Source organism: Notamacropus eugenii, chromosome 5 (assembly GCF_028372415.1).
Source record: "Notamacropus eugenii isolate mMacEug1 chromosome 5, mMacEug1.pri_v2, whole genome shotgun sequence".
NCBI lineage: Eukaryota > Metazoa > Chordata > Mammalia > Diprotodontia > Macropodidae > Notamacropus > Notamacropus eugenii.
Window position 1 is genome coordinate 403860002 of NC_092876.1, and position 121896 is coordinate 403981897.

Consider the following 121896-nt stretch of genomic DNA (forward strand, 5'->3'; position numbering starts at 1 on the left):
GCCTTAAAATACTACAAATTCTTTTCTGTGAAATCCATAGAACTATGAAAGTTATCAGTCTAACCACCCACACTTCAAAAACAAAGTGAACGAAAAGTACATGTGACAAAATTATTACTGTAGCTGGGTGGCAGTCCGTTGAAATGGTTCAGAACCTTAGAATGGTGCTGTAGACAGACCACAAACTAACTAGGAAAAGGATATTTGACTTGATAAATTGTGAAGTATTTTCTGTATTTCAAAACTGCTCAATATCACAAAAAGAGCATTTCAGCAAAACCATATCAATGTTTTTTTTTGTTCTACTACATAGTAAGATAGATAGATAGATAATAGATAGACAGATAGATAGATAGAGCTATATAAAACTCCAGTATTTCAATTATATGTAAGCCAAAGAGTAATGGGAAATTGTAAAATTTATCTAAGTATATTAGGATATCTAAGTAGTTCTTAAAATATGTAATTGTGTATAATACTTATCTGGATATGTATCTACACTCCATCTTCATCCCAGATTAACTGAGAGAAGGAGTAATGTCTCATCTACACTTTCTGTAGGTTATAGGACTTTACACAGAGTAGTTACTTAGTAAATATTTCTTGAATAGACTTCAATTAAATTAAATTCAGCAAACATTTATTAAGCATTTAATATGTGTCTATGATAAGTTCTATGATCACAGTGGGGGAAAAACAGTCTTTGTCATCAATGTATAGGAATAGATATAACACTGATGGTAAATTATTTAACTTGAAAATGCTTCAAGTCAAGACTAAAGTAGAAGGAAAGTTGGGACATGACTTTTCATTCGTAGATGATTGTGCACTGAATGCAGCCTCTGAGGTTGAGATGCAACAATGTATGGATCAATTCTCTGCTGCTTTTGCTATCTTTGTACTTAAAGTTAATACCAAGAAAAAAGATTCTCCACCAATCAATCCTTACATGGAAACAACAGCTATACTAAATGGAGAAATTTTGACTGCTGAGAATAAATTCACTTGCCTTGGTAATATACTTTCCAGGGATGGGCAAATAGATGGTGAGGTTGACACCCACATTGCCAGAGCTAGCTCAGTGTTTGGGAAGTTTTGAAGGAAAGTGTGGAAGAGAAGATATAGTAGACTGCCTATTAAATTGAAAATCTACAGAGTTGTTGTACTGATCTCACTGCAGTATACCTGTGAAACTTGGACAGTCTATCAGTGCCATGCCAGGGAACTGAATCACTTCCATTTGAATTGTCTTAAGAAGATTCTAAGGATCACCTGACTAGGTAAGGTACCGGACACTGAAGTCCTGAACCTCCAAACATTCAAATTTTACTGCAGAAAGTACAACTCTGATGAGCTGACCACATTGTTCAGTTGCCAAACATATATTTATCTAAAAAAAAGTGTTTTACAGACAACTCACACTAGACAAGAGCTAACATAGAGGTCAGAAGATGCAATACACGGACACTCTCAAAGTCTCTCTGAAAACTTGGAAATCGATAGTGAGCAAAGCAGAATTGAAGTAGTTGAAAAGAAACAAGAGATGTGCAAATTTAGAGACATCTTCACTCCAAATGTACATATGGACTATTTGCGTCCATTCTGTGATAGAGCCTTCTGAGCTCATATGGGTCTGATCATCTACATTCTGTGACACTGTGCCTTGACCCCAAGATAGTGATGTCATTTGGGTCCTTTTTGATAACAAAGGACAACAACCAACAAAAACAGAGGGGGATATCTACATAGAAAATGATGATGATGATGATGATGATGATGATGATGATGATGATGATGATGATGATGATGATGGTGATGATGATGATGATGATGATGATGATGATGATGATGATGATGATGATGATGATGGCGGCATTTTATAGTGTTTTAAGGTTTACAGAATGCTTTTACAGATATTTTATTTTCCAAACAACCATAGGAGGTAGGTGCTATTATTGTCACCATTTTAGAGGTGAATAAACTGAGGAAGACAGAGGTGAAGTGACTTGCCCAGGATCACACAGCAATGAAATGTGAAGCCAGATATGAACTAAGTTCTTCATAACTACAGTTTCCATGATTGAGTCATTGTACTACCTAGAAATTACATAGGAGATAGATAGATAGATAGATAGATAGATAGATAGATAGATAGATAGATAGATAGATAGACAGATAGATAGAAATATATAATATATATATATACATACTTATAAGCACATTCAAGTATGTGTACAAAGTAATTTTGTGAGCTAGAGAGCCCTGAGAAATTAAAGGGTGAGGGTAGTCTGGGAAGATCACATGGAAGAGGCAACACTCGAACTGAAACCTTAAGGGGAGCTAGGGAATTATGAGAATAGTAAGCATAGGGGGAGGGCATTCCAGGCATGGGATAGAACCTGTGAAAAGGTATGAAATTTAGGCTATGGAATGCTGTATAAGGGGAACAATAATAGTATGGCTTGGCTAGAATATAGATTATGCAAAGAAGAAATGATATGAATTTAGTCTAGAAAGTTAGGTTGGAATAAGATTGAAAAGAACTTTATATGTCACACATAGGAGTTTGTGTTTTGTGCTAGATGCAGACTGGAGTCCTAAAACTTATTGAGAGGGGGAGTGATCTGATCAGATCCATTTTGGGGGGGGGGAATCAATCAAGCAACTGTGTGTAAATTGTGACAAAGAAGAGAATGGAAGCAGAGTGATCCATTAGGGAGCTAAAGCATTATTCTGTGTATAAGATGAGGAGAAAGAGAAGAAGGAACAGGAAAAAGAAGAAAGGAGGAGAAGAAATACAAGAAGAAAAAGAACAAGAATATGGAACTGAACCAGAACTAGAGGAAATTTTGGCAAAATTAACCAACAGCATAAGATGAATTTGGTAGTTTGTATGATGTTCTGAACCCATTATTCCCAACCAAGTAACGAAGGTACATTTTCATATTCTTTGTTTGAAGTTAATCTTGATATGTCTCGATATATAAATTACATAGTTTCAGAACATTTTGTTTCAATTGTTGCATTCCTATTTTTCTTTCCATTTATTTTGTTCTAGTCATTATGTATATCTTTCCCAGTTCTGCTTATTTCACTTTGCATCAGTTCCTATTGTCTCCCTTTGCTTCTCTATATTCATCATTTCTAACCACACAGTAACATTCCATTACATTCATCACAATTTGTTTAGCCATTCCCTAAATAGTAGGTTTATTTCTTCTTTCCATTTTTTGTCATCTAAAATTACTGAGTGACTTACTTTTAAGTAGCATGTCATGATTTCAAAGCAATTTATATATGCATTATTTAAATTAATTATTATGTCAGCTTCTTAGGTAGGTAGCACAAGTTTCATCTCCACTCTCCCCTCCCATTTTCCAAATGATGAGATTAATTTCTAGAGATTTAAAATTACTTTTCCTAAGTCAGTTATTTGACCACAAGGTCTGTGTCATTTCAGATTTTATTTTCCCAACACCTCACACAGTATCTAGCATGTAGTAGATGTTTAATAAATAATCATTGAGTAACTGATAGATTGACAAAGGAAAGAAGTAGCAAAGCAGAGATTTAAGCCCATGTCTCCTGATGCCCCATCTATTCACAAAACTTCGCTGCTTCATATCACTGTAGAACCCCAGTAGAAATGGATTTATTCAAATAAACGATATCCAGGGCATGCCATTGCATCAATAAATACCATTCCCCATTTCCTATAACCATGTTTTCTATTGTCTTCGATTTTAAAATCGGTGATCTCTACATGGTATCGTTAGGATAGCATCAGTATAGCTAAGTGAATATTCAATTAAACTAAAGATCCTAAAATTTAATATTTCTGGATAAGTACAAATTTATTATTCTATGACTATTACAACTTGCATTTTGATCCATGACACATCAGACCTTTCCATGTAAAATGTACAGATAAAATTCAACTTAAAAAAAGTAGAATGTGGTATTTTGTGATTAGTGTGGGTCTTCAGAGAAAAAAAAATACTTATCTTTCCCACTGATGTATTTTATCATCCGATGCATATCTATCTAGTGAAATGTTTAATATACATGGAAGCTACTGGATTCTTTTATGTTAGGGGAAGGGCAGAGATATATCATAATAAAGATCAGTTTATTTAGATTTTCTCCATTCCCCAATTGATAAATGGTCAAAGGATATGAACAGGCAGTTTTCAGAGGAAGAAATTAAAGATGTCTATAATCATATGAAAAAATGCTCTAAATCACTATTGATTAGAGAGATACAAATCAAAACAACTCTGAGGTACCACATCACACCTATAAGATTGGCAAACATGACAGAACAAGAAAATGATAAATGCTGGAGAGGATGTGAGAGAGTTGGAACACTAATTCATTGTTGGTGGAGCTGCGAGCGCATCCAACCATTCTGGAGAGCAATTTGGAACTATGCCCAGAGGGCTACAAAAATGTGCATACCCTTTGACCCAGCAATATCGCTACTAGGACTATATCCCCAAGAGATCATAAAAATGGGAAAGGGTCCCACATGTACAAAAATATTTATAGCAGCACTCTATGTAGTTGCCAAAAACTGGAAGTCAAGGGGATGTCCATCAATTGGGGAATGGCTGAATAAATTATGGTATATGAATGTAATGGAGTACTATTGTGCCATAAGAAATGATGAACAAGAAGACTTCAGAGAGGTCTGGAAGGACTTATATGACCTGATGCTGAGTGAAAGGAGCAGAACCAGGAGAACTTTGTGCACAGCAATGACCACAGTGTGCGAGAGTTTTTTCTGGTAGACTTGGAATTTTGTAATAACGCAAAAACTTCTTATAAAAAAAAAAAATCCCAATGGTGGTTCTCAAGGCAAAATGTCTTCCACACTCAGAGAAAGAAATATGGAAGTCATTCGCAAAATGTAGCAGATCATGTTTGTGTATGTGTATGTGTTTGTGTATCATGTTTTGATTTGTTATATGATTGCTTTCATTTATTTTAGTCTGACTACATAGCATGACTATAGTGAAAATATACTCAATAGGAAAGTATATGTAGAACCTATACAGAATTATATGCAGTCGTGGGGACGGAGGGGGGTAGTGGGGGGTAGGTGTGGGGGGGATAAAATCTCAATTGTATGGCAGTGATTGTTAAACATTAAAAAGTAATTAAAAAAAAAAAGATTTTCTCCCATTTTTCTATCTATTCCCTAATTGATCTGAGTGCTGACTAGTCTAAAGGACTGTCTACTGTGGCAATTTTTCTGTCATTTTATTGTATTATGTTAAATTATGTTATGTTACATTACATTGCATTGTATTACGCTGCATTGCATTGCATTGTGTTACATTACATTATATTATGTTATGTTATGTTATGTTATGTTATGTTATGTTATGTTATGTTATGTTATGTTATGTTTTGCTGTGTGGTGTTGTGATGTGATGTGATATTATGTTATATCATATCATATATTTATTGCATTGTATTACATTATCTGATATATATCATATCAGACTACATTTTCATTTTTTCATTCAGTAAACACTTGACCACTGTTATGTACAAAGAAATGAATTGTTCTGGAGAGAAAACTAAATTAGAAATGGTTTCATCTTCAAGTTACTTGCAGTCTAGTAAGGTACAATCTGCTCAACACTAACTAAAAATTTTTCTTCCCAGTATACTCTCATAAAAATTTCGGTATTTACCCAGCTCATACTTAGTTTCCTGTCTCCAAGTGGAAGGGTTCTTAATTCAATATACACGTAACAAATAGTCACAGGTTTGCCTATGGTTTGTCATGTTGATGAAGAATATCAAATACTCTGAATCATTTAGCAGAGACAAGGATTAGGGGCATGAATGAGTGAGTGAATGATAAAGAATTTATTAAGTGTGTAGTATGTGCCCGGCACTCTACCAAGTGCTTTGAGGAGGAAAGGAAAGAGTTTTCATGTGCAGGCATGTTTTAGGAATGGCCTTCCCTTGGTTTCTTCTGGGCAAGACCTTTAAAATGAATAAATGATGAAGGGCTATCCTTTCACAATTAAGTTTAAAAACAGGGTAGATCTCCATTTGCGTGGGAACCAACTAAATGGTGTGATTTGACCCTAAAATGTCTCCTTCATTGGTTTGCTACATGTTTTAAATCCCTACTTCCTCTACAGGTCAATATTAAGCACAAATTTCTTCTCTGGGAAATGTAACACTTTTATTAGGACTTTGACAACCATTAACACCCTGGCACAGATTGGTTCCTTAAAGTAGAGCAGAGCCTAAAGGCAACTGGTTATAGAACAGATATATGTTGATTGGAGTAGGAAGAGTGAGAAAATCACAATAGGGTGGGGTGCTTCTCCAGAAAGCTGGCCTGGAAAATATATATATGTTAATATTTATGTTAATAAAGGCTTTGGGGTACCTGTGAGGCAGCATGAAAGCAAAAGATAGATAGCAGGAAGAGGTTTATGAAAGAGAAGGAGGAGGGCACTGAAAGAGGTTGGTGTTCAGCCATGTCCAAGCTTCATTAACTCCACTGAACCACATTATGCATTATGCAGTTTTCTTGGCAAAGATACTGGAGTGTTTTGCTATTTCCTTTTCCAGTGGATTAAGGCAAGCAGAGGTTAAGTGACTTATTACCCAGGGTCACACAGCTAGTAAGTGTCTGAGGCCAGGTATGAACTCAGCTCTTCCTGACTCTAGGCTCAGTGCTCGATCCACTGAACCCCCTAGCTGCATCCTGAAAGAGGAGACAGGCAAATCAAAAGCAAATTCTTGCTATTATAACATGGCAGCTAGTAGATTTAGAGTAAGGAATACTTGGGTTTAAATCTAGCTCTTAACACTAACTGTGTAACCATGGGTGAATCATTTAACCTACTTCTTCATCTGAAAAAGGATTGCTGAAATAAGACCAGCTATAAATCTATAGTCCTTTGATTCTATGATCCTATGTACCAGACCTGAAGCAAAGAAGTTCTGGGTACCATTTTCCTAACTGGCAGAATGGGAATAATCACACCTATAGTGCCTACTTCACAGGATTGTGATGAGTCTTAAATGAGATAGTCAATGCTGGGAGCTTCATTCTACGTCTTTTCTCAGTACAGCTAAAGGCTGCTCTGGAATTTCTCTGTAGTCCTAACTTGAGGATGGGAGATGGTTGTAGGGGCCCAACATTACAGAAAAGAACAAGCTCTAGAAGCAGCTGTATGTCAGAAAGATTATCTAGAGAATCCTAGAAGAAAGCTGAATTTAGAGTTAGAAGGTAGAGGTCATCAGAAGTACTCATAAAACAACATGGGAGAGTTAAGTGGGGAAGGGTTGCAGAGACAACCAAAGAAATCTGGTCCATGTCTACATTTCCAGTCTAACAGAGTAGCATTTAGATAAAAAGGAAACATTTTCTCCAGATTGTATCACAGATGGGAGTTTGTCTGTTTGAGCCCCAAAGATGTGAGAGAATTATTTTGAAATTTGTTAATTTTTTTAAATGTTTTTCTCCCCCCTCAGGAGTTTTATGTTTAGAATTTAAATTATCTGGGGACACTGGGTAGAAATAAAGACTAAATGAAACAGGAAATCCTGCAGGCACACATACACACACATACACAAATGTCACGTTCTTCTGTGGGTAGTCAAATACGGTGACGCAGTAAGACTAAGCTTGAGTGGGGAGATGAATAAAAAGGGGGGAAACAAAAGAAGGTAAGGAAAGTGATATACTGCATATACTGAAGTATGAGTATACTGAAGATGAAAAGAAACTGAAGTGAGAAATAAAAAAAAATAATAAATTAAACATTTTTTAGAAGATGCAGAGGTTACATATGGGCAAATGAACTGAGAGATTGATTGTTCAGATATCAACAAATATAGACAGTCTATCTCAATCATTCAGGTAACAGAAAGGAATAACAAGCAAAAACCATTACCAAAAATGCTTAACAAAATAAGTAAATGACTAGTATGGGAAACTGATGGAAGAGAAGTCACAATGGTTTTGTGTTTCTAAGGAACTGTGATACAAATTTGTTATCCATATTTCTATTGGTTAGAAAATTTCCTTTGAAAAAGTGGGATTCCATGAACAGAAATTGATTCTGGTCAGAAATCTGGGAAAGTTTTTTTTTTTTTTTTATGTGTTTTCTTCCTTCCTCATTTCCTTTCCTTTTTCTTTTCCTTCTTTTCTCCATTCCTTCATTCTTTGTATTCTTTTTCTCTTTCCTTCCTTCTTTTCTATCCTTACTTCCTTCCACTTGCCTCCTCCCTCCTTCCTCTTTGTTACTTTCTATTGCTTTGTGGGGCTGTCCACACACCAAGTCCCTGATAACTTTGGGGTCTGGCTCTCTTCCAAGGGGCCTAGGATCACAAGAGTTGTCATTCCAGATTCAGTCTGAATTCCAGGTTTCATTCTTTTTGCAAGGCTCATCCCTTCGTGTCTCAAACTTTTATGTATTTAATTGTACCATGAGACCATTTGTAAACTAGTCTATGATCCAGAGTGGGGAATCCATGCCATGCCCGTTGGCAAAGCACCATCTTTCTTCTTTCCCTTGCTGGTAAAGAAGTAACCTTGTAGGAATATGCTATCAACTAACTCTTTTTTTTAGTTCTTTTTTATTAATTGAATTATTTGATTTGCTTTCAATGTTTGACAATCATTTCCATATCTTAGATTTGTTTTCTACTCCCTCTCCCTCACTCCACCTCCCTCTCCACTCCCTCCCTGATATGGGATACAACCCTATGTTTTACATGTACATTCCTATTAAATGCATGTTGCATAGAAGAATTAAAATAAATGGGAGAAACCATAAAACAAAACAAAACATAATACAAAGGAAAATCGTTTGTTTCTGTCTGCGATCCAATTCCATAGTTCTTTTTCTGGATGTGGAAGGTGTCTTGCTTCAAGAGTCCACCGGAAATTTTTTCAGTTCATGTATTTCAATGAAGTACTAAGTCTACCAGAAAAATTCCTCACACACTGTGCTTGTTGCTGTGTACAAAGTTCTCCTGGTTCCTCTCCTTTCACTCAGCATCAGTTCATATAAGTCTTTCCAGGTTTCTCTGAAGTCTTCCTGTTCATCGTTTTTCATAGCACAATAGCATTCCGTTACGTTCATATACCACAACTTGTTCAGCCATTCCCCAATTGATGGGCATCCCCTTGATTTCCAGTTTTTGGCCACTACAAAGAGAGTTGCTGTAAATATTTTTGTAAGTGTGGGACCCTTTTCCATTTCTATGATCTCTTTGGGATAGAGTCTCAGAAGTAATATTGCTGGATCAAAGAGTATGCACATTTTTGTAGCCCCTTGGGCATAGTTCCAAATTGCTCTCCAGAATAGTTGAATCAGCTCACAGCTCAACCAACAATGAATTAGTGTTCCAACTCTCCCACATCTTCTCCAGCATTTATCATCTTCCTGTTTTGTCATGTTAACCAGTCTGATAGGTGTGATGTGGTACCCCAGAGTTGTTCTGATTTGCATCTCTCTAATCAATAGTGATTTAGAGCATTTTTAATATGATTATAGATATCAACTAACTCTTAATACTGTTTTCACTCTTGTGATCTGAAAATTGATGGTGGTTTCCCTTATTACCCTTCCCCTTCTTTCATCCTCTCTGACTTCTCTGCCAAACTGTAGTGGTTAATGTTTGTTGTCCTTCATTCTTAAAGAGGACCAAAATGACATCACTATGCTAGAGATAAGTGTCTGTGTGTCCTGCCATGGCTGATCAGACCAATATGACCTTGGAATGCTACCACAGGTCAGACACAAATAGTCCATGTGAACATTTGGGGTGGATACTCTAAATCTGCACATTCTGTGTTTCCTTTGTGCTTTTTCAATACTTCTTTTCTCATAGAGCACAGCACCTTCTCTGATGTGGGCATGCCATGATGGATGGTCCTGTGTCAGTATCTCCCAAGTCACACAATCAATTCCAAAGTTCTTAAGCAAGACCTTGAGAGTGTCCTTGTATTGCTTCTTCTGACCACCATGTGATCACTTGCCCTGTGTGAATTCTCCATAAAATAGTCTTTTTGGCAAACGTATGTTTTGTGTTCAAACAATGTGGCAAGCCCATCAGAGTGGCACTCCTTGAAGCAGAGTCTGAATGCTTGGCAGTTTAGTTTGAGTAAGAAATTTAGCGTCTGGTGCCTTATCCTGACAGGTGATCTTCAGAATCTTCCTAAGCCAATTCAAATGGAAGCAATGCAGCTTCCTGGCATGGTGCTGGTAGACTGTCCAGGTTTCACAGGCATACAGCAATGAGATCAGCACAATGGCTCTGTAGACCTTCTGTTTGGTAGTCAATCTAATTTAGTAACCTTGAAAAAAAATTGGACTTCTAAAACCTTCCTCAAAAGTGTCTTTCTTTCTTTCCTTCCTTTCCTTTCACATGAATGAAAGGATGTTTTCTTTACATCCGCATTCTAGTGAGAAGTGGATCCTAGAGACATGACACTATTACAAAATAAGAAAATTACATAGAAAAAATTACCTCAGAAGGATGGTAAATACGAATTTTCAACTATAAATATCACATTGCTTATTTGCTCCAAGACAAGTAAAATTTCCTAAAACTGCATGCTGTGGTGCGAGGGTGAGGTGGCGCCAATATTATTGCATGCAAATAAAATCCATGGTCTGATCTACACCCAATGCACCACACCTGGAGTCTTATTAGAACTGGGTTGGATCATGCTTCAAACACTTGCCGTGTGACCTTGAGCAAGTCACATAACACCTCAGAGCCTCTGCTCCCTTTTATTAAATTAGGATAATAATGCCTGCAGGACCTATTTCTGTGAATTGTTATGAGGAACAAATAAGAAAATGTATGCAAAGTGCTTTATTAACCTTAAGGAGCTATATAAATGTCAGCTCTCTCCAAGTAAATTAGACACTTTCAGGCACTGATATTTTCTTCGTGCCCTGGTGGTGCTTTTCTCCTGTCGTAGCTATTTTATACTATTAAATATTTCCAGTAAATGGAGTAGCGGTAATGAATTGTTCCTTCCCTGATTCCTTATCATTATAGACACCCAATATATATTTGTTTAGAAAATGAAGTAACCCATTTCTATTGAAAAGTAGAGACCAACGAATGTTTTCTTATATTACTTGAGAATTGCAGTGCCTTATTTATTTTATTTTCTGACAGTCTTGTTCTTGTCTCCCTTCTCTTGCCTTCTCTTGCCTCCTCCTTCATGAACACTGTGACATGTATTTAATTTTATTCATTTCAACTTAAAAAAAATTTTTGTTCTGAGACTTTTTTTTAAAAAGGAATCTCGTAATTTTTTTTTATTTGTTCCACATTGCCAGGATGTGTTTCAGTTTTCTGTGTCTCTGTGTGTATCTGTGTGTGTGTGCATGTGTGTGTGCACATGTGTGTGCGTGCATGTGTGTGTGCACATGTGTGTGCGTGCATGTGTCTTCCTCTCTGGGTCTCTGTGTCTGTCTCTCTCCCTCTCTCTCCCTCTCTCTTTGTCTCTCTGTCTCTCTCTCTCTGTCTCTGTGTGTGTGTGTGTGTGTGTATGTGTGTGTGTCTCTCTTTGTCTCTCTCTGTCTCTGTCTCTCTGTATTTCTATGTTTCTGTCTCTCTCTGTCTCTGTCTCTGTCTCTCTCTCTCTATCTCTCTCCCTGGTTGAAGGTTTACTCAATTCTCCAAGTGAGAATGATTATGCATTAAGCATGAAACTGAAACACAAGGCATCTGACGGACTATGCCTAGGGGAAGTCTTATAAACTCTGTGTGCTTCAAGGCCTCCTCTCCTTTATGAAAGGAATATTAGACCTGCCTTCCCAGTCCCACAAGGATATCAGAAGGATTCCTGATATGAATAATGTTCTGTGGAATAATTTACCAACTCGAAAGCCTAATCATCATCACTGTGATCTAGTGGGAAGGAATTGGGCTAAAAGTCAGAAGACCAGTTTTTCCCTTCTATAATCTTGAGATCACTAATTTTCATCTTACATGAGGATTATATGTAATTATATACATGGAAGTTCTAAAAACTCTTGGGAGAGATACCGGTCCATAGACACAAACTGCTAATCACTGCAAGCATCAACCTCAGGGCTCATTTCATACCTTGCACGCAGACTTTACTTCAAGTGAAGTGATTCTCACTTCAGGTAAGTAATTCCTATACTCAATCTTCTCCTTTCAGCATGAACATTTCAGTGTCAACTGTGGGAATAAGTGTTGGTTTTTATTAGGTGGCATGACATGAACTCTACCACTTACTTGTCTCAATAAGATAGAATGATATAAAAAAGGCCACACACAAACACAGTGACATGTACAAGAGACAAACTTGCTGCCATTTCTTTTTTATTATTCATCTGATAGGTGCAAGCTGTCTTCCAGTCACCAAATTCATCAGACACTAGAGGTTTTTCAAATTCCCATGTGGAATTCGAGATAACATGCATGATTAATTGCAGAACAACTCAGCCAGGCTCTGTTTTTAGAGGTGCATATAAGACCGTGGTGGCAGCAGATTCTGAGGACATTTTATTATTGTTCATTTTCTAAACACTTTCCTGAGGAGGAACATGACTTGTCTTCCCATTGAAATATATATAATGCAACTTGGGTTTCTGAGATGCAGTAGTGCAATATTTAGCTCTGTCCCATTCATCCACCCCACCTCCTCTCCTCCAGCAGGGGGATCATCAGCAGTCTCATTAAGGGCACTCACAGGCTTCTTTTGTTCTTTGATAAGTCAGCATTTGGAAACTTTACCATGGTAACACTCTGCCACAACTCCTGATTTTCCAACCTGTTGGGATTGACTGTTGTTATATTGGTATACTCAGCTGGTTTTTTAGCTGATACCCCCTAAACAACCTTCCAGTTCTAACTATTTCTAACTTCTAAGTCAATTCCTGCATCTCTGGGTATTGGAATCATGAGAGTCAGGTTCAGAGGAACATTCCAGCCATGAGTTCTCTTCTCATTCGTACAACAAATTTGACAGTTCTAGAGGTGGGCAAGAAAATTCACAAGTTCAATTGTGGATCCCTTCAGTGGGTTTGGGGAAAATCCCCCTGGGTATTGGTTTCATTTGGATTGGGAATTCAAGGGACTTGTGTCCTTCCTCTGTCCATTTGCCTCTTCTCAATCCTACCCATTCTTTGGGTCTAAGTTCTGCTTTCTCCACAGTGCTTTCCCCAGCTTGCCACTCCAAGCTATCTTGATCTCCTTTGCTATACTTTTGTATTTGGGGAGTGATCATCTCTTTAGGTCATCAAGTTCTATAAATTTTTACCTTCAAAATATCCCACTCAAGTGCCCCTTCATTGTCATTCCTACACTATAGCTATTTGACACCTACATGTCCTCTCACCTGGGCTACTATGACTGCCTCCTAATTGGTTTCTCTGCCTCCATTTCTGCTTCTCTCCACTCCATCCTTCATACTGATGTTGGAGCCGTCTTCTTAATGCACAAGTCTGAGGATGACACTGTCACGTTCTACCAAAACAACAACAAATAAGTAAATTGTTTTTCTGTTTGTTCTTCGTTCTCAAGGAGGACCATGACATCAACTTGAAGTTGACTTTGATTTGAGTGAGAGAGGAGTGTGCAAGATCACCACCCTTACTTTCTCTTGCAGAGACTTCTGGGTTCAGTGGCCAGATATTCATCAGGACAACTTGAGGTGGCCCTGGATGCAATGGGAGACCCTGACCCTTTTACGATAAGGTCTTTTCAGGTTCTCACTTTAAGAGAGATAATACCCATTCAGTGAATAGTCTTCTTTAAGTAGTTAATTCAAGGGATGGGACAGTGAGATGGTGCAGTAGGTAGAGCACCAGTGCAGGAGTCAGGAGGACCTGAGTTCAAATCTCACCTCAGACACTTGACACTTACTAGCTGGGTGACCTTGGGCAAGAAACTTAATCTCAATTGCCTCCTTCTCGCTCATCTCCAGTCATCCTGATGACTATCTGGTCACTGGATTCATATGGCTCTGGAGGAGAAGTGAGGCTGGTGACCTGCACAGCCCTGCCTCACTCAAAACAAAGTCAAGTGCAAGTCATGTCATTATTTCTCTGATGACATGGTCTTCTTAGGCAACAAAGGATGAACATACTCAAGGGATAGCCCCTTTAATTACAACAATATCATACTGGGAGGGGAAGACCCTCAGGGTTCCTGACCGAAAGAGAAAGTCACTATTTAGTATTTCCATTCCCTATGTGGCAGGAGGGCAGGGACCTATTATCCAATCTATGAACTCCTGAGTAAATTAGGCTTAAGGCATGGCCTTGGAGAAAGAAATTTAGCCAGTAAACCCAAAGGAAAAAAACCCAAAGGAAAAAAGGCAGTCTTTGGCCATTAAAGTATACCTTCCCCTGAGCAGAGCACCCCCAGGTAAGGAAGCAGAGAAGAGGAGAGGACCTGATGAGACATTAGCCCAGAAGTGCAAGGTCTCTCATTGCATCCTGGGCCATCTCCAATTGTCTTGATCAATATCTAGCCACTGGAGTCAGATGACTCTGTAGGAGAAATTGAGGCTGGTAACCTTGCATAGCCCTCCCTCACTCCAATCAAAGTTAACTGCAAGTCATATCATCATCTCCCTGATGTCATGGTCCCCTTCAAGAATGAAGGACAAACATAAATAAATAAATAAATGTTTCTTAGACACCTACTGTGGGCCAGGCCCTGTGCTAAAGCACTAGAAAAGAGAGGCAGAAGGTAGTCCCTGTACTCAAAGAGTTTACAATATTTTTTTGATATTTTTTCCCCAATTACATGTTATTTTTTTAACATTTTTTAAAGTTTTGAGTTCCAAATTCTATCCCTTCATCTCTTCTCCTCTCCCTGAGATGGTAAGCAATTCATTATCCTTTTATAGATGTATAATCATGTAAAATATTTCCATATTGGTCATTTTGTGTAAGAAGACTTGAATTAAAAAAAGAATGAAAGAAAGTGAAAAATATCATACTTCAGGCTGTATTCAGACAGTATCAGTTCTTTCTCTAAAGATGGATAGCATTCTTTATAATGAGTCCTTTGGGATTGTCTTAGAATATTGTATAATTGAGAATAGGTGAGATATTCATGATTCTTCACTCTATAATATTGCTGTTATTGTGTATAGCATTCTCCTGGTTCTGCTCATTTCACTTTGCATTCATGTTCATATAAGTCTCTCCAGGATTTTCTGAAATCTGCCTGTCTGTTATTTCTTACAGCACAATAATGTTCCATCATAATCATATATCATAGCTTGTTCAGTCATTCCCCAATTGACGGGCATCCTTTCAATTTCCAATTCTTAGCTACCACAAAAGGAGCTGCTATAAATATTTTTGTATGAATAGATCCTTTCCCTTTTTTTTTTTTTAAGTCTTTGGGATATAGACATAATGGTGGTATTGCTGGATCAAAGGGTATACACAGTTTTATAGCCCTCTGGGCATAGGTCCAAACTGAAGAGTTTACAATCCAATGGGGAAAAAAAAAAAAAAACTTTCAACAGCTTCTCACTTCCAACTGAATTAAAATTCAGACTCATAGACTCTAGATCTGACAGAGACCTTAGATACCATCTAATTCAAAACTCTCATTTTTCAAGTGAAGAAGCTGAGAAGTTAAGTAAAATGTTCAAGTCCACCAAGCAGCAAAACAAGGTTTGAACCCTGGTTCTCTGATATAGTATGTGGGTTTGTTCCTTTACACCATCTATTCAAAGACCCTCTCACTCTTATTTCAGTTTACATTTTTAGTCTCCTTTCCTTTTCTCCCCTTCACATACTCTAAGTCCCTGCCACACTGGACAATTTCCTGTCCCCTCATTTAGTCCTGTCATCTCTTATTTCCATGACTGCATACCTGCCACCTCTCATATCTAGAATTTAAGATTACTATATTCCACTGGGTAAAATACTGTCATGTCATAATATCCATGAAGCCTGGTCCAATTCCCCCAAGTAGAAGTTATCTATCCATTTTCTAATTTTTCACCCTCTTTGAAACTTTCGTATGCTTTTATCATGGTATAACTTGTATTTTTGTTTATCTATGTCTTATAGTCACTGCTAAGTTACAATCATTCTGACGACTGTCTTGGCCCATTTTTAGATCCCTAGTACCTATAAAAATGATTTATAAAGTATATATCAATGAATTTGCAATCTTGTTGGCAGACGCAGACAGCAAACCACTCATACCTCCTCATACAGTGCAATTTTTGTTCATGTTCTGCCATAAATTCTCTACAGAAAGTTCATACAGTGCACCAAAATGTTTTCTTTGGATTTTGAAATGTTTTGTAAATATCAGCATGTCACCAAAAACACTCAGGCTCTTCTCTTATTCTTCATATTTTCTGCATGAATCCCCTACTTTTCTAGTCACACATGCCTTTATAATAGGTATGACTGCAAATCACTGCTATATAGCATTTGAAAGCATACAAAACATTTTCCTCACAACAATCCTAAGAGATAGGTAATGGAAATATTTTTCACTTAATTTTAAAAAAGAGGAAACTGAAACTCTGAGATGTCAAAGACTTTCGTCCAAAGGTTTCTGCCCAGCTTTAGGAAGACACTCATTTCTTGGGGTTCAGAATTCAGTAGGTCTATTCTGCACACTACAGAATAGGATCAAAGGAAAAATACTGGCTTAAAAGTCAGAGACTTTTTCATCTAATCTCTGTCTCTTATAGTTACTGTCCATAAGACCTAGTAGCATTCATTTAACCTTCCTGGGGCTCAATTTCCTCATCTGCAAATGAGATGGGTGCACTAGATGACACTTAAAGTCCCTTCCAGCTATAGATCTCTGGTCCTATAATTCTGTCGTTTATCTCAGGGTCTTAGAACATTGATAAGTGCTCTTACCAAAACACCATTATGCCTCCCCCAAAATAGCTCACATTTTTAAAAATGTTTTAATGTTGACAAAGTACTTACCTAGCATTCAGAATGCAAAGTGTAAGGAGAAGCATGCATTTGAATATTAAATATATTAATTCCACGAACATCCTAGTCGTGATGGGGACTAAAACAGCTGAGTTACGTCATGCAAAAATTCCCAGTGTATTTTCAGAACAAAGGAAATGCAAACAAGCCAGATGTATCTACTCTGGTATCCAACCCAGACTTATCCTCCACTTCCCTTTCTTCCACCAGACCACCCCTCCCCCCCACACACACACACTGCCCAGGCTCCTACCCCTCCACCGCTCCCTCTCTCCCTCCCCTAAACAGCACTAAATTGTTTCCTGATGGTTTGATTGTTTCCTCTCTAATACCTTGCATGATATAATTATTTGAAGCAATTCAATAGAAGAAAAATGCTAATGTTTCTTTAATTTTTATCTTTGCTTCTCTGAGACTATTATCTATGGAAAATGTTAAGAATTGCCATTTTCTTGTTCCATTTAAATTATTTCCATTGATGTGTTTATTGGAAAACAGATTTTGGAGTAGAAAGTGATTTATTCTGAGACTGTTATAACTTCAAATTATCTTTTTTTAGATAACGGATATTTTAAACTGCATGTATATGTGTGTGAGTATGTATACATACATATATACATATATGTGTATGTATATATACATATATATTTGATATATGTAATGTTACATGATTTTTTTTAATGACTAAATTTCCTAAACAAGGTAGAGCAATTAGCCCATTAATTAGTAAAAAAAAATAGATGAGGGGTGACAGAGGAGAATTATACATTAATAAGATAAGTTCTTATGTGGACCTCTGGGGACATTAGCAGGAAAACACACTTCGGAGTACTTGGATAAGGATGAAAGAAGTAAGAAAAGGAACTGAGATTATTTTAAATTATACTACATACTGCCCAGTCGGAGGAGAAAATGGATAATGAGTTCCTATTACAGATCACAAAACTGGCACAAAAACAAAATATAGTGGAAGGAGACTTCAAATTACTAAGATATCTGTCAGGAGTTTAATTCTATTAAAAAACAATGAAACTGATAAATTCTCAACTTACCTACTTGCTATGTTTAAAAGCAACGACCCCAACATACACAAGAGAAGCTGCTGTACGGATTCTTAGATGTGTTTTTCTAAAAGGAAAGACAACTTTTGAGGAATCAACAATCACTTTAATCATGCACATATATCATTCACTTAGTTCAGGGGGAAAAGTCAGCACGCTGAACTTCTGAGAGATCAACAGAGCTTACAATTCTCTGAGCTTAAGCAATATATACATCATAGATCTAGAGACAGATTCAGCTGTTTGACTATTACATACAGGCATAGTTACCAGAGAGAGAAGCACCAACATCTGGATTTTCAAAGCCAGGGGTTTCCTTGGCAGATGCTCAGTCTCATCTGGCCAAATAAATACTTCCAATGAGTTAACCCCAAAGTAAAACCTCACCTCAGAGTATTTATACATTTTTCAGAACCAGAGGGCTTCACAATCCTTGAGAACCAGTGCCTCATTAGAAAATTAGCAAAAAGTATGGACCTCCCCTAATCAAGTTTCCCTCAACATTCAGGCCCATTAATGGGTGGGGAAGATCATTAACTCTCTGAATAACATTGCACTATGTCATCCTTCAACATTTTCAAAAATATGCCTTAGAATATAGAGAAGTAGGGGGCAGAGCCAAGATGGTGGAGTAGAAAGATGCACATACTCTAGCTCTTCCCCCACAGCTCATAAAACACCTGTAAAGTATGACTCTCAACAAATTATACAGCAGCAGATGTCACAGAACAATGGAGTGGAGGAGACTTCCAGCCCAGGGTGACCTGGAAGGCTGATGGGAAAGATCTGTTGCACTGGACACAGAGTGGAGCATGGCCCAGCTTGGGCCATGCTGCACCAGGAGGAGCACAATCAGAGCAGGCCTCGGAGACAGAATCCTCAGCATCAGCAGTGGTTCTCAGATCCCTCAATCCACAGGTGACAAAGACACTTCAAAGGTCAGTGAGAAGGTTTTTCACATTAAAGACAAGTTAACAGGGTCCTTCCCTAGTCCTGGTCGCAAGAGGTGGCATCAGCAGCAACAGCAGCAGTGGGTGGTGGCTGTGGTAGCCATGGTAGTCAGCAGTCAGCATCCCTTGTTAGAGCCCTCAGCTTAAAAACCCTAGGGGAATTGAACAACTAATCAAAATCCAACAAGGGAGCAAACTCTTCTCCCTTCATTGAGCCAACATGGAGGAACTGAGAACTTACAGGTCCTCAGAGTATACCCTACTCTTGACAAAGGACCCAAAAGTCAAGTAACTGGTTGGGAAAATGCCCAAAAAAGGAGAAAAAAAAAATAATACTATAGAAGGTTACTTTCTTGGTGAACAGGTATTTTCTCTCATCCTTTCAGATGAGGAAGAACAATGTTTACCATCAGGAGAAGACATAAAAATCAAAGCTTCTGCTTCCCAAACATCCAAAATAAATATGCAATGGATTCAGGCCATGGAAGAGCTCAAAAAGGATTTTGAAAATCAAGTAAGAGAGGTGGAAGAAAAATTGGGAAGAGAAATGAGAGAGATGCAAGAAAATCATGAAAAGTGAGTCAACAGCTTGGTAAAAGAGACCCAAAAAATGTGAAAGAAAATAACACCTTTAAAAACAGGCCAACTCGATTGACAAAAGAGGTCCAAAAAGCCAATGAGGAAAGAATGCTTAAAAAAGCAAAATTAGCCAAATGGGAAAGGAGGTTCAAAAGCTCACTTAAGAAAATAGTTCTTTAAAAATTAGAATGGAACAGATGAAAGCTAATGACTTTATGAGAAACTAAGAAATTACAAAACAAAACCAAAAAATGAAAAAATAGAAGATAATGTAAAGTATCTCACTGGAAAAACAAGTGGCCTGGAAAATAAACCCAGGAGAGATAATTTAAAAATTATGGAACTACCTGAAAGCCATGATCAAAAAGAGAGCTTAAATATCATCTTTCATGAAATTATCAAGGAAATCTGCCTTGATATTCTAGAACCAGAGGGCAAAATAAATACTGAAATAAAGAATCCACCAAGTGCTTCCTGAAAGAAATCCAAAAAGAAAAACTCCTAGGAACATTGTAGCCAAATTCCAGAGTTCCCAGATCAAGGAGAAAATATTACAAGCAGTTAGAAGGAAACAATTCAAGTATTGTGGAAATGTAATCAAGATAACACAAGATCTAGGATCTTCTACATTAAGGGACTGAAGGGTGCAGAATATGATATTCCAGAAGTCAAAGGAACTAGAATTAAAACCAAGAATCACCTACCCAGAAAAACAGTATAATACTTCAGGGGAAAAAATGGTCATTCAATGAAATAAAGGACTTTCAAGCATTCTTGATGAAAAGACCAGAGCTGAAAAGAAAATTTGACCTTCAAACACAAGAATCAAGAGAAGCATGAAAAGGTAAATAGGAAAGAGAAACCCTAAGGGACTTATTAAAGTTAAACTGTTTACATTCCTACATGGAAAGATAATATTTGTAACTGTTGAAACTTTTCTCAGTATCTGGGTAGTTGGAGGGATTATACATGCACACACACACACACACACACACACGTACACAAATAAATAGAGAGAGAGAGAGAGAGACAGAGAGAGAGAGACAAAGAGAGAGAGAGACAGAGAACACAGGGTGAGTAGAATACGAAGGGATCATATCTAGAAAAATAAAATTAAGAGGTGAGAGAGGAATATATTGGGAGGAGGAATGGAGAAATAGAATGGGGCAAATTATCTCTCATAAAAGAGACAAGAGAAAGCTTTTTCAATGGAGAGAACAGGCGGGAAGGTGAGAGGGGAAAAGTGAAGCTTACTCTCATTACATTTGGCTCAAGGAAGGAATAACATGCACACTTAATTTGGTATGAAAACCTATCTTACACTACAGGAAAGTAAGGGAGAAGAGGATAAGCAGGGTCAGGGGAGATGATGGAAGGGAGGACAATGGGAAAGGGGACTTTTTAGAAGTAAACACTCTTGGGGAGGAACAGGGTCAAAAGAGAGAATAGAAGAAATGGGGGGCAGGATAGGATGGAGGGAAATATAGCTAGTCTTATATAACATGACTACTATGGAAGTCATTTGCAAAACTACACATATGTAGCCTATATTGAATTGCTTGCCTTCCCAATGGTGGGGAGGGAGGAAGGAAGAGAAGTTGGAACTCAAAGTTTTAGGAACAACTGCTGAGAATTGTTTTCACTTACAATTGGGAAATAAGAAATACAGGTAATGGGGTACAGAAATTTATCTTATCCTACAAGACAGGAGAGAAGATGGGGATAAGGGAAGGGAGGGGTGTTAGAAGGGTAGAGCAGATTGGTGGAAGGAGTAATCAGAATTCAAGGCATTTTGGTGTGGGGGGAGGAGAGAGATGAGGAAAAAATTTGGAACTCAAAATTTTGTGGAAATGAATGTTGAAAACTTTAAATAATAAAAAAAAGAATTTAGAATAGATTTCAAAGCATACAGATAAAATACCCGTGGACCCACAACTAGAGACTCTGAAAAGGGATGACCACCCCAGGAAGTTGATATGAAGCAAAAGTAACCAAAGGACTTTTCTTCCTCTTTGTATATAGTGAATTCTCAATACTTGTGCTGAAATAAATTGTCAAGAGACTGTGTGGGGATCTCAGAGAAACCCACTTTCTCTCAGCTCCCCGGATATATCATTTTAGTGGAGACACTGTAGGAAAGAGAAAGGAGAAAGAAAAATTATATATCTTTTAAACCCCCAAAGAGTGTCACAGGCATCATTTGTGAGAGGGCATGTAGAAAATTCAACATTTTAAAAATGTACATTTTAAACAAACTTCAATCAAATTGATTTTAATATATTAATAGAGTAAATTAATTTGTTTTCATTTATTCATACCAAAAGGGTATATATGGCTGGCAATATGTGGCTAAAATAAAGGGCAGAGTTATATATCATTTTTACTCATTTAATGAGAACTTGGAGGGTTGATTTTGAACCTTCATGATAGCAAAGGGCTAATAGCAATCCCTTATTAATGTATTTGCACTGATTTCCATATGTTCCTCTTAATTTCAGACAAATTCATACCCTACTTGAATTATTCTGCTTTATGTGTTTTCCTTTAATTAACTTGCAAGTCTACTTGTTTGAGATCCTGGTATTTCTAATTCTCATTAATATAGGTTTCAAACCATTTTTTCCTCAAACATTTACTCAAAACTTTTATTAACACAGTAAGTTAAATATTACTTTCTGAACTTACTTGGTTTATACATGGTGTGGGAAAGTTCTCTTTTCAGCATTAGGACCTGAGTTTGTGTCCTGGTACTCCCACTTGCTTTTGATAAAATCTTGAAACAGTTATTTATATTTTATTGTACTTAGTATGATTTGACTGGATGAAATCAAAGTTCCTTCTCAGTTGTAAGTCTATGACCCTATGATTTATGCCCGGCTGAGTATTGGAATATACTTTCCCACCATTGAACTCCATCTAATGAAACTAGAAGACACAGAAGAATTATGAGACTTGAATGTTTTTCTTCATATATCCAGCATTGTCCATGAGGAGGAGTATTACTTCAATGAGTCAATATGGGTGGTGTAAAACTGACCTTGGGTTCTTGAAATTTTTGTTAGCTGAATACAAGTCTTGCCTTTCTGCTACACCAGAAAGGTTTCTAGCATAGACAAGGGAATAGATTGTAAGTATGTCCATTACCAGAAGGTTGGACACCAACTGTTGCAACACACACACAACATATATGTACCATAAATGTGTGTACACACTCAGATATACAAATAAAAATAACCATTCAATAAGGAAGGATTTATTAAGCACATATCATGTGTCGGGCACTGTATTAACACCTGGAGATACAACAAAGAGTAAAATAAAGTCCAATGGAAATGAGAACAAAAGGGAAAAAAATTTATAAAAACAAGATTAGTACAGGATAAACTGGAGATAACCAATAGAATGTAGATGCTAGTATTAAGGAGGATCAGAAAAGGATACAGGTGTGTAGATTTAGATGATATAGATGTACATTTCTATATACACCATCCCTTTTCCTATGTTCAGTCATTAAAAAGTTGCCATCTGCAAAAAAAATAGCATCCAAATGGATGAATTAAAGGATCTTTGAATCATTAGAACACATCTATCAATAGCAGTGTACTGTATATTGTGCTATTATTTTGGCCACAAAAATAAGTAAACAAGAAGCCTATTGATCTTCAGTCTGAGCTATTTAATTAACAGTTAAATTAAGACTTCAGGGTTTATTGAGTGGTGGCTTGAGAGGTCAGAGGGTATGAAATCTGTTATGTTACTATTTTGATGATTTTATCCATGCATACACCCACAATTTCTTCTCTTTGAATATTTAACATGTCCAGAATAATAGAATCATAAGGCTGCAGAACTAGAAAAAATCTGAGAGATAATATACTCTAATTACTCATTTTACAGATAATAAACCTGAGAGGTTAAGTAGCTTACTGTAAAAATAATAGTAACTACAACAATGAGGATAATCTCATCACCTGTAGCCCCAGTGCAATGCCCACAGTAGCCACTATGGATATGTGAGCATATTTTTGTGGTAAATCAGCAAAATATAAACTCTCTTTCTCAAAGACAAAAACAAAATATTTATTCAGATATCAGAAAGCCAATTCCACCATGATAACAATGAAGATCATACACATTACCAATGGAGGAAGGACCACCATTCCCAAGTCTTTTCTCTGTCAGGTCTTCCCACAAACAAGCTCCCTTAGGCAAAATCTCTCCCTCTCACACTCATGCTAGCTGCTCTGCTCTGCCTGCTTTCTCTCTCTCTCTCTCTCTCTCTCTCTCTCTCTCTCTCTCTCTCTCTCAGCTCCACCTCCTCTTTCTTCCTCCTGTACCCTTCCAGCTCCACCCATTCATCAAGTTCTCCCCACCATCACTTCATGTGATTCAGGCTGTAGACTGGGCCAAAGTTCAAAGTAGATCACATGAGCTTATTAATGGATAGGAAGATCTTCAAATTCCCTTACCATTACATCACCCAGCCAAGCATGTTTTGGAAGGGAATGCTGAGAGGAACATCAATATGCCTTAGTGATAATTTCATCATTCAGAAAGCAGACAGTGGAAATTATATTTTTGATGTGTTTGTGATTCTTACTAACAGAGAGGAATTCACTGCTGGGGAGAAATGATACAAATTTTGGGGAGAACTACTGCATCCTAAAATTTGTTATGAAGGAGCGTAATTCCTGGCATAGAATGACATGCATTCTTAATGTTGGCAAAGCAGTTTTGAAAAAGTTCTGAGGAAAAATTAACAATAGATGCATTTCCAGTAAGATCAGGGGTGAAACAAGGATGTCCATTATCACCACAGTTATTCAATATGGTACTAGAAATGTTAGCTTTAGCAATAACAGAAGAAAAAAATTGAAAGAATTAGAATAAGCAAAGAAGTATTCACTCTTTTCAGATGATATGATGATTTACTTAGAGAATCCTAGAGAATCAAGTAAAAACCTACTTGAAATAATTAACAACTTTGACAAAGTTGCAGACAAAATGAATCCATACAAATCACCTGCATTTCTATATATTACTAACAAAGTCCAACAGCAAGAAATAGAAAGAGATATCCCAATTAAAGCTATGGTAGATACTATAAAATATCTGGGATTCTACCTGCCAAAATAAATCCAGGGACTATATGAACACAATTATAAAACATTTTTTGCACAAATAAGGTCAGATCTAAGTAAACAGAAAAGCATAAGTTGCTTGTGGGTAGGCTGAGCTAATATAACATAAATGACAATTCTACTTAAATTAATTTACTTATTCAATTCTATACCAATCAAACTACCAGAAAATTATTTTCTCGAGCTAGAAAAAATAATATCAAACTTCATCTGGAAGAACAAAACATCCAGAATATCCAGGAATTAATGAAAAGTAATGCTAGGAAAGGTGACTTAGCCCTACCAGATCTCAAATTGTATTATAAAGCAGCAATCATCAAAATCACTTGGTACTGGCTAAGAAATAGAGAGGTAGACCAGTGGAATGGGTTAGGTATGTAAGACACTGTAGTCAATGAATATAGCAGACTACTGTTTGATAAACCCAAGGATTCCAGCTTCTGGGATAAGAACTCACTGTTGACAAAAACTGCCAGAAAAACTGATATGTGGTGAAAACTGGGCATAGATCAATGCCTGATACTGTGCACAAGAATAAAGTCCAAATGGACACATGATCTAGGTATAAAGGCTGATACTATATACAAAATAGGGGAGCAAGTCAGATTTATGGAGAATGGAGAAATTTATGACCAAACAAGAGATAGAGAACATTATGAAGTGCAAAATGAATACTTTTGATTACATTAAATTGAAAAGTTTTTGCACAAACAAACTGAATGCAACCAAGATTAAGAGGGAAGCAGAAAACTGGGAAAGAATTTTTCAAGTGGTGCCTAAAATATACAGAGAACTGAGTCAAATTTACAAGAACACAAGTCATTCTCCAATTGATAAATGGTCAAAGTATATGAACAGGCAATTTTCAGAGGAAGAAATGAAAGATATCTATAGTCATATGAAAAAATCTTAATCACTGTTGATTATAGAAATGCAAATCAAAACAACTCTGAGGTGCCATATCACATATTTCAAATTGGCTAATATGACAAAACAGGAAGATGATAAATGTTGGAGAAGATATGGGAGAGTTAGAACACTGATTCTTTGCTGGTGTAGTTGTGAGTTAATCTAAACATTCTGGAGAGTGATTTGGAACTATGCCCAAAGGGTTACAAAAATGTGCATACCCTTTGACCCAGCAATATCGCTTCTAGGAATATATCCCAAAGAGATCTTAAAAAATGGGAAAAAATCCTACATGGACAAAAATATTTATTACAACTCTCTTTATGATGGCCAAGAACTGGAAATCAAGGGGATGTCCATTAATTGGGGAATGGCTGAATAAGTTGTGGTACATGAATGTAGTGGAATACTATTGTGCTATAAGAAATGATGAACAAGAAGACTTCAGAGAGGCCTGGAAAGTCTTATGTGAACTGATGCTGAGTGAAAGGAGCAAAACCAGGAGAACTCTGTAAACAGCAACAACCACAGTGTGCAAGAATTTTTTCTGGTAGACTTAAAACTTCATTGCAATGCAAGATCTTAAAAAATTCCCTATGGTCTTTTAAAGGCAAAATGCTTTCCATATCCAGAGAAAGAACTATGGAATTCAACTGCAGATTGTAGCAGGTCATTTTCTTTTGTATTACATTTTGGTTTGTTATATGATTTCTCCCATTCATTTTAATTCTTCTACACAACATGACTGGTAAAATGTATTTAATAGGAATGTATGGATAGAATCCATATAAAATTGTCTGCCATCTTAAGGAAGAAGGTGTGAGTTGGGGGGATGGAGAGGGAAGGAAAGAAAAAATCTAGGTTGTATGGTAGCAGTTGTGGAACACTGAAAATAAATAAATAAGTGAATAAAGAAATAAAAGAAATGATGAACAAGAACACTTCAGAAAGGCCTGGAAGGACTTACATGAACTGCTGCCGAGTGAAAAGAATAGAACCTGGAGAACATTGTACACAGCAACAGCCACAAAGTGTGAGGAATTTTTCTTGTAGACTTAGCATTTCACAGCAATTAAGGACCTAAAATATTTCCAAAGGACTCTTGAGGCAAAACGCCATCCATATCCAGAGTAAGAACTATGGAAAAGGAATTCAAGAATGAAGCAGAATATTTTGTCTTGCGTTATGTTATGTTTCGATTTTTTTTCTCATGGTTTCCCTCATTCATTTTAATTCCTCTGTGCAACATGACTAATGTGAAAACATGCTTAATAAGAATATATGTATAGAAACCATATAAAATTGCATGCCATCTCAGGGAGGGAGGAGGAGAGGAAGAGGGAGAAAATCTAAGACATATGGAAGTGATTGTAGAAAAATGAAAACAAATAAATTAATTTTAAAAAAGGAAAAATCATCAAGAGTCCATGGACTAAAATACTTCGGAGAAGTCAAGTAGGATGGTAGAGGTCCTTGAATCCATGACATCTTGTGAATATGAGTTTAAGGAACTGGATGTGTTTAGCCTGGAGAAAAGAAGAGTTGGAGGAACATGGTATCTGTCTTCAAGTATTTGAAAAACTATCAGATGGCAGAGGGATTAGACCTATGTTTGGACCCAGAGAGCTAGACCAGGAGCACTAGGTAGAAGTTGCAAAGAAGCTAATTTAGGTTTAATGTCAGGAAAAACTTCCTAATAGTTGTTGTTGAGTTTTTTCAGTTGTGTCTGATTCTGTGTGACCTATTTGAGGTTTTCTTGGCAAAGATACTGGAGTGGTTTGCCATTTCCTTCTCCAGTTCATTTTACAGATGAGAAAACTGAGATGAGCAGCATGAAGTGATGTGTCCAAGGTCACATAGTGTCTGACATCTGATTTGAACTCTGGTCCTCCTGACTCCAGGACTGGTGCTCTATTCACTAGACTCTCTAGCTGTCCTCCTAACAGTTGGAGTTGACTTCATCAAGAGATGATCCCCTCTCCTTGGAGGTTTCCAAGTCTGCAGAGCTAGAGACCTAGCAGAAAAAATAAAGTAAAATTGCACAGAAAGAAGTTAAGTTCCATATCATCCTGGCATCCTGTCTACTACTAGAGTGGTCCTGAGAATGCTTTCAGTGAGCTTGCAGAAGATAAGTTTGCATCCTAATGCTTTTTTCACCAATAAAAAAGCAGTTGCTTTATATGTTTTATATGAAGGCATATAAAGTCTGCAGAACAAGAAATTTAAGAGAACAATAGGAGGATAGGGACTTGTCTTAAAACTGTATCTGAACTCCATTAAACAATATGAGAGTGATTTTGAGAAAATGGTAAAAAGCACTCATTTTAACCACCTGAGCAAGTGCCTGTAGAATATTAAATGTAAAAGAACAAAAGGAAATAATAAACTGTCCTCAGAACTATGTGAATTCCATCAAAAAGGATCAAAATGAGTGATAATGATAAAATAACAGCTGGCATTTGTAAAATGCTTTAAATTGTTGCTATTGAGTCATTTCAGGCATGTTCAATTCTTTGCTGCCCCATTTGGGGCTTTCTGGGGAAAAAATGCTGAAGTGTTTTGCCATTTCCTTCTCCAACTCATTTTATAGAAGAGGAAACTAAGGAAAACAGGGTTAAATGACTTACCCAGGGTTATATAGCCAGGAAACTCCTGAGGTCAGACTTGAACTCAGGAAAAATGAGTCTTTATCCACTACACCACTGAGCTGCCCCTCAAAAAAAATTAGATATTTTATAACCTTTGAGCTTAACAACTTCCTGTGAGGTACTATAATGCTCATTTCTTAGATGAAAAACCTTTATTCAACATCTTCCATGCAAGTCCTACCCCAGTACTTCCTAGGGCAGAAGAAGGAGCAGGGGAGGAGAGGGGTGGTCAGTGAAAGTAAAACTGGGTTCTTGAAGATTTTGCCAGCTGGATTCAAACTTTGCCTTCCTGCCATGTTTAGGAAGATTTCTTGCCTGGATAGGATAACGAACCATTCAGCATTTTCGTAGTCCAAGGACCATGTTGGTTAAGTTTGGAGAAACCATTCACCAGGAGGTTAGACACATGGGGAATATATACTTTTTCTTCTTCCATGCCAGTGAATCTACTTAGGCATGGAGATGTTGCCTTCTGAAAATGAATTGCAGATAGTGGTTGAATCTAGGTCTCTTTCTCCTGACTCTAAGATTGAGGACCTTTTCTCTATACATGGCTGCTTCCCTAGACCTCACAACTAGTTAGTGACAGAGCTCGGTCAATGTTATTTATACTTCCCCAAACTTGTTTCAAATTTATACCCTCAGTTCATAGAAACTCTAAGTTGAAAAGTAGGCTGGAGATTATTGTTTGCAAACATTTAGATCCATCCATGGTTTTTGAACAGCTAGGTAGCACAGAGACTAGAGCATTCAGACACTTAGTAGCTGTGTGACCCTGGGCAAGTCACTTAGCCCTTTTTATCTGTTTCCTTATCTGTAAAGTGAGCTGGAGAAGGAAATGGCAAACCACTTCAGTCTCTGCCAAGAAATTCCCAAATGGGGAGAGGATTCTGGGAAGATGTAGAGTAGGTCTGAAAATTCCAATCTCTCAAGATTCTTCCTGACAGGGGCGGAGCCAAGATGGCGGAGTAGAAAGACGCACATACACATAGCTCCGAACCCACAACCCACAGAACGTCTAGAGGGGACCAACTCACGGCAAATTCTGCACCCAGAGGCCACGGAATATTGGAGCAAGGGAGATTTCTGTTCCGGAGGTACCTGCAAACCTCTCGTGGGGGGTCCTTCGCGCTGTGGACTGGGCACCGGGACTGGGAGCTGAGGGCAGCCCTGCCACGGCCACGGCACCGAGATGAAAAGATCCGAGCAGGCTTTGGGGACGGGATCTCCAGCGGCCACGCGGGTCCCTCGACCCACAGAGGGACCTGCAAACCTCTCGCAAAAGGTCCGTCGCTCTGCAGACGCGGAGCCCAGCCCAGCCCAGACCTGCTGCGGCCACGGCACCAAGAGAAACAGACCCGAGCAGGCTTCAGGGACGGGATCGTCAGCGGCCGCACAAGTCCCTCCGCCCACAGGTGACAGGGGTCGGTGAGAGAGTCTCTTTGGTGGGTCGAGAGGGGAGTGGGGTACCCCCATGATTCAGCCCCCCTGGGAGGTAGAAGCTGAGAGGCAGCTGCAGACAGGGGCTCCCCAAGCGGGTGGGAGCCTGGATCCATTGTGGAAGGTCTGTGCATAAATCCCCTGAGGGAACTGAGACTGAGGGGGAGCCCTGCCCCAACCTGACCTCCTGAACTTAATCTCACACTGAATAGCAGCCCTGCCCCCGCCAAAAGCCCTAAGGCTGGAAGCAGCATTTGAATCTCAGTCCCCAAACGCTGGCTGGGAGGATCAGGAGGCAAAGTGGGTGTGAGGAGAATATTCAGAGGTCAAGTCACTGGCTGGGAAAATGCCCAGAAAAGGGAAAAGAAATAAGACTATTGAAGGCTACTTTCTTGGAGAACAGGCATTTCCTCCCTTCCTTTCTGATGAGGAAGAACAATGCTTACCATCAGGCAAAGACACAGAAATCAAGGATTCTGTGTCCCAGCCCACCCAAGGGGCTCAGGCCATGGAAGAGCTCAAAAAGACTTTTGAAAATCAAGTTAGAGAGGTGGAGGAAAAACTGGGAAGAGAAATGAGAGAGATGAAAGAAAAGCATGAAAAGCAGATCAGCTCCCTGCTAAAGGAGACCCAAAAAAATGTTGAAGAAATTAACACCTTGAAAACTAGCCTAACTCAATTGGCAAAAGAGGCTCAATAAGCCAATGAGGAGAAGAATGCTTTCAAAAGCAGAATTAGCCAAATGGAAAAGGAGATTCAAAAGCTCACTGAAGAAAATAGTTCTTTCAAAACTAGAATGGCACAGATGGAGGGTAAGGACTTTGCGAGAAAGCATGATATCACAGAACAAAGAGAGAAGAATGGAAAAATGGAAGATAATGTGAAATAGCTCATTGGAAAAACAACTGACCTGGAAAATAGATTCAGGAGAGACAATTTAAAAATTTTAGGACTACCTGAAAGCCATTATCAAAAGAAGAGCCTAGACATCATCTTCCATGAAATTATCAAGGAAAACTGCCCTGAGATTCTAGAACCAGAGGGCAAAATATTCAAGGAATCCACAGAACACCGCATGAAAGAGATCCAAAAAGAGAAACTCCTAGGAACATTGTGGCCAAATTCCAGAGTTCCCAGGTCAAGGAGAAAATATTGCAAGCAGCTAGAAAGAAACAATTCAAGTATTGTGGAAATACAATCAGGATAACACAAGATCTTGCAGCCTCTACATTAAGGGATCGAAGGGCATGGAATAGGATATTTCAGAAGTCAAAGGAACTAGTACTAAAACCAAGAATCATCTACCCAGCAAAACTGAGTATAATACTTCAGGGGAAAAAATGGTGTTTCAATGAAATAGAGGATTTTCAAACATTCTTGATGAAAAGACCAGAGTTGAAAAGAAAATTTGACTTTCAAACACAAGAATGAAGAGAAGCATGAAAAGGTGAACAGCAAAGAGAAGTCATAAGGGACTTACTAAAGTTGAACTGTTTACATTCCTACATGGAAAGACAATATTTGTAACTCTTGAAACATTTCAGTATCTGGGTACTGGGTGGGAGTACACACACACACATGCACACATGCACACATACATAGAGGCAGAGTGCACAGAGTGAATTGAAGAGGATGGGATCATATCTTAAAAAAAAATGCAATCAAGCAGTGAGAGAGAAATATATTAGGAGGAGAAAGGTAGAAATTGAATGGGGCAAATTATCTCTCATAAAAGAGGCAAGCAAAAGACTCATTAGTGGAGGGATAAGGAGGGGAGGTGAGAGAAAAACATGAAGTCTACTCTCATCACATTCCACTAAAGGAAAGAATAAAATGCTCACTCATTTTGCTAGGAAAACCTATCTCACAATACAGGAAAGTGGGGGACAAGGGGACAAGCAGGGTGGGGGGGATGACAGAAGGGTGGGCATGGGGAGGAGAATGCAATTCAAGGTCAACACTCATGGGGAGGGATAGGATCAAAAGAGAATAGAAGTAATGGGGGACAGGATAGGATGGAGGGAAATATAGTTAGTCCTATACAACACAACTATTATGGAAGTCATTTGCAAAACTACACAGATTTGGCCTATATTGAATTGCTTGCCTTCCAAAGGGAAGGGGTGGAGAGGGAGGGAGGTAAAGAAGTTGGAACTCAAAGTGTTAGGATCAACTGTAATGTTCTTACCACTAGGAAATAAGAAATACAGGTAAAGGGGTATAGAAAGCTATCTGGCCCTACAGGACAAAAGAGAAGACGGAGACAAGGGCAGAGAGGGATGATAGAAGAGAGAGTAGATTGGTCACAGGGGCAATTAGAATGCTTGGTGTTTGGGGGGAGGAGGGAATAAAAGGGGAGAAAATTTGTAACCCAAAATTTTGTGAAAATGAATGTTAAAAGTTAAAAAAAAAAAAAAGATTCTTCCTGACAAAAGAGATTAAACAGTGCCTCAGGGCAAACATAAAGTGGTAAAAATAAATGAGTATGGGCAGAAGTAGTAGTGGTCCTTCTGGGATAATCAGAGACCTGAAGAAAAATTCCAGGATGAGGTTTGGTTACTGTGAAGGGATACCTCCCAGGCTAAGGATAACTTAAAACAACAAACAGGAAACCCTAGGGATTCCTAGGCTTGAAGGCTGCTTTAACCCCAACCACAAGAACTTCTACTCAAGGGACAGTAAGAGATGTTGGGAGTCTGATCCAAAGAAGTCTGAGGGAACCTCTGCTGAAAAAGAATGCCATACCCAGTTAAGCTGTGGAGATGTGGCCAGGGGAAAGAAGGAACCAGCACATGCCTGGTGAGAGCAGAAGCAGTGGGCTGGGGAAACCACTGATTGTGGGCAAGTACAGGAGGCGAGAGGTCTTGGTTTCAGTTCCAGGCCAGAGGGAAGAACTGAAAGCAAATCTGAGTCCAAAGGCACCATCTGCCATATTCCAGGACTAAAGTGCTTGCAAAAATTAATCTGCTTCAAAATTAAAACAAAATGCACAGGCAAAGGAAAAAGAATTCAACCACAGAGAGTTACTATAGGAATAGAGAAGATCAGGGTTTATCTTTAGAAGAGGATACTGAAGCAAAGAAATTCTCTTCTACCCAAAGAGAATTCATAGAAGAACTTTAAAAAAAGACTTTATAAATCAAATGAGAGAGACTGAGGAAAAACTAAAAAAAAAAAAAAAAAAGAATAATCCAAGAAAAACAAGAAGATTATGAAAAGAAAATCCAACTATAAAAGGAGATTCAGAATCTTAAGGATGAAAATAACTCTTTAGGCAAGAGGTAGCCAGCGAAGTTTTCAAAGATCAAGAAATAATAGAACAGAGAAACTGACAGGGGCAGAGCCAAGAAGGGAGAGTAGAAAGATGCACATACATTAGCTCTTCCCCCACATCCCATAAATTACCTATAAATAAAGACTCTCAACAAATTCTAGAGCAGCACAAGCCACAGAAGAATGGAGTGGAGGAGATTTCCAGCCCAGAGTGACCTGAAAAGCCAATGGGAAAGGTCTGTCACCCTGGACATGGAGCAGAGCCCAGCCCAGCCTTGGCCACCCGGCGTGGCACCAAGAGGAGGATCCAAGCAGGCCTTGGGGGAGGAATCCCCAGTGGCAGTAGTGGCCATTTGCAGATCTCTCAAACCACAGGTGCCAAAGGTCAGTGAGAGGTTTTTTTCAGCTGGCTGAGAAGGGATCAGGGTCTTCCCATAACTCTGGCCTCAGGCAGTGGCAGCAAAGGCCGCATGGGGTGGAAGCAGCTCCCACAGTAGCCCACATCCATTGTTGGATCGTAAAGTCCCTGAGGGAACAGAGCAACTAATCCCTACCTCAACCCTGTGTAATGGCTCTGCCCCCACCTAATGTTCCTGGGGGAATTGAGCAGCTTATCTAAATTTCAGCCCCCAGTGCTGGCATGGCAGAACTGGAGGTGAGGTGGTTGTGGAAAGAAAACTCTACTACTCGCAGATTCTGGGCACCAAAGTTTTTGGCTGCTCGCAGACCAGTGTACACGCTTGATTGTGGCACCTTGGAGGAACTGAGATCTTACAGATCCCCAGAATATACCATACTCTTGACAAAGGACTCAAAAGTCAAGTAACTGGTTGGGAAAATGCTCAAAAAAGAGGAAAAAATAATGCTATAGAAAATTACTTTCTTGGTGAACAGATATCTTCTCCCATCCTTTCAGATGAGGAAAAACAATGCTTACCATCAGGGAAAGACATAAAAGTTAAGACTTCTGTATCCCAAACATCTCAAATAAATATTCAATGGTCTCAGGCCATGGAAGAGCTCAAAAAGGATTTTGAAAATCAAGTAAGAGAGGTGGAGGAAAAATTGGGGAGAAAAAATGAGAGAGATGCAAGAAAATCATGAAAATGAGTAAACAACTTGCTAAAGGAGACCCAAAAATATGCTGAAGAAAATAACACCTTTAAAAATAGGCTAACTCAATTGGGAAAAGAGATTCAAAAAGTCAATGAGGAGAAGAATGCTTGAAAATAGAACTAGTCAAATGGAAAGGGAGGTTCAAAAGCTCACTGAAGGAAACAGTTCTTTAAAAATTAGAAAGGAACAGATGGAAGCTAATGACTTTATAAGAAACCAAGAAATCACAAAACAAAACCAAAAGAATGAAAAAATGGAAGATAATGTGAAATATCTAATTGGAAAAAAAAAAATTGACCTGGAAAATAGATCCAGGAGAGACAATTTAAAAATTATAGGACTACCTGAAAGCCATGATCAAAAAAAGAGCCTAGACATTATCTTTCATGAAATTATCAAGGAAAACTGTCCTGATATTCTAGAAACAGAGGGCAAAATAAATATTGAAAGAATCCTCCAATCACCTCCTGAAAGAGATCCAAAAAAAGAAGCTCGTAGGAACATTGTAGCCAAATTCCAGAGTTACCAGGTTAAGGAGAAAATATTGCAAGCAGCTAGAAAGAAACAACTTGAGTATTGTGGAAATACAGGATAACACAAAATCTAATAGCTTCTACATTAAGGGATTGAAGGGCATGAAAAATGATATTTCAGAAGTCTAAGGAACTAGGACTAAAACCAAGAATCACCTACCCAGCACAACTGAGTATAATACTTCAGGAGAAAAAATGGTCATTCAATGAAATAGAGGACTTTCAAGCATTCTTGATGAAAAGACCAGAGCTGAAAAGAAAATTTGACTTTCAAACACAAGAATCAAGAGAAGCATGGAAAGGTAAACAGGAAAGAGAAATCCTAAAGGACTTACTAAAGTTGAACTGTTTACATTCCTACATGGAAAGAAAATATTTGTAACTCTTGAAACTGTTTTCAGTATCTGGGCAAGAAAAAGACTTTTCAGTGGAGGAAAAAAGGGAGAGGCGAGAGAGAAGAAGTGAAGCTTACTCTCATCACATTTGACTCAAGGAAGGAATGGCACATGTACACTTATTTTGGTATGAAAACCTATCTTACAATACAGGAAAGTAGAGGAAAAGGGGACAAGCAGGGTGGAGGGAGATGATGGAATGGAGGGAAAATGGGAGAAGGGAGCAATTAGAAGTAAACACTTGGGGAAAGACAAGGTCAAAAGAGAGAGCAGAAGAAATAGGGGCAGGATAGGATGGAAGGAAATATAGTTAGTCTTACACAACATGACTATTATGGAAGTCATTTGCAAAACTACACATATATAGCCTATATTAAATTGCTTACCTTCCCAATGGGTATGGTGGGAAGAGAGGAAGGAAGAGAATTTGGAACTCAAAGTTTTAGGAACAACTGTTGAGTGTTGTTCTTGCATACAACTGGGAATAAGAAATACAGGTAAGAAATTTTTCTTGCCTTACAGGACAAAAGAGGATAAGGGAATAAAGGAATAAGGGAATAAGGGATAAGGGAAACGAGGGATGTTAGAAGAGAGGGCAGATTGGTGGTAGGAGTAATTAGAATGCTTGGTGTTTTGGGGTGGGGGGAGGGGACAAATGGGGAGAAAATTTGGAACCCAAAATTTGGTGGAAATGAATGTTGAAAACAAATAAATAAATTTAAAAATAAATAAATAAAATTGACTAGAAAAAAAGAAATAATAGAACAAAACAAAGAATGAAAAATAGAAGAGAATGTGAAACATATCATAAGAAAAACAGCTGATCGATATGACAGATGAAGAGAAGAAAACATAGGAATAATTAGACTACCAGAAAACTATGATCAAGAGAAGAATCTTGATACAACAAGAAATAATTAAAGAAAGTTGACCTGAAGCATAAGAAAAAGAGAGGGATATAGAAATAGAAAAAAAAATTCACTGATCACCACCTGAAAGACATCCTGTGAGGAAAACCCACAGGAATATTATAGTCAAATTCCAAAACCCCCAGCTGAAGGATAAAATATTATGAACAACAGGAAAAAAACAATTTAAATGTGGTGGAGCCACAATTAGAATCAACATAAGACCTACCAGTCACAACACTAAAAGACCACAGGTGTTGGAATACTATATATCAAAGCTCAAAAGAACTGGGATTCAGCTGAAAATATCATACCCAGCAAAGTTAAGATAATCCCTAATGGGAAAAAAAATGGACATTTAACACTTTCAGGACTGTTAAAAAATGCCCTTAACTTAATACAAAATTTTGACATACAAAAACCAAGAGAAATATAGGGTACATATCAAAGACTAATTACAAAGGATGCAAAAAGGACATACTGTTTACCTTTTATGTATGGAAAATGTAAAACATATGTCTAAGATTGTTATTAGTAATTGAGTAGTTCCTAAGAAAGATTGGAGTAGATCAGAGTATGACACGACTTTAGAAAGTAAAGCTGTTTAGGAACAATTGAAATGAGTAATTATCTTATGCAAATGCGATATACAAGGACACAGAGGAATTGGATGGGGGAAAAGGGCTGTTAGTTCTGGAAACTTACTTTCATTGTGATGGATTTAAGAGGGAACAATACATACATATACATACACACATTTATATATATATATGGAGAGAGAGAGAGAGAGAGAGAGAGAGAGAAGAGTATAAAAGTCTTTAAATTCAGAAAGAAATGAACCACTAAGAAGATAGGGGGAGAGAATAAGGGAGGGATTTTTAGGGGGAAGGGGAAAGGAATAGGTTAAGGGGGGTATAGAAGGGTATTTAGATTAATAGGAAATGGAGAATAAGGGAGGGATCTTTGGGAAGATAGTGGAGGTTATTTTAGAGGGGAGGGTAAGGACCAGCTCAAAGGTGGGTATAGAAGGATGTCTAGATTTATGGAAATGGGATGATAAGGGAGGGATCCTTGCAGGGGGAGTGGTAGGTTAAGTAATAGGAAGGAAAGGTAAAGGATAGAAGTGCAGTAGAGCAGTCAGGAGGGATAGGAAACAACAAATAAGCACAAACAAAACAAAGATGAGGAGTAGAATTTGTTAAGGAAAGTATATGTTTATATGTTTATGTGTATATATGCATATATATATATGTGTATGTATGTATATATTTATATCTCTATATAAATATATTCATGTTTAATTGTTGCCTTTGGTGGGGAAGAAGCGGGGGAGAACAAGATAAAAAGCGCACAACAGAGAACTAAAAAAGAAACTTACACAGAAGGAAAGATGGATAGCTCTCTGCACAATGTGTAGAATTTATTACATAGGCTTTCTTGAAATAGAAACTTACTGCTTTATTTTTTGAATCCTGTCTTATGTTCTGCTGTGCACATATGCTTTTTTCTTCTCTTATTCTGTATTTAAGTTTATATGTTTCTTTTTATTCTCTTATTGTATATTAAAGTTTTAGTATTTAAATCTAAAATTAAAAAATGATTAAATAAAAAGAATCCCAAATAGGGCCATGAAAAGTCAGGCACAACCGAACAGCAACCAAACAACAACAAATGTTTGTTGGTTTTTTTACACTGTTAAACAATTCCTTTCATTTTTTTCCAGTGTTATTAGGAATGATTACCTAGGTGTCATGGTGGATAAATTACTGGATTCACAATTGGTAAACTCTAAGTTCAAATCTTCCCTCAGACATAATCTAGCTGTTTATCTCTTGACACATCATTGAATGTCACCATCTCAGTTTTCTCATCTCTAATAGTACCTACCTCATAGGATTGTTGTGAAGATCAAATGATATTACATGTGTAGAGCATTTTGCAAACCTTTAAGAGCCATTTAAATGCTAGATATTCTCATAATTATTAAAAACACACCAGGAAGACTTGACTTCCACAGTTTTGATCAGATTTCTAAATATCTACTGTTTATGCAGGAAGATGATATTGAGCTTACCTGCCTCTGTTTTCTCTTAATATTAAATAATTTACATTCTTTTCCATTCTATTAGTGTACATTTTTTCTTGTTGTTCAGTCATGTTTGGCTCTCCTTGAACTTGTTTGGTTTTAAAACTGCATTTGGGGTCTTCTTGGCAAAGATACTGGAATGATTTGCCATTTCCTTCCCAGCTGACTTTACAGATAAGAAACTAAGACAAACAAAGTTAGGTAATTTGCCCAGGGTCACAAACTTAGCGAGTGAGTGAGACTTGATTTGAACTCTCAGGTCCTGATGCCAAGGCCAACATTCTATCCACTGTGCCATCTAGCTTGCATTAGAGCACGCAGGGCCATGTAAATGAAAATAACTCACTTCCATGGGAAAGAATTTTATTTTTGTTATTTTCCATATCCAACTCTTCTGCTTCATCCAAAGTTAACTTGGCTGTAGTTGCTATCATCCTTTCTTTAGCAATTAAACCTATGTGTGAGGGGTACTCGATTATAAGCAAGTTTGATGAAAATCAAAAGAACGAACCAATAACCCAGGTGGCTTGTGGTCATGGTGAATGGAACTGGGCACAAATCAGCCCAGCTGCCCAGCTGCATGAGCTTCTTTAAGGAGAAACTAATATGTTAATTGTATAGAGAGGAAGGAAGACAATTCAGGCATGGCATGTCATTGAGCATTTAGTTACACATGACTAGGTAGCCAAAGGAACTCCTGTGGCCCATTCCTCTTGTAGCTGTTTTTGCTGAGATAGCACCACAGGACTGGCCCACGCACAGCAGCAGATGAAGAGTGCTGAGGGAAGCATATATTGCTTCAGAAGTTTCCACCTCTCTGATTTGGGTCAGGATGGAGGGGCATCTAAGGGCTTGTTGGATTTGTTACAAAAAACAAAGACGGATCTCAATTGGCAGGGGGCAACAGCTCCTAACCAAAGACTGACTTGGACAAAAAAAGACAGAGAAAAAGCAGCAGACCTCCATAGAATATGAACCCAGAAATTACAGGATTGGAATCATCTCTGGGAGAAAATGTCATATGAAACCATGACTAGCTCAATAAGCTGTTTGCCAGCTAAATCTATATTATATTTCATTATTGAAGAAAAAGGATCTACCCTGACTATCCAGTGATCAGTTCTAATGGCTGCTCAGTGCAGGGAACCCTCAGAAGGGCACGTTTTGATTTATGTTTGTGCCAATTTTGATCTAAGTAGCTTTTGGCCAGGAGAGCACATGACTGCATAGCAAGATCAAATATGGAAAAAATGTAGAGATGTCCTTGTTGCTTTCCAGATGGTTCGGACAATACCTTGTTATTCATGCTATCAAGGTCTAGGTAATTAAACTAGGGATTTATGCAGAAATCTACAAATTTTTTAAAAATGCACATTTTGATAAAGAAATCTTACATTCTTTAATTTGAGAGGGAGAAAAGGAAAGCTCTTGTCTATTTTCCATCTTTTTAAAAATCTAGTTATAAATGCTGGTATCCTTTTCTCTAACTTTGGTAAAAGAAAGTTTGAAAGTCTACTTCTAATTTAGAAACATGGAAAGACGCATGAAATAATGAAGAGCAAAATTTACAGAGTTAAGAGAACATTGTATGCAGTAGCAGCAGTATTTATTTTAAGAATGATCTCATAAGTTATTTCAACTATTATGAATAGCCAAATTAACTATACAGGACATTTGAAGAAACTGCTATCTGCATTCAGAGAGAGAACTGATAAATGGAAGTATGTATAGAATAATTTTATATATATACATATATATATATAACTATTTGTGTCTAATGGTGACAATTAATGGTCATCTGAGAGGAGGTAAGAAAAAAGGAAGAAAGAAATTTGCAAGATAACTGTTGCATATTTATAATAAGTAGCAAATCTTGCTTTTCATATGCAATTATATATTTTATTATACCATGTTATGGAAATGCTTGTTTTATCTCATAAATGAAAAATAAAATTAATTTAACTTAAAGAAACAAGGACTTAAAAATAACACAGAGTGCCAGAAAATTATACATATTCTATTTGAATAAGTTACATTTCTAAAAAATGAGTAAGATATGGACTGGACCTATGATTTCATTGGTATGAGGAACTCCCAAGTGAGGTAATTTCCTCTACCAATGCACGCTGACACCTTCTCTACAATATATTGTCCTGGGAGTTTCCCAGTTAAGCAATTTTCTCAGGATCATGTAGCCAGGATGAAACAGAGTCAACACTTAACTCCAAGTGTAGCTCTCTATTCATTATACTATACCACTTTTCAAAGAACTATAAATCCTGTAAACTTCACAATATTCTTCAAATGTTGCAATCTCCAATACCTACCAGAAAAAAAAGATTGCTCATCCTGAAATTTAAGGTCTCAACAATCTGACTCTAATCTTTCTAAATAACTATCTAATTTACGTATATTTGTAAATATATACTTATATGTATGTTATATATGGGTGTATATAGATGTTCCATATTTATACAGATGTATGTGTATACAGTACTCCCCTTCAAGTACCCTCCATTTCCACTAACCCAGATTACTAACTGTTCCTCAGTGGTGATGCTCCCTCACACCTCATATCTCTGTGTAATTATGCTGACTTTCTCCACTCCCCTCCCCAACCAGAAATGCACTTGACACCTATGGAAATCCTTCTTTTGCTTTAAGGTTCTGCTGAGATGATATCATCTCCTGATCTCCCATCTGAAGGTCATCTTTCCCTCCTCGTGTTTTTTATGAGCCTTTTCAAAATTAGACCCTTCCTTCGTCCTTATCATAGTCTACCTTATAGCATACTTCTTTGTATACAGAACTTACTCTCTTGTGTTAGACTGAAAACTCCCTGAGGCAGGATTTATGCAGTTGTGTATTTTGTAGCTGTTCAGTTACTTTTCAATCACATCTGACTCTTCATGACCCTGCTTAGGGTTTTCTTGCAAAGATACTGGAGTGGTTTGTCATATCCTTCTCCAGCTCATTTTACAGATGAGGAAACTGAGGCAAACAGTGTCACACAACCAGTTAGTGATTGAAGACATATTTGAACTCAAGTAGATGAGCTTTCCCCAATCTCAAGCCCAATGTTCTATCCACTGTGTCACTTAGCAGCTTCCTACAAATATTAGCACAGTGCCTTGTGCAAAGTAATGCTTCACAAACAGATGTTATAAGAAAATTAAATTGAAAGGCATGGTACATGGTAAGTCCTCCAGAAGTTATATTCCAAAATAATGGCAGAACTCTTATTATTCTTTATGTTTGAAGATGGTGCTTACTGTCAGTGGAGATGAAAAAGGATGAGTTATATTGTTTATTGTTGAATGATTTATATACTCTTGAGTTTTCTGGGTATAACAAATCAATCACTGGTGGTCTGGTAACCGCTTGGCCATCCAACTTCCAAAATGAGCAAAAGCAGGTAAATAGAAGTGTGTCTCCAGGCATGTCTTAGCTACATTTTTTATTGGTTTATCTCTGGTTCTAGCTCAAAAACCTCTTCCAATTTAATTGGACCAAGCAGTTAGATGAACAAAAATGAAGCAGAGGAATGACAATGTTTTACAAATTAGTGTTAGATTATGACCTTTATAGCATAAACGAAGCAGTTTTCCAAATTTTCCTCTTTCAGATAGGATAAGAATACCCCATTTTGAACAATATGAAATAGCTAGCTCAAAGGAAAACACAGATTGTGATTTTTAAAAAGGCTTAGCATCAGGAAAAGCAATGCAATGTATCAACAGATGTGGTGGTGTAATAGAAATAGAAGTGAATTTAGAGTTTGGAATCGAGTTCTAATTCTGCCTTTGCAAGAGTGCCCTGTGTCATTTTAAGCAAATAACTTGATCACTCTGAACCTCATTTTCCTTATATGTAAAATGATGGTTAAACGAGGTGACTCCAAAGGTGCCTTCCAGCTCTCAATGTAGGGAGGGTCCTTGTAATAGTAATTTAAATGGAAAGATCTTTCTTGATCATTAATAGACCCATAAGATCTGCTTAAATCACCTGGAAGCCTAAGTCACGTGTGGTGGGAGAAGCTTGCTGAACAGGCAGAACAGAAAGGGTGGAGTGGAACTGAGAGAAAGTGAATGAGACAGTTCAGGGCAGGGCAGCACCAAGGCTGAGGCTCATGAGTATTTGCTTGTGAGAAGGCTGTTGCTATGGGGGGCGGGGAGAAGGGAGGAGGCTTGGGAATGGCTTTGCCCCCTGCTGTGATCATGTTTATGAACTTGGTGGTCACCATGACATATTTTGCTTTCTGGTATCTGAATAAATGTTTTTCTTCTGCCTTCTATATAGAGTCTTTTATATTTTATGATTGAGAACTACACTGGCATATTCATAGTCACCAGCAGTGCTGTGAATATTGCCTTGGTGAATCAGTCCTATAAGTAGCAAAGAAGGGAGAGGCTTGCACTTGGATCTGAGAAGATCTGAGCTCAAATAGTCACTCCTTAATAAACTAGTGACTCCTTAATAAAAAGATTTGTTCTATAAAACTTGGACTCAGTCAAAAGGAGTAGAAGGCCACATGTGCCTTCGAGGCCACAGATTCCCCACCCCTGCTCTATTGTAACAGTTAGGTCAGAGGCAATGTATAATACTGTACAATTTGCAAAGATCTTGCTATATATTATCTTGCTAGGTCCTAATAATAATCCTATGAGGTAAATTATTATTCCCATTTTACAGATGAAGAAACTGAGACTTAAAGACATCAAGTGACTTGCCTAGGGTCACACACCTAATAAGTGTCTAAAGCTGAGTGTGAAAACCTGGTCTTTAGTCACTACTTGTGTGATAGTAGGAAGTTATTTAATTTCTCTCAAGCTGTTGTTTCATCTGTAAGCCGGGTATAATAATAGCACCTATCTCACAGGACTGTTGTAAGGATCAAGTGAAACAATACGTGTAAAGCACTTTGCAAACTTAGAACAGGGTTATTACTGTCATCCTATGATGTCCTCATCTACAAAATGGCTACATGATCATCAAGGTTACTTCCAGTTTTAAATCCTGTTGGAAAAAGTGGTTTTGATAAGTTGGAGGTTGGCCAGGGGTATTGTGAGCATAGATTCCTGGTAGAAAAGAGAGATTGGCCTGGGTGAGAGGATATTCCAGAAGCCTTTGAGGTTTCAGTGTGACCTGATGGTTCTAAGACCAGAGACTGGCAGAAAGTGAGAATAGGAGACTACAGAGCAGTGCCCTGGAATTCCTTCCCTTGCAGGGACATTATAGTGTGTCCATAGGGTTGTCTGCCTCTTGATGAGTCAACTAGCATGCATTAAGCATTCACTATATCTCTATGTGACAAAGATAGAGCACTGGTCCTGGAGTCAGGAAAGTTCATCATCATGAGTTCAAATCTGGCCTCAGTCACTAGGTGCCTTGGTTTCCTCATCTGTAAAATGAGCCGCAGAAGGAAGTGACAAACCAGTTCAGTATCTTTGCTGAGAAAACCCCAAATGAGGTCATGAAGAATCAGATATGATTGAAAAATAACTGAACAACGATATTCCAGATATTATACTTGAAATGAAAGAACACACACACACACACACACACACACACACACTTGTTTGTGCATACCCCTCCCCCTACAAGCAGTGATGAAAGACTGAAAGATTAGATTTCACTATGTACCAATAATCTGAATAAGAAGGAGATTCTATTTACCTGTTTCAGAAAGCAGGGGATTAAGGCAATTCGAAGACCTAACCAAAATAAGGATAGGAACTGGTCCTGTGATTTTATCAGTATAAAGTCCCTCTGCTAACAAAATTGGGACCTTCTCTGGGTCTTATAGTCTTAGAGAGTTGCCTGGGGAACTGAGAGTTGAAATGACTCACTCATGATCACAAAGCTAGGATGTCAGATGTGGGACTTGGACTCAAGTCTTCTTGTCTGTGAGATATGCTCTCTATCCTTAGATAGAATTGGGTGGTTCAATGGATAGAGGGCTAGGCCTGGAGTACAGAAGACCAGATTTTCACACCCAGCTTTAGACACTTATTAGGTGTGTGACCCTAGGCAAGTCACTTGACGTCTTTAAGTCTCAGTTTCTTCATCTGTAAAATGGGAATAATAATAACATTTACCTCACAGGATTATTATTAGGACCTAGCAAGATAAAGTATAGCAAGATCTTTGCAAACTGAAAAGTATTATATTAATGCTGTCTATCATTCTCATTTGGTACATCACCTTTGACCTAACTGTTACAATAGAGCAGGGGTGGGGAATCTGTGGCCTCAAAGGCACATATGGCCTTCTACTCCTTTTGACTGAGTCCAAGTTTTACAGAACAAATCCTTTTATTAAGGAGATTTTTTTCTGTGAAGTTTGGATACAGTCGAAGGGCCCCACTTGAGGGCCTCGAGGGCCACATGTGGCCTTGTGGCCACAGGTTCCCCATCCTTGCAATAGAGCAAAGCAATATCCCCCAGCTATCCCTCCCCCTTCCTCTGACACTGTCATTACTTATCAGTTAATGGGGATAATGCAGAGTCCAGGGGAGCGGAGCAGACCTAGAAGTTCCAAGTGATGGTAACTAAACTCTTATATTAACAAGGTCACTTTGTGCAGGTGGTACCTAATACCATCTGCTCTGGAAAGCATGTATACACACACACATACATGCATACATACATATATGCGTATATGTATGTATATGTGTATATCGCACACATGCATATATGTGTATCTATATGTACATGAATATGTACGTTTGTATGTGTATGCATATATGTGTATATATAGTACATGTAGATGATCATCTTCCAGGTGAAGGATCAGCCTATTAAAGAGGACTCTAGCAAGAATTTTGACAGCAATGACTAAGAGAAAGACTCCCCTATGATTGTCACAGGACAATCTATTCCCTTTACCTTTATAGAGATGGACAATGGAGGTATCCTTGAACTCCTGGGGGATAACTTCCTCTTGCCATATAACCTGGAAAATTTCAGTCAGCTTTTGTATGAGCAATGGTGCCCCTACCTTGTAAATCTCAGGTGGAGTAGAATCAGCACCAGGTGCTTTGCCACATGAAAGGAGCCTAATAGCCCTCAAAATCTCTTCTTCAGTTGGAAGTTCAGTTAAGGAGGGATTGACTTCAACCCGAGGTCAGTGGACTCAGCATTGATTGATGGTACTCTGTTGAGAACACTATGGAAGTGTTCAGCCCATCTCTCTATGATAATGTCCTTATCACTAATCAATGTGGCTCCATCAGCACTGAGTAGTTGTGATGCACCATAGGTTTTTGGTCCATAAAGAGCTTTCAGGGAATCATAAAAGAGCTTTGGATTGTTACTATCAGCGTTAAACTGAATTTCATTTGCCTTCTTACTGATCCAGCAATTCTGCATCTCTCTAAGCTTTGCTTGTACTTTAGTTCTGATGGAATTAAATGCTTCCTTCCTCCTTAGTAGGCTGATCCTTCACCTGGAAGATGGTCATCTACCTGAGAGCCCAGTGTGGTTTCAGAAAAGGCCAAGGAACAGTTGATATGGTGTTTGCTGCCTGACAACTCCAGGAGAAATGCCAGAAGCAGAACAGAAGTCTGTATAAGACATTTGTAGATCTGACCAAGGCCTTTGACACTATTAATCATGAAGATTTATGGAAAATTATGTCAAAATTTGGTTGCCCAGAGAGGTTCATCAGTATTGTAAGTCAGTTTCATCATGACATATTTACCTGGGTTCTGGATAGTGGACAATGCTCTCATGACTTCCCAGTCACCAATGGAGTGAAAAAGGACTATGTGCTTGCTTCTATTCTTTTTAGCATGATGTTTTCAGCCATGATGTTTCAGCTTTCAGTGACAATGAACACAGTTTGAAGGTCAGCTACTGTACTGATAGTAAATTCTTCAATTTGAAAAGGCTACAAGCCAAGACCAAAGTGGAGAGAATGTTGGTGCATGATGATATGTTTGTGGATGATTGTGCACTCAGTGCAGCTTCTGAAGCTGAGATGCAACAAAGTATAGATCAAATCTCTGCTGCCTGTACTAATTTTGGCCTAGTAATTAACACCAAGAAAACACAGGTGCCCCATCAGCCACCACCATCACCACACCATCCATACGTGGAACCATCAGTTATAACAAATGGAAAAGTTTTGAATGCTGAAGATTAGTTCACTTACCTTGGTAGTGCTAGCTCATTGTTTGGGAGGGTCTGAAGAAAAGTATGAGAGAGAAGAGATATTAGACTAGCTACCAAACTGAAGGTCTAGAGAGCTGTTGTGCTGACCTTATTATTGCATGCCTGTGAAACATGGACAGTCTATTAGCGCCATGCCAGGAAACTGAATCGCTTCCATTAGAATTGTCTTAGGAAGATTCTGAAGGTCATCTGGCAGGATAAGGTACCAGTATGTGTATATACATGTGTATATGTATGTATATGTATGCAAATATATACATATGCACATGCACATTATGTTGTGTGTTATACATGTGTATGCATGTATATATGTGCATGTGTGTACATGTGTGTATGTGCATATATGTATATAGATAGATAGATAGATAGATAGATAGATAGATAGATAGGTATGAAGATACATAGAAAAAACTAGCTTTTTTCCCTCTAGGGCTGTGCTGACTAGGTTTCTGGACTCATCTCCAAACATTTCATCTAATTTGGTGTGAGTAATCTTTACAACTGGAATCTGGGAAGAGCTGTACTTAATCAATGGTGCCATCAATAGGAGGAAGAGCCCCTTGCTTTGGAGATATACCAAATAAACTTCAGTGAGCTCACAGATCTATTGAAGTCTAATAAAATATATACAAGCCTTTTTTCTAAGCCCTAAGGGGGAAAAAGATTTTCAAAAATGATGCAATAATTGATTAGATTTAGTAGTACAGACTGCTCTTTCAGGAAATTTTTCCATGTAAGAGAATTAGAATAATAAATCCAAAAAGCAGTAGAATCCAAATAAGGTAGGTTTTGTTTTTGTTTTTAGGAGAAGGGAAACCTGATTAAAGGGAAAAGAGCCAGGAGAGTGGAGAGGTGCTAGAGAGAAAGATATGGTTACTGGAGCAAAATATAGGAAGGTGCTACTATTCTAGAGCTATTTGCATCTCCTAAATACATTCCCATAAGGCCATGTAAAGTCTCTGGACAACGAGAGTAAACATGAATTCACTAACCTATCCTGCAGACTAGTCTTCATCATAATGTCTAGTGAGGGCAACCTAGCCTAACTCCAGCTGGTCTGACTTCTTCCTCCCTTACCACCAATAAATGTAGACTGAAGGCCCAAGGCTGGAGGGCTTACTCTTTGGGGTCCCCCACACTCATCCAATCACCCAAGAACAAGTTCAAGTGTCCAGGATCCCAGGAGTATCTTTTCCCCTCAAGCTATTAAGAAATCACACAAGCAGAGAGGTAAGCTAGAACCCTGAGATATGCCTTAAGGAGAGTTATCAGTCCTGGTCTGCTCATCTAAAGCACAGAAACAAGCAGAATTTGCTTCAGATTATCAGAGAATATTAAAATCTTCATTAAGTCTTAATTTTTGATAGGTCACTAATCACAGAAGAGGGATGGAAAATGAACTACTGGAGGGTCTACAGTATTGTCTGCAGAGTGTCCCCAACTCTACAGGTTGCTTGCTTCCCCTTAGCCCAGCATAAGTCATCTTCATCTTCATTAAGCAAACAAGTAATAAGTATTTATTGAGCCCCTAGTATTTGCCAGGAAGTGTGCTAGCTGCTGGGAATACAAATACATTTTGCATTTCTTTCAATAAAGTCATTCCCTTACCCATGGGAAGGGAGTCAAAAGTGGCTTGAGGAATTACCCTTGGCTGGGAGAGTCAATACATCCTTCAACCCCAAAAAACATAACTCACCACCTGGAGCCCAAGATCCTTGGGAAGAGCAGAGTCCCCTCAGATCAATTAGTCCTACTTCTAGCCCAGACCCTGCAACCATCATTTGGGGAGACAATCATTATAGATAAGGAGTACACCTTTCTCAACACCACCATACCAACTACTGATCAACTATATGACTGGCAAGTAAGCCCAAGAACCCTGTGTATAGCTGTACCTCCCCTACCACCAGATCTGCTTTCAACAAAGCCCCCAAAGCCATTATTCAAAGAAGCAATACTTTTAGAGGTACAGCTGGGAACCTGCTTCTTTAGATGCTATAACCACAGCTACTCAAGACCCAGAAAGGTTGTTGGCACCATTAAATGTTTCAGCATCAGAAACTGATATGATTTTATTAATGGAAATTACATTAAAGAAGAGTTACCACTCTCAACTTTGCTACTGCATATTAAAGACCATGAGACCTTTCCATCTGACTTCCAATTGAAATTTTCTATATGTGTTGTCTTCTCCATTAGAATACAAGTTGCTTGAGAGAAGGAATTGTCTTATTTTTTTCTATTTTTATCCCTAGTGCATTGCATATGGGGTGTGATTAATAAATGTTCTTTCATTCATTCAATCCTCAGAGATAAAGAGAAAAGAAAAGAAGGGGGAACAACATGGAAATTCTGAAGTGAGAAGAGGAGAAGCATTTCCTTTGCATGGCCACAATCTTTTCAGAAAAGTATCAAAACAATCAACAAGAATTTATCAATTACTTACTATGTGACAGGCATCATGCTAAACCCTTGGAATACAAAGGCAAAAACAGTCTTTTCTTTTAATTACATTCTAATGGTGGTGCTCAGATGTATATAAAAGATACATATAAGGTAGATTTAAAATAATTTGACCTTAGAGGGAAAGACTATTGCAGTTGCGGGGACCAGAAAAGACCTCCTACAGAAGTAGGTGTTAATATTCTCCCCTATTGGGGATGGGGGGGGGAGGGAATAAGCTGGAGTTTAAGGAAAAGGTTTGGAATGAATACTGTGGAAAGTGCATTAGGGTCATTGGAACCCTCTGAAAATGTATCCTCCATAAACTGATCTCAAAGCTCTGGTAATTGTTGACTGAACATCAGAGTATTTGGAGACTATAATAAAGAAAGAAATACCTAGAGAGAAGCTCCTCATCATGAGGGAGAAGATAATTACAAAGTTGTGGTTGATAATAAAAATGTTCATTTGATTAAGAAAGTAGCAATGCAGCTGAGTTCTCTCCCAAGCTTTTTAACTAAAGAGTGAAAGACCTGTCTTAGTAGGGACCAAGACATATTCATGCCATCTAGTGGCATCATAAGATAATTACAAGTGCATACTTCTCCCATAAAATGTACAGTCAGTCACGTTTTGCAAAAAAATGGGAAGCGAGGTACTAATATATGACTCCCCCCCTCCTATATAATATACAGAGTCCCTGCATGTAGAATTATGACTATAAACCCTAGAAGACAAATAACACCAGGAATACTAGTTTTGCCCATTATTTTTACACAGTTGAAATCTAGTTTCAAATGAACTCCAAGCTGAGCCTCTAAAAGAACCTTGCTTTCCAGTAGTTTTCGACAAAGTCAGAATCGTCATGACCCCATTTGGGGTTTTCTTGGCAAAGACACTGAAGTGATTTGCCATTTCTTTCTCCAGTTCATTTTACAGATGAGGAAACTGAGGCAGACAGAGTTAAGTGACTTGTCCAGGGTCACACAGCTAGCAGGTGTCTGAGGTCAGATTTGAACTCAGGTCTTCCTGACTCCAAGTCTAGTGCTCTATCCACAGAGTCACTTATATCACAAAAGACTAGCATGCAGAATGGGAAGTGGGGAAGGGGGCCTTATGTGGAAATAAGGAAAGGAGCTTCTACTGTCAAGTAGCCAACACCAAACCTTTTAACTTCTCTTCTAGACCACTACAATAGCTTTCTATTTGGTCTCCCTACCTGGGGTCTCTACTTTCTTTAATTCACCCTCTCTACAGCTGCAACAGGGATTTTACTCAAACACAGTTCTACCTATATCACTCTACTACTCAGTAAAGTACAGCAGCTCCCCCTTGACCCAATTATTTGGAATTATTGTTATTATTCCCATTATTTATAGTCTTTCCCAACATGACTTCAACTTACCTTTCTAGCCCTATTATACAAGGTGTTTCAAAAGCCTTCATGCAGTTTTCAGTTTTAATAGCACAAAGAAGTTTTACTAGCTTAAAATCAAACCAAGATTTTTGGGACACCCTGTTCACATTACTCCCTTGAGATGCTCTGTGAGTCCAGCCAAATTGTCCTTCTTGTTGCTTCCCACACCATCTCCCACTTCCATGTCTTTACCTAGAATTCACTCCCTCCTCACCTCCACTCATTGCAGTCCTTAGGTTCCTTCATCATTCAATTCAAGCATCATCTTCTATGTGAGGCCTCTCTCTATCCCCCTTCACCACCTAACTGCTATTCTTTTCCCCTGAAGAAACTGTCTTGTTTGTGTGTGTACATTTATATATGTATGTATGTATGTATGTATGTAAATACACATATACATACATATGAACATGCACATATATAACATATATATTTTTTTTGTATATTCTTATACATGCACAAAAATGTTTTCCCTGATAGAATATAAAGTTCCCAGAGGCAGAAATTGTTTCATGTTTCTCTTTATATCTCTAGTACCTAGCATAGTGCTTGACACATAGTAGGCACTTAAGAAATGCTTGATTGATTGACAGTACTTTAATACAATTATTTCTCACAAATAATCAATATCATATATCATATATTTGTATGTATGTTAGTCTACTTCATCCCTGCTGGCAACTGTTCCAAGTCCCTTTGTAGCTGCCAAGGGACCAGCTTGGCCCTTGGTCCAATTTACAGTCCCCGAGGGACAAGTGTGTCTAAATACCTCTATCCAGTGCCTAGTTCCTTAAGACCCTTAATGAATATCTCTTGGCAGGGATGATGACAGCTTTTAACTGTCATTTGGATTTTTTCTCAGTAGTGTGTGTCTATACAGCACAAATGAAGAAGTTGCACAGCCTATTTGCCCAAGTTATGGGCAGTTTTTTATGCTGGTTTTGATATCTAAAAATAATTCAAAAATCATTCTTTTTGGTGAATATGTGAAATGGGGTTAAAATAAAAATTAAGAATGTGATGTCGCAGAAAGGCAACATGCAAACTGAAGAGGGTGATCGTGAGATGTGGGTAGATTCTTCAAGTGGTCTGTTATAACTGCATTCTTCTTTACCGTAATCTTTTCTGATTGACTATTTGATATCGCACTTTAGCTGAGAGTGTACCAGGAAACCCTTGAAATGCAGGAAATCTACAGAAGAGCTCCATGGAAACATGAGGAGATACAGAACCTTTTGTGCTACATTACCAGGCACACCTCATTTTATTGTGTTTTGTTTTATTAAACTTCACAGATATTGTGCTTTTTACAAACTGAAGATCTGTGGCAAGTCTATCAGTGCCATTTTTCCAATAACATGTACTCACATCATTTCTCTGCGTCAGATTTTGGTAATTCTCACAATATTTCAAATTTTTATTATTATCATATTTGCTATGGTTATCTGTGATCAGTGATCTTTGACGTTACTATTGCAATTATTTTGGGGTGCCATGAACCATGCCCAATTAAGATAGAGAACTTAATAAATACTCTGTGTATTCTGACTCCTCCACCAATCCACCACATTACCATCTCTCCTCAAGCCTCCCTATTCCCTGAAACACAACAATATTGAAATTAGATCAATTAATCAATTAATAGATCAATTAATAACCCTAAAAAAGCCTATAAGTGTTCGAATGAAAAGAAGAGTCAATCTATACAGTAAATTTCATTGTTGTCTTATTTGAAGAAATTGCCACAGCCACCCCAACCTTCAGCAACCAACACTCTGATCTGTCTACAGCCATCAACATCAAGGCAAGATCCTCCACCAGCAAAATATTACAACTCATTGAATATTTCTATATTCACTTTATTCCAGTGGTCTGGAACCAAACCCACAGTATCTCCATGCTATGCCTGTATACATACCTTCTCCCAGCTCCTTTCATCCTGCCTTCCCTTAACTCAATCTCTGTGCAGGTTCCTAATAGCTAATTCTGCTGGTGGTACAGGGGTTCCATCTTTCTCCCTCATGCCATCTGTCTTCCCGACATAACCTAACATAGCTTCCCCTCCCAAAGGATGATATGCAGGCCATCTCCATCTTCCTGTTCTGCTCCATTCTCTTCTGTTTTGTGATGTCTTTGGTAGTAACTACAGTTAGCTCCACAAAAAAGAATGACATGGGACAGAGCAATGGGAAGAGAATGTTAACGCAGTCATTGGAAACTTCTCCTCCTCATAGTGGCTAAAACTGTATAGTAGCAAAGACTCTCTGGCGACGCAGTGGATAGGTATCTGACCTGAAATCAGGAAGATTCATCTCCATGAGTTCAAATCTGGCTTCAGACACTAGCTGTATGATCCTGAAAAAGTCAGACCTGTATGCCTCAGTTACTTCATTAGTAAAATGAGCTAGAGAAGGAAATGATAAACCACTCCAGTATCTTTTCCAAGAAAACCCAAAATGGAGCCATGAAGAGTTTAGATATGACTGCAAAATAACTCAACAAAACCAACAACGACCATAAACTTTGGGGATCATCATTTGAGCAACTCTTTCCATTCACTCCCTGGATGCCTCCTCCAAAAGGCTGTCAGAGGTCAAGTGTTTCTTGTAGACAGTCTTCAGTTCTTATCCATTTGACATTTGGCAGACTCAGTAGTCCCTTGGTAGAATAAAGTATTCACTATAATCATGCTACACTTTATCTTGCTTTGAAAATAGTTATTTTCATTTGAAATTTGAAAAGAAAAATTAAGCGATTCAAATAACCCATAATAAGGATAATCATAATGTTAGTATATTTCCTAAGGCCAAGTGAAAGGGCCAATGAGAAGACTTTGCTACTGGTCTCTTATGGAGTTTGCCACCTTGCCAGTTGCCTGCTAGCCATAGGATGAAGACTGTAGAAATCAGTTTCTGGGAAGCTTTAGTGGACATGTCTCTGTAAAAGCTAATTGAAGTTGTTTGTCCCAAGAAAAACCTCTAATCTTTACATTTGACCTTATATCTTATTTATAAGCTATAGTTTATGATTTGGAGACATCCTTGGACCCCAACAGGCCATTTAACTCTAAATTAACAATTATCTGACCCATTTTTCTCTCTTAACAGCATTACTACATAAGATTAATATCTGAGCATAGGATACATGAGCTCTAGAAATAGTACTAGGTCTATTCACATCCACTAATTGCTATCCAAGGGTCCTCAATGCCTTAGGAGTAGTCTACCATGGCTTTGACAAGTCTGTCATCTGAGCTTGACCAGAGTCCTGATGGATTCTCAAGAATATATTTTCCCATATCTGAAATTAATTGAGATGCTTGTCTTGTGTTAAATGCATTGAGAAGAATTAAAAATGTATTTTGACACAACTTCAGAAACCAAATTAAATCTAATAACAATTCTTGTACTTGTTAGTGATTGTCTTATTAAGAAAAGATGATCTTTCAATGTCCACTAAAGCTTCACAGAAACTGATTTCTACAGTCTTCATCCTATGGCTAGCAGGCAACTGGCAAGGTGGCAAACTCCATAAGAGACCAGTAGCAAAGTCTTCTCATTGGCCCTTTCACTTGGCCTTAGGAAATATACTAACATTATGATTATCCTTATTATGGGTGAAAGAGTCTACTCCACTCCATTAGCTAGCTTACACACTATAAGTAAAATTACTTTACTATTCTTTTGGTTAGGCTAAAAGTCATTGTGATTGACGATAATCAGTGCCATTCTCTTATCTTTTACTTGTTGCTGTGAACAGGAAGATGCAGAAGAACTCTGGGTGTGGAAACCATTTGTTATTGTTCAGTTGTATCCAACTCTTTGTGACCCCATAGACCATAGCATGCCAGGCCCTTCCATCCTCCACTATCTTTCCAAGACTGTCCAAGTTCGTGTTCATTATTTCCATGACACTATCTATCCATTTCATCCTCTGCTATCCACTTTTCCTTTTGCCATCAATCTTTCCCAACATCAATTTCTTTTTCATTGAATCCTATCTTCTCATTATGTAGGGAAGATTATGTTTAAGTTTCAGCTTTAGCACTTGATCTTCCAGTGAATAGCCTGAATTAATGTTTTTAAGTATTGACTGAATTGATCTCCTTGCTGTTTAAGAGACTTCCAAAAGTCTTCTCCAGCACCACAATTTATAGTCCAGCTCTCACAGCCATACATTTCTTCTGGAAAAAACCATAGCTTTGACTATCCACTGATGCAAATCAGTAACTTCAGGGGAAGCTATCCTCTTAGAAAGTTGCTTAGAACACTAACAATAGAAATTCCTTCCACAAGACAGATTGTAATTCATCTATAACTTAGAAGATGATTCCTGAAGCACAGAGAGGTCAAGTGACCTGCCTATAATCAAACAGCTAGTTCATGTCAAAAGCAGTGTTCAATCCCAGGTTTTCTTTTTTCTACATCCAGTACACTATCATAACTAATTTATAAGACATTTTAACCATAACAATGATCTAGAATCTTGTACCTTTCCCCAGAGGAAAATTTCAAAACCTAAAAGTTATGATCAGTTTAAGGCAATGAAGTTGGAGGGCATCAGAACTAATTAAATAGTACCTCTAGAATTTTGTGACCTTGAATAAGTTGATTATCTGCTTCCTGCAGTTCAATTTTATTTTTTTTATCCTATGTTTTTAATCTGTATAAAGCAAAGGAGATTACTATCAGCTTTCCTCCTTACCTCAATAGAATGCTGTGAGGGTGACTTAGATCAAGTCCCTCAAGGAGATGTAATTTTTTTAAAACACCTGCTTGTAGTGCGGTGTTGGTATTTGCAAGAATGGTAGCCTAAAGACATTTTCTTGCCTTTAGTGAGTTTAACCGATATTCTTGCCATTACTTTAACATAGACTTGATTTAATCCTATATTAAAGCAAAGACTGTTGTTAGTTAATTAAAAGTACTATAATGTCTTAAAGTAGTCAGCAGGTTTTAATGGGCTGCTGATCAGAGAGAATGTGGTTCTTTTTAATGATTCTTTTGTGCTTTTTTTAAGTTGTAGTGTATTTATATGATCACCTACCGATAGTGTCTACATAATAGCAAAAAGAAGATAAAAAAGGATTTGTAGCAATAAAATGGAAATTCTCAAATGCAACCAACAGAAAATACTTTGATTTTTTTTCTCCCAATATTCTCAGATCCCTTTATAAACAATTATACTTCTTCGCAGGGGAGGGACACATAAATCTCACTTTATAGGTAGGGAAACAATAACTGAGAGGAACAGGAAACAATTTCTCCCCAGCAAAATATAATGAGTCAGTTTGAAAATAAAGGTTAAGAATTTTTTTACTCCTTGTCTAAACATTAGAATGAAATATTTCTATCCTTTCTGTAAAATAAAAATGAATATGTGTATTAATGGATTGGAGATAAAATGCCTTATAAAGGAATTTTCACATGATCAATTAATAAGTATTTATCAAGCACCTACTATGTTCCAGGTTCTAGGGCATAGGAAACAAAAGCCCTGAAGCAGCTGTCGTTTTATGATGAATTCAACATATATTCTTGCATAGGTTTATACAAAACAGATAGAGGACAGTTGTTTCAGTAAGGCAGTAGCTGCTGGGTAGGGAAAGACAGAAAAAAATCACCCGTAGAAGGTAAGGTTTGAGATGAGTCTTAAAGGAAACCAGGGACTCTAAGATGCAATCATCCAGGGGTAGGCCTGCCAAGCTGATTAAGCACAGGAATGCAAAGATGAGAACACAAAGATGCCAAAATGATACATGTGCTTGGAAGTATTTTCTCTCACTATGGGTCATTGGTTGCTGCTATGACTCTGTCCCACATAAGAGGCTTGCTTCCCTTTCTTGTGTCACGAAGAGGCCCAAGAAATCTTCTCCAGCAATAGGCCTTCAGCTAGGTCATGTTGGATCAGTTACACAGATCTCGGGCCAAAACTGCAAGATACATTATTACCCCTCAGTATCTCTTTTAGATGCACTGTGTCCTGACTCCAGAGCAACTCAGGGCCTGATAGGGGACAACCTGGGACACCTGGAGGAATATATACATGCTGCAGAACCTCCTCTCTGCCTTCCCCAGAGAGACAGTGGCCGCACCATCAGTAGAAGAAACAAAAAAAAAGGTGACCAGATGGCCATACTTGAACTTTGTCAAACTTCTTGTGTTCTTCTGTGACTAATTATTTCCCTAATTTCTTAGCATTCCCCTCTCCAATCCATGCCTCACACTACTATCAGCTTAATCATCTTTATGTATTTTTTGTCATTCAGTCAATTTTTCAGTCATGTCCAACTCTTTGTGGACCCATTTGGGGTTTTCTTGGCAGAGATATTGGAGCGGTTTTGCCATTTCCTTCCCCAGCTCATTTTACAGATGAGGAAACTGAGGCAAATAAGGTTAAGTGACTTGCCCAGGATCACACAACTAGTAAGTGTCTGAGGCCAGACTGAACTCATGAAAATGAATCTTTCTGACTCCAGGCTCAGCGCTCTATCCACAATGCCACCTGGCTACCCTCCTTATACATCATTGATCCTCAAACACCATCAGTAGCCCTTCTCACCTACTTATTAAAATATGAGCTCCTGACTCTTTCACAACTTGCTTCCAACTGGTATTTCTACACTTATCTTGCATCATTTTCTTCACATATTTTACCTTCTAGTCATAGTGGAAAACCAACCTGCTGTTCTTTTCACCTTCATTTCTCCTGTCTCTCTGCCTCTCCTCATATTTTCCTATATTCTCTGAACAGATTTATGCCTCCTCAATCTCTGTCTCTTAAAATCCATTCCTTTCTTCCAGGTTCAATTCAAGGGTCCCTTCCACCTGAATAATTTTGCCTTATTCCCCCTGCCTGAATATGGTTTCTCCTTCCTCAAATTTCTAAGAGTACTGTGCTTGGACTTCTTCATTCTAAAAGCACTCTGCCTCCTATGACAGCTATCTGTATACTTCTTCCTACCTGTGACATCATAAATTCCTTGGGTACAGCATCTGCTATTTTATCTTTGTATCCGCTTGTATAAAAGTATAGGAAATGGCTTATAATGTTATTAATATACAAGTCCCTGGGTGAGGAAATTCTCTCTAATAACAGAAATCTGCACCTACTCTAAAACATGACTCTTAGAGAGTTGCCCAAAGCACTGTGGTTCTTTTTCCAGAGCCAACACCCAGTATGAGTCAGAAGTAGGACCTGACAACTATTTCTTCCTGGATCTTCATCTTACTATAACACACTATATGTAGGAGGTATTTATTAAATGTTCACTGAGTAGAATTTAATGGGAGGGATATAACCTGAGGAAAAGTGTAAGAGATATTAATGCCAAACTTTTAAAAAAGCTGCCAGACACTGTTGTATTCTCTTTTTCAGTTATCTAGCCCAGGGGCTCCCATTTAGTAGATGCAAACCTCTTGGGGGTTCATGGTAGTGGCCCAATGGATTACTGCTAAAAATTTGTTCATCGTGCCTTCAGAAGGAAATAATTGCCCAATTATGTTACAAATGCATTTTCCTCTGTGGCAATAAGTATATGCGTGTTTGAAGCATTTAAATTTGTCTCTGCAGTGACTGGAAACATTAACACATTATAGTTATTATAAGTGCTTAATTAATAATTCTAAAAAGAAGATTACGAGTAACTTATTAAATTACCCTAGGGGTTCATCATACCTTGCCTTCTTTTTGTTGTTTAAAGATGTTCACGGAACAAAAAATGTTTTGGACCACTGGTCCAGCCCTAGCATGGTGGCCATGTAGGCTAATACTTTTGTCTATACTCTCTACCAATTTTGAAGGCGGAACAGAAAATTAGTTTCAAGGAGACACATTTAGCATCTTTCCAAATCTTAGGTCATCTGGGGCCACATCTGTCTCAACACTAAACACTACTGAGAGTTTTCATTCCTCTCCATATCTTTCTTTTGCCAAAACTCCCCTAGCCTTACCTAGTCTATTTTAGATAAATTTTCTCCAATCACAAAGAATACTAAAGACTACACATTGTACCCCACTCCATACCCCTCCAAAAAAATGTTTCCTATAACCTCAACAAGATTTGCAAATTGGGTTGAAAGAGTATTAAAGATCAAATAGAATAGGAACCTGATCCATGAAGAATAAACCAGATTTGGAAAAAGTTCCTTGAAAATCAAAACAATTTATAATTACAAAGATGTTTTTTTTAAGTGGAGCATTTCGTCTATTTGCATTCATCAGCTTAAAAGACTGTTTTCCTATGAAACGAATGTCTCTCATTCCTCACAATCCATTCTTTCTTTAACCATTTGTAACCTGGCCTCTATTCCTACCACTCTAGTGAAACTGTTCTCACACAAGAAAAAAAAGATTATTAATTATATACTATCGGATGAATCTTTTTTTTTCAAAAAGTCACTTTCTTTTGTCTTCTGGAAGACGTGTGTTATCTTTCCCCATTAGAATGGGAACTCCTTGAAATCAGAGAACGTTTTTTTTTTGGTCTGTATTCTCCATGCTTAGTATATTGCTTTACTATATAGCAAGCACTTTAAAAATGCTTTTTCATTCATTCATTCATTCATTCATTCATTCATTCCTCTTTTGATTCTTAACTTCTTGACTATACCCTATCACTCCATATTCTTTCTTCCCTTTACTTTAAACCTATTACTTCTCTAACTGTTCTTTCTCTGATTGCTCATCTTTTTTCCAGCCTTTTGTGGTTGTCCATTCATTTTTCGGTTGTGTCTGACTCTTCACGACCCCTTTTGGGATTTTCTTGGCAAAGATACTGGAGTGGTTTGCCATTTCCAGCTCATTTTACAGATGAGAAAACTGAGGTAAACAGGGTTAAGGGACTTTTCCAGGCTCCTACAGGTAAGTAAGTGTTGGAGACCAGATTTGAACTCAGGAAGAGGAGTCCCATGCCTCATCATGAAGACTCATCTTCCTGAATCCAGGCCCAGCACTTTATCTACTGCACCATTAAATGTGTTCTCTTGCCTCCCTACTTTTCCCTTGGTGATTTCACCCACTTTCAGTTTCAACCACTAACAGCAACAGCAGCAGCATATAACAATAGATAGTCTGACTTGGAGTAGGGAAGATTGAGGTTCAAGATTTACCTCTGACACCTACTGACTGTATGACCTGGGCAAGTCACTTAACTTCCAAGTGTTTAGGCATCTCTCTAAGACTGTAAGTTGCAAAGAAGGTGCTGACCTGTACTGGTTGAGAGATTTCCTTATCCAGGAATTTCCAATATCAATAAAATTACAAGTCTAATAAACTATTTTAATAACAATGACCCCCTTAAAGTTTGAGCCATCATTCATATTGGAGCGGAAGGGGCAGAAGGAGTAGGGTGGTAGAGAGATACATCAGTAAAATAGGAGAAAACAAGCAGAGGTGAAGTATGTAGGCATTTCATCTGCCCTGTGATCAATACAGTAACTGCAAAGATGTGAAAGGAACCCTGAAAGCCCAATGAATTGAACCCTGTTAACAGCACTAATTGGGTTAGTACCTTTGTCAGATAGCACGTGATCTTGGGTCTTAACCTCTCTGGGTCTCAATTTCTCCTTCTATAAAAAGGGTTCAGATTTGATCTTTAAAGGTCTGTTCTGGCTCCAAGTCAGCCATCCCATAATTCACATGCAACTTCTCCAAAGAGTAAAAGAAATAGTTGGAAGAAGGCCATCAATAAGAAGAAAGTGCCCATATATACCAAAATATTTCTAACAGCATTTTTTGTAATAACAAAGATTTGGAAATAAAATAGATGCCCTTTGATTGGAGAATGGAAAAAGAAATTATAGTACATGAATGAAATGGACTATTATTGTGCTATAAGAAATAATGTATGTGATAGAGAATCATAGAAAGAGCTATATGAACTGATACAGTGAAGTTAGCACCCAATAAAACAACATACACAGACAACAATGTAATGAAAAGAACAGTTACACACATTCACACACACACACACACACACACACACACATCAAAAGTGAATATTACAAAATTTTAAAAATCAAGAATGACTCAGCTGAAGAGATATAAGACATATTCCAAACCACTCCTTCATGAAAGTGGGAGATGCACAAGTACTGCGCATGTTTTCAGACTTTTTAAATTTATTGGTCAGTGCTGATTTGCTTCCTCAACAATGGAGAAGGGGGAGGTTTTTGTTTTTGTTTTTTCAATAGCATTTGTTATATAGCAAGGCTCTTGGAATGGGAAAGGGGAAGGATACTGGGGAAAACTATGATGATTTAAAAAAGCAAAACTCAGCTATAAAAATTATTTTAAAAAAATAGACTAGGCAGCAAGAGGTTGTTGGCTCTTTGAAACTGTCATGGTGATCAGCTTGGCACAGAAAATAACAGAACACATAACCCCCCTTAGAAATCTGATCAAACAAAAAGGCAAGAAATACTGGAACAAATCATAAGCACCAAACACCCCACCTGCAAGAAATGCTGCAATGCAGATGGTGCTAATCACTAAAGCAGGCGAACCAGAAGTGTACATGAAATGGATTGAAAAGAGGAATGTTTTCATGATGCATCAGGACTGTCTCATAACAAAACTGGAAGCAGATCTCTCCAGCAACACACCAGGACCTCATGCTGTTTTGTTATCAATGACCCCCTTAGCCCCATCTCACACAACAGCATATTACCTGTCAATGCAGTGCAATCAAAAAATAACTCTCTGTCCTTAAGCTTAGGTGACATGGAATAAGTTATGAAATAGAGAAGCTACAAAATATCTCAAGAGGAAAAAGTAGAAAGAACTCAGAAAAACTTGAAAAACTTCACTTAGTACAAACTCCAGAAATTATATCTAATCTCATTTGTCTGCTACTGGGATTGTGTCGTGGATGCTTTCAGCAAGCCCACAGAGGATGAGCTTACATGCTAATACTTTTATTTAACTACAAAAAAGCAGCTATTTTGTCCACCTGTATAATAGCCCATAGAACACTGAACAGAAAAGAATGATAGCAGGATGACATTCTATCCTTGGAACAGTTCCCTTCAGAACCACCTCAAAAAAATTAGAACAAGGTAAAATATAATAGCAAGAGAAATGATTATTAATAACCAATATCTTGGGGAGATTCAGAGCTCACCTCTTGTTCTGAAGTTCTTTAAAAGTTCAGGCTCTTGAAGGACATTACTAATGATATTGCATTGGCTCTACTAATCTTGGCCAGACTCCACCCAACCTAAAGGAATTTAGTCTGTGGCGGAGAATCCCATTATGTCTAGATAGCCCAAGGCTGGGAGTGGCCTGGTATTGTAATATTTTCTCTGTCCAGCCATGATGATTGGTTACCTCAGTTCCCCATTGAAAAGGGTACATAAATTAGGAGTCTTAACACCATGATTGTCTGTGGTCTAAGGAGAGATGGCCAAATGCTCATCCTTTTATTAATAACCTTCTAGCCTTATTAATAAAATGATTAAACTACCCAGAAACTATGTCTCTTGAACCTTTTTAATCATCATAGTAATAATAATGATAATTGATATTCCTCATTATCCCATATTTCCCTTTAAATACAACCCTACACCAAATTTCTGTATTTTCACATTCTCCTAAGCTTATAACATTAGGATTCCTCAATTCCTCACTCTTCCTCACCCCACACATCCATTCTATTCCCAAATCTTGCCCTTTCTACTTCCTGATTTTATTTCCATCCTCACATAAGTACCACTTGAGATCAAGTCCTTGTCACCTCTTACTTAGGCTACTGCAATGTAGTCTCTCACCACTCCAATCCATCCTCCACACAGCTGCCAATGTGATTTTCCTTACATGCAGATTAGACCAAGTCACTTTTCTGCTCAATAAACTTCATTGGCTCCCTATTACTACAGAGATGAAATATAAACTCCTCTTTTTAACTTTTAAAGCACAATTTATCCCCAACCTATCTTTCTGGCCAATTGCACATTATTCTCTCTCTCATATTATGTCATCCAGCCAAACTGCTTTTCTCTCTGGTCGTTTTAAATAGTATTCAGTCTCCCATCTCTATATCATTGAATCAGATATTCTCCATGTCTAAAATTCCCTCTCTTTTGACATCTCCCTTAGAGATTCTCTCATTTCCTTCAAGACCTAGGTCAAGAATCATCTTCTTCACAACTCTTTCTTGATTTTCAACTAACTGCCAGTGTCCTAATACTCTTACATTGATTTTTGAATATATTTTATATATCTATTTAGATATAGAGGTATATAATATATACCAATATATTTGTATTTATATGATCTATGGCATGCGTACATGTGTATCATATAATATATGTGTGTATATGATAAATACAAAATTAATATGCATGTGTATATACACATATACATACATTACATATACACACATACACATACATGCACATATATACACACGTTATATATACATATACACATTATATACAAATATATGCATGTATGCACATACATTACATATATACACATTTATACATACATTATAAATGCATACATGCACGTATATACATGCACATATGCATACATACATTACACATACATATATGCACACATATTATATGTACACATGTATACATACATTATATATAAACACATATGTAATTATATATGCATATATTATATGTGTATATATGTACATGTACATGTGTACACATTATACGTAATGTATAATGTGTACACATTATACATAATGTATATATATACACACATGCACACATACACACACACATATAAAATGGTGGGTGGCCATTGCGGGATCATTCCTTAAAGCTTATGCACACGTTTTATGCTTGCTGTCTTTCCAACATGAGAAACTTCAAAAGCTGGTTTTGACCACAGTAACCCAAAGTTTCATGCTGTATAATGACAAAAGGCAGTCTAATTATCTTCAGAACCAGTACTAATGATGCCAGGAACTCTGATTACCTGTAGCTAGAAATCAGTTGCCTACAGAAGGACCAACCTAACTCTCCCTTAGTCATTTTCTGTACTTTTCTGCCAGGCCTAGAGGCCTGAGGGGTACCCGAGTCTTACCTTACCTATCGTAGGTCTTCGTCTGGCCAAACCAGATAAACGTATGAGAGAAGAGACTTTCCAGAGTCGAACAAGGGTTAGGCTTTATTCAGGGTCCTGGTTACATGTGCAGGGAGAACTCTTCCTTAGGAGAGAGAGAGAAATCTCCCAAGGAGGCAAAGATCTTACAGTAAGAGAATGAAAGCAGAAGTGGAAGTGGGGAGAGAGGGGAGAGGGGAGAGGGAAGAGCGAAGAGAGGAAAAGGGGCCTTCTGTCCTGTAAGGGCCCCTCAGTGCTAAAAGTGCCTTCAGGCTTTCCTGACCCTAATTAAGCTCTCCGGCCGCGTAGTTTGCACCTGAATACTGTGCCTGTAGATAACAATAGGTGTGCCCAGATCTGGGGCTGTCTCGAGGGCGGGGATGCTCTCTCCCATCACGTTCTCACGGGAAGAGGCGGAAATACATGAGATAGCTTGGTCTCACTCCTCGATTCCCTGCTGTTTCCTGGGGGGCCTCATGAGAACTCTAAGATTTAGAAGTTCCCATCTTTACCCGCCCGAGACTGTCCACATGGAATTGAGCTTCCACCCCCAACACTTTTCCTTACTGATGGTGAATGAGCAAGAACTGATATGAGGTACTAGGTAGGGAAAGGGACAGAAGTCGACTTATTTCCCACCCAGATTCCATGAATAGATGGCACCTTAGTGACTTTTTGTCCTGATCTTAATAAAATGAGTATTCCAGAAAAGGGAATGCCATTGAAGAAAGATCTATCAGAATCCTTGGAGAGATTTCACCAGCCAGCAGAGTTGGTAGCAGCAGCAGCATCGTCTGGTCAGGAGACAGAGAAGCAGCTGTTAAACTGTACTAGCAGCACCTTGCCCCATCAGCTGAGACACCATGCCCTGCACAGAGATTGCCCATGCTGGAAACGAACTTGGTGGAGATCCTGCAAAGAGAAAAAAGGACCTCTAAGACCAGAAGTCTCCAAGTCCCCCTCAGTTCCACTTGTTTCCTACTCATGTGCCTGACTACCTCTATATAAATGAGCCCACCTTCCCCAAGAACTTTTAGCCCAGGGACTTTGTAGGTGCTCAAGAGGACTGCAAACCTCCCGTCACCCCCACTCTCATTTTGTGAGGATTATTTTGTAACTACTGCTCTTACTATATCTTCTCAATAAATACCAATGTATAAAAGTCTCTGGTTCATTGAAGGTAAGGAGCACACTGGACTGGGTTTGTGAATGGCAGTAACAGAAATTACCCTTTCAGGGTTGTCCTTAGAACCATCTGCAGAGAAGTATTGATTGTGTTCTGAGAAATCTAACCTGATTATACTATATGAATTGGGAGAAGGAGCTCTTAGGAAGTGCTACCCATAGTATCTGCACATGTGTCTCTCCCAGTACAATGTAAGCTGCTTCTCCTTCTCTTTCTTCTTTTCCTCTGCCTTCTCTTACTCTTCCTCCTCCCTTTCTTTCTCTTCCTCCCCCTCCCCCTCTCCTGCACAATTAGTAAGTACCTGAGGCCACATTTGAACTCAGATCCTCCAGACTCCAGGAGTGGTACTCTATTTAAGCTTCTTGAGAACTGACTGTTTCATTATTTGTGTTTCTGTCTCCAGTGCCTACCACAGGACGTGCTTAAGAAATTCTTATTCACTGATTACCATATATATCACTTAATGTCTGCAAAGCCTTTTACATCCTTATAACAACTTTATGTAATAGGTACATGTATATATGCATGTACTCCTGCATGAATGTGTGTGTGTGTGTATATGAGGAAACTTAGACCAAGAGAAATATAGTGCCTTATCAAGAATCACATAGCCAGTAAGTGTCTGAAGATGGGTTTGGACTCTGCTCTCCATCCATTATACCATGATGACTCACCAATCTGTATCTCCGGACCTGACCTCTCTCTTTTATGTTTCAAGAGCACATTTCCAACTGCTTAGAAGATGTGCTCATCTGGATGCTTACCTCAGTATCTCAAACTCTATATTTCCAAAACCAAATGTATTATCTTTTCATCTAGACCTACTCATTCTTCTGAATTCACTCTTTCAGTCATCATTCTCCCTGTCTCCCATATCCAAAATCTTTTAGTTACCTTTGATTCTTACCCCTCCCTCACCTTCCAGCTTTCAAATGCTATTGATTCCACCTTCAAACCATTTCTCAGGTTTGTTCCTTCCTTTCTGTTCCCACTTTTTGCCACTGCCTCAGTAGACATCCCTGTTACTACCACCCTCTGAGTTTATTGCAATAGCCTGCTAGCTATTCCAACTTTCCAACCTTTTGCTAGTTCTTCCAACTTTCACTTTTTCCATTTATAAATCCATCCCACATATCACTTTCTAAATAATCTTCTCTATTCTGGCTACATCTGTTTTCTTTTCCAAAGTCTGTAATGCCTCTTTATTGCCTGTTGAATAAAGTTCAAACTCTTATGCTTGGTATTCAAGGCATTTCACAACCTGAGGCCAACTTACTTGTTGGTAAGAACATGGTATTACCATGGTGGAACATTTTCTGTTTTTATTCCCTTCTAAAGTCATGCAAAAACAAAGTAAATTCTGCACCCTAAACATGCTCTGACTTTTTCCTACTTCCCTGCCTTTGCTCGCTATGGTTGCAATATCCTTCCTCTCCCTTCTCACTTGCTGAATTTCCACTATCCTTTAAGTCCCAACTCATAGGCTCCTTCTTCCATGTTCTCACCTTTTGGTTCAGTAACAATTTTCACCTGAAAGCTCATATAGCCCTTTGTTTTATAACTCTAATGCATTTCTCCTTATAGAAGCAGTGTAATATAATGAATACAGCACTGGGTTTAAGTCCTGCCTATGCCGCTTATTAGCCTTGTGATAGTAGTGGGTAAAGATGAAATGACCGAAAAAAATAAAGATTTGCTCTTCTGAGTATATGGATTTTTTAAGCAATGCATGACAATTGCCTGAGAAAGTCGAACCAGATCGTCTTAGCTTAGGCCTGGACTCCAAGTACGGAGGGAAATAGATGTTGATACATTAAAAATATTTCATCAAATAAGACCAATTAATTAAAAAAGATTAGTTAATTGGTCAATCTGATTTCTAATTGGAGGAAATATCAGGGACCTTCCAAGTAGAGAGGGGGAGAGTAAAAGGTACAATTCACTGAATTCAGGAAAAGAGACTTCCCACTTTCCCTAAGAGTCTGTGAACAATCAAATAGCTGACTGGTTATTTTCAGATAAGGACCATTTTCAGCTAAGACCTATAGGTTGCTTGAGATGTATAATTGTGAGAAAACTCCTTGTGTTCATTTTTGGGTATGATCTGATTTGTGTTTAGTATAACCTAGGTCCTTGGTTAAGGGTCTCTAAACAGCAGGTAGAAGGGGTCCAGTTTCCCAGCCATGCAGGGCTAGGGTCAAACAATACAATAAGGTTTTTTCCCAATTACCACATTTGAATAAAGTTTTATCAAAGGACAAACATTGAACTAGATCCATAATTGAATAGAAAGGGAACTAATCTAGCTCCAGAACTGAGTCACAAAATGGAGTCAGTGTGGTGCACTCAATTCCCACGATTAAACACTTGCTTCCATAATCCCCTCAATTCACTCAATTTCCTCATGACCATTGGCAAATCCCTTAATGCTTCTGAACCTGTTTCATCCTCAGTAACTTATAGTGTCTACTTCACAGTGTTGTTGAAAAAAATCAAATGATATACTATATGTAATAAAATATTGGGACACCCTGACCACCTGACTTCCCCATAGCCCAAATAATAAAATTATACTTGTTAAGGAGAAATTAATTTTTTAAATATGTTCTTAAAAAATGTGGTTGAAATGAAATACAAAGGAATATATATAATCAGTTACTCTTTCAGAAGGTATGAAGAAATCCTTTAGTCCAGCTTGATGGAAATAGTAAAAATAAAAATAATTATTAGCATTTGTATTGTACCTGCTATGTACAGTACAGTATAGGCACTATACTAAGTGCTTCACAAATATTATTATATTATAATTTCAGTGTTAGAGGGTAACTAGCCAAGATCTGTCCAAAAGATCATCCAAGCCCCCAGCAGCCCTAAAAAGCAAGTTATATTCTTTGCGGAATGAGTCAAGATGAAAGATAGCTCTTAGGAGTCAGGATTGTGTCAACAGAGAATAGAGCTACTCATAGAAAAAGAATCCAGCTTTGGAGAAGGGATGGATCTTTTCTTTACCCCTTGAGCTTCTTCCTAGAAAGCCAAGCTATAAAGTCAAGTCATGCTACCATGAGGAGCAAGTCCAGAGACCCCAGCAGAGCAACTATCCTGGCAGAGATCTTATGTCCAAGTCAAGCAGTGCGCGAAGGAAAATTACTTTGGGGCTCTGTACTATCAGAGGTGTGAGTTGGCAAAGGGCCACGTATGCTCCCTATTCATGGGCTTCTCTGTTAATAATGATTATAGCTAACATTTAAATTACACTGCTACATACCAGGCACTGTGCTAAGCTCTTTACGATTATTTTCTCATTTGATCCTCACAACAACTGGGAGCTAAGTTGTTTAGTTGTGTCCAACTCTTCAAGATACCGTTTGGGTTTTCTTGGCCAAGATACTGGTGGTTTGCATTCCCTTGTCTAGTTCATTTTACAGATGAGGAAACTGAGGCAAACAGGCTGAAGTGACTTGTCTAAGATCACACAGCTAGTAAGTGTCTGAAGCTGGATTTGAACTCAGGAAGAAGAGTCCTCCTGACTCCTGGCATGGTACTCTAGCCACTTTGCCACCTTGCTGCACGTAAGCGCTATTTCTATCTCCATTTTACAGATGTGGAAGCTGAGACAAACAAAAATTAAGTGCCTTGCTTGTCATACAGCTGGCAAATATCTGAGGCCACATTTGAACTCAGGTCTTCCTGGTTCCAGGTTCAGCGCTAAATCCAATGAATCACCTTTCTACTCTCCTTAATAATTCTGTGTGTAGTTGTGATAAAGTACTATCATATTTATGGGGGAATGGTTTGATACTGTTAATATTGTTCTCATGATGCCATCTCAGGAAATACCATTGCTTTGTCAAGTCAACAAGTATTTATTATGCACTTCCTATATGCCAGGAACCATGCTAACAACTGAAGATACAAAGAATGCTAAAACAGCCCCTGTTTTTAGAGAATTCACAATCTAATAAAGGAGACATTATAAGCAACCCTGTATACTTCCATTAAGAATACCCCCAGCACCTTTGACACTTACATTGGGGTAATCACATTCCTTTGAAATCCAGTCATATCTCTGACAACTCATGTCACAATCATGAAAATTACCCTAGAGTTTCTCCAAACCTCAACATGATACTTATTAACGCTGAGTTGTCATGGAGGGGACAATGGGAAAGAGAATGTGGGTCATTCCTACCACTGGATAGGCATCAGCTCCATTAGAAAAGTCTGGTAATTGATTGATTTAACTAAATGGTGTTGTTAATGCTTCATTCTGGAAGAGGGCCAGTGATATCATAGGTGATATCTTGACTTGCACGTGAATTGAATTTAAATGAGGCAGAGCTATGTAGTCATCAACCTCACTCTCTCTTCCAGAGTCGTCAAAGTCAGTGACAAGACAAAACTCAACAAGTCTGGTGATGACATGTGAAATTAAATGTTAGGAAAAAATAGGAAGAGCTGAATGCCTGATTTTTTAAGATCAAAAGAGAAATGAGGAGAAGTATAAAGAAAAACAAGGCAGATAGTGTTTTCTTGTCCTTCCAACTGTGGGTTCAGCAAGAATGGGAGAGAGGAGAGGCTCATGGAGGGACAAAATAGAAACAAAACAAAAACTGGTATTCACCTTCCATATACTGTATAAAGCAGAATAAAAACATTCATTTCTGGTCTTAAATATGATTTATTAAGTCATGGAAAGTTTATTCACTGAAGGTTTCTACATAATATGAGCTCTAGAGCAACTTAGTGCAATATCACAATGAAATATTTCATAATATCATGGAAGTACCTTCTGAACTAATTTGCAACCCAAGTTCCCAAAAGAAGAAAGAACTCAGTGCAAGATTCCATGAGGATTTCTGGCTCTAAGGGAACTGTTAGAATGTGATGAAGCTTAATCTTGTAAATGGTCCTGAATGTGCAAAAAAAAAAATGTTCCCTAGAAAATGCTAAGTTGCTACAAACATCACCATAGGAGGAAAATTTAATTGGTCAATTCCTTTTGGTTATTTTCTTGCTGAGAAGAATTAATAGTATTGATTTTTATTTGTAAGTAAAAAGCTACCTCCATCTTTTTTTTTCCCCATAACTGAAGAAATATATTAGTTAAAATGTCCCCAGAGAACCTAGCTTCTTTTTCTAAACTTTTATCTTTCCAAAAAATATATTTTATTTTTGGTCACATTTTAAGCTCTGAACTATTATAGTTTCTTTAAGTCAACGTACTGAAAGGGTTAAGAAGAGAAAGAAGAATCCCAGAAGGGGCACTCATGCTTCTCAGCACTGATCTTGGCAGATGTCAGATGGTGGGGGACATGAAGGCAATCATGGCGGGGAGTTAGCTGAAATATGTGAAGCCCACATGCTGCACAAGGCCACCCACAGTACTCCTACCAGAACCAGATTAAAATATCACTGAGAAATATTTAGTAGAACAAATAAAAAAAATAAACCATAGAGAACATTACATTTTAAAACTAAATCAATATGCAACCCTCAGGCATCCATATATATATATATATGTATGCATGTGTGTGTATATGCACATATATACACACACATATATGCATGTGTGTTGTATATGTGTGTGTGTGTGTGTGTGTGTATCTTTATATAGCGGGCCCCATTTCTGCTTGAGTTTGGCATCCCTGGGCTAGAATACACAGCAGAATCCTACATGGAGTTTTTTCTGAACAAATTACAGATGTGCAACGGTCAAGGAATCTGGAACTTCTGTGGAGCAAAAGATGTCACAGAAGAGCCACATTCTGAATGAAATAGGGAGTTTCATTGTGATGTAATGGAAAGAAGAGCTGGTTCATATACTAGCAGTGCCACTAACCTCTCAGAGCCTTGGAGTCCTCATGTGTATAATAATGAAGGCACTAAATAAATGACATCTAAGGTCCCTTGTACTTTTAGCCCTATAATGCTGATTTTTTCCCCTGATGATGATGGTGATGAAAATACTGAAATGATAAGGAAAAGAAGGATAAAGAAGAAAAGACAGCAAGATAATGAAAAGGAGAAAATCTTATATTTAGATAGGTCTTCACTGGTAGAAGAGTTTTCCCATATATAACTTCATTTTGATTTTTGAGGCCATGAGTAGATACAACATGTCAACCTATAAATACTGTGTAAAGGGCTTGACTGAAGTATCTCTGTTTTAATGACTAACTCCACAAGGACGTATATCGAAAGATCTGAACTCCCAACCTGGAGTTGGGCTCAGGCTTGCAATCACAATGAAGTCAGAAGCAGAACTGCTTCCTGGTAAGACCTCAAAACATTAACCACTTGTCTGTAAATGTTCTACATGAAGAGTAGTTCTCTGGAAAGACTTGATTTTCCATAGTCAGAGGGAAACACTGTATTGCAATGAAAGTGAGAGCCTGGAGACATAATCTAGAGTTGTATTTAATAATGTGGTCTTGTACATATTGGTTCAGACATATGAAATCATAACTGTCTCCACTAAGAGGTGGTGGCAAAAGAGCTGTCATCCACAATAGTACATGTCTGCTGAACAATAATGCCTGGTATGAGTCAGAGGCAGGATAAGATCAATAATAACTTAAATTCATAGGATAGCTTTATTTGGCTGCACTCAAAGCACTTTCTAAAGCTATAAATGAACTCTGTTGGATCCAGTGTGTCTCCTTTAGTCTAGGTAGGATTGCACTTATATCAACATTACAGGACAGTACAATGGATAGAGTGCTGGACATGGAGTCAGGAAGATCTGAGTTCAAATCCAGCCTCAGACACTTACTAGCTGTGTGACCCTGGGTAAGTCACTGAGACTCTATTTGCCTGACTTTCTTCATCTATAAAATGGAGTTAATAATAAAACCTACTTTGCAGGGCTGTTAAGAGGGTAAAATGAAGTAATATTTGTAAAGTGTTTTGCAAACTTTAAAGCATTATGTAATGCTAGCTATCATCATCATCCCCAAGGTGAGGATTTCTCCCATATTTAAAATTTCAAACCTTCTCCTTTAAGTTGTCCCAGGGTTCCATAACCATAACAGCATAGTATCTAACCTGGTCCTTTAGTTATCATTCTGCATATAAATGACTTCAACTATTTAATAGTAATGATAGCAAGCTTTTCATGTAATGCTTTAAGTTTTACAAAGCACTTATATTTAGTGACTTTTAATAGACTTCTTCTTTCCTTCTTTCTCTCATAATGGGTCTGCTACAAAGCTATGTTATCTAATCTCAGCTGGGCTCTCACTGAAACAAAGAAAACTTTTTTTTTTTCTTTCCCAATTGACATGCTCTCTCTCACCCTCCCCGCAGTGGTTGTTCTACAATTATACTCTTCAAGTGACCTACAGTACTCTCTCCTTCCTTCTCAAAATCTCATAACAAAACCTCATTTCATATTTTACAGAAGAAATAGAGGCTCTCTCTTTTCCCCAATTAGACACTTCAAAACTCCTCATCATCCCACACTCTCTCCTTTGCTCCAGTCTCTAAACCAGAGGTGGCCCCTTACCTACCTCTTTTACTTATGTTCTTGTTTGAATTCCTTCCCATCTCCTTCAGGAACTGGCCCCATTGACTTTCTTTGCTATCTCTGTGAGCTTTGGCCTCTCCTTCTCCTCAAGAGACCGCCCTGGATCCATTTCTCATTTTTTTCCTCTCTACTCTCTCTCCTGATCTCATCAGCTTATAAGGATTCAATAATTATTTCTCTGCAGAAGACTTCCAGATGTGTAGCCCCTATTCATTTGTCTAATCTCCTTTTCTACATCACCAACTGCCAGAGGAGCGTCTCCAACTAGATAGCCCATATTTTTGTTGCTCAATCATTATAGCTGTGTCCTGACTCTTTGTAACTCCATTTGGGGTTTTCTTGGCAAAGATAATGGAGTAGTTTGCCATTTTCTTCTCCAGTTCATTTTACAGATGACAAAGCTGAGGGAAACTGAGATAAGGGACTTGCCCAGGGTCATTCAGCTAGTAAGTGTCTAGATTTGAACTCATGAAGATGACTGGAGTCATCTTCCAGATGAACTGACTCCAGACCCAGTGTTCTATCCATTGTCTCTCCTTGAAGCTGCCCTATAGATAGCCTGTAGACATGTGAAACAGCACATCCCAAACAGGATTCATTATTTTTCTTTCTAAATCCACTCCTCTTCCTAACTTCCTTGTTTCTGTCTAGGACACAATCATCATTTCAGGTCACCAAGGTTCCCAACCTCATTGTCATTCTTAACACTTAACTGTCCCTCCCATATTCAATCATTTCCCAGTTCTGCCTCCATAACGTTTCTCATATCTGTCCCTTTCTTTCCATTTAATGAATCATTACCCTGGTTCAAGACGTCATCCCATTACCTGAACTATAAAATAGCCTTCAAATTAGTCTCCCTGTTTCCATATTCTCATTGCTCAAATTCATCCTTTACTCACTTGCCAAAATAATCTTCTTAAAGCATATATCTCACTTTGTCTTTCAGTTGCTCAAGAATCTTCAATGGCTCCCCATTTTCCCCAGGATAAATCAACGTGCCTCTTTTTTTTACATTTAAAGCTCTTCGTGTAGTTTCCAGCCTACTTTTCAGATGTCTTTCTCATTGCACCCCTTCATGTAGTCTACATTTGAGCCACACACGACTATTTGTGAATTTTGTAGATGCCCACCTCCCACACTCGTTCTCCAAGCCAGGAGTGGTCTTCTTCTTCCTCCCTCCCTCTTAGAACTCACAGATTCCTTACCTCAGGTGACCAACTCCCGCAAGTGACCTTTCCTCATTCCCCCAACATTTAGTGTTTCTCCTCTCTCTGAAATTAATTTGCATTTGATTTGTATATATTTTAGATTTAATTATCCATCTGTATGTTGTTCCTCTCCCCAGAAGAATAGATTCCTTGAACAGGGATGCCGTTTGATTTTTCTTGACAGGTTCACCTTCTAGGCCAGTGTCTCTCACACATAGCAAGCACTTAATAAATGTTTGTTGAATTAATAAATTAATGAACACTGAAGAAGTCTGATTTCTTCAACCTATTCATGAAAATAAGCCATGGCCTGTCTGCCATTGAGTGCCCTAATAGAAATTAGAATGGACCTTATATGAAATAGTGTACCTAATGAAAATGGGACAGTAGATCTAATTTTATAATCCCTTTTCCATTGTATCCTATTCACTTAATAAGCAATTTAATGACAATTAATCCAATACCATTGAATTAATTGATTTTTAGAGCTAGAAGTATTCTCTTGTACCCCCAACACTAGCACTGCACAAATAAATACACTGGTATTAAGAGGAGTAAAATAACTTCTCCAAAATCAGTCAGAAGCAGAATTGGGACTCCAAGATTCCCTAACACAGGGTCCATTGTTCTTTCAAATGTACCAATTCATCAAATCAACATACTTCCATTAAGTACCAACTCTGTGCCAACAAGTGGGAGAAAGAGACATAGAATGCTGGTGCTAGAGTCAGGAAGATCTGAATTCAAGTCCAGCCTCAGGCACTTACTAGTTGTGTGACTCTGGAAAGTCACTTAACCTTGTTTGCCTTAATGCACTTGAAAGGGAAATGGCAAACCACTCCAATGTCTTTACGAAGAAAATGCCATTGGAAGCATTGGTGTGATATGGCCCATGGGGTCACAAAGAGTAAGGCACAACTGATTAACTGAATAATAAAACTATATACTAGGAACGATACTCTGACAGCCCTTTTTATCTAAGAACTCAAAAGGGCATACCCAGCAAAAGCCTTAAAGGAACATGCCTCAAGTCTGCAAGAACTAAAATGTCCTTCAGGGACCATGCTGCTCCCAGCACACAGTCTATCAGAGCTTCTTGGGGTCTGATGCTTGTCTGATGCTTCTCCAGTTCTATTCCTATGTATCTATTAGGCCTGTGCTGACTTTCCAGTTCATACTTTCTCCTTTCATGACCCTCCAGCTAGATTCTCTTATTTGTTGACTTCATGCACCATAAGTCAACTATGTCTTTGTCTGCTCTGATGCCACCTTCTCAGAACTTGTTCTCTCTATCTCCATCCATTACCCTCTATCATCAGGTCATCAAAAAAAAAATGCTGCAGTCCAGAATGATTAACCAAGACTCCCCTTCCCTCTCTGTTTTCATTACTTTCTTCCATTGCTTTCTTTCCCTCTTCTTGCTTTGAGTGGCTTTTCTGTTCAGTTATGATGAAAATCCTATTTGTACATAAACTTGGAGTTCTCTGGCTCCAGGAAAATGCTTCAGTTTACATACTTGAGGAAGAGGAGCTCAATAGAAACTGACAAGGGCAGTTAGGAGGGAGACAATATGGCAATGATAACTGTACATGTGGCCAGTGCAAATTATTGTGCACAAACTTAATTTCTGTGTCCAGTTTTAAAATGACTTGTAAAGTTAACAGTGATGAAATTCAGTTGCATGCCCAATGGAGCCTCATGCATGGGCAAAAGAAGCTGACAGTTCTAGATTGCGCTTTTCTCCTGAAACTTTGTACATTTGCTCAATACAGCGTATAATCAGTTCCCAAATATCTGGATTAATAGAAGTAATATTAAAACAACAGAAAAATCTAGAAAATCATTTGGTTTTGTGTTTGCAATGTTATCAGAGACTCTAATACACACACAGCCTCCTAATTGGTCTCTATCTCTTGTCCTCTCTAAATTATTTACCACGGAGCTTCCCAAATGGCTTTCCCAATGCACAGGTCTAACCATGTTCCAATACCACATAAAAAAGATTAAATATAGCTATATATAAATATAATAAATAATATATAAATAATTTAATGAATATAATAAATAAAAAGATTACTTATTCCATTGACAATTAATTGCCACTAGGTCCCTTAGTCTGACATTTCATACCTTCTACAGTCTGGCTCCAAACTCTCTCTCCAGCTTGATTTCCCAATACTGGATTTCACACATGCTATATTCCACACAAACTGGGCTGCTATCTGTTTCCAGGTCTTATACCTCCTTGTTCCATCTCTTCTTTGTTCGTGGTTTTCCCCATACTGAGAAAACTTTTTCTTCACATTTCTTTCTACTTGTTGAATGAATGAGTGAATGAATGAATGAAAAAGCATTTATTAAATGCTTACTATGTGTCAAACACTTCCTCCTTCTCCTTCTCCTCTTTCTCCTCATCCTCCTTCTCTCCCTCCTTCCCCTTCTCCTTCTCTTCCTTCTCCTCCTCCTTCTCCTCCTCCTCTTCTCCTTCTCCTTCTTCTTTTCCTTCTTCTCCTCTTTCTCCTCCTCCTCATTTTTCTCCTCTGCCTCCTCCTTCCCTTCTTCCCCTTCTCCTCCTCCTCCTCTTCCTCTCCCTTTCTCTCTCTCTCTCTCTTTCTCTCTCTCTCTCTCTCTCTCTCTCTCTCTCTCTCTCTCTCTCTTTCTCACTCTCTGTCCTTTTTCTCTCTTAGGCCTGCTTAGAGTACTTTATATCCATTTTATTTCATATATGTACTTTATGTATCACTTTCTCTCTTCTAACTCTTCTCTCTGAGCTGGTTCACTCACCCAGCCTCTAACCACATTAGTAGGATGAGGTTTTCTAGAGGGGAGGTGGCTGCTTCAACTAACTCTCTTGATATTTACTGAGTAGTCTTAATAGAGGACTACTTTTGTACTACTGCACACTATAGATCCTGAGCCCCCATTAGTGTTTTTTCTATTTAACAAGTCAGTCAGCCAACTTTACTAACTCTTTATCAAAAGCATACTAAACAGAAGGCAAAGCATGAATAAGTATAACATAATATTCTACCAATGAACTTGGGCACACTATCACACTAGCGTACCCAATGCCACTGGGAAAAAGTAGATCCAAAATTAAAGTACCATTTTTATGAGGCTCATGAGTTGCCCAGAGCAGCTCATAATTCTAGAAATATGGACTTTAATATTCTTTCTTTTCCCCAGAAAAAGTTCATGCAGAAGTTTATTGTTAGGCACGGCACTGGTGTGAAGTGGATGACTCTACAGCTAAGTTCAGCCATTCCACAGCTGGACTGAACTGTCTTCCTCTTCTGAGCTAGCTCCTTTCCTGGGTGGAACCATTTCTCTGATTCCTATTCAGCTTCTCTTCACAGGTAAGGTTGATCTGTACTTTTTCAGAAAAGGCAGACACCCTTAGCCTTGGATTTATAGAGCTTTTTAAAGTTCTGCTTCCTTTGCTAAGTCCTAAGGGTTTCTACCTCTCAGGAAGCAGGTGGGATTGCAGAGACAGGTAAATAATCCCCTTTTTCAACAATCTACTCTTCCAGAGAGAAGATAGCAATGCAGAGAAAAGTAAATCCTTTCCTCCAAAATACAATGGAGTCTGCTCTTAGACTACTCTTACTGGTCCCAAACTAAGTCCTTTCAGTGAGAGAGCTCATTTCTAGATCATGGTGATTCACTAAATTATCACCTCTAGTGGATCAACCATAACCAAGAAATAAACATTTGTCCAATAATCACAAAACAGTTCTGGGGTTCATTGTTCCCCAAAGTTCAACTCTAAAGTTCTCTTAGCAGTGTTACACAAATTAGATGTTAAGAAACAGGACACGGAAGCCATTTTAATCCTGAACCTCTGTTAGTAGGTACCTAAATTCCTCTTGACTGACTTGTTGTTTCTCAAATATTTGTCTTACATATATTTTGTTTCGTTTTCAAACTCCTTCAATTAGCAAAATGGTCAAAATCTAAAATGGGCATCACTTTACATATGAAATGGGGGAACTGTCCATTGAGAGTCCAGTCCTTACAACACATTTTAGGAATACATAACAAAGGGGGCCTACCTTCCTAATTTAAACTACATGCAGGTATCCTCACTGTTCCTTTTGGCGTACTGTATGGCAACAAAAAAACCCAAAAACCAAACAATTACTTTTCCATGGTGGTACAGGGAGGCAGGGCAGCTTACAACACCTGCCTTTCCCCACCTGAAGGTTTACAGCAGTTCTTGATTTGCTGTCCACCATAGAAGAGATATCTATTTTGGCCATTTAAGACTCTACTATGCACACTTAATCCCAGCAAACAATCCAGATGCCTGTACCTTGCTTTGACTCAGGAAAGGGGAAAACCTCCCCATTAAAAAAATCCCAGAAACAGCCTCACCAAATCTCTACATGACTTTGTTACTGGTAGGGCAGAGGGTATATGGTCTAAGAACTAGGCCTTCACTGGCTTACACATACACACACGTATGCGTGCGCACACACACACACACATATACACACATGCAGTATTTTTTAATCTGTTGAAATATTGTGTCTCAATTAAATTTGAGCTCCTTGAAAGCAAGATTTTTTTTAATTTTTGTACTCCCAGGGCATAGCATGGTACCTGCCATATGATAGGTGCTTAATAAATGCATGTTCAATCTGCCTTTTGGCCCCATCACATCCTGCCATGTATAATACTTGTGTGTACACCATTTGTCCTATCTCGAATTGTAAGAACCTTGGAAGCAAGAAACTTATTATTTTTTCTCATTGTACCCCCTTAACTTAACACTTTCTTTCACATGTTTAACTGATCGTGTACTTTAATCTTCATGAATCTCCCAGAAAGGAGCTCCATCTACTAATTCATATTTTTTATTTTTTCATTTATTCTGAATTTAAAAAATAAAACAAGTATTTTCATAACATAGTAGAATAGAAGCAAAAAAAAAAGATGATTGCACTTGAAACAGCACATCTGTTATGTACAAATTGCTAGTCCTTTTAAATATATCATAAAATTGTCATGTAACTTTCTCCATTTTCCCTCTCTTTTTTGACATCTTAACAATTTATACTTTTTAGAGAGTTGCCTGGTTCATTAAGGGGTCAAGTAGTTTGCAGAGTCACGTATACAGTATATATCACAAGAAACCAATATGTGGTAGAAGAAGCAGCCCAGGTTTCACCAATTCTAAGATCAACTCTTCATCTCCTTTTCCCCTTTCAACCAGAAAAATTGTCAAATTTTAAAATGGGCATCACCTTACATATGAAATGAGGGGATTGTCCATTGAGAATCCAGTCCTTACAATGCATTTTAGGTATACGTAACCTCCTAGGCCTCTCTTTGTATCTACATCTAGTATTCACTTAGTAACTTTTAATTATATCTAATTTAATGCTTTGACACATCCAAGTCACACATCCACTCCCAAGTTCTTCTTAAGTTAGGGCAAAAGTCTATCCTGGTAAGTAGGGATAAGAAAAAGAAATTCCTCAGATAATAGAGAATTGCCAGACACACTCTCTACCTTACTCCTCAAGAGGATTAATTAGTTCTTACAGTACTTTAAAAATGAAAAAAACAATTGAATCACTAAACATTATTAATACATATTCTTTAAACGACCAGAATACATAGAACTTATGAGGCACAGTATTTAAGAAATATAGCACTCTGAGTTCAAGGTACTTCAGAAATGACATCATCCATGTTTATTACAGTCCCATTTGGTGTTTATCCTCATTCTCAAAGTATATTCAAACTCTAACAAGTTCTATGAGTCCCCTGAGAATGTGTGCAACCTTGAGCAAATCCCCTGAGACTCTTTTCTCATCTATAAAGTGAGGGGATTGTATTAGGTTATCTGTAAAATCCTTGAACCTCTAAATCCTGTGATTTTACAAGATCAGATCAGGCAGAGACTGAACCTTTCGTCTTACTGGTCTAGAGAATGCCTTTGTAAGAAAACTCCCTTTACCAGTGCAGGTCAGCACCTTCTCCACAACTTATTATCCTAGAGAGTTCTTTAAAGTATTGAGAGCTTAAGTGACTTACAGGCACAATATACAGCCTGACTGTTGTTGCTCATAGTCTGTACAGAAAACAGCATTAATTTCTGATAAAAAAAAATTCTTTTTTGTTTTACCACTAACTAGCTATGTAAGTTTAGACAAGGCATTTTTTGGTGTTTGGTTTCCTTACCTGTGAAATGAGTACTAAATTATCTCTAAGATCCCTTCTGGTCTTATAATTATCTGACTCTAAATCATTTCAGGAGTAAATTATTTGAATTCATTCTTTATTGCAAAACAAGGGAATTGTGTGCAACATGACTAATATGTAAATATATTTTACATGATTGAACATATATAACCTATATCAAATTGCTTACCATCTTGGGGGAGGAGAGGAATTGAGGGAGGAAAAGAAAAAATGTGGAACTCAAAACTTTGTTTTTAAATGAATGTTAAAAAATTGTCTTTACATGTAATTAGAAAAAAATGAAATATTATTTAGAAAGAAAAGGAAATGTGATAGTATCACAGTATGTATGAATTTTGAGCTGAAAGGGACCTTAGAATCTATCAAATCCAACCCCCTCATTTCACAGATGAGGAAAGTGAATAGATTAAGTGACTTGACATAGCTAAAGAATATCTGAGTTAGGATTTGAACGCAGGTTTTACTGACTCTAAGTCAAACACTCTGCCACTTCTCTGTCCCAACTTGATTCACTAACCATCTAACTACTCCAGAACTGCCTTGAGACACTGAAACATTTCATGTACCCAGTAACCATAGTTGAATTCATGTGAGCATCTCCCCTACACATTTTGAGTAAAGCTGAGTGATTGCCACAAAGGTAAAATAACACATTATAAATAGAAAGAACATGGACCCTGAAGTCAGAAGAACTAGGTTTAAATCTACTCTTACTAGATGGGTGACCTTGGCCAAATTATTTCATTTCTTTGAACTTCTATTTCCTCATGCATAAATGAGTTTATACTGGAGCATTATATGCTAGTCATATGAACTGCAAGGTGGCACAGTGGATAGAGCTCGGGTCTGAAATCAAGAAGACTGATCTTTCTAAATTCAAGTATGCCTTCAGACACTTACTAGCTGTATGACTCTGGGCAAATTATTTAATCTTTCTTGCTTCTCTTCCACAACTGTAAAATAAAATGGAGAAGGAAATGGCAAACCACTCCAGTAACTTCTGTAAAATGAGCTGGAGAAAGAAATGGTGAAGCACTCCAGTATCTTCGCCAAGAAAACCCCAAATGGGGTCATGAGGAGTGGAACATGACTGAAATAACTAAATGACAAAAACATATGCCAATTATATTGAAATCCTTCAGTCACTCACAGCACTAACATTTTATGTGTCTGTGAACAGTGCAGGTAGCTTTCAATGGTACCAGGAATCTACAAGTCAATGATTCAGGATGGATTTTTAGTGTGCTTGAATAATGTTCATCACTGTACTAAGGGAGGAGGTCTCAGAATGGAGTTGAGGACAGAGGAATTTATCACAGAGCACATATTCTCTAGGAGTTTACCATATAGTGGAGAAGATATGAAACTATAAGAGAAAAATTATGAAATCATACTCCCAAAGAGGTTATCTAGTAGTCTGACTTAAAATTGTTTCTATCTGAACAGTTAACTTTGCCATAGAATTGACAAGGGATAGTACAGACTTTTCTTGCAAATCTCTATTGAGGTGGACCTTACTCCCTTCCATGACAAAGCATTCTGCTTTTCAATAGCTCTAATTATTAGGAATAATTAGGAAGCTTTTCCCCCTATATTACGTTATCTCTTTGCAATGTCTAACATTATTCTTCTAGTTCTTTCCTCTATAGCTTGGCAAGATGAATCTAATCCCTTTCCCACATAATTATCCTTCAGTACTGGAAGATGTCTATCATATCTCCTCTTAGTCATCTCTTCTCCAGTATTAACAGTTTCATTTCTTTCAAATGCTCTTTTTACGGCAATATGTTAAGCCTTTTCCATCCTGGCTACCCTGCTGTAGATATTCCTATCCTAAATTGAAGTGTCCATGTCTGAAGCCAATAGTACTTTGTGGTTTGATTAAGACATTTTTCATGTTGCTGGGAATATGCTACTCCTAGTGTAGCCTAGGACAGTATAAGTTTTTGGGTTCCCACTTCATACTGTGATATATAAAAAGTTCAAGAGACATTTTCTGGGTAATTAATCATTTTATTAATTATGGCTGGTAATTAATTTATTAATAATTAATAAAAGCATGGTCATTTGGCCATCTCTCATAAACCAAAGATATATATATCATGGCAGCCTGTCGATCCTTACATGCTTTTGAAGAATAGGTATTCCCAACAGATTCCCCCAATTGTGATCAGCTAACAATGAGAGAATGAATATTAAAATGAGAGGTGGACCTATTCTAATGAAGCTCTAGAATGTCCCTCCTACTCCCAGACCACCACCATCCCCAGCCCTGGGCAATCTAGACAAAGGATCCATACCCTACCCAAGCCTAAGTAGAACACGATGGTCTTCCTCACTTGGGTAGGGTCTGAAAAAGATTGAGGAGAATGTTAAATCATTATCACCCCTAGAGGCTAATTTGACCTAGTAGAGAATGAGAAAGTAGAAAGGGAAAAAATCCTGGATCTCCCCAATAGTAATTGATTATTAAGGTAAGAGAGCACTAATCATTTCTCTCAATACTTTTCAAAATTTTATATTGAGTTTGGGGTCAATTAAATCCCCAGATATTTTTACATGGGCACCTATTCAATAACACTTCTACCATCTTGTACTTGGGACCTTAATTTTCTTTTGATAGAAATGTAAGTCTTGGGGGGCAGAGCCAAGATGGTGGACTAGAAAGACACACTTACACAAGGTCCTCCCCACAGCCCATAAAATAACTGTAAAGGGAGATTGTCAACAAATTTTGGAGCAACAGAAGTGGAGAACAACAGAGTGGAGGAGATTTCCAGCCCACGGTGACCTGAAAGGCCCACGGAAACATCGGTTGTACTGGACATGGTTCACAGAGCCGAGCACTGAGCCCAGCCCAGCCCAGCCCAGCTTTGGCCCACGCAGCTCGAGGAGACTCTGGGAGGAGGATACCTCGGGGGTGGAATCTCCAGTCGCAGTAGTGGGTCCTCAGATACCTCAGCCCACAGGTGCCAAAGGTCAGTGACAGGGTTTTATCAGCTGGCCAGGAAGGGAGAAGGGCCTTCCCATAGCTCCAGAAGCAGGCAGTGGCCACAGAGCCTACACAGCAGCTCTTATGGAAGCTCCATTGCTGGAGCGTAAAAACCCCTAGGGGCATTGAAGAGCTGAGTCTTACCTCAGCCATGGGTAGAGGCCCTGGCCAAGCTAGTCTTTGTCTCACACTGAATGGCAGCCCTGCCCTTCCAGCTTATCTGAAAATCAGCCACCAGTGCTGAACTGGCGGAACTGGAGGCCAGGTGACTGTGGAAAGGTAACTGCTAAGCTTCTGGGCACAAAAATCCCTCTCTGTGTCCAGACCAGTACACGCTTGATTGTGCCACCTTGGAGGAACTGAGATCTCACAGATTCCCAGAGTATACTCCACTCTTGACAAAGGACCCAAAAGTCAGGTAACTGGTTGAGAAAATACCCAAAAAAGGGGAAAAAAAAATAAGACCATAGAAGGCTACTATCTTGGTGAACAGATATCTCCTCCCATCCTTTCAGATGAGGAAGAACAATGCTTACTATCAGGGAAAGACATAGAAGTCAAGGCTTCTGTATCCCAAACATCCAAAATAAATATTCAATGGGCTCAGGCCACGGAAAACCTCAAAAAGGTTTTTGAAAATCAAGTTAGAGAGGTGGAGGGAAAACTGGGAAGAGAAATGAGAGAGATGCAAGAAAAACATGAAAAGCAGGTCCACACCTTGCTAAAGGAGACACAAAAAATGCTGAAAAAAATAACACCTTGAAAAATAGGCTAACTCAATTGGCAAAAGAGGTTCAAAAAGCCAATGAGGAGAAGAATACTTTAAAAAGCAGAATTAGCCAAATGGAAAAGGAGGTCCAAAAGCTCACTGAAGAAAATAGTTCTTTCAAAATTAGAGTGGAACAGATGGAGGCTAATGACTTAATGAGAAACCAAGAAATCACAAAACAAAACCAAAAGAATGAAAAAATGGAAGATAATGTGAAATATCTCATAGGAAAAACAACTGACCTGGAAAAGAGATCCAGGAGAGAAAATTTAAAAATTATGGGACTACCTGAAAGCCATGATCAAAAAAAGAGCCTAGACATCATCTTTCATGAAATTATCAAGGAAAACTGCCCTGAGATTCTAGAAACAGAGGGCAAAATAAATATTGAAAGAATTCACTGATCACCTCCTGAAAGAGATCCAAAAAGAGAAACTCCTAGGAATATTGTGGCCAAATTCCAGAGCTACCTGGTCAAGGAGAAAATATTGCAAGCAGCTAGAAAGAAACAGTTCAAGTATTGTGGAAATACAATCAGGATAACACAAGATCTAGCAGCTTCTACATTAAGGGATCAAAGGGAATGGAATATGATATTCCAGAAGTCAAAGGAACTAGAACTAAAACCAAGAATCACCTACCCAGCAAAACTGAGTATAATACTTCAGGGGAAAAAATGATCTATCAATGAAATCGAGGACTTTCAACCATTCTTGATGAAAAGACCAGAGCTGAAAAGAAAATTTGACCTTCAAACATAAGAATCAAGAGAAGCATGAAAAAGTAAACAGCAAAGAGAAGTCATAAAGGACTTACTAAAGTTGAACTGTTTACATCCATACATGGAAAGACAATATTTGTAACTCTTGAAACTTTTCAGTATCTGGGTAGTTGGTGGGATTACACACAAACACAGAGAGAGAGAGAGAGAGACAGAGACAGAGACAGAGACAGAGACAGAGACAGAGACAGCACAGAGTGAATGGAATAGGATGGGATCATATTTTTAAAAAATGAAATTAAGTGCTGAGAGAGAAATATATTGGGAGGAGAAAGGGAGAAATGGAATGGGGCAAATTATCTCTCATAAAAGAGGCAAGCAAAAGACTTTTCAGTAGCGGGAAAAAAAGGGGAGGTGAGAGAAAAACATGAAGCTTACTCTCATCACATTCAACTAAAGGAAGGAATAAAATGCACACTCATTTTGGTATGAAAACCTATCTTACAATACAGGAAAGTGGGGGAGAAGGGGATAAGCAGGGTGGGGGGGATGATAGAAGGGAGGGCAGTGGGAGGAGGGAGCAATTTGAAGTCAACACTCTTGAGGAGGGACAGGATCCAAAGAGAGAGCAGAAGCAATGGGGGGCAGGATAGGATAGAGGGGAATATAGTTAGTCTTACACAACATGACTCTTATGGAAGTCATTTGCAAAACTATATACCTATGGCCTATATTGAACTGCCTGCCTTCCCAAAGGGAATTGGTGGGGAGGGAGGGATGAAGAGAAGTTGGATCTCAAAGTTTTAGGAACAACTGTCAAGTACTATTCTTGCTACTAGGAAATAAGAAATACAGGTAACAGGGTACAGAAAGTTATCTTGCCCTACAGGACAAAAGAGAAGATGAGGACAAGGGAAGGGAAGGATGTTAGAAGAGAATGCTTGGCCTTTTGGGGTGGGGGGAGTGGAGGAATGACAAGAAAATTTGGAACCCAAAATTTTGTAAAAAAGAAAGTTAAAAGTTAAATTTAAAAAAATTTAAAAAAAGAAATGTAAGTCTTCACAGTTATACTTCTCAGATTTCATGCTATTTTATTTGGAAATATTCTATCCTGTCAAAATGCTTTTGGATCCTGCCTCTGTTATCCAACATAATAGCCATCTCTCCTATATTTATATCAGTCACTGTTTTGACAGGCATATCATATATGTTATACTACTCAATAAAAATGCTAAATAGCACAAGGTGAAGGTCAGATACTTGAGACACTTTAGTAGGAAACACCATCTTATTTGACAACAACCATTGAATTCAAGTAGTATACATTTTGTGTTTGACCACTTACCAGTTTTGAATCTACATAACTATAACTCCATCTAGACTCCATCACTCTATATTGTCCATAAAGGTAACATAAGAGATTTTGTCAAATGTTTTGCTGTACCTAAGTAAACTACGTTTCCAGCATTCCTCTGACAAGTGTAGTAGTTCTGTCAAAAAATGAAATGAGGTTAGTCCAGTATGATCTGTTGATTCAGGGAAATGATTATTGATAACCAGTTGTTAGAAAGATACTCTACATAAAGTACAATACTTGTTGTGAGATCAGGAAAGCTTTTATTAATTTTTAACATTCATTCCCTGCTGAATGAACAGGTAGTTCCTAATGGACTGCCACATGTGTTTAGACCAATGCAAGTCTTTTTATGCCCTGTTTCCCAATTTGAAATTCCCTCCTGCCTCCCATTGGCCAGCATTCCAGGGTTTACCCCACCCCATATGGACAACATTCCTCATTTTCTTTATAGAATGACATAATATAAATTCTTGAATTCCCTTAATAGATAAAGATGCCAAACCCAGGATGTTTTAGGCTCCTTCACCATTTACATAAGAAGAGTAATGAAATTCTTCCCCTGACTCTGAAGTTGTGGATTTTATCTAAAGAGTTTGGAGCCTCTAGATATTTTAATAAGCAGGCACCCACATCCTTGTGGATTTCTAATTTCTAATTCATATTTTCCCTGCCTTCCCAGCAAATAGAATACTTCTAGTATATTTCATAGTTGCTTGTGGAAACAGAAGTTCAGTCGATTTCTTACACAATGATTTGGGGAGAGCCAGGATTCTCCCCCTTTTTCTAAAGTCTGCATTTCAAGGCTCAGCCTCTGAAGGACAGGACTGATGATAGCAGAGAGTATTAGCATTCTCTTCAATCTAGGTATTACTATCCCACCAGGAATACAAGGAATTTAAACTAAGGTCAAACTCCCAGCCCACTGCATTTTACTGAAGCTTGGATGGGAGATATGGATCCTTTGTCTAGATTTTCCAAGCTGGAGCGATTTGGAAGAAAATGACATGATTGAAGTTGACATGGTTAGAATAGGTCCACCTCTCATTAGAATATTTATTCTCTCTCATTAACTGTTAACCAATCAGTGTTGATTGCCACCCTCAGAAACATCCACTCTTCCAAAGACTTATAAACTGTGAGTGAACTGCTGTGATTTGTCTTCAGTCCAAGAGACCCTGCCAAATGACCCTTTTATTGATAAAATGCTACGATTATTTATAAAATGATTAATTATCCAGAAACAATGTTTCTGATAAATTTTTAAACATCACACGATAAAATTTTGCCTAATTACTTTAATAAATACAATGATACATGAAAATTCCAAAGGACTGATGATGAAAAATGCCATCTACTTTCAGAGAGAGAGCTGATGAACTCTTAATGCAGACCAAAGGACACTTTTTTGCATACTTTATTTTTCTTGGGATTTTTTTGTAACATGAATAATATGGAAATATGTTTTACATGACTTCACATGTACAATTGATATAGTGCTTGCTTTCTCAATGAGTGGCAGAGGTGCTAAAGGGACAGAGAGAATTTGGAACTCAAACTTTTTTAAAAAATGAATGTTAAAATAAATATTTTTTAAAAAAGGATTATATGTCACCATGATAGAAAAAGATCTTTTAGCTTTCTATATTGAAGACTGCAATAAAAAAAAAAACACATTCCTCTTAGCATCATATCCATTCAGACAAGTTATCTGAGGCAATGAAAGAAAAGGAAGATGCATGAATAGGAAAGAAACTTTTACTCTAATCATTTCTTGGCTAAATTGTTTTAAAAATAGAGTTCAATTGCATAATGGAAAAATTACTGGAGATGCAGCCAATGCAGATGAGGACATGGAAGCTAAAAGTGCTAATGATCTGAAGAAAATGATCAATACATGTATGTGTTATTGATTGCTTATTGATTGATTGAACATTGATCAGCAAAATTTTAACATGGCTGAAACATGCTTATTCTGGGAAAGGATGCCTTTCAGAACGTGTAATTCTAAGAAAAAAAAACCCATCCTGGATTTTGTTAAGAGGTAATATAGAAGGGTAATTTTAAATTAAAACCAGTCCTTCATCATTGTAGATATTCTCTCATGCTCAGAGACTTCCAGTTCTTTGACAATCAAATGACAAATCATGGGTGACTAAAGTGGTTTTTGAAGACTGGTTTTCAAGTTATTGAAATATCCAGGTATTGAAAAATATCACAAGGACAACACATTGAGTTAAAAGCATTACTGAGTTGAGATAATGTCTCAGGTAATCCAACTAACTCTCAATTCATTGTGTGAGAATGTAAGCATGCAAATTCACTGAGATGTTAAAAAGCTTTCTGCCCAAACAGCATATGTATGGAAATTAAAGACAGTTCAGTCTCTGTCAAAGTATCTTAAACAATGACAAAATTTTTATCACAACCTCTTGTATAGGCTTATTTTTTAACTTTTTGTTTTTAATTTTGTTATCTATAACTATTTTACTGTGGTTTTTCAGTCATATCTGATTTTTTGTGACCCCCATTTGGAATTTTCTTGGCAGAGATACTGGAATGGTTTGCCATTTCCTTTACTAGCTCATTTTATAGATAAGAAAACTGTGGCATACAGGGTTAAAGGATTTGCCCAGGATCACATAGCTAGTGTCTGAGGCTAGATTTGGACTCAGGAAGATGAGTCTTTGTGACTCCAGGCCCAGCACTCTACCCACTCTGCCACCTAGCTATTAGGCTCCTTTATTATAACATCATCAGTCTTTGACCCCTTAACTATGGATGTCCTCCAAATTTTTCTCTACTCTTTCCTAGTGTTGATCTATCTCATATCTGTACTGTTGGCCAACAAGTAGGCAAGGGGGAGACAACATGCAGATAAACATGTACATACAAGATACACACACACACACACACACACACACACACACACTAAAGAGAAAGTGGGAAGGCTTTAGAAGTGGGAGGAAAGGTGGTTGGGAAAGATTTCTTCCAGAAGGTAGGACTTGAGCTGAATCTTGAAGGAGGCCAGGGAATCCACTCCACAGAGACAGAAGGGAGCACATTCTGGGCATGGGGAATAGCCAGTGAAAAGGCCCAGAGTCTGAAGACAGAGTATCATGTGGTAGGAACAGCAAGTAGGCCACTTGCATCTTTCAGTATGTGGAAGGGATGAAAGTCTAAGAAGACTGGAGAGACAGGAAACAGCCAAGTTGTGAAGGGCTTCAAATACTAAACAAGATGATTTTGTATTTGATCCTGGAAGTAATAAGGAAGCCTCTAGAGTTTATTGAGTGTATGTGTAGGAGTATAACCTTAGCTTTAGAAAATTCATTTTTGTCAGTTGAGTGGAGAATGGACTGGAATGGGGAGAGACTTGAAGTAGGGAGACCAAGCAGTAGGCTATTGCAATAATCTAGGCATGAGGTGATGAAGACCTGCAGCAGGGTGGCAGCTATATGAGCAGAGAGAAGGGCCTATATAAGAGAAATTTTGTGAAAGCTGAAACAAGATCTAACAGCATTTTTTTATATGTAGGGTGAGTGTGATGGAGAAGTAAAGGATTTCACTGAAGTTGTATATCTGTGGGGCAGCTAGGTGGTGCAGTGGATAGAGCACTAGTGCAGGAGTCAAGAGGACCTAAGTTCAAATCTCACCTCAGACCCTTGACACTCACTAGCTGGGTGACCTTGGGCAAGTCACTTAACCCCAATTGCCTCATCCTGGGTCGTCTCTAGTCATCCTGATGAATATCTGTTCACTGGATTCAGAAGGCTCTGGAGGAGAAGTGAGGCTGGTGACTTCCCTCACTCAAAACAAAGTCAAGTGCAAGTCATGTCATCATTTATCTGATGGCATGATCTTCTTCGGCAATGAAGGACAAACACATGGACAACTAATCATTAATTCCCAGGAGTCTTTCCTTCCTGCACTGTTAAGTACTAGTATCAGTCCACAGGGCCATGCTCCTTACTCTTCTAGCAATACCTGGTCCTACAAAGCTTGGATAAGAAACCTAAAAAAATCCACCAGAATGTAATGTTTGGGAGAGGGTGTCCCATATTCTACACTCTACATGACCTTAGCAAGGTTCCTAACTCTATCCAGGACTCCAAGCAACTGCCCATGCTCACTGATTATCCCTTCATTTTGTGAGTATTTCCCCTCAATAAAGCTGGCTTGCTTCACGGTCTCATTTTGTACTGTTTCCTTACACAAAACGTTGATATTCCAAACCTCCAAAATTTAAATGAGAGATCCAGAGCAACTTAAGAAGAAGAAAGTTCTGGAATCAAACTTAAGCTAAACCTGAAGACTTTGACTGGCTGTAAGGCAGGTGTAGCAACAATTAACCCCTCTGCTTTTAATATAAAAATTGAACTCCTTCCCTGGGAGGTCAGAGGCTGCAATCCAGCATAGGGCAGGAGAATGTAACAGACAACCCAGATGTGCTAAAGCACAGCGTTGGGAGCAGACATCAGCAACAAAGATCCACAGCAGAAAACATCCTGGTAAAGACATAATAAGAGAAGAAAGAATACCAGGTGACTCTTACCACCACCACCCCCTTCCCTCACCCCTCAGCTCAATAGCAAAACCAGTTTAGCCAACAACGCCGTCAGCAGATATTAGTGGCTCTACACTCCAGCATTAGAGGCAGGAAATGGGTTGAGCATCCATGCTCCTTGTGTGTGCCCCTTTATCTGTTCCCCAATCACATGTGTTCCTTGTATGCAATGTGGTAACCTGTGATAAAATGTACCCCATCATCCTTAACATGACTTTAGACTCTGCTCTTTCAACACTGAACTATGATATTCATAAGGTTTTCTCATTATCTCGTCCAGAAGCAGGCTTCACTCACTTTAGGATCTCCATTTCCGACGTCATGCCACCTTCTCCCCGCCTCCTGCTTTCCAACTTCTCTTGTGTATTGTCTTCTCCCATTAGAATGGCTAGAACTGTCTTATTTATATTTGTACCGACAGAGCTTAGCACTCTCAGCACTTCATAAATGTTCAACCTTACCTATTTATTCACCTAACTATCCCTCAGAGGTACCACCTTAACTATATCTATTAAAAAAATGCTCTTTAATGATTCTCCTCTCAGTCTTCCCATCCCTACAGGTTCTCATTCTCTCTCCCTCTCTTTCTCCCTCTCTCTGTTCCCCCTTCCCCTTCTCTTCCTCTTCCTCCCCTTTCCTCCCTTTCCCTCCTTCTTTTCCTCTCCCTCCCCCATTCCTTCCCTCTCTTTCTCTTCCTCTCTCTTCTCTCTCTTTCTCATTCACACATGTAGATAGATACAGATATATAACCACAAATATGTTCTATACATATATGCTACATAGTATACACCATTTAGTACCAACAAGTGTAGTATATACTATCCACATACATGTTATATGGATATAGAATGTATATATATATATATATATGTGTGTGTGTGTGTGTGTGTGTGTGTGTGTGTAGATACACACATATTGTTCAAAAAAAATCAACATCAAGATAGATAGATAGATTCACATAGAACAAAAATAATAGTTTCTACTGGATGTAATAGGAGGGTTATTCTCTCGTAGGCCACAGTACTGCCACTGACTTGAAAAACATGATCAAAAACCATTATTATTCCGAATTCAATATTATCATGGGTAGCACTTATAGTATGATTCCAGTGTAATCATCCTTGCAAGCAAATCCCCATCTTGCTAGGAAATCACCCCAGACCCTGCCAGCTTCTATGATTTGAGAGGATGAGGAGGTTTCAAATTCAAATTCATACAAATTCTTTCTGCTTTACAAATGCATCCTTCTCATGAGACCCAGGAAATGTTCAATGGCAGACAGGTGTCCCACTATCTAAAGGGCTTGATGTCTGCATGACTGTATCCAGCAGAATTATTTTATTTGCTTGACATACTCAGATTTGTACTCTGGGAAGGGATGGCAGTTGAAATATTCAGATCTGATTTAATTATGGTAGCCTGATATTCAAAATAGCGATTGAACCTTGCCTCAGCATTCAAAAAGTGAGGGCAACTCTCCAGAATGTAGATGTCAGCAACTCTTTGGAGTCCCCCTCGGCTGTCATAATACTGATGAAAAGAGGACTGCTACCAGTCCCCATTCTCCTGTGAGTGCCTCATGCTGCAGTGACCATGCAGGCTTTTAATTATCTTACTAAGCAAAGATCATTTTTTCTCAGAAGCACATCATGAAATTTTAATGCCTAGTCTTTTCATTTAGGACACATCACCCTTAAATCAGAAAAAAAAAAGAAGAAAGTATACTGTATTAGGTTATTGAACGAACAAGGACAGCTTTCCCTTATCATGACTTTTTGGCTCTTCCACTAACACAGGTGTGGGCTAAAGCCAAATTTATACTGGGAAAAAGAGAGGGTAGGGAATGCATTTTTATTTTTCTGCAAAAGATAAATTCAAAGCTTTCGTTTGTCATTTCATATGAGGAGACAGGTTGTGTTTGCTTGTTGAGCAGTTGCCATGGAAACTTACCATAAAAAATCCAATTATGAAAGGGCAAGCCCTTCTGCTTGCCATAAGCAATGTTTCCTTAATAGTTAGTCAAGGCCAGAAGAGATATTTATAGTCTATAGGGCTATTTATTTATACCAAAGATTAAATACTGCCCAGTCTAATTTTTTGTTCTTGCTTTCAATTAGACTCTTTTTCCTTTTGACTGGCTACAGATTTTTTTAGAAACAAATTACTTTTGGAGGTGGTATAAAAGTAGACTCTATATTCAATCAGGAAAATTTAAGAGATCTTTTTAAGGAAGGGTCTTCAAAATAAAATCCTGTTTCCTGAAATAATATAAACACGTGTTCTATCTTTTTAACCTGTGTGCCTTTACAAGTGAGTGTTATTTTAGTCCAAACTCCTCTGAAAGCACAAGCTTCTTAAGTCAGTGAGGGCCTTGTAGTGGTTGGAATGGAGTAGAGGGGTGGCACTTTTCTCTCCCAACTGAATTCCAAACTTCCTGAGTCAGAGAATTCTTCTTATGGATATCTCTCATTTCAATTCAGTTTGACAGATACATCAATCCACATCTGTACAGTGAATAGGAACTCAATAAATATTTATTAAAATAAAATACTATACCCATGATTTTCATCTGTTACTGTGCTAGAAGGAAGGGTAGCATATAGACTGTCATTACCAAATCAATGTAAGGATATTTTTAGACCTTGGAAGAAAGATTCACCATGCAGGGCCACCTGTGGATAATTGAGAGATGACTATAATAGCCAAGAAAAACTGAAATAAGAAAGGGTGATTTCTTAATGTTTCTGTCTTCTCAACCACTTAGAAGTTGAAGGGAAGTGTGAAAACTCAATATAGGCCAACAATTAAAACATTTGTGCCTGACCAAATAATCAAAGGGCAGCAAGGTGGCTGCCCTTTAGAGTGCTGGTCCTAGAGTCAGAAAGACTCCATTTCCTGAATTCAAATCTAGCCTCAGACACTTACTAGCAGTATGATCCTGAGCAAGTCATTTAACCCTGTTTGCCTCAGTTTCCTCACCCGTAAAATGAGCTGGAGAAGGAAATGCAAACCATTCCAGTATCTTTGCAAAAAACAAAAAAACAAAAAACAAATGGGGTCACTAAGAGTCAGACACAACTGAAAAGATCACTCAGTGACAACAAAATGACTGACACTGTGTTTCAAAGATGTTCAATGTTAGACAATTGACAGAAATTCAAACTCCTTAGACAGTTTTTCCAAAAGTTCAGGACTGACAGTGTTACTGCTATCTTAGTAAACTCAGTGTTTGTTTTGCTTATTTCCTATAGTATAGAAAATAAAACTCTCCTCTGCCTGGGGAGTTAAAAACTACCTTCTTCCTAAAAGTTCAAACCTTCTTGCCATTCAAGGTCTTTCATAATCCGGGACCACTTTATCCAGGGGTGTGTTGGTATATGTTTTATAACTATGTAGGATGTACTTTTAAGTTTCATCTGCATTATCAACATTTTTTCCATTCCTTTCTTAAATCTGGACAATCAACAGAATGAATCAAGCCCTAATTTGTTGTAGCATTTGATGATTTCCAAAGTGTAAATAAATGTTCACACTGAAAATTTAACAATTGGCTTCTCAACCAGTTCAGGCTAGCTCTAGCTCACTCTTGAATTCAACATTTACTTAAAGCTAAGCCTGTACTATTTGCAAACCACTATGTTTGTTGTGAGATCTTCGTTTTCAAATAGCTATCAAATAGTGATAACTTCACTTTGGCATGAATTGGTATGAGTTAGATTTAAGCAAGTCAGAGCAGCACAAGGTCGTCAGCTTCACTCTCTCCTCCAGAGTCACTGAAGTGTTGAGAGAGGTGCAGATTGAGGAGGAAGAGAGAAGCAGGCAAAGAGAGGGAGTTATCTCTGCCGCCTTTCCTATGGGTGAGCTTGGGAAACCACTAGCATGATAAACATCATTTTTCACCATGCAAAAGGAGCAAAGAAAATAATAATAGTTGATATCTATACAATATTTGAAGGTTTCAAAACACTTCTGCACACAGGATCGTTTTGACCTATAATAATTTATCATGACTAAAGCACTTCACAGTTTACCAACCACTTTTCCTATGATAGCCCTGGGAACGACTGGGTAGAGCCAATATTATTATCTATATGATATATGTGAAGAAACTGAGATTCAGATAAGTGACTTCTCAAAGAAAACCCAGTCCACAAGTAGCAGAGTTGAGACTTCAAATCATTTGACTGTTGTCATTTTAAACTATGACATTTTGCTTTGATTGGCTGGTAACTTTTGTCATTGTTGCTCAGTCATTTCTTCAGTAGTGTCCGACTCTTTGTGAATGCATCTGGTATTTTTTGGCAAAGGTACTGGAGTGGTTTACCATTTCCTTCTCCAGCTCATTTTACATATGAGGAAACTGAGGCCAACAGGGTTAAGTGACTTGCCCAGGGTCACCTAGCTAGTAAGTGTCTGAGGCCAGTTTTGAACTCAGGAAGATGACTCTTTCTGACTCTAGACTCAACACTCTATCCATTATGCCACCAAATATCTGGTTGGTAACTTCATCAATATAAAAAATCAAACAGCCAAAATTTTCTTTTCTTTATTATTTATCATCCTTGTATGAAACCATGGGTCCACATTCCCTTCTAGTTAACTTCTCATCTACATATCTATATGATATAAATTTTGGAATATTCTGAAGCTTTCAAAAGACTGATGTATGAATTAAAATGTATTGAAACCATTTCAAATAATTTTACACATAGGTTTTGGTCTTAGTGTGCCTGACTCTGATGAAATATGTTGTATCCTCTCATGGTATAGGGAAAGAAAAATGAACTGAGAGACAGAAAACCTGGATTTTAGTCCCTTCTCCCTACAAATCCACTGTGTAACCTTGGGGATGTTCCTTTACCTCTCAGATCATCAATTTTCTCATCTGTAAAATGAGAGGTAAGGTCAGTCACCTGTCAACTAGGACTCATTAAGCACCTGCTATATGCTATTCTAAAGACTAGACTAAGTTTTGAACTACATAACCTAAGTTTTTTTAGCTCCACCTGGCTCACAAGGTTGCACAAATGAAATAATGTTATGTAAAGTGTTCTGTAAATCTTCAAGAGCTAAATATGCCTATACTATTATAAAAATGAATTATAAAAATTCACTTCCAACATGAGTTCTGACATCTTGTGTATTTCACACTCCATGTATCAACATCCTCCTGGAGTCTAGCTAGCCCTGTATGTCCTTGTCCAATCAGCCTTTTTAAAGTTATGTGAATAGCCATGGTATATGGCCAAATGAGTTGCCTTAGGCCTTTTTATGTCTTTTAATCAAGCCTGGGCAGTAACTTTTATTTAGCTCCCTGATCCAATTATAGGTCAGGGAAACTGCCTTTCTATGTCTACTAAACTTGGATGACTCTTTTGTTATGTCATAACAGGGCAATAGGTTTGCATATAAATGCCCATTATAAGCCCTACCTTATGGGGAAGCCTAGATATAAGACTTACTGTCACCGTTTCTACAAATTTCATATCTGAGAACCACGTCAGCTGAATTTCATTCTTGTGGCCTTCCATGTTCTCTGCCTTGTTTTGTCCTGACATTTGAAGGAAGTTCCTAGGCCAGTCACAATTATTTCTAAAATGTTGTTATATAAATACTCACTACTGCTACGTCACTTTCTCCCAGCATTGCCCCTGATTCTCCAGACTTTTCTATCACATCCCAATAGCCTCCTCCTTTGGAAGAGCCTTCTGGCCCAGAAATTCACCTCCCTTTGATGTTATCTTCCCCTAGAGACTGCTTGAAGGTAGAAGCTATCCTTCTTCTTGTTTAATCTGTCCATAATAAATGCTTAATAAACTTGTTGACTTGCTTATTGAGTTCTTGTTGACCTGATACTACTCAATACTGCTTCTCCATCCGTAGCACAATACTAATCCTCCTTCAGGCTTTGAACTTTATCTTGTTTTTATTTTTACTGTTAGAATTTTCACTTCAATATCTGTTTGAGGCCCTTTCTTGACTTGAACCCTTAAAACTTCATCGTGTCTCTAGTTTCTTGTTGTCAAATACTCGAAAGTGTAATTTTTGGAGCACTAGTCCACCATGGAATCCCAAGAATGTTGCCTTATAGGAACCTGGTAAAAGCAAATTTTCTTTCCCTAGAAAATAACCATCTTATGAAAATGAGTATTTCCCTCCCAATAAAATACTGCATATATGATATCAGGCTAAAGATACACATATAGTTTATTAAGGTCTGTCATTGAAAGATTATCTTAGAAAACTAAGTACTGACTAATAAGCATAATGCAATATTATCAAAATTACTAGAAAATATGAATTTGGAACAATATGAAAGTTAACCAGTTTTGCAAATACATACTTTTTTAAGTGGCAAAAGCACCTCAAAATGACCTACAGTATTTAGTGCTTTACAACAAATACAGTATCTGTGATTTAAGTACACTATGATTTAAGTAAATTTTTTGAAGGGAAAATTTATGACTCCATGTTTTTTCTGTTAGTGTTGATGTTTTGACCACACAAAAAAAATCTGAACTCTTATTATCCTTTATGATACATTTTTGGCTTCTTGTTTGACCAAAATTTCATATTTAGAACAATCACAAACCAGGTATTGTACATAATTTTCAACTTGGGAGTAACTCTAAACAAATGTCTAATGTATTTCTAAAACTATATTTCAGATGTTCAAAGACTGAAAAATTTACTATATTATCTTTGAAAGATAAAAAAACCATCTTAGAAAATATCTGAAGAATATTGTGGTTTTGAAATAAACCTTTGTATTTTAATCAGTAATCTTTCAGAGCACTTTTTTAAAAAATTGCCTTCTTTTTAAGTATGAATAAATCACATTTCCTATGTACAATAAAATCTTGATATAATTCAATCTGTTTAATTTAGTACAAGGTGGGTTCCACCTTGTACCTTCTCCCTAAGAGTTTTGTTATTAAATTACCTCATCAAAGGATCCTCTCATCTATTCCAGTTCTGTCAGTTATTAATTATGTAGCTTTAGGCCAGTCATGTAATCTCACTGAGTCTCAGTTTTCTCATTTATAAGATGAAGAGGTTAGACTTCATGACTTCTAAGATCACTTCTGTCTCAAAATCTACAAGAAATCAGGTTCCTTCACATATGCTTTAGAACAATATATATTGAGTTTGTTCTGTGTTTATGGGATTTAGAATTTATATTTAGAATAATGTATATTAAGTTTCTTGTGCATTCATGGGATTGCATCACACAGTACTTTTCATTTTTCTCCATGAGTTTTTATACCAAGTGGTTGTTGTATTTCAGTAGACACCTTACCTAATTTCATTTTTATTTTTTAACTTTTAAATTATGTTTTACTGAATTTTGGATTTTTTTTTTTACCTTTGCTTTCTTTCTTAATATAACCGCTTCCCCAGGATAGGGTAAACCTTTGTTACCCTTGTTACAAAGATTGAAAAAGAAAGATAAAAGCAGTTCAGTGAAACTAACCAATACATCAACCAGTTCTGAAAATATATGTATTGTTCCACACCCATAGTCCCCCGCTTCCTGTGGGGAAGGTGGGTAGGGTCCATTTTCTTCTCTTTTCTTTAGGCTTAGTTTCAGTCACTATAATTATACAGTGTTTAGTCTTGCTATTGTTTTCATTTGCATTATTGTAGTCATTAGGGGCAGCTAGGTGGTGCAGTGGATAGAGTACCAGCGTAGGAGTCAGGAGGACCTGAGTTCAAATCTTACTTCAGACACTTAACACTCACTAGCTGTGTGACCTTGGGCAAGTCAATTAACCCTAACTGCCTCATAACTGGTTCATCTCCAGTCATCCTGAGGAATATTAGGTCACTGGATTCATACGGCTCTGGAGGAAAAGTGAGGCTCGTGACCTGCACAGCCCTCCCTCACTCAGAACAAAGTCAAGTGCAAATCATGTCAGCATTTCTCTGATGGCATGGTTTTCTTCAGCAAAGAAGGATGGACACAACAATTGTAGTCATTGCAAGGACTGCTTTGTTGATTCTCCTTATTTTACTTGGTATGAATTTCTACTTTTCCCTATATCCTTCACATTCATTCTTTTCTTACAATATAACAATGTACCCTCACATTCAAATACAGCAACTTGTTTATTGATTCCTTAATCATTAAACATTTTCTTTTGTTTCTAACTCTTGGCATCTGCAAAAAGTGCTGCTATAAATATCCTCTTTCATTCCCATCATGTATAAAGCCCTTGTATCTAAGCCCTCATCTTGTGAAAAGAGACATAAACACTTTGGGGGATTTCTCACCTTTCTAGCTCATTATCCCTATGCAGGAAATATGGAAACTTCACTTTATAAATTCAGTAAGGTGTCACCAACTCCCCTTGTAAGCACATTGCTCAAAAATCTAAAAGAAAAAAAAAGCTTATTTATAAGTCAAACAATGCATTCTTATCAGAGCTCATGGAAAATATCACCACCTGCCAAGAAATAGCTCTTCTCCAGAGACCATCTTTAATCTCATTTGTTTAGAGGCAAGCACTGGATACAGTTCCAAGCAAGTGCTACCTTTCATGATTCCTCAGCATGTTGTGTGGTTTGTCCTTCATTCTTGAAGAGGAGCATGACATCAGGGAGATGATGACATGACTTGCAATTGATTTTGATTTGCGGGAGGGAGGGCTGTGCAAAGTCACCAGCCTCACTTTCTCCTCCAGAGCCATCTGGGTCCAGGGTCCAGATATCGAACAGGACTACTGGAGATGGTCTAGGATACAGTGGGAGACCTTGGACTCTTTAAACTAAGGTCTTTTCAAGTTCTCACTTTGAATGAGGCAACACCCAGTCAGGGAATAGGCCTCTTTAAGAAGCAAGTCACATGATGGTCCCTTTAATTAAAAAAAAAAATCAAAGATGGGGGAAAGCCCTCAAGGTTGCTGACCAAAGGAGAAACAGTTACTATGGACATTCACTCTGAGCCAGGAGGGCCCATGTAGCACCAACTGCAGCTCCCAGCAAATGATTTTTCTTCTTGCTCCTCATATAGCCTTCTCTTGGCTCCCAGCAAGCAGTGAAGACCATCACTCCTGTGACCCTTTTCTTGCCCCATAGCTCTTCTGTCTTGCCTGCAATTTCTAAGACTCCCATCAAATAGCATTCTCTGGCCTTCTTTCCAAAAGAAAAATATCCCATTATGGCAGAGGGAAATATGCAAAGGTATCTGTGAAGTCCATATGAAATAATGAATTCCAAACACTTAGTAAACTTTAAGATTATATAAAACTATACATACATACATGAGTGTGCGTGTGTGTGTATGTGTGTATAGGATGTATTCAGTGTTCAGGAAGGAGTAGCACCTCTGATATAATGACTCTGATATAATTCAACTCTTACCTATTATTCCAAGAAGCTGTAGCATGCTCAGTAATCCCCCTCCTGTTAAAAACTGTCTAGGAAGCTGGGCTAAATCAGCTGTCTTGACTTTTGTTCTGCCACTGGACTTTGATGAGACTGAAGACTTTGTGTAGCTCTGCCTCACTTAGATCTAACTCATGTGAAAGTCAAGACATAATCCCATGATATCGCTGGTCCTCTTCAAAAATGAAGGACAAACAACCACATATGCGTGTGTATTTATGTATAGAAAATATGAGTGTGTCATTATTAGTGGTAATGATATTATACAGTCACCAGATCTCTAGTCTGGTGGTGACTTCATCATGTGAGACTTCTCCTGTACTCCTGTTGAGTTCAAGCAATGTTTGTGCAGCAATACAAGAGTATATGAAGGTAACCGTTTGTTGCTGGTTTTCCACCTTTTCAGTAATTTCCAACACTTCATGACTCCATCTTGGGTTGTCTTGGCAGAGATACTAGAGCAATTGCTATTTCCTTCTCTAGTTCATTTTGTAGACAGGGAAACTGAGGCAAACAGTGTTAAGTGACTTGCCCAAAGTAACACAGCTAGTAAGAATCTGAGGCCAAGATTGAAAGAGATTTCCTGCCCAAGACAGCCTGGAAGGCTAACAGGAAAGATCTAGCACACAGGGGTCAGAGTGTAATGGAGCACAGCTCAGCCTTCGCTGTGCAGCAGGTACTGGATAGCAGAATCACAGGCAGCAGCTGTGGTTCCCAGATTTCTCAACCCACAAAAATCAAAGACAGCTTCAAAGGTCAGTGGAAAAGTGCTTTTACCTGGGTGAGAAGGGAACACACCTGACCCTGGCCCCAGTGCAATGGCAGTTGCTGCCATAGTGGTTATTTTAGGAGCCCTCAGCCTAAAGACACTGGAGGAATTGACCTGTGGATCTGAGTCTCAGCCCTGAGTGGCAGTCCTGGGGTAAGGAAGAGTGCTGGCTGGTGGAGTTGGTGGAGGCTCTGTGCAGGGAATCCTACTCTCGAATCCTGGGCAGAAGAGAGCTTGTGGTTGCTCCCAGACCAGAGCGCAGGTCAGGGGAGGAATAAACTCCTTTCTCTTGATTGTGCCACCTTGAAGGAACTGAGAACTTATAGGTCACCAGAGTACACCCTCCACTTGACAAAGGACTCAAAAGTCAAGTAACTGGTTGGGAAAATGCCCCAAAAAGGGGGAAAAATAAGACTATAGAAGGATATTTTATTGGTGAACAGGTATTTTCTTCCATCCTTTGGGATGAGGAAGAACCAGGTACACCATCAGAGGAAGATGTAGAAGTCAAGGTTGCTGCATCCAAATCCTCCAAAAAAAAATATGCAATGGTCTCAGGCCATGTAAGAGGTCAAAAAGGATTTTGAAAATCAAGTAAGAGAGGTAGAGGAGAAATTGAAAAGAGAAATGAGAGTGATGCAAGAAAATCATGAAAAGGGAGTCAACAGTCTGCTAAAGCAGACCAAAAAAAAAAATGTTGAAGAAAATAACAACTTTAAAAATAGACTAACACAAATGGCAAAAGAGGTCCAAAAAGTCAATGAGGAGTAGAATGCTTTCAAAAGCAGAAATATCCAAATGAATGAAGAAAATAGTTCTTTAAAAATTAGAATGGAACAGATGGAAGCTGATGACTTTATGAGAAACCAAGAAATTACGAAACAAAACCAAAAGAATGAAAAAATTGAAGACAATGTGAAATATCTCACTGGAAAAACAACTGACCTGGAAAATAGATCCAGGAAAGATCATTTAAAAATTATGGGACTACCTGAAAGCCATGGTGAAAAAAAGAGCCTAGACATCATCTTTCATGAAATTATCAAGGAAAACTGTCCTGATATTCTAGAATGAGAGGGTAATATAAATATTGAAAGAATCCACCAATCACCTCCTGAAAGAGATCCCAAAAGGATAACTCCTAGGAATATTGTAGCCAAATTCCAGAGTTTCCAGGTCAAGGAGAAAATATTGCAAGCAGTCAGAAAGAAACAATTTGAGTATCGTGGAAATACAATCAGGATAACACAAGATCTAGAACCTCTACATTAAGGGATCAAAGGGCATGGAATAGGATATTCTAGAAGTCAAAGAAACTAGGATTAAAACCAAGAATCACCTACCCTGCAAAACTGAGCACAATGCTTCTGGGGGAAAATGGTTATTCAATGAAATAGAGGATTTTCAAGCATTCCTGATGAAAAGACCAGAGCTGAAAAGAAAGTTTGACTTTCAAACACAAGAATCAAGAGAAGCATGAAAAGGTAAACAGGAAAGAGAAATCATACAGGACTTACTAAAGTTGAACTGTTTACATTCCTACATGAAAAGATTAAATTTGTAACTCTTGAAACTTTTCTAAGTATTTGGGTAGTTGAAAGGGTTATATACATATAGATAGAGGGCACAGGGTAAGTAGAATAGGAAGGGATGATATCTAAAAACTAAACTTAAGAGGTGAGAGGAACATATTGGGAATAGAAAGAAATGGAATGAGGCAAATTATCTCTCCTAAAACAGGCAAGAAAAAGTTTTTTCAATGGAGGAGAAAAAAGGGGGGTGAGAGGGAAAAAGTGAAGCTTACTCTCATCACATTTGAATTAAGAAGGGAATAACATGCACACTCAATTTGGTATGAAAATCTATCTTATACTATAAGAAAGTAGGGGAGAAGGGGATAAGTGGGGTGTGGGAGAGATGATCAAAGGGAGGGCAAATGGGAGGATGGAACAATTAGAAGTAAACACTTTTGGGGAGGAACAAAGTCAAAAGAGAGAATAGAATAAGTGGGGGGAAGGATATGATGGAGGGAAATATAGTTAGTCTTTCACAACATGACTATTATGGAAGTCTTTTGAATGACTGACTATACATGTATGGCCTATATTGTATTGCTTGCCTTCTTAGTGGGGATAGGAGGGAGGAAGGGAGAGAAGTTGGAACTCAAAGTTTTAGGAACGATTGTTGAGTTGTTTTTGCATGAAACTGGGAAATAAGAAATACAGACAAGGGGGTATAGAAATCTATCTTGCCCTACAAGAAAAGAGAGAAGATGGGGATAAGGGAAGGGAAGGGTGTGATAGAAGGGAGGGCAGATTGGGGGAAGGTGTAAACAGAGTGCATGGTGTCTTGGGGTGGGGGAGGGAAAGATGGGGAGAAAATTTGGAATTCAAAATCTTGTGGAAATGAATGTTGAAAACTAAAAATAAATCAGTTAAAATTTCAAAACAAAAAATCTGAAGCCAGATTTGAACTTATGAAGATGAGTCTTCCTGACTCCAGGCCCAACTCTCTATTTATTGTACCACCTAGCTGGCCACCAGGTAAATGCTTAACAACTAGGAAAAAAATGTATGGACATGCACTTTTAAGTTAAATTTGCATTATTAACTCTTTCCTAAGTCTCAAGCAGAGGTTCCTAAAGTGGACCATACCACCCCCTGGAGAGTGTTGGACTGATCCAGAGTATCAGTAACAGCCTCTGGGGTAATTGGGGTGGGGAGGGTGTTGAATAAAAATAAGGAGGAGGTAGAAGCATAAGGAAAGAAGAGAAGAAAATTTTGAAAAACCGTTCATATGTGTTCTATCTGTTGTTTAACAGAGTTAAAGTCATGGTGATTACATTATTTTTCCAAATAAACACACAAAATGCAAACTATAACCATCAGTGGGCAAGTCCACCTACAGGTCTTAACAAACAAGTGTTAGCGGCCAGGTGTTGTTGAGAAGTCCAGCATGCATCAGCAGGAATATGCAAATGTAATGACTTGTTTACAGTATGATACTATATGGTTACGTGATGCAGTATTGCATCATCAAAATTTCAATCAGGAAAAAAACACAAATTTACAATAAATTATCAAATTTAACATTTTTTTAAAAATATACTTAATATATATTTTTAAATGACACAAATTGTCAAAAAACCCCAACATATTAAAAGGTTAAAGAAAATAGATTTCCAGTGGGTCACTGAGTAATTATTTTTTAAAGTGGGTCATAGGTCAAATAAGTTTGGGAACCTCTTGACTCAAGACAATCAATAGAACAGTAAATCAAGCCTAGTTGCAGCCACTGCTTATTTCTAAGATATAAATGCTTGTGCTGAAAATTTTTACAATCCTTGAAAGTAAGAGCTGGCTCCAGCACAGCCCTGGATGTATATGTCAGTGTTACAACCCAAATGTGAGGTCAGGCTTGGCTAGGCTGGGTCAGACTGGCATTCCTCCACTCTGTAATCTTCCTTTTTTCTGTCACCATAGAAAAGTTCGCTAAGAGTCAGCAAAACACTTTTTCCCTTTCATCTCTGAGCTGATCCCAGTGATGCACACAAGGACATGACCAGGGGTTTTTGTGATCTGATGTCCTTTCTTCCTCAGCATTCCCATGGCTCTAGAACAGAGGTTCTTAATCTTTTTTGTGTCACAGACCCCTTGGGCCATTTGGTGAAGTCTATAGTACCCTTCTCAGAATAATGTTTTTAAAGGCACAAAATAAAATGTATAAGATCAATGGCAAAGGAAACCAAGTAGATTGAAAAACTGTTTTTAACAAAATTTTTATCTATAAGTTCATGGAACCCAGATGAAAAACCCTTGCTTCAGATGACTTAAATATCACTCCAGTTGTCACTGTGGACATTGAGGTACTTCTGGGGTCAGTTGTGTGGGATTATTGAAGTTTCTGTGGGCTACTTCTCATGACATCTGAGGTAGGAGAAACCAAATACCCTGGTTACTATTCTTGGTAGGAAGGAAGGGAGGGGTACTTTGAATATCCCACCACATCCGTGCAAGATGGAAAATGGACAGGAACTGCATCTGAGATTTCTTCAGTATAAGAAGCTCGTAATGAGGAAACTTGTACCAGGATAGATCAGCACCTTCTCTGCAACTTAAGGTCTTAAAGTTACTTATAGCTTTGAAAGGTTAACTGATTGGCCTAGGGTCCCACAGTCAAGATTGTTCAAGGAGGAAGTTACACCAACATCTTCCTGGTGTTGTTCTTTCATTTTCAAAGAGGACCAATGAGATCACTGAGTGATGTCTTGATTCCTGCATGAATTGGATTTAAGTGAGGCAGAGTTGCCAAAAGTCTTCAGCCTCAGGCTCTCTTCCAGAGTCTTCCAAGTCCAGTGACAAGACAAAAGTCAAAAAGACAAATGGCAAAAGCCTTCTAGGTCCTTGCGTGTGCCTTTGGACTGAGTGCAAGTTTTACAGAAGAAATCCTTTCATTAAGTTTGGAATCAATCAAAGGGCTGCCCTTGAGGACCTAGAGGGCCCCATGTGACCACAAGGCCTCAGGTTCCCCACGTCTGGACAGTCTGTCTGACACAGAGGCTAGTTCTTTATCAACTATGCCAAGTGCAAGAAGTTCCTAAAAACTTATCTGTGAAAACAAAAGATTTGCTTGTGATTTCCAAAGATACGTGGCTCTAGGGGTGTGTGGGTGTGGGTGTGTAAAAGAGAGGAAGACAGAAAGAGAGAGATGTAGGGGAGGAGGGATAGGAGGAGAGGGAGGAGGAGGAGAAAGAGAGAGAGAGAGAGAAAGAAAGAGAGAAAAAGAGAGAGAGAGAGAATATTACATTTTATTAAGAACAAATTGGTAGGTGACAGCTGCTCTGAGTTAAGCTACTTTGAACATTGTTTGTATTTCAATTGAAATAATCAACCATTAAACAAGAGTAATGGGCTTTTCTCCCCCATTAAGACAACTCAGGTGTGCAAAGCAGCTGTAACTATTGCAGGCCATATTTTATTCCCTATTTGTCCAACAATATATTATAGAAATAATTGCATGCCATATTTACCAATGACTCTAGACCTTTCTGGCCTTTACTATTGTGCCCAAGCATATGGATCTTGAATTCATTAAGGAGTTATTTAAATTCCAATCCACCCAGAAATATTAATTTTCATATTTTAATACAGACCATAATTGGGAAATCATAGCCTTTTTCTAATGACTGACCCAAGCCTTGAAATTGATCTGTTTCACAGCATATCGCTTCTGATTGAAATTTCCCTGGAAAAGACATAGGGCACCTCTCTAAATTGTGCAGCCATTTAAGTAAAGGTGCTTTCCTAGCTATTTCCCTGCATACACTTCCCCTTATGATTTGCATTTGGTGGCAGCTACATTTAGCTCTTTTGGAGGATATCCTGGAATATACCACTTTGTTCTGAATTGAGCTTAATCCAACATAGCAATTATTAGCATCTCCAGATGCATTTAGAAGGCAATAGAATATTTCTGATCCCTTAGGAGAGTTCCCTCATTCCCTTTCATTTCACAGACTTGATTTCATTAGGAGGGTAGTAAAGGAATATCCTCTGTGAGCCACATGTGACATTTCATAGGATTTAGACTTTGGGAAAATCTTAAAAGTCATCTTGTCCAAACTCCTTATTTTATAGATGGGGAAACCAAGTTCCAAAAAGGTAAAATGATTTGGTTTTACCAAGGTTTCACAGCTGGTAGCTAGCATATTTGGTGTTCTTTGAACTATGTACATAATCAAACCCATGTTCTCTCACTTTAGATTCAGTGTTTTCTTATTCTCCCTATCTGCTACTGCAATAAATACTCTCAATCCATAAGTATACCTAGTAGTTTCATATATGAAGTGATCAATTAATGAATAATTGCCAGCCTTTGTGTCAAATATAGCTTATTGATATTCACTCTGGCTTTGAATGAGTTCTTATCCATTTGTCTCACATCTTTCCTCTCTCAAGCAAGTGACAAGCATTTGTTACTCACCTACTGTATGCCAAGTACAATGGTGAGTACAAAAATGACATGGTCCCAGACCTCAAGAAACTTACGTGCCAGTGAGAGATACAATGAATATGTATATACCTATTGTGGAAATGGAATAAAGAATGAGTTCGCTCATCACCTTGATTTGCTTGAGGCTAAAATAACCTGGGAATCAAAATCAGCCAGTCAGGAGACAGAATGAGTGTCACTTGAGTTGGACATACCAGTGAGCCTTTGTGGTGTCCACTGATTGGACCTACTACACCTCTGCCTTGCCAGCCACCACAGGGTCGGCTCAAATTGATTCAAATGGGCAGAGCTGGCACAAACATCCTGGTGCCCAGTGCTCTGCATTTTTCCTAGTATCCTGTCTCCTTTTCTTGTAAAACCGTATAAATCACTCCCTAAACCCCCAATCTTTGGAGTAGCAGACTAGATTCTACCATTCCCCACATGTGCAAGTGCTGTACCTGTCCAATAAATGCAGCTGGATTTTACACTTGAACTGTGCCTCCAGAATCCCTCTATTCAGGTGGATGCCCTATCCCAATTAATCAGTATGTATGTATGTATTTAAGTTTGCATACATGTATAAGCATATATGCAGATTTACACTTATATACATAATGAAAGAACAGGGATCATACTTCTTTTTCATAGAATAGAAAAAGCACTGGAATGGGAGTTAGAAGAATTGAGTTCTGATCTCAGTTGTGCCATTCAAATTAATGAGATATATAACCTTTGGCAATTCTCTTAACCTCTCCAGGATTTATTATCTACCTACTATTCATGGTGGTTGTTATAGGACCAAATGATGTCAATTAATCAACAAGTATTTAGTACATAGGTATTATCAGGAGACAGCTAGGTGGCATAATTGACATAGCTCTAGACTTGAAGTTAATCCTGCCTTAGAGGCTTACTTGCTGAGTGACCCTGAGCAAGTCACTTAATCTCTTATAATCTCAGTTTCCTCACCAGTAAAATGGGGATAATGATGGCATCGACCTCCCAGAGTTATTGAAAAGTCTACATGTGTGAAGTGCTTTGCATACCTTATAGCATTATATGAATGCTATATGAATGGTAGTGTAGTGATTAAAAAGGTTTGACAGATACGGTGTCTGTGTAATCTAATCATTTATTAATAAGGCCAGCATGTTACTAATAAAAGGATGGTAATACGACCATTTCTCTCTTAGACCAAGAACAATCTTGGTCAAGGGCTCAGGGTTTATATGTTCTTTTGGAAGAGAAGTGACAATCAACTCTGATTGGTTAACACAATAGGAGGTATTAAATTAAACAAGTTAACACAATAGGAGGTATTAAATTAAACAGGTTAACACAACAGGAGGTATTAAATTAAACAGGTTAACACAATAGGAGATATTATATTAAACATAATAAAATGAGGAGCTGAGAGTGGACAGAGAAACTGTCTCTATACTCAGACCACTCCCAGACTTGAGCTAGGAATATAGGTTCCTAAAGTGGGAGATAGCACCACCTGGGGGCTGCTGGAACAATCCAGGGGAGAGGTAGTAGCCTCTGGGGGAATTGACGGGCATTAAATAAAAATAAAGGGGTGGTGGAAGCATAAGGGAAGAAGGGAAGAGAAGAAAATTTTGAAAAACTGTTTGCATATGTTTCATCTGTTGTGTAACAGATTAAAGTCATGGTGACTACATTACTTTCCAAATAAACATATAAAATGCAAGTTATACTCATCAGTGGTCAAGTCTGCCTGCAGGTCTTAGCCAACAAGTGTTGGCAGACAACTGTGTTAAGCATTGTTGGGAAGCCCAGCATGCATCAGCAGGAATGTGCGCGTGTTACACATGACACAATATTGCATCATCAAAATTTCAATGCAGTTAAAAAAAATACAAATTTACAATAAATTATTAAATTTAAGTTATGTCATTTGTTTTGAAATGATGCAGATTTAAGGTGAGGATAGACCAAATAAGTTTGGAAACCTCTGATCTAGACAAAAGAATCTGCCTCCACTCAAGCTTGATTGAACGAAATTCACCTGAGACTAGAGATTCCTTGTAAGGTTGGGTTGGGTCAGAGAGAGGTTTAACTTGACCTTCAAAGACTGAAGTCTTGAAAATTAAAAAGAAAGAGGAAACTCTGAATCTCCCCAAATTATTAGTTATTAATAATCATTTCTCATATATACATATACACACATACATATATGAGAAAGAGAACATTCTTTGCTTGTGGCCACTGAAAACCAATTACCACAGGATTATTTCCAACTTAGTGGAACCCACTGTGAGTAATAAATATGGTAGTTCAGAGAATTAATATGAGTAGGTGGCATCATGAAGCCTTGGGGGTACAATGAGCATGAATCTACACCCTCAGAGTCTGAGGCAGGACATGGGGCAAAAGATTTTCTGATTCACAGTAACAACAAAGTTAATCTCATTATATTGGAGTGATCCTGACAGAATTCTGTTATTGAAAGGGTAGCACAATCCACATCCAGAGAAAGAACAATGGAATCTGAATGCAGATTGAAGAATAGCATTTTCACTTTTTGTGTGTGTGTTTTTCCTTTTTGTGCTTTTTCTTCTTTTACAACATGACTAATGTGGAAATATATTTACATGATTGCACATGTATAACTTATATCAGATTGCCTTCCACCTTGAGGAGGAGGGAGGGAGGTGGAGAGAGAGAAAAAAATTTGAAACTCAAAATCTTATTTAAAAAAAAAATGAATGTTAACTCAAAATTTTGTGGAAATGAATGTTAAAATCTAAAAATAAATAAATAGAACTATGAAAAATTAAAAAATTAAAAAAAGGAAAATAAAGTAAAAAAATGAATGTTGAAAACTATCTTTACATGTAATTGGAAAAAATAAAATACTATAGGAAGGATGGAAGGGAGAGAGGGAGGGAAAGAAGGAAGGAAGGAAGGAAAGAAGGAAGTAAGAAAGAACAAAAGAAAGAAAACGAGCAGCATAGATATATGGCTTATATGGCTGGATTCATAACATTTCTAGAAGCAGAGAATCCAATACTACAAACTATTCATTTCTGGTTTTATCTAGGCTGCCTGCTGGAACAGAAAGGTGTTTGGTTACCTGCATCACATGAATTTATATTTGAGATTAAGTAGCTGGAAGTCCTGGAAAAGCTCACTAAAGCAGTCTTTTATGGTTGTTATTAGAAGATGGATTACAATCGATCTGCAACTTCAGGATCTATTTGACAGAAGGGATGTTGGAGCCACTGATATCACTGAAGCCCCAGAGCATGGCCTGCATCCAGAAATAGCTTAGGAAATAGCACTAGGAAAAAAGCCAGCTCTTTGCCTTACCCACATTGTATATGTGAAAGGAAAATGGCACCTAAGGGGAGATAGAGTTTCCTACTATTTGCAGCTTCCCATTAGGTGATCATCCAGTGAAGAAATTAGAGTCCTGGGCTTGGATTCAGAAAGGTCTGAATTCTAATTCTACCTCAGACTGTGTAATCCTAGGCTAGTCAATTAATATCTGCCTCAGTTTCCTCATCTATAAAAGAAAGTTCCTTTCTTCTTCAAATACATATGATAAGTGACAATTCTTGGAGGTATATGTAGGACACTCAGATATCTCCCTATAACAGCACTCTAAACATACACACACACACACACACACACACACACACACACATGCTGCTTTTAAACATTTCTTTCTGATTTCACAGCTGTCATCCCATTAGCTGTAAGTTTATTGCATGTAGAGATAGTTTTATTCTTTATACTAGTCTCTTTAGTGCCTAGTGCAGTGCTGAGTACACAAAATGTCAGCAAGAGAGACAAGCAGAGCTATAGTTTACTTAGCTTCCAAGGCAAATGTCAAATCAATTTGAAAATAGTATGTGCTGTTTGGCATAATGGCATAGCATTGTTGTCCTCAATCTTAGCTGTATTTTTTTTTCTGAACCCAATGAATACATACAGAAACATACAACAAGCCTTTCTATGCACAAATTAAAACAAAAAGAAAATGACACATGAAATTGTGAATTTCAATGGTGTACAGCTTGCTTTTTTAAATGTACAATAAATTCAACAAGTAATTTTCCAAGCTGTGTATCTTTCTGGCTTTCTGTTCTCTTCTATGCATTTTAAAAATGCTTCAATGACCCTCTTTTTTGGGGGAAGGAGAGATAAACCAACCTTACCGTTCTCTTCTGTGTTCTATACTCCCAACCGAAAAATAAAGACAAAAAAGAAACCTATCAAAAGAAATACGTAGTCAAGTAAAATAAATTCCCATATTATTAGGGTCCAAAAATGTATGTTTCATTCTGCATTTTGAGCCCATCATTTCTCTGATAGAAAGTGGATAGCATGATTCTTCACCATGCCTCTGGATCCTTTGTTGGTCATTGATAAGAATTCTTAAATTTTTCAGATTTGCTTATCTTTACAATGTTGTTGATTTTAATGAATTCCCTGCCTTGTTCTGCTCACTTTGCTCTGCATCAGTTCATACAAGTCTTCCCAGGTTTCCCTAAAACCATCCCTTTCATTATTAATTTCAGCACAGGGATATTCATTACATTCACAAGTCATAATTTTATCTATGATCTGATTGATAGGCACTTCCTTTGATTTTTAGTTATTTGCTATTTTTTAAAAAGTTGTTTTACTTCTGCAAGAAAGTCTAGAACAAGTTAAAATTATGGTCACTGAGGGACAGCTCAATGGCACCAGACACCTAGAGCACCTGCATTCAAATATGGCCTCAGACACTTGAGACTTACAAGCTGTGTTACCCTGGGCAAGTCACTTGTCCCAAATTGCCACACACACACACATACACACACACACACACACACACACACACACACACACACACACACACAAGATAGGACCACTGCCTAAAAAAATATAAAAAAGGGCTGATTGCAAAGATTTCATGGAGAACAAGTCGTGGTGGGACCCAAGATTATGGCCAAACATTCATGAACAACATTTCCTCAAGCCTTTGAATGAAATAAAAGATCAAGGAATCTCTGGTAATTATCTATGGTAGAGGGTACTGCAGACTTTTCTGAATCAGAGCCTGAAAGCCGTGTTTAGTGCAAACAGTAGTATCCTCTCCCAAGAGAGTCTGGCTTCACTGGAATGACAGTAGAAGAATAGAGAATTATACCAGCTAGAGATGCTTCAGGAAAATTTAAGAGAATTAATAAAGTCTAATGGGGAAAACTACCAGAAATTCTCTACCAACAGTCCCAAAGAGAAGATTAAGGGTTAACCCTAGGTCTTGTCCTCTCTATGTAGGTAATTGTGAAGCTTTGTGTATTGCCTAGAATAAAACCATCCTTCCTTTAGAAGAGAAAAAGTACATGACATGCCAGATTAAACAGATTTCCTTTGTATATTCCTATACTGAATTTGTAGATATATTTTCCCTATTTGTATTAGAACATTTAATACAATATCTCATTATTCTTATGAAAAGGGATGGGGTCTATGTGATAATAAAATTAAATGTACTGAGAATTGGTTCAATAGCCACACTCAAAAAATTGTAGCCAGTAGTTCAACTTGGCAAGAGGGAGAGGGCCCCAAGGAGGCAGGGCTTGGCCCTGTGCTGTTTAACACTTTTATCAATGAGTGGGATAAAGGCATAGATCATGCTCATCAGATTTTCCAATGACATAGAGCGGGGAGGTATAGCTAACACAGTGAATGACAGCAAAGATCCAAGAAGGTCTTGCTGGGTTAGAGCACTGGACCAAACGTAATAAGATGAAATTCATTAGGGATGGATATAAAGCCTTTCACTTTGGTTCAAAAAAAAAAGGTCAACTTCTCAAGTGCAGAGAGAGGTGGAGAGGGTTAGGCTAAAGTGTATCTGACAAAGATCTGGGGATTTTAGTGTATAAAATGTGCAATATAAGTCTTCCACGTGATGTGACAGCCAAAAAGAGCTCTTGTAATCTTGGGTTGCATTAAGAAAGATACAGCTTCCAACAATGAATTGATAGACCCACTTTACTCTGCTATAGTCAGTCTCTAGACCTGGATTATTGTTTCACTTAAATTCTGTAGTTTAAGAGGACATTGAAAAACCAAAGAGCATCCAGAGGAAGGCAAACCAGATGATGAAGGGTCTTGGGTCAATGTCTTGTGAGTATAGGTTGAAGCAAGTGGAAGAAAAGAAGATCAAAGTAGGACATGAGAGTTATCTGATAGTATTTCCAGTATTTTTTTTTTTCATTCTAAAGAGAAATTGAATTTGTTCTATTTTGGCCCAGATGACAGAACAAGGAACAATGGGGGAATATTGCAGGGTCAAATTTATACTCAATATCAGGAAAAATGTCTCAATAAAACTGCCCTAAAGAGGAATGAGTTGTTCCATGATGGTGGATCTGCCCTCCCCCTTCCCACAGAAACTCTTCAAGCCAATTTTGGTTGCCTCTTTGTTAGGGGTAGTTGTGTATTACTACAGTGAATGCTGTAGATATATTTTCCTTGTATTAAAACTTTTAATTTACTATCTCATACTATTCCTATGGGAAAGATAGAAAGATGGTTGTTGAAGTGATAATAAAATGAAATGGATTGGGAACTGGTTCAGTTGCAAAACTCAAAAAATTGTTGCCATTGGTTCAGTAGTAACTTGGAAAAAGGAAGAGAGCAGCATTTAAAAGGGAGTCCTTTTTGTTTTGAACTAGATGTCCCTGTGGTCCCTTCAAACTCTAAAGTTCTGGGATTTTGTGATCGTATATATGGTATCTAACATGCTGGATATAGACAACTTTCTCTTCCTCCAACCCCTCCCCTCTCCATTTTTTTATATTAAAGTTCTTTTGATTAGATTTACATGATAACAGGTAAACATATTGCTTTTTAATTTCAGTCAACTCCATAAAGTGAACAGGAAAAGAAGTGTCTGTGTTTATTACACAGGAGCAAAGACTCCAGATTTCATTATTTTGTGATGTTACATTCTCTGGTTGCTGTCCTTTACCCTAAAAGAACTACGGGGTTCAAAATCAAAACACCTCTGTGTTGACCCTGTGGCATGTTTAATATTGAAAGATATCCATTGATGAAAATAATACCTAGGATTTATATGATGCTCTAAGTTTGGCAATGTACTTTATAAAAATTATAACTTTTGATCCTCAGATCAACCCTTGAAGATGGGTGCTGTTACTATCCTCATCTTATAGATGAGGAAACTGAGGCAGTAGCAATTAAGTGACTTGCCATGAATCACACAGCTTATTAGTGTCTGAGGCTTGATTTGAACCAGCTCTTCCTGTTTAGTGGTTTGGCTTGATCACTAGATCTGTTTGTTTCTTTGCTTGTTTTTAATTAAGGCTACCCTGGAAATAAAAAGTACCATCTTTTTTAGGCTAACTCACAAAAGACCAATAACTTTATATGGCTTTTTCTCTTCTCTGAGATGTGTTTCCTACAGAATTGTTCCATCTACTGGGGCTTTGCCTCTGGGTGTTGTACAACACCATAGAACGACAGAGCTAAGCACCCATTTAGCAAAAGCAATTAATGGAAGGAAAGATAGAGAGGAATGTTAAGAAACATAAAGAATGACAAATATGAGAAATTCAGCCAAACATGGTTAGACGCATAAGATCTGATGTACATCAAACAAGCCTAATAAGCAATATATCTAATAACCAAAAAAAATCAGCAAACAATGTTGTATGCTTATAATGACTAAATTTGACGTTGAAAAGATGAAGAGGAGGGCGGAGCCAAGATGGCGGAGTAGAAAGACGCACATACACATAGCTCTGAACCCACAACCCATAGAATGGCTACAGGGAAGTAACTCACGGCGAGTTCCGCACCCAGAGGCCGCGGAGCATTGGAGCGAGGAAGGTTTCTGTTCCGGGGAGACCTGCAAACCTCTCGCGGGGGGGTCCTTCGCGCTGCGGGCTGGGCGCCGGGACTGGGAGCTGAGTGCGGCCCTGCCGCGGCCGCGGCACCGAGAGGAAAAGATCCGAGCGGGCTTCACAGACAGGATCTCCAGCGGCCACGCAGGTCCCTCCACCCACAGAGGGATCTGCAAACCTCTCGCAAAAGGTCTGTCGCGCTGCAGACACAAAGCCCAGCCCAGACCTGCTGCGGCCACGGCTGCGGCACCGAGAGAAACAGATCCGAGCAGGCTTCAGGGACGGGATCTCCAGCGGCCGCACAAGTCCCTCCACCCACAGGTGACAGGGGTGGGTGAGAGAGTCTTTGGCGGGTCGAGAGGGGAGTGGGGTGCCCCCATAATTCAGGCCCCCCCCCCGGGAGGTAGAAGCTGAGAGGCGGCTGCAGACAGGGGCTCCCCAAGCGGGCGGGAGCCTGAATCCATTGCGGAAGGTCTGTGCATAAACCCCCTGAGGGAACTGAGCCTGAGAGGTGGCCCTGCCCCGACCTCAGCACCAGAACATAATCTCATACTGAATAGCAGCCCTGCCCCCGCCAAAAGCCCTGAGGCTGGAAGCAGCATTTGAATCTCAGACCACAAACACGGGCTGGGAGGATCAGGAGGTGAGGTGGGTGTGAGGAAAATATTCAGAGGTCAAGTCACTGGCTGGGAAAATGCCCAGAAAAGGGAAAAGAAATAAGACTATAGAAGGTTACTTTCTTGGTGAACAGGCATTTCCTCCCTTCCTTTCTGATGAGGAAGAACAATGCTTACCATCAGGCAAAGACACAGAAATCAAGGCTTCTGTGTCCCAGCCCACCCAATGGGCTCAGGCCATGGAAGAGCTCAAAAAGAATTTTGAAAATCAAGTTAGAGAGGTGGAGGAAAAGCTGGGAAGAGAAATGAGAGACATGAAGTCAAAGCATGAACAGGAGATCAGCTCCCTGCTAAGGGAGACCCAAAAAAATGTTGAAGAAATTAACACCTTGAAAACTAGCCTAACTCAATTGGCAAAAGAGGTTCAAAAAGCCAATGAGGAGAAGAATGCTTTCAAAAGCAGAATTAGCCAAATGGAAAAGGAGATTCAAAAGCTCACTGAAGAAAATAGTTCTTTCAAAATTAGAATGGCACAGATGGAGGCTAATGACTTTATGCAAAACCAAGAAATCACAGAACAAAGAGAGAAGAATGGAAAAATGGAAGATAATGTGAAATATCTCATTGGAAAAACAACAGACCTGGAAAATAGATCCAGGAGAGACAATTTAAAAATTATGGGACTACCTGAAAGCCATGATCAAAAGAAGAGCCTAGACATCATCTTTCATGAAATTATCAAGGAAAACTGCCCTGAGATTCTAGAACCAGAGGGCAAAATAAATATTCAAGGAATCCACAGAACACCGCCTGAAAGAGATCCAAAAAGAGAAACTCCTAGGAACATTGTGGCCAAATTCCAGAGTTCCCAGGTCAAGGAGAAAATACTGCAGGCAGCTAGAAAGAAACAATTCAAGTATTGTGGAAATACAATCAGGATAACACAAGATCTAGCAGCCTCTACATTAAGGGATCGAAGGGCATGGAACAGTATATTCCAGAAGTCAAAGGAACTAGGACTAAAACCAAGAATCACCTACCCAGCAAAACTGACTATAATACTTCAGGGGAAAAAATGGTCTTTCAATGAAATAGAGGATTTTCAAGTATTCTTGATGAAAAGACCAGAGCTGAAAAGAAAATTTGACTTTCAAACACAAGAATGAAGAGAACCATGAAAAGGTGAACAGCAAAGTGAAGTCATAAGGGACTTACTAAAGCTGAACTGTTTACATTCCTACATGGAAAGACAATATTTGTAACTCTTGAAACATTTCAGTATCTGGGTACTGGGTGGGATTACACATGCACACACGCTCACATACATAGAGACAGAGTGCACAGAGTGAATTGAATAGGATGGGATCATATCTTTAAAACAAAATGAAATCAAGCAGTGAGAGAGAAATATATTGGGAAGAGAAAGGGAGAAATTGAATGGGGCAAATTATCTCTCATAAAAGAGGCAATCAAAAGACCCATTAGTGGAGGGATAAAGAGGGGAGGTGAGAGAAAAACATGAAGTCTACTCTCATCACATTCCACTAAAGAAAAGAATAAAGTGCACACTCATTTTGGTAGGAAAACCTATCTCACAATACAGGAAAGTGGGGGATAAGGGGACAAGCAGGGTGGGGGGGATGATAGAAGGGAGGGCATGAGAAGGAGAGTGCAATTCGAGGTCGACACTCATGGGGAGGGATAGGATCAAAAGAGAATAGAAGTAATGGGGGACAGGATAGGATGGAGGGAAATATAGTTAGTCCTATATAACACAACTATTATGGAAGTCATTTGCAAAACTACACAGATATGGCCTATATTGAATTGCTTGCCTTCCAAAGGGAAGGGGTGGGGAGGGAGGGAGGAAGAGAAGTTGGAACTCAAAGGGTTAGGATCAACTGTCGAGTAATGTTCTTGCCACTAGGAAATAAGAAAAACAGGTAAAGGGGTATAGAAAGCTATCTGCCCCTACAGGACAAAAGAGAAGATGGAGACAAGGGCAGAGAGGGATGATAGAAGAGAGAGCAGATTGGTCATAGGGGCAATTAGAATGCTTGGTGTTTGGGGGGGGAGGGGATAAAAGGGGAGAAAATTTGTAACCCAAAATTTTGTGAAAATGAATGTTAAAAGTTAAATAAATAAATTTAATAATAAAAAAAAAAAAAAGAAAAGATGAAGAAATATGCATCCCTCCTTTCTTTGGAAAAGTGGGGAACTATGAATATGGAGTTTTGTATGCCCTTTTAGACATGGTTATGTGTCTTTTGGTTTTTTCTTAGCATTCTTTTCATCCTCGTTACAAAGGAAGGGTCACTGGATAAAGAAGGGTCAAAGTGGGAAGGTCAAGAATATTTTCAGAAATGACGGTAACATAAAAACCAAAGGCATTAATGAAACTCTCAAAAATAAGTCTAAAAGGGAGGGTAGGTCAGTTTCTGGTTGTTTTTGCTATGTAGTCATGGTTCAGTTATATCTAACTCTTAGAGGAACCAGCAACTTCTGAGAAAGCAAGATGGATTTTTATAGGGTAAAGATGCAATTACATAACAGAAATTATCAATATTAAAAAGGCAGGAGGGGTTTGTCAAGGGACTAGGTAATAGGGGAGAGGACCCTTCTGTGGTTCGGTGGTTAAACATTCTGACCATGCTGCCCTCCAATTGTCTAACTATCGTGGTCCTGTCTGATCAAGATGGATAGTTAGATATTGTGATCTTGCCTTGGGCGAACTGAATGATATGACTATGCTTGAGTACAAGAACACACCTGCTCAAATACATGAATAGGATCTGAGGGCAGTGGTTAGCTAGGGGCAGTGGCTGTATTAAGTCTGGAGGCAAAACCAGATTGTATAATCAAATCAGGACCCATAAGGAAGTTAGAATATTGGGACACGGCAGCTTTATTAGGATTCCATCAAAATGAAATAATGGATATGAATCACTTTGCAAACCTTAAATTGATATAAAAATTCAATTTTTACCAGTTCAAGTTACTATAGTGCCTTTCTTTTGGTTGAGTTGAATTATACATCCCCATTCATCCCATCCATTGGTCGTAGCTCTAACCTCCTAGACTTCTAGTGGCAGAAACATTGGACTCGAAGCCTGGAGAGACCTAGGTTCAGTTCCAGTTTCTGACACTTAATGGAGGTATTACCATAAACAGATCATTTAATTCCCCTAAGTCTCAATTTCCTCACTTGTAAAATGAAGATAATAACATCTGTATTGTCCACTACATGGCATTATTGTGAGGTTCAAATATGATGTTGCTTATAAATCTATGCATAAATGTTAGCTACTATTATTCTCTATGATTTCTTCAAATATTTGAAGACTACGGGATACTGTTGCTCAAGTTTTCCTTTGACCATTTCTGATAGAACATAATTTTGTATTCCATTTATTGTAAGTTTATTTCCTCTAGAGGTTCTCTAGCTTTGTATATACTTCCCTCAAATGAGACCCCAGAAATGGAGTATAATACTTCACATGCACAAAGATGATCAGCTCAAAAATGCAGTCAGATAATCAGAAATTCAAACTGAAAGTGCCCTGAGAGAGGGAAAAAAATCATTATTTTTTTTCACTCCTACTTTATTTCCAGTTATGGATTTCTCTCTCACACTAGAGATCTATCCATTGTAATAAAGAATAGAAGAGAAAGGAAGAGGAGGAGCAAGGAGGGAGGGAAGCAGGTCACCAAAACCAACCAAGACATCAGATGAGTCTGACAATGGAAGCAATGTTCCACAACTCTAGTCCTTCACCTCTGCTGAGAAGAGAGGGAGGCACATTTTCTCCTCTCTTTTTTCTTCTACAATCAAGTGGTTGAAGAGATTGCAAACTAAATCCCCTGACTTGGATCCCAGCGCTCTTTCTATTATGTCTCCCTTCTCTAAAATCCAAAGTAACAAAGAAAGACCAGAGTACTTGTCAGTGCAATGCTGTTCCATGGAAAATGAGACCAGACCATAGACAAGCTTAGTAAGTGATGGCAGCTATTCATCTACAAATTGGGGATTTGAGATGTGTTTTCTTCTAAATTAAATGAGTCATATGAATGAGCTACCTTCCTGATTCCAGCATGAAAGAAGAATTTGTTTATGCAGCAGCTAGGTGACAAAGCAGTGAACAAAGTGCTGGACCTAAAGACAGGAAGACATGAGTTCATACGTTAACCTTGGTCTGCTTCAGTTTCTTTATCCATAAAGTGGGAATAATAATAGCATCTGTCTCACAAGGTTATTATGAGGATTAAATAAGATAATATTTGGAAAACACTTTACAAACTTTAAAGTTTTGTAAGAATGTTGGCTATTAGCTTTTCCAGAGCTATATCAAGTAATAGTGGGAGAAGTAAACATCCTTACTTCACTCCCATATATACTGGGGAAATTTTTTAGCATGTCCCCAATCATGAATCATGCTTGCTTTTGGTTTTAAATGGATGTTTTTTATGATATTAAACAAGAATTCCTCCAGGCCTATACTTTGTAAAGTTTTTAGCATACACGTATTGTGCTTTGTCAAAGGCATTTTTCTATATGAGATGATCATGTGGTTTTGGACATTTTGGTTTTTAATACAATTATGTTGGTTGTTTTTCTAATGTTGCATTATCTTTGCATCTCTAGTATAAATCCCACTTGGTCATAATGGTTTATTGGATAAATTGTTGTAGTCTAAATTTGGGCTATTATTAGGAGACTACAGAGTATCAAAGAAAATGTTCAAGTCATCCAGTAAATGAGATTGAACTGGACATTCTTCTTCAGTTAATGTAACTTAACCCAACACTAGCTTTTGGGCCTATCGTGTCATACTGTTGACACGTATTGAAATTGTAGCCCACTAAAACCAACTTTTTTTCGTGTGAACTACTCTAGTTATGTTTCCCCCATCCAGATCTTGTCATATCTGCTATGTTTTCCCCTTAGATGTCTTTGGATTTCCACTTAGATGGATATCTTCTTGCCATACAGGGCCAAGGATGAAGATAGCTCTGTTTACCTAGTGTTTTTCAGTTTAAAGGATTATAGAGCTAGAGCTAGAAATGACTTTATAGGTCATCTAGCTCAAACTCCTCATTTTATGAATGCTGAAACTGAGGCCTAGAAGGGTTAAGTGACTTGTCTAAGGTCATAGTGGTAATCATTGTCAGAGCTGGGATTGAACTTAAGTCTAATGACAACAAATTCAGTGCCACAAATTCAAAATTCTTTCTACTATACTACACTATCTCACTATTTAACATGTCTCTAGCTTAATAAATCATCACTGAGATTCTGTGAAATAGGCAGGACCAATATTATCACTAATTTTTATATTACTAGTAAGGAAACTAAAACCTAGTGAAATTAAATGACTGTTCCAAGGCTAGTGGTAGAGTGAGGACTGGCACCTGGATGTTTTTACTTCATCAGTGGCTTTTCTAAAATAGATATGCTACAAATAAAGTTAAAACAAGACTATGGTTTCACTCTGGGAGAAAGCATTCCAAAATTGGAATCATGATTTCACAATTTAAACATGATTTCATGGTACCTGTACGAGGATGACATGCAAATTCATGAACTCTGGTCTCCATCTTTTTGTCTTCTAGCCCATTATTCTTATTTTGGTCTCATTCTCCTTCTATCACACTCCTGATCCTAAAGCTGAGCTGTTTAACTAGGTACTTTCTCTCATCTTTTAAAGCAGTTGTCTGTTAGTTCTTCCACTAACCACACCCTAATAGTCCTCAATCCTGGATTCCACCCATCCCTACCCTACTTGCTCCAACTCCCACACTGATTTATTGCTATAGGAAGTCACAAAATCATCCTGACTGGGTCACTACAAAGACGTTATCTTAACCACATCTGGATTCTTTATGCTACATAGCAATCCTTTTATTCATCTATGATTAACTCATGAGCATATCTCTAGTGCAGCTGCTCCAAACCATTTTTTCCCTCTCTTTAATTTACCAATTCTTCTCAATCTCTCCCATCTCAGCATGCCATCTCACCTCCTATTTTATTAAGGCTATTTTGATCTCCTTTTTCTCCCCTTCTTCCTATCTTAAACCCTTAGACACCTTCACTTATCATCATCACCATCATCATCATCATCTCCTTTCCTCTAATCTCCAGGGATGAGGTGATGCTTCTCTTTGACAACTAACCCCTCTACTTACGTTCTCGATCCCACTCTTTCACATCTATTGAAGCAACTTACCACATCTTCCAAGTCTTTTTCATCTTCAGCTCTCCCTGACTACTGACTGTTTCTCCCCCCATTACCTAAAAACATATCTAGGTCTACCCTGTCCTAATAAATTTTCTCTTCCCTTTCATTCTCTCAAGCTGTGACTGTCCTAGAAGTCACCTTACTTTCAGTGCTAAATTCGGGAAGAGTCATCTAAATTCAACAAATCCACTTTCTCATGACCCGTTCATTCATTCTTTGTGGTATGAATTCTGGCCTCATCACTCTACTAAAACTATTCTCTCAAAGGTTTTAAATGACTTCATCCTTAAATTCAGTAGCTTGTCTTTCTTGATCTTTCAGCAGCATTGAATGTTGTTCAACACTCCTACATAGTCTCTCTTCCCTTGACCTATATAGCCCTGCTCTCTTGATTCTCCTTTTATCGATCTGACTACTCCTTTCTTTCTTTCCATGTCTCATCATCCTCCTTCTGTCCCCTTACAAAAGAGTCTCCCAAGCCTCTATCCTAAGACCTCTTTTCTCACTACACACACACACACACACACACACACACACACACACACACACACACACACACACACACACATATTCTTTGGGTGATCTCATCAGCTCCAAAGGGTTCACTTACCACTTTTGTTCATGTGATTCCAAAATCCTTATATCCAACTGGAATCTTTCTTCTGAATGCAAGTCCTTGATCTCCAACAATCTGCTAGAAATTTCATCTTGAATTTCCTATCAGTATTCCAAACTCAACCTGTCCAAAAATAAATTCAACATACATTTGGAAACAGATGGGATCTTTGAAGTCATCAACTACAACTCCTCTCACTTTATAGTTCAGGAAATGGAGTCTCAGAGAACTTGGTTGATTTACCCAAGATCACAGAGGCAGTAAGGAACATTTGAACTTAGATTCTCTGCCTCAAAATTTAGCACCTTTTCCACCATGCCAGGCTATATATTACTTATAAACTGCCCTCTTCCATCTGTGGATGGCTTCATCATTCTCCAGATCACCTGGGATTAAATCTTTGATTCTTTGTTCTGTCTTACCTCATTGGTCCATTTATTGGGGTATTCTATAAATTCTACCTCTATCTGACGTCTCTCAAAGCAGGCTTCTCTTCTTTGTTGACACTAATGTTGTTGTTTTAGTCAGTTAGTCACGTTTGACTCTTCATGTCCCATTTAGGGTTTTCTTGGCAAAGATACTAGACTGCTTTTCCATTTCTTTCTCCAGCTCATTTTACAGATGAGGAGACTGAGGCAAACAGGCTTAAGTGATTTCTCCAGGTTCACATAATTAGTAAGTGCCTGAGACTGGATTTGAATTCAGGTCCTCCTGACTCCGGGCCCTGAGTTCCATTCACTGCAGTACCTGGC

General features: G+C 38.2%; 2 long non-coding RNA genes across 2 annotated transcripts; both read right to left on the reverse strand.

Annotated features, from left to right (window-relative positions):
• Window positions 1-12383: 12383 nt before the first annotated feature.
• Window positions 12384-18246, reverse strand: LOC140503072 (uncharacterized). The gene is made up of 3 exons (XR_011966694.1): window positions 18023-18246; window positions 13376-13503; window positions 12384-12808 (listed from the first exon to the last, which is right to left on the reverse strand). It is a non-coding gene; the product is annotated as an uncharacterized lncRNA (long non-coding RNA).
• A 45227-nt stretch (window positions 18247-63473) lies between these two features.
• Window positions 63474-121263, reverse strand: LOC140506911 (uncharacterized). The gene is made up of 2 exons (XR_011968152.1): window positions 121139-121263; window positions 63474-64013 (listed from the first exon to the last, which is right to left on the reverse strand). It is a non-coding gene; the product is annotated as an uncharacterized lncRNA (long non-coding RNA).
• Between the last annotated feature and the right edge of the window lie 633 nt (window positions 121264-121896).